We start from the raw sequence: 144,179 nt of genomic DNA, 5'->3' as shown, positions 1-144,179 counted from the left end.
TGAGCGCAAGAATGCATGAATGCATACAAGCTGGGCTACTTGGACTGCTCAAATGAAAATGATGCCTTCTATGCCATTGAAGATGGAGACATCGGGATGCTCTGTTCTGACTTGCTTCCTATGCAGAGTGAGCATGTTAATATTGTGAACATGGAAGGAGCTGAAGAGCAGACGATCGAAGAGGCAGTAACTGAAGAGGATGAAGCAGAGGAAGATGCAGCAGATGAGGTAGTGACAAACATCGCGGATCAGGTAGGTGGAGCTGCTAAGAATGTGGCTGATCAGGCTAACGCCGAAGAGGCCGTAGATTAGGGATCTCCTGCTGGCGTCTCGGAGTAGATGAAGACTTCTTTATTTCTTTTCAGCTTTTGTAGTATGCTTTCTCGTTTAGGATAATTGGTCTTGTTTGACTATCTTCTTTTTGTTGAACTTGGCCCGTTGGTCAGCTTGCTTAGGGAAATTTCAGTTATTTTTTCAACTTCAATTTGCCTATTGTCTTGTGAACTGCTTGAGTAACCAGCAGGTATCTTGACGATGTGTCTCTCTTCAAAAATTTATAGATGCCAAGGTCCCCCTTGAGGGACTCCAGGCGTGCTCTGCATATCCTATAGGATGGTTCCCCTTAGGAAGTTGGCGAGTGCCAGGGTCCCCCTTGAGGGACTCCGAACGTGTTCTGCACATCCCGTAGGATGCCTTGGTCGTCGCCCTGCGTCTCCCTTAGGACGCTTCTTATGGGCAACTGTGTGACTATTCTACCTCCCGTAGGAAATGAATAGGAACTTGGATACCTCACTCAGAAAGCATGGAGACCTTCTTTCGGGAAATTCCTAGCGCACCTTACGTCTCTCTTAGGACACTTTTTAGCAGGTTGCGTCTCCAAAAAGATGCTTCTGGTTGTCGCCCTACTTCTCCCTTAGGACCTTCCTTATGGGCAACTGTATGACTATCCTGCTCCCCTTAGAGAGAAAGGATAGGAACCTGGATACCTCCTTTAGGAAATTCCTGCCGCACCCTGCGTCTCCCTTAGGACACTTCTTAGTGGGCTGCATCTCCCGAAGGACACTTCTGGTCGTCGTCCTGCATCTCCCTTAGGACGCTCCTTATGGGCAACTGTTTTTCGGCGATCTGCTTACCAATGAACTGTGAGTCATTGTTGGGAACCAGCGACTATGGGCAGTTAAACCGGCAGGTGATGTTTCTTCAGATGAATCACTCCACATCAGCTTCTTTAGTAGAGGATAGAGCTTCGGCCTCGATCCATTTAGTAAAGTAGTCGGTGGTGACGATCATCATGTCCTTCTTGGTAGGCGCCGGTGGCAAGGGACCTACTAGGTCAATGGCCCATTGCATGAATGACCATGGACTATTTTGCGAATGGTAAACTTCGGCAGTAGGTTAGGGATCGGCTTGCATCGCTGGCAATGATCACACTTCTTGACACATTCAGTGGAGTTATGACGCATGGTAGGCCAGAAGTAGCCTATGTTTAGAGCCTTCTAGGTGAGTGATCTGCCCCCAGAGTGGTTGCCACACTCACCGTCGTGAATTTTGCAGAGAACCTCAAGTGTTTGAGGGTACTTTATGCAAGTGAGATGAGGGCCATAGTATGATCTGCGGATGAGGTTGTTGCCATGCATGTAGTATCTCACGGCCTTCTGTTGGATCTTTCTAGCTTCAGACTTGTCTGTCGGCAGGTTTCCATTCATTAAGTAGTCGATGATAGGGTCTTACCAGCTGAGGTCCTCGTCAATCTGCATTGTGTCGATCGGCTCTATTTCTTCAATGCTTGGTCAGTCAAGGTGTTAGACCGGGATGGAGCGTCTGAATTGGGTATCCAGCGCTGACTCTAGGCTGGCCAATGCTGACCCTAGGCTGGCCAGTGCGTCTGTATGTGCGTTCTCTGCCCGGGTTACTTGTTGGATGGTGAAGGTGGGAAACGCCTTCAATAGCTCTTGGACTTCGTCAAGGTACAAGATCATCCTTGGGTGCTCCGCCATATATTCACCTGAGGCTTGGTTCATGATCAACTGGGAATCTGAGTAGATGGCTAGCTTTTTTATTGCGAGTTCTTTTGCCAAGCGCAGGCCAGCGAGCAATGCCTCATATTCTGCCTCGTTGTTCGAGGCCGGGAAGCCAAGCGTGATATCTTGTTCCAACAGGGTTCCATCCGGGGTGGTGATGACGACACCTGCTCCAGCTTTCTTTTGGTTCGACGCTCCGTCTACGACCAATTGCCACATGTCTCTAAGTTGGCTAGGTTCAGCGGATGTTCCGTCTGCTTTCGAACTTTCCTTCCTTTTGTTGACCAGCTTCTCTTCTTCGGCTGATGGGGTGAATTCTGCTACGAAGTCTGCTAAAGCTTGGGCTTTTATTGCAATTTTTGGCCGATAAAGGAGGTCATACTGGCTTAGCTCTATAGCCATGAGTCGCTGAGAAGTGTCAGGGCTGTGTATGATTGATCTCTTCGAGAAAGTCGATCATGATGATGACTCGATGAGCCTGGTAGTAGGGTTGCTGCTTTCTCGCAGAAACTACAAGAGCCAAAATGAGCTTCTCCGATTTCGAGTAGCGAGTCTCTACATCGAGGAGAGCTTTTGACGTATAGAATACCAGATGTTGGGCCCCCAGTTCTTCTCGGATGAGAGCTGAGTTGATGGCTGAGTTGGACACTGCTAGGTACACGAATAAATCTTCACCGAAAATCAATTTTGAGAGCAGGGGAGGTGAAGTGAGGTAAGTCTTCATATTCTGGAAAGCTACTTCGCACTCATCATCCCATTTGTCTCTTTGCCCTTTCTTCAAAGCTCTGAAGAATAATCTGCACTTGTTGGTAGATCTCGAGAAGAATCGGTTGAGGACACTCGCTCTGCCCGTCAGACTTTGTATTTCCTTCACTGTGGAAGGCTACTTCATCTCGAGAATGGCTTTGATTTGTCGTGGATGTGCCTCGATACCTCGTTGTGTGACTAGGTATCCCAAGAATTGGCTGGAGGATACACCAAAAGTACATTTTACTTGGTTTCAACTTCATGCGATACTGGCGGAGCAAGTTGAATGTCTAGGTGGGGTTTTTGATGTGATCTGCACGCTTTGGGGCTTTGACCAGCATGTCATCCACATAGACTTCCATAATTTTGCCGATCTGCTCCTTGAAGATTTTATTCACGAGCCTTTGGTAGGTTGCTCTGGCGTTCTTCAGCCCAAAAGGCATGACCTTGTAGCAGTAAGTCCCTCTCTCGATGATGAAAGAAGGTTTTGCCTTGTCGTTCTCATGCATTAGGATTTGGTTATAGCCAGAGTAGGCATCCATGAAGCTGAGCAGCTGATTGCCAGAAGTGGAATCCACGAGTTGGTCGATTCTCGGCAATAGGAAGTTGTCTTTAGGCATGCTTTGTTGAGGTTAATGTAATCGATGCAGACTCTTCATTTGGCATTTTCTTGTTTAGCCACCAGAACAATGTTGGCCAGCCACTTCGAGTAGGAGACCTCTTCGATGAACCTGGAAGTTCGGAGTTCTTCCATCTCGGCTTCGATGATAGCGACCCGTTCGGGAGCGAAGTTGCATCTTTTCTGTGCCACTGGCTTGCTGGCAGGGTTGACGTGGAGTCGATGGCAGATGATGTTCGGGTCGACACCAGGCATGTCTGATGACGACCACGCGAACATGTCTTTGTTGTTCTAGAGGAAGGAGGTCAGCTCCACCTTCTCGTCTGGTCTTAGGCGCGAGCCGATAAGTGCTTTTCTGTCTGGCTGGTCAAGATCCAAAGGTATTAACTCAACGTCCTCTTCGGGTTTCCATCCTTCTTTAAGAGAGGCCTCTGGACAGATTTCCTTAGCTTGGTCCTGACGCTTTGATTGCTATAAGGGAGCAACATTCAGTTGTTCAACCTCCTTCATATCAGCCTAGCTCACAAGGAGGAACTGCACTTGTTTGCTTTTCTTCAACCCTTGGGTGGAGCATTTCCTCGTCATTGCCTGATCGCTGTTGATTTGGATGACATGCCCCCAGGAATTAGGTATCAAATTTTCTCATGTGTGGCAGAGGTGAGGGTATTGATCTTGCCGATCCATAATCTGCCCAGGATGCCGTTGTAGGGTGAGACCTCATTAATGACCATGAATGTTTGCGAGATGATTATAGGTGGGGAGTAGATGCCGAGGTTTATCACGCCCACGATAACCGTTGTTGCACCATTAAAGCCGGTCAGCGATCTGGCTGATTTATTGGTCTTTGCCTCCAAGCCCATCTACTGGATGATCGCCAGTTGCAAGATATTGGTTGTGCTGCCCTCGTCTGCATGGATGCGGTCGATCATGGCCTGGGCGATTTGAATGTTGATGACAAAGGCATCGTTATGTGGCATGTCGAGGCCGATCAGATCTTTCTTGAAGCCGATTACAGGACCGTCTTCTGCTGATGGAAGGTCGGTTCATATTTGGGAGATCACGGTGGCCTGTTTGATCTTTCTCTTCTTTCCTTGCTGGTCAGCCCAGATTCCTCAGAGTCGGCTAGGATTGTGTTAATCCTTATGACTTTATGGGGTGGCTCCTTGGCGGTGTCACGATCCTCAATCCCTTGGATGGCCTGCTTCGCAATGAATTCCGTGCAGTGACCTCCTTTCACGAGTTCTTCAAGGTGCGCTTTCCAGGCGAAGCAATTGTTTGGACCTCCTGGGAGGCACAGTATTTGCTATTATCCCTCTTGTCTGGATCTCCTTTCAAGGGTGGCGGTCTTCTTACCCAAGGTTTGTCTTTCACTTGGGCTAAGATTTGATGTATAGGGATGGTGAACTTGGTGTAGTTCTCTCCTGTTGTAGCGTCTCCTTGTGGGTACGACCTGCGCTTGTCCTTGTTCCTGTTATTTGGCTTGCTCGATTGTTCGGTTTATCTTCCTACTTAGTAAACTTCTTTGCGGCGAGTTGATCGTCATCCAAGAGCGCCTAGCGTTCCGCGGTCGTGTAGACCTCTGCCAGAGTCTGGCTGGGAGTGATGGTCAGCTCGCGGTACAAGTCGTGCTTAGATGGAAGGCCTTTCTTGAAAGCAGAGGGCGCGATTCGGTCGTCACATCTTACAATGTTGGCCTTTTCTACTTTGAATCTCTTGATGTAATCCCGACGGGGATTCATCGGACTTCTTGCTCAGGTTGTACAGGTGGTCAGGGTTCTTCTTGATTGTCTGGTAAAAGGTGCATTCTTTGGTGAAGACATAAGTCAACTCCTTGAAGCTGTTGATCGACCCGGATGATAGAGTATAGAACTAGTCTTGGGTGGCTCCTCGCAAGGTCATCACAAACACCTTGCACATCAGCGCGTCGTCGGCCTTGTGGAGGATGGCTCTCAAGATCGGAACCCCCTTTGAAGTGTGTAAACAAAGGCGTTGAGAATCTCTTCGGGGAAGCAGACTGCTCGATTTCGACAGTGAAAGGCGTAGTGCTTGCCTGGTCTATCTCTTTACGTAGTGCATCTTCGAAATTTCCTCCAGTCTTCAAGTCTCGAGTCGGTCATTCATGAGCTTCTCAACGTCTTCTGCACACATTGCTAGTTGGCTACATTAGCGACCTCCACGATGTTGACTGACTTCCTCATTGTCCTCCGAGGGTCGACCTTCTTGCCTACGCTACCAAGGTGGCGCGTTGGTGGACTGTGCTTGTGAAGAATTCTCTGTAGTTAGGTGAGAGTCAACTCTTCGAGAGTGAGCAGCGGAGCGCCTTTCTTCATGATCCTCATTGTGAAGGTTATCCAATTGACCTCCCTGGGGGCCTTGCCTTTCGTGAATGCTCCTCTGCGAGTGGATAACTGAGCGCTTTTCTTCACGATCCTCGTTGCGATGGTTGTTTGGTTGACCTCCCTGGGACCTAGCTTTTGATGTATATTTCCCTGCGAGCCCAGGCGAGCGTGGATGTCAAGTCGTGGGCCCAGCCTCTCGCGCACGTCATTCCTCAGGCTCAACCTGGATGCATGACTTCGTCTGCTCTGAGTGTGGCTCGCGAATGCTTGCAACATGTTGTCAGGCTGATCACGTTGTTGTCCCTCGCCTTGTCTGCTAACTCCTGCTTGACCTGCTTGGTACTCGTCGTGCTGCCTACCGTCGCGTTCGTCCATCCTTCTCTCTTCGCCCGGTTGTCTAAGGCCAAGGTTTTGAACCAAGCTTATTTGGTTGAGGAGATGCCTCATCAGACTACTTTGGTCGTCCATTCTCTGAGCTAGTTGGCCAACTCTCAGACTAAGGTCTGCTTGACTTCGTGGATTGGGATGAGAGAAGTGTGTAGAGCGTGGAAGCAATGGAGGGAATGCTTGAAGTTGCTCCAAGACCGGGCCTAAGTCGGCGGTGGTAACGAGCCCACCTTGATGGGAGATTCCACCATATTCGGCGGCGGTGGCCGGTGCGGTGGTTTCAGCTGGAAGTACGGTAGGTGGCACGGTGGTGAGAGGTGGTGGAGCCACCATGTCGATCGCGGGATCGTGGGTGGAATGGCTTTGGTTGATTGAAAAATATGAGGAACAGATTCCTTGAGCACGCGTTGAGTATAACCCGTGCTCTCAATGAAAGCACCAATTTGTGGGAGCAAATTTCCCCACGAGAATATTCGATTGGAAAGATTCTCTTCTTCTTCGCTGCCTCTTTCTCCCTGCAAAATAGAACAAATAAGAGAACCACACCCGGGGGGGTGTTGGCCAAAGGCCCTCTGATGGCTAAATTAGTTCAATTGAATCGTATAGAAAACAATAGCTAATAGGGTACGGAGATATGTTTATAATATAAATCGGCGGCCAGAACCTTATGTAAAAGAGAGAGAGAAGAGGTAGCTAGGGTCTGTAAGGGAAGATCTCTACAGAGGTTTTAGTAGTAGTTCTGACGTACCTCATCCTTGTGCGTAGCCAAGTATTTATAGTGGCCTTGAAGAGGTTGGTGTGGTTGGTGTAGTTGGTGAGGTTGGTATAGTTGGTGAGGTTGGTGTATTTAGGGATTAGGGATTTAACCGAATCCCTAATTAAGGCGATGATCAAATACATCCAATTTGAATCATGTAATTTCCCAATTAATTCAAGTAACCCCCAATTTGATTAGGTAATTCCCAATTAGATTAGGTAACTCCCAATTAGGTCAAATAATTCCCAAATTGATTGGCCTAATTATTTGACCTAGGGTTCAGGTTTAATTTGGTTCCCACAATAATGATGAATTTGTGTTATTTTAGGAGCTCTACAATGTGATCTCTATGGAACTACATATGCATCATCCATGTTTGAAACCTCAATATCATGTTTGCCACAAAAGGAAGATACTTGATCAAGCAAGGCTTCAAATTCATTATCTCTCATGTTTTGTGGTTTGTCCTTGCAATATTTAACTAAAGACATTACATTCCCAATATCTTGGTCTTTTCTTTATAATGTTTGTGACAAATCATTTATGACTCTCAAAAAAAAAAAAAGAGGTGAAATACCAAATCAAAAGATTGTATTTATCTCAATGACTATTTGTTTCGCCTATATTATTAGTGGAGTCATCCTCAATAATCAATTAAAGCCCTTTCACCATAAATTTTAACATGAAAATGATACTAAGTAATGTACCATAATATGAGTTTCAACGTGTATTATCGGCACGCTTGAGACAAGTTTCTTGATTTAAGCCTCGCACTGTTGGAAGATTCTCGTTTTCAAGAGTTTCCATAATATATTTTTGTAGTTGATCTCTAAGCATGTCACGTCACCTACACGATATTCCAACAATATTAACCAAGCTATTGCAAGATGTGAAGAAAATGACAACATCAACATTTCCCTTTGCCACGGCCACAAGATGTGCAAAACAATTATATTCATTGATGTACAAAACAATGAATACAATCGGCACAAAGATTTTCTCTCAAAATCTATGTTTTAAGACCATTGAACTCACCATTCATATTATTAACTCCATCATATCATTGTCCTCTTAGCATGGAAACGCTCAATTCTTCTATTGAAAACAATGTCAATAGCTTCCTTTAGTGATTGATTTAGTGTCAATAACATGTTAAATACCCACAAACCTTTCAATTACATCTTTTTGTCCACATAACGAAACACCATCGCCATTTTTTTTTCCTCTAATACACCACACGATTCATCCACTTATAAAGAGAAGAAGGCACCATCCATATCCTTAATGATGTTCCAAATAGTTTCAGTTGCACAAGAATTCACAAGAATTTTTTGAATTGTTGGAGCTATTAGCTTCAGATTCCCTCGAGCATTTTCCAACACAATGGCCTTAACTTTCTCATTATGATCAGCAAGAAATTGTAAGAGTTCTACATAATTCCCCCTATTGTTTGAAGTGTCATCATGGCCACAAAAAGAAAGACCCTTGCTTCAACAAAAATCTCACGCAATCAAGAGAAGCTGTCAAGCAAATACGATAATCAATACGAGCTTGGTCTAATTGCTTTATCAAAACTATTTGGATGTGTTGCTTCTGATTCATAAGATCCATACAATATTGTCTAGATTGATTATGAACGCTACCAATACCTCCAACATGTTGCCTAATTATATCTTTTTTCTTCTAATTTCTAAAACACATTTCTGTGAAAACGTCACTACACCCTTGACCAATTTTGAAATTGAATTGAAGAGATAACAATAAAGGCAAAATGCAGTATCTTTACTAATACTGTACTCCAAACCAATCAAACTCATTAAACCACTTGACATTAAAGCGTTGATCATACCCTGAAAGATCAGTTTGTGAAAATATGTGATTCTTAGGTTAATATGGACCCTTTTGTAGATATGCTCATCTAAGTTCGCCTCGAATGTTAAGATCATAATCCAACATTTGAGGACGAAGTCCAAGGTCTGTAGGAAGATTAGCCGAGACATCTTGCAACTCACTCTCTTTCGAATTACCTACCACATCTCTCGAACTCGAACTACCCGCATTATCCAAACTAGAAGTAGTTGATGAGAACTTTCTCTTAAAGTATCGTTCCATAAACTGCATTTGGTAAAAATAATCAATAAAGCATGAACCAATCTAACAATTGAATGGGCAAAAATTAATCCAATTTGCCAATAAGATACAAGCATACAAACTAACAAACACAATCTATTAAAAAAATTACAAAATGTTTTATTTATGAGTGATTGGAATAACAACACAAAGATTTACAACACAGCAAAATGTGAATTGCAACAGACATCCTCCATATTTGTATTTCTCAATGGAAAAAACCAACAAAATGTAGCAAGAGATTTGTTCTCCTCTCCTACCTAATAGAGAACAAATTGAAACATGTTGAATGCCACCAATCTGATGCGGACATCATTAGTTAGTTTCCTAATTTATTAGTTTCTTAGATTCTCTAGTTTACATGATTTTACTAGGATTTTAGTTTCCAGATTTTAGTAGGATTTGATTTAAGTTTCCTAGTTTATTTGAATTAGTTCCTTGGTGGATTAGGATTTCTGTTCTAGTAAGGGATTTTTATCTTATTGTCTCTAGGTTTTGGTTTGCTATAAATACCCCCTATGTAGTTCTTTAAAATTCAATTGTTGAGATATAAAGAAAAGTTTATTTTCTAGAGATTGGAGACTACTTGGTATGAAGCCAAACACCCCTAGAGTGATTCCAGACCTATCCCTTTTGTTCTATTTTCTGTTTTCCATTGTTTTCACTTCTGCTAACTACCTAAATACTAAATTCACCCATATCCTACATCAAATTTGGCATCAGAACTTGGTTTTCGTTTTCCTTGGGTTCAAAATTTTCAAGTGTTTCTTGTTCTTCATGTCGTGTGTCAAGTGATGGCTCCAACTATGCCTAGAAAGACAGACGAGCCAAAGACAGACTTTAAACGTCTTGTTCAGATTATGGAAAACCTATCAAAGCAAGTGACAGATTCAAACACCAGATCCAGACTCATGGAACGTCGCCTTGCAGACTTAGAAGCAGCTAACTAGCATGATGAAGCAAGTGTGAATGGAGAAGAGAGGAATCATGATCGACAACGTCATGATAGAAGGAATGATCGAGACGCAGAGAGACAATTTTCATCGTGGTTATGAGCAAGACCTTGATGAAAGGGTGATGACATTAGTGAAAATTGACGCTCCTAGTTTTGATGGTGAACTAAATCCTAAAGCACTCCAGACTGGTTAGCTAGAATAGATCGCTATTTTGAGTGGCATGACATGTCTAAAGCTCGAAGGGTGAGATTTGCTAAGATAAAATTGGTGGGTCAAGCTGGATTGTTTTGGACAAATGTTGAAACACAACTAGGGAGAGCTGGTGAAGAACCAATCATCCATTGCGGTGAGATGAAAGAAAGGTTGAAGTAGAAATATCTACCATTATCCTATCAATAGAGTTTATTGGACGATTGGCAAACTCTTCGTCAAGACAACATGCCAGTTGCTAAATATATTGCAAAATTAGAGGAATTCATGCTGCGATGTGACATAAGGGAAGATCGACGGATGACTCTTTCTCGATTTAGATCAGGACTTCGTCCAGAGCTTCGAAGAGAATTAATTCCTCACAACGTGAATACTTTAGAGAGGGTTTTCCAGATGGTACAAGAATTAGAGAAGTATTTAAAGTCAATCAAACTGATTCTCCAACATCTATGACTAATTTAGTAAAAACTGCCAAAGGAAAAGGAGTGCTAGTTGGTACACGTGGTGGTGGAACTCAAAGATGTTACAGATGCCAAGGTTTTGGACACTTTGCTGTCCAATGCCCAACGAAGGAGGCAACAAGAAATCTGTGTGCACGCATTAACGAATAAGCTGACAATCAAGGCGAATTCGAGGAAGATATTTATGAACCCCAACAACCTGATGAAGATTGTGGAATCGACTTTGAAGTCCCTCATCCAACATTGGCAGTGGTAAGGTGCCTCACACAATTAAATGCAATGTATTAGAAAAGAACCTTGTAAAACTGGTGCGGCCAAACGGATCCTTATAACAAAGTGATGAATTGTAATCAAACAATAATAAGAGATGAATCTAATGAGAAATGCTGGGAGACAGATGGCGGTAACTTACTACTATCAATTGTGAGACATTTGATAGAGTGCTGGGAGCGTTTTTCGCATCTCAAGTCTTATGTGCAGACATTTAAGGACTTTTTTTAAAAAACAAAGTTAATAAAAATTTAGCTCCTCTTTTAAGAATAACAGTTTTTATTGAACTTTTCAACAATAGTGAAAAATAAGAGGACGTAAGGTCTAAGTAGGAAATCAAAGTGGTTACCTTCCAAATAAAAAAATTCAGATTTGCTCCTAAAACAAAACAAGGAACGGAAATAAAAAAAAATACAGCAACATAAGGCCAGTAGAATGAGGCACAAGCAGTGGAACAAACAACAGTACATCAAATCCAAAAACAATAAAAAGTAGAATCAGCAAGAGAAGCAACTCACATTGAAATGCAGCAGATGTGACGCCTCTAGCTTCAAAAGCGAGGAATAATCATAGGTCAGCCCCAATCACATCAATCTCTTTTCTTTTTCTGGGTCTAGCTTCGTCACCAACATCATCATCATCATCATTTAGTTCATCTTGATCTGCTCCTTTGGAAAGAGCATAGTTTTTGCAACAGAGAGATTTTTGGTGAGGACTACCACTTTGGATCTGCCCCATCATCGACGTCGCGCTGTTGACCTTGTGTATCTGCTGAATTGGAAGGAGAAGTAGTAGTGCTGGTGATGATGGATTTGTCCATCATGATTTGGTTGAGTTCTTCCACATCTTGCTCCAGCACCAAACGCAAACCACACTTCTTCACACTCGAGCAATATTTTCTGGGTGACCATTCTGAATATTGGCTATAATAAGTTTCTAACAAAACCTTTATCTGACCACATTTCCTCTTCAGTTTTTCACGGGATACATAAATTACCCAAAGGTGATCTGACACAACATTGCCTCTTTTAAAAGTATCACTACGCGCAAGGAATTCTCCTCCTGCGGAACAATCAATTCGAAAACAAGGAAATTCAGAAAGGTCATCAGCTGGATTTGTCTGATTTTCTCTAAACACAGCACAAAAAGCAATCCCTATCCACGTGCTACATGAATCCGGAGGTAGCTCCACAGTTAATGAGTCACCCACACTTTGATTACTGAACCACTCTGGAATTTTCTTTCCAGGAATTACAATTTTTAATTGGCCAACAAACCCCTGTGACCACATATAGGTTAGTAAGTCATTATTGAGAGAGAGAGAGAGAGAGAGAGAGAGAGAGAGAGAGAGAGAGAGAGAACCTGAAGGAATCTCCATAGCATTCGAAGTGTTAAACTATCGCAGCCTTCATTGTTGACCAATCCAAAACAATTGGCAGAACGCAAAGTAAAAGTATACATTTCTATTTCTCCGTTTCTGCTCCACTTTAGCAGACCTGATAGCATTTTTAAGGAAGTGCAATTGTCTGTGTTTATATCTAGTGTGCTATTTGATGGAAGATGGGGCAATTGTTGAAGCCTTTGGCACATGTTCACACGAAATAACCTAAGCTTAGAAAGACATCTAATGCTCGCAGGAAGGCTAACAAAATTGTTTCCACTAAGCTTTAATTCTACTAAAGAGGACAAGCAGCCAATATCACCCGGAATATCCCCTTCACAAAGACCACAATCACTCAGATCCAATCTCGTCAAAGACAATAAACCATCTAGCGAATCCAACACAAAACCATTTCTTTGATATTTGAGCTGTGATCCACATCCACCAAAATCTAGATATTTGAGGTTTTTCAAACGAACAATGGACCATGGCACCTGTCTTATAGCAGTTCCACCTAGAAAAAGCCACTCTATACACTCCATCTCCCCCAAGCTTTCTGGGAGTTTGTCAATGTTTGCGCATCCATTCGCATTGAGCCATTCAAGAGACTTCAAATTACAAATTGCACTTGGAAGACCCAAAAGATTTTTGCAATCCCTTATATTCAGAGCAGTAAGGCCAACCAAACGTCCAATCGATGAAGGTAATTTCCCAATGGACGTCTCATTTAAATTAAGCGATGACAAATTTTTCATTTGTCCAGAAAATTCTGGAATCGTTTTCACTTTTGAGCAACACTCAAGACTGAAATATGCAAGAGAATCCATTTCTACCTCCCTTGGAAGACTCTTAACATTTTTGCATCCATTCAGATTTAAATATTTAAGCCATTTGAGAAATGCAATTGACGGATGAATCTCAACTAAATTCTCACATCTTTCATGACAGGACCCGACCCAATTTCCACTTTGAAATTTGAGCCAAGTCCTGTACGTGTTCGACACCTGGCAAATGTCGGGCAAAAATGACCTTTTTACCCTTCTTACTTCAATTTATCCTTAAAATTCCCTTAGACTTCTGCCGAAAATTCGGCAGAGTCTCCCCTGTATTTTGACCAATCCCAAAATTTTCACATGTTAAATATTCAACAAATCCACACCAACAGCCAGAATAGGATAAACCAATATTTGCCAGTTTCAGTTTTTCCACTAAAGCTCGATATCAGAGCAATTTTCCAAAGTTCACGGGCTTTCAAGGATTTTTCTACAAACTCTACCTGACTTTGAAGCGCGGAGGCTAAGAGTGGCCCGGTGGTGGATCCTGTGCACTTCTACGACCTGGGGGCGAAAAACAAGTTTTAAACTGTGAGTGGACAAAAAGTGAAATTCTTAAAAACAATCCAGAATATAATACCCCCGTTTTGAAATAACTAGGGATATATATTTATATATCGAAAATTTAACTATATCTCAATATAAAAGATTCTATAAGCATGAATCATATGCTGATGAATAAACTTACATAATCGATCAAATATACAAAGATATCACTGCCTGGAGGAATCAAGAACTGGTATAACAGAATAAAGATATAGAGATATAACTGTGCGAATACTAAAAAGCCGATATAAAATCGCTGAAAGTCATCCTTGAATAAAAGAAAACTCAAAATCCTTTGAAAATACCACCTATTTGTACCCCTGTCATATCCGTCAATTCCCTGGCAGGTCTCGGGCGCCACACAGTCCACCCGAGCCGCAAACTGGCGAAATCAGGGGACTATGATCAGCCTGTCCCGCCGGCAGATTCCTCGATGACACCAAGTCAGCTCGAGTCGCTCTGGCAGGATGCAGGGGACCGTAGTCAGCCTGATCCGCAATCCTGGCAGGTCTCGGGGACACAGAGTCAGCCGAGCCGCAATCCTGGCAGGTCTCGGGACACCAAGTCTGCCGAGCCGCAAATCCTGGCACTCACGGTCCGAGCGTCCCCGAAATTCGTGAGGCAAAGTCAAGTGCACTGACTGAACTATAATCAGACTGGATGTCCGTAGACATCGGTCCGACTCTGGGTAATCACCATAAAAAAACGGGTACATGGTGGTCTAATTAAAAATCTGGTAACTTTCTGAAATCTGATAAATTGACTGTAGTCTCGATGCTGTTGCTATTCTGTTATATAAAACTCGAGGTATGCTACTAAACATAACTTTCATCATATATGTAACTCGAAATATTTAACAGTATAAAACATGCTCAAAGATTTGCAAAATACTTATTAAAGATCAAATAATAAGATTCGCTTATAATAACTTATTTATATAAAATCGAGATAAAATCCTTGTATAAAGTCACTTATAAAATCTTTTAAGAAAGAAAAGTCCACTCACAGATGGTCCGAGCTAATTTGACCCTTTGAAGGTTCCTCCTGCTGATCGGCTGGACCTCTGATGCCTTACTCGATCGATTTGGTGGAGAAACGAAGGAGAATTTCGAGCTGGAAGTTCGGGTAACTTCGAACGAACCTCCATCGGAAAACACAATTTTCCGGCCAGCTCAGGGCGGCTCCGGGGTGGAGATTGGTCAGGTTGTGACGGCGACACGGAGGCGGACCCGTAGGTACCCACGGCGGAGATCGGCTCGGCCTGTGGTGGCCAGGCCGCCGCCTGGAAGTCAAACGGGCGCACTGCCCAGTTCGCGCGGAAGGAGAGAGAGGAAGAGAGAGAAAGTGACGAGGGAGAGAGAGAGAGGGGTATAAAAATCTGACTTTTTGACCAAATTATCATTTTGCCCTTCGCGGTTTTTAGACCATAACTTCTTCGTTACGGCTCCGATTTGGGTTTACTCCGTGTCTACGAACTCATTTCGCCGCGCTCTACGCAATGGCGTAAGCAGAATTCCCAAATTCTTTCTCGATTAAAAAGCCAAATTTTCCCCCATTAAAATATACGAGGGCAATTTGGTCATTTTTGCTAAAAGATATTTTCCTTACTTTTTAGATATTTTCTTTCTTTTTAGATATTTTTGTTTTGGGTTCTTACATTTCAAATTTCAACTGCTCAAGTTTCGGAATGCCAGTGAAATCTGGGGTTGCGGTCAAGTTTTCGGAGTAACAAAGGTCCATTTTTTTCAAGTTGGGCAAGTCCTGTTTGATCAATAATAAAAAAAAATTGGCAGAATATACAATCAGCTACCAAAAAACTTAAAACTTATTTTTTTAAAATTTAAAAATTAATTAGTAAAATGGAATATGGTCAATAATCTTACCTTTCTCCCATCCCATAGCCGAACAAGTTTGTTGTCACGCATCTCAAGTGAAATAAGGAAATTCGGTTGAAAACCTGGTGGGAGAAATCTGGAAGGATAACCACTCCATTTGATAATTCTTAAGGAATTAGGAAGTCTTCTCGGGCTTGAAGAAATGATCACATTATAAAATTCAAGATACTTCAGGTTATACATCCTAGAGAAGGCTTCACAATTCCAATCTGCCTTTTCAAGTCTCCCCATGCGTAAGGCAATGCCTTGAATTTTGTTTGTTGCCTGTAATTAGGAATAGTAAAGGAAAAGTTAATTCCACATTTAAGTCTAATATTGTGCTTAAAACAAATCATATTTCTTCTAAAACGTTGTATCATCTACATAATTTCTTACCGTATTGTTTATGAATACATGAGAGATATCATCATGATTGCACAATCGACTGCGTCTACCAGGCTCTTCAGGACACTCTCGATGAACAATTTCAAATGCCATTTCTTGTATCAAATCATGCATCCCAACAATGTTGTCTGAAATATTAGTTAAGAGTGATTTCTGAACAAGAGCATCTATCCCAATACGACCACATAGGCCACATCTGTCTAGTGTTTCAATTACTTGCTTCTTATCTTTCCCCTTATGGAAAAATGCAACATCAAGAAATATATTCTTGTTCATCTCATCTAGTCCATCATAACTTAGTTTGAGCAAATCGAAAACTTTTGGCTCAAGATTTTTCCGTAGCTTCTCCAATTCACTTTTCCATTCATCTTGATCTCTCTTATACACCGAGCATCCCAAAAGTTTAAGAGCTAGTGGAAGGCCTCTGGCATAGTTTACAAAACTCTTAGACAATTCCCAAAAACCTTCGTCTGGAATTTTTTTTTTAAAGGCATTCTGACTGAAGAGCTCAAGAGCATCATCATCACCTAATGCCTCTACCTTATATGATATATGTATATCATGCTTGACTAGCAAACGTTCATCTCTAGTTGTAATGATGATTATACTCCCCTTCCCAAACCAATCCTTTTCTCCAACCAATTTTTCTAGTTGGCATGAATCATTCACATCATCACGAATGAGAAGAACCTTTTTATTGCATAAGCAATTCTTAATGAAATAGGTTCCTGACTGTTCATCCCAAACATGAGTAATTTGTTGCTTCAAGATCGGGAAAAGGAGCTTTCTTTGTAGATCAACAAGATTACCACGTTCAGAAACCTCTCTAATATTAGCAAGAAAGCAGCTAACTTCAAAATGAATACCAACGCAATCATGAACTAGCTTGGCAATGGTTGTCTTGCCAATGCCCCCATCCCCCATATCCCTATAAAGCGAACATCATCTGCATCAGGAGCTAGAAGCAAATCTACTTGTTTACTCACAAACTTAAGTCCCACCAACTCCGTGGAATCTAACAATTTCAATGTGTGATGCACTTTCCTCCACACCCATTCAACAATCTTTTCAATAAGCTTTCTTTCACACCTACAATACAAGGAAGAAAAGTAAAAAAATATACGCCATAAACATAACAAGGTAAATGTTACATCCAAACCTTGTTAAGACATAGGTTGTTCACTCATGCTTACTCATTCTTTGAATCTAACCCAGATAAATTGGCCACTTCTGTTAAAGCAGCTCTCCATCGCTTCACCTTTTCTATGTCTTCCCTAAACCTTTCCTCATACTCAGTGAATGCGCACCCAAAATTACCCCTCTGTGTTCTTACATCGGCCGGATCCACATTATAAAACACTGGCAGAATTGTGCCCTTGGATTTCATGCATTGTAGAATCTTTGTAAGTTCATCCAAGCACCAGGAAGAAGAAGCATAGTTTGGCGAGAGAACAATGATTGCAAGCCTTGATTCTTCAATTGCATTGAAGAGCTCTGAAGAAATGGTTGTCCCTCTTTCAAGCTTTGGATCATCCTTGAATGTTTTAATTCCCCTGTGCTGCAATTCGTGGTATAAATGGGATACAAAGCTATTTCGAGTGTCTACACCCCTGAAACTCAAAAACACATCGTGGTTCTGTTGAGGACCCAACTGAGCAGCTGAAGAAAGAAAGGCAGAGGCTCTTTGGGTGCTCAATGCCATTGGCAATCTGCTGCTGCAGCAAACACTACTCAATGAAACAAGAACTTTGCTAGCTAAATATTCAAAAATGCAGACACTCAACTGAATAGATACAAAGATGATGATAAATGGCTTGAAAAAAGAAAAAAAAATTGAAATTTGAAGAGGTCTTTTTTTGGTGTAAATAAAAATCTAAGAAACCAGATTAAGAATACGACGTTGGGACAACTAGGGAAATCTAGAGAGTCGAACAAGTTAATTTGGATCATCTTAGCAAAACATGTCAATTTGGACTCAGATTATCTTTCTGAGCCCGTTGTTGTATATTTTATATCGGACTTTGTACAATCAATATGCATTAGTTTGATAAGAACAGAACTCTTATCAACACCTATGCAATAATACAAAACTCAATAGATAATAATAACAAATATGAATACAAAGAAGGAAATAGATTATTTTTATCAAACAAAAGATATTAAATATCTAACAAAGAACATTACCCTGTCCTTCCAATTCAGCAGAGAGAAACAGAGGAATTCAACATATGAGCAATTATGTTATTCACATATTAGCACAGCTCAGAAGAAACAAAAATACGAATTACAACACTTAAAACAAAAATATAATGACATTTCAAATAATGGGTTGGTTTCAATAAGCCTACACCAGTGAACTAAAAACTGCATATACTTCATGTTAATGTTACCTGAACAAAGCAATTATGGAAATGGAGACGAATCAAGGCAGCTGCTTTAGCTTAATGTTACCTGAACAAAAAAAAATTTACAAAGCCAGAGAACTGGTAAGACAACAACCACAAGTCCAGCAAGCTAACCAGAAACTCGCCCAAAAATAAATACAACTCACGATCAGCCAAGAAACCAACAAGAAGAAGCAAAGCAAACAGCCTTAGAAAAGGGAGAGAGAAGTTGGAAACGGTGTAGTGTGTGAGCACACGGTTTCTCTCTTCGGTCAATGAGTGATTTGTTTTGCTTTTCAATGAAGAGAGAGGCTAGTTGTGCTTTTTAATGTCATGTGTCATTTTTAAATTTTTTTTTTTTTTTTTTCCTTCGCTGCTGGACTTTTGCCCTCTAAAATTAAATTTAAAAACCAAAAAACACCAAAGACGCTGGAAAGCCAATCTTCTTCCCTACCTTGCCCTCCCGTTGGAATTTTTGTGAGTCTTTTAAAATACAAAATTTATTTTATGTTTCCAGATTTTAAGTGGAACCAATTATAAAAAGCCTTAGGGCTAGTTGGATGATATGTGGAGCAATATTGGAGCAGCATGTTTCGAGCAACCTTTCTTCATTTCTCTCCCCACATTCTTTGAGTGTGTGTATCTTTGTGTTCTAATTTTTTTTAGCTTTTATCAAGGGAAAGATTTGAGTTGTACTTTTGACCCAAATATTGCGAGTGTACGCTTATGAGGGTCATAGGTTGGATGGTAACCTTGCTACACCGAGACATTGTTTTCAAGGGGCGAAATTTACTCTTAAGAACAATGAATGAAACGCCTCAACCTAAAGCTATTATTCTACTTAAGCATGAAGAGAGAATGATCTTCTATTCCCCAAAAGATAAGTATTTAACAGTACTTTTATTAATTTTATTTAATTTACTATGTAAATGAAAATTATAATTTTACTAATAATTATTTTATGTGATGTTTTGCAGAAAAAGTAGCATCCATCATCAAATTTTTCCAACAATCTTAAGAGTAGATTTGGGTGCTACTCAAATTATTCATATAACTAAAACTCCATTTCAGAACCTACTATGTTTTATAAAATTTTAGTGGAAGCTTAAGAGTCTTAGACTCTGACGAATAATGAAAAATGAAAGACGCGAAATTCCAAAAGAACCTTTGAGAGGGGTGTCACGAGAATGATTGACATTGTCAGATAAGTGTTTCCATTTGTTTGATTTGAGAATTGGGTTATCAAGGCAGCATGTCTCATGCATAATATTATAGTAAATCTAGGTTTTAGACACAAAAAAACTTTCATTTTTGGAAAAAACCAAATTTTTTCTGAAAAAGACAGAAAAACTCCTAAACTTTCAAACCAAATACATACAAATGTAAAATATTCCTTTGGAAATCCAAAAATAATAAGGGCATTTTTGTCCATTTTAGCATCTTTTCAAAATATTTCTCTCTCCTTTAATGTCCCTAATATTATTTTGTTGACGTATCTGGTGACAAAATTGCATATACATATTACTAATTTATTGATTTAGTTTTCCAGCAGTACATTACTTTGATTTGCATATAGAACTTAGGGCTTTAATAATATATGTTACTGCTTATTGTCGATTTGGTATCTCACCATATTTGTTTAAAGCATCTTTATTTCATGTCATTTGTAATATGATGTTGAGAGCTCTTCAATTCTTCCTATTATTTACTTTGGTTTTACAAGATTCTATTGTTTTCTAATTTTGTTGATACATTGAAGGAATTAATGGATTTTACTAGGTTTGTCTCTATCAATTCATTCAGGCCCATTAAACACTAACGTTTGGCAGTGGACTTGTTTTGATAGAGAGGGAACTACAGCGAAGTCTTGACAAAATCTACATTGAGTCAATTGTCATGAAGTGTATATAGGAAAGACTCAAATAAAATGATAATAATTATATCATTGTAAATGGCGTTTAATTTTGAATTTTGGTGTAAGGATTTCGACCCTTAAATACTTTTGAAGCATTATTGGCCTATCAAGTACATGAATCATGTAGTATTTTGCAGCTAATGTTGGATACTAATTATCTGTTTAAGCTAATTCAATTAGTTTTGAACTCTTGGCAAAATTTGTGAAATTTGTATGTTTTTTAATACTACAATGTCTTAATATATTTTGAGACTTTCCCTAATTTGTGGGGGTTGGGAATTTCATTAACTTGTAGGGGTTGTTGTTTGAGCAAATTTCTGACAAGAGAATATTCACGAGAGATTCTTCCACCCTTTGAGCGGAGTCAACGGACCACACCCGGGAGTGTTGGCCAAAGGCCCTCCGATGCCTAAGTCAGTTAAATGATCTTGAAAAAGATGCGAAAATAATGGAAATGATGAAGGTCTTCTCTTACTGAGAGATCTGGGTGGCTGGAGTTGTGTGTGAAGGTGGCCGGAGCCATGTGAAGGAGAGAGAGAGAGAGAGAGAGAGAGTGGCGTGAGGAGAAAGAGAGAGTTCTCTATTGTCTCAGAATTACCTCATATGTGTTGTGTACCCATGTATTTATAGATTCCTTGTAGGCTAGGTTTTGAAGAATAATCTTTATTTAATTAGGATTATTCTTAATCAAAAATAGGAGCTTGGAATTAATCAAGGAGATTTAGTGGAAATATCATCCTTGATTGAGGGAGATATTTCCATCTTAAATCAAATCATTATCTCCCTAATTAAATGAGATTTAATTGGGATAATTATTTGACCAAGGGAATTTCTCTTTTCCACGTGTCACCCGTTCATTGGTCACCGAAATATTTGCTCCCGTAAATGCCCCTCAGCTTATGCATGGCGCTTATGAGGCATGGAGGAGATAATAAATATTTATCAAGCTTTCCAACTGCATCTTGGCATCCTTTGAAGGTTGAGCTCCTTTTGTGAGTTGGGCTCCTGACTAAAGGAGGCTTTTGACTCATTATCAGAGTTGGGCCCAACTGCGGGTTGGCCGGGCAATTATGCTATGTTGAGACCAGCTTGACTGGGTAGCTATTGAGCTGGCCGACTAGTACAATGTCTTGCTATAGTATGTCTCGAACTGCTGATATCCTTTACTCACATATTCAAAGTTTTATTATATGTGAGTTCTTGTGACCAACTGACTTTTGTCTTCTGCTTGCAGTTGACGAGATCAATAAAAGGTTTAATCTCGAGCCAGTCATGGCCTAAGTTAGTCAAGCCATAAGAGCAGGAAGGTGGTCTGCTCCTAGCTAGAGATGTTGAAAGATGGATACATCATGGTCTCGACTAGGATGAGTCCTTGACTAGCATTTCTAGAAATAGAAAGCATGTTCCCTTTTAGTGATGGAAAGGTTGAGTTGTTTTTTTCGGGATGAGTATTCTGCTTGAGGTGAGCAAGATACTTTCACGAACACATATACGGCCAAGGACCAGATAGCTGGTGAGATGGTGGCTGGTGAGCCTATAATCGAGGAGGATGAAGCAAAGAAGGGCGCAATTAATAAGGCAAAGGCTAGTGTTGTGGAGCAGATAGTCAAAGCTGATGATCAGGTAGCCAAGGCTGATGAGCAGGTAGCCGAAGCTAATGAATAGGCAGTCGATGAGACAGGAGTCAAAGAGAAATGCAGCTAATGAGACTGGAGCTGAGGAGGACTATAGTTATGTTAACTCGCAATTTTACGGGCCAATTAGTAGTATAGCACGACAAGTACAACGTCGTACCCATGAGGACTGAGAAGTTCATATTAATTATGTACTTAGATTACCCAATTCTAGAAACAAGAAGTTAAGCCCTAAACAAATTTTAAAGTGAGATTGAGTTTGAAAACAAATAAAGCAAAATCAAATTGGAATTTCAAGTGAGAGTGCTTGTGATTGTGAAAACAAATGAACAAAATGAAATTGCAAACCAAAACAAGTAAACAAGTGTAACAAAGAGTGGTCTTAAGGGTTAGGAAACATATTTGAAGACTAGGCAATTCGATTCACCATAACAATCCAATTATTGGTTATAAGGATTCAAGTGACAAGTCTAATTCAAATTCAAAGATTGATTCTCTCCAATGTATAATCTAGCCATGGTGTCTGGTTTAAACCATGTATTCCTAATTCCCTAATTAGATCCTTGTTGTCGAACCTAAATTAAGTATTAGAAATCCATTAAGCATAGGAGAACATTTTAAACAACCAAGCATGTATCTAAACCTTGTTGTCGAATGTCCATACATACTCTTCCTATTCATAGTTCAATTCGAATTAAAACATATGGTGTCTACTCTTAACTCCAGCCAAGATAGCTAACATACAAGTTTAAATGGTGATCAAACATTCAAACAAGCATATCAACTTATAGGCGTAATGAATAAGAACCAGAATCTTGAATCAAACTTAAAACTTGAAACTTATAAACCTAGAATATTCATGTTAGGTTACATTGAAACCCTAGATATGGATTTAGCTACTCATAATATCAAAATAACATGAACAGAATTAAGAAAACATAACGAATACATTAGGAGTAGAAAACCCTTTTATGAAGTTATTGTGGTGTCCAATGCTTCTCCAAGAGCTTCTCCACGTCTAATGCTTCTCCAAGAGATTCCCCACATCTAGAAAGATGTATGAAGGTTAAGGAGGTGATTTGGGATGAGTTTGGGTGAATGGTGATGGCTAAGAAAGAGGAAATTCGTAAGGAAATGGAAGAAAGGCTTGCTGGGACAGTTTTGGCAATTTGGAGCTGTTTAGAGCTTTGAGTTGATTGCTGAGTGTTTGGGGTTGTGGGAGTGTTTGAGAGTGATTTATGAATGTGTTTGAGGAATGATGGGAGTGTGGAGGATGGAATGAAGGATGGATGAGTTGTGGGAGTGTGAATCCCAAGATGTGGTTGATTTATGGTGTGGAAAGGAAGTGGTATTTATAGGGAGAATGAAAGGAGAATTCTAAATTGATTTATGCCTCCACCAACAACACTCACTTTACCAATCTCACCTAGCACACTAATGTAATAGAATTCTGAATTGATTTGGTTGTTGCACTTCACCAACAAATCCCACTAGAAACATTAGCTCATGCATAGCTCATCATGACCAAGCAACAACCAGCTCATCCTTAGGTCAGTATGACTAGCAACTTCATGGGCTCGCGACTTGGGCTTCCCTTAAGCAACTAATTACATTGGGCCATCCATCTTGAAGTTCAGAATGTCACCTTTCCGACCACATGTCATTTGGGCCAATCCAAGGTCATATGAAGATGTTAAGGCCGAAACGAATTACTAACTTAGTCTGCACATTTTTGCACCATTTTGCATCTTGTCCTATCCAAAGCCACCATTGCTATCTAAAGCTCAAATAACTAAATGATAAACACAAAACATATTAAAAGCACAAGTTTAACTAAAAAAACATAACCAAATCATAAGCTAGAATGGTTCAAAATTGATATACAATTATGAACTGATCAAAGACATCAACAAGAGAGAGCCTCTTGCTGAAGTCTCAACGTAGATGAAGACTATTTCTTCTTTGTAGCTTTGTAGCTTTAAGTATTGGTCTAGTTCAACCATTTCATCTGATCTACTGAACTTGGGCATGTCGGCTGCTCACTAATATAATTGAACTTCTCGATCTATTAATCGCTTGTTCTTTGTTGAGTTTTAGGTCTGCTGACCTTTTCTTTGTCGCTTACTGGCACTCTTGGTTGGGCAACTATGTGACTTATCTGGCCTCTTGATTGGGCAACTGCGTGAGTTGTCTCTTGAGTGGACCTATTGGCCTTTTGGTTGGGCAACTGTGTGAGCTGTCTCTTGTATAGACCTGTTGGACTCTTGGTTAGGCATATCCCTTAGGATGCTTGAATGTTTACCCACCACTTACTTAAAACGCTTTGGACGTTGGTCTACGTCTCTTTTAGGATGTTTTGAGGATCTCGAAAATATAACACCTAAATCTCAAGGGTTATATTCCCATAATTCCCAAAATACGTTAAGTCCTTTTATTAGATCATTATACAAAATTTGAAAGAAAAACCAACCCTAGAGGTTATGGAATAATATTAATAACTTCAAAAGTTATTTTACAAACCAGAATTTAAAATAAAAACCAACTCATCCAGAATTCATTATACAAAGGAAGGAGAAACACAATCAACTTTAAAGAATAGAACTCACAACATGTTGAAGTTGATGTGGATCATAATCAAGATGTTGACAAGTTGGGAAGCCGTGACAAGATATCACCCCAAGGATATGATCTACATAAAACCATTTCCATATAAGTATAGGATCCAAAATAGTTGGCATGTTCACACAACTTTCGGAAACATCTTTCGGAGTTCCTGTATATGTTTGTCTAATGACTAATCCTTATAGGCCAACAATCCCTACCAGCAATAAAAATATAACCAACTCACCTGGTATGGTAGTGAGCGTGTTTATTTATTGGCTACACTAGTTCAACTAGACCTCACGTTTAGGGTATTGGAAAAGTCGGTCTATGTAGCCCCCCAGAGGTTTAGGGGATCGAAACCTAGGGAAGTTGTTGTGCCCCTTTCACCCTCAAGTCATCAAGGATAATGCTCGCAGGCGTATACCCTCCAAAACTTTGGAAATATCCAAAGCCAAGAATTCATAAAAACCACACAAACATGGCATCCAAAAACAATGTATCTTTTGCATATGACAATATTTACTATGTCATATTTACATATGAAATACAAGTTCGGGAATAAGTCTCCCTACCTGGAATCCAAAACTTATGTCTAACTTGCCTCTTACGCCTTTGAGCACAACTGTCCTTGCCTGGGCAACTAATTCCTAGTCCAATGTTCAAACATGTTACTAAAAATCCTTATTTGTATTTTAGTCCTGGTATTTATCTTTAATTGCACCTTGGTCCTCATACTTTTCCATAATTTCACTTTGATCTTTGTACTTTCCTTTATTTTTAATTTGGCCCTTAAACCTATTTTTAATTTCACTTTGCTGCTTTAACTTTGTCCAAATTATAATTCAATCCTCAAACTGTTCAATAATTATCAATAAGTCCTTGAAGTCTCCAATAATCGCAATATGGTCCATATATGTTCTTAAATGTTAAAAAATGTCCCAACAGTCCTTGATGTTCCATCCCTGGTCCAAAAACGATCAGTTTAAGGTACAGTAAGGTTAAAGTCCAAATAGTCATTTATTATTCATACATTTGGACTAGAGGAAATAGGTATAATCGGGTTCAGTAATAATAGCCAAAGAAAACGGTGAATATATGTCCATAAGATTATTATGTTTGATTAAAATTCAAATGAGCAGAGTGACGGCATATGGGTCCAATTTTAATGATAACTTGAAAGTTTTCCTCATTTAAGAAAATTGAATTTATCAATTTTAAATTCGGTAGAATAACAGTTTATGAAAAGGAATATGAAATTAAAAATGACTAAAAGACAAGGTAAGGCAAATAAATTACCTCGGTAAAATACTATGATGAATAGTAACCCCCGGGATGAAAGTTGCACGAAACTATGAATAGTGACCACAAGGATCGATTTTGGAGTGAATAGTGATTTTAGACGACTAGTGACAAGTGATCAACGGGTATGAATAGTGGCCTAGAAGGGTGAATAGTATCCAAGATGAATAGTAACTCCCAGAAATGTGGTGGTTATGGTGGAGGAGAAGGAACGGAAGAGAGGGAGGAAGGTTTTGGAGAGTTTTTGTGTGAAGAAAATGGGAGGAGGAAAGGGGTATTTATAGAATTCTTTAACGGTTCGGATTAGTTAGAATATTTAAATCAAAGGTCCAAATTAAAAGATGTGGTTTTGATCAAGTGTGGGAGGTGCATGGTAGCCCAAACATGGGTGATCTAGATGCATTCCCAATTACTTATCTAATAGCCTAGATCAAATCAGAAGTCTTTGATTTGATCCACGGTTGTGATCTAATCCTAGAATAGATAAACAATCTAGATTAAACAAAATCACAAAATAGTATTATAGGTTCTGACACCTAATTTAAGTCTAAAGTCTTCATAGCTGTCCAACCAATCACGCACTGCCAAGTGGCTGTGTGATGTGTTCCAACCAATAGGAAAGCACCACATGTCAATCTTATTTTATTTTTCCTATTTTCCAACTTCGAAAATTCACCAAAAATAATTCCAACTTCCAACAAATTCTCTGAAAAATACCACAAGCTCTTATCAACCTCTACTATTTTTCTATGAAGTCAAAACACCAAAATTCTCACTTCAAATTTATCGGAAATAATTTATTCTCTAATATAATAACAATATTTAATTGCAGAAAATGCCCACATACCTTAAATATGACCGTGCAATTAATATAGTGAGGGTAATAGTATTCTGAAATTTTTCAGGGGCTCACATATGACCTCACCTAAGGGCCATATATAAGATCCTCACTATAGAATGACTCTAGTGACATTCAGCCTTCGGTTGCTATGTTCAGCTTCTACTTGATGCCTCTTGGATGCTTTACTTTTGTAGACTGGAAAACACTAGAACACAACAGACATGAAACCTAAATTTGTTTAATGATATAGAATTGAATTTTAGCTCTCAAATCAAAGAGCAAGTGGCTGCTAGTACATCTATAAGTACATCTTGAATGGTACATTGACTTATAACTTTCTTTTATCTCAAATAACATGCCCATCTACTTTAAGATTATTGATGATTTTGTTTTTCTTTGACTGCAGTACACTTGGACTGAAGATCACTAGGCCTCTTTATTGAAATTGTTGGCTCTTTGAAGCCTAAAATTTTAATTCATGTTGTTTTTGTAACATTATTTGTTAATTTATTATGTATTTTTCATGTTTGTTTGTAACTTTAAAACTAAGTTATTTACTTTGCATGAATTAGACTATTGGATTTTTATCTTTTACATGGATAATTTGGATAAATTGTATTTTTATTACATATTTAGTTTTTTTTTTTAATAACGACCTACCGAACCAACTCAAACCGAATATTAGGTTAACCTGGACGGTTAAATGTCCTATTATTTAGTTAATGAAAGAGAAATTGACATATATACCGAAAACTTTGGTTTGGTTAATGGAAGAGCCCTCTACCGATCCAATCCCTTAGTTGGGGGCCCATTTCATGAAAGCATCTCCAACTGATATGTCAAATTGCGTATAGACATGAAACGGAAAAAAATTGAAGGTTAAAGTTGCTCCAACCGAGTAGTCAAATCCTACATAGATTTGAAGGCTCAAAGAGATATATAAAAAATAACATATCAAAAAGTTTGATGTCAAATATTTTTTAAATATTTTTTTAGTCATGTACCCCACTATCATTTACTCTCTTTAAAAACGTTATGCATCATATGTGTAATAACCCAAACTTAAATTAATATTTAATTATTAATTTATTCAATTAAAAGACAATTTTACCCCGGAATATGTTAATGGTTTAAAGTTGACTTCTAATTCGGAAAGGAATTTGGGGATTTCAGTTGTACCGTTGTGTAGAATACATCAAGTTGTAACGAGAGATATACGATCAAAATTCAAGTAAGGGCAAAGTCGTAATTTTTTGAAGGTTTTTAAAACCAGAATTTCTCTCTCTCTCTCTCTCTCCTCCCACGAGCAGACCCCCCTCCCCCTCATTTTTTTCCTCTAGCCGATGGCTCCAACAGCCACCACAGCCATCACTGGCCGCCACCTGGGGCGATTCTGGTCCCAAAAGGACCGTAGCCTCTTCCTCTTCAAGAAATTTGGCCGGATTTTTCAGAAAAATTCCAGCCGCTCTTTCTCCCACTTTTGGCCACCATTTTCGTCTATCCAGGTATGCTTTCTCAACCTCTCGAGAAGTTCTAGTTGCTGGTTCTGTTGGATAGGAGAAATTTCTGCATTTAGAGGGTTAAATAAGTGATTGAAAATCTGCATGTTTTCAGTCTCCGATTCTGACCACTTCCGTCGACTTTTTGGGGTGGGTCCAGGAACAAAAGTTGCCCAACTCTATGTTGTGATCATGTATATATAAGTCTTGACCGGTGGTTTGGAGATTTTTCGATCGCCGGAATCGCTTTGGACACCCACTCGCTGCCGGCGCATGGGCCACTTTTCGGGCTGTCCTTGAGTCCTAAAATCATCCTCATGTCATCCCAAGCACGACGGTATGCTCGGATATGAATTTGGATATCGTTTGATCGTCGATAGGATATCGTATATTAGGCATTTTCGGGTTTAAAATGTTCGGACAGTTGGATCGATTCTATTTTAATATATGTTGGTTTATGTATTTCTAGGATCGGTTAGGAATTCGCAGATTGTGAATCAGAGCCCCGGATGTTCCGATTCAATTACTTAAAGTTTGCGTTAAACGATAACTGTCCAATAGTGCCATTGCGAGTGATCCAACAGTTCGATTCGAACCAAACTTGCAGTACATGTATCCTAAATCTGGTTGAACCTATAGGAACTTTTGGATCGGGAATCGGAGGTCGTGGGCCCCACAAGCCCAGTTGACCAAGTTTGGGCAGTCTGACCCCTCGGATGATCGTGAGTCTTTCGAGGTAGTTTTACCTTTCGAGAAGTACTAAAATGACCTTGTGAACAAGTCTTGATCGGTAGGCAAGTTATTTTGATTATGTTGAGATTAGGAAATTTTTTTATAGTGTTTTATGAAAATTCCTGGATATCATATTGATAACTGGAGTTATGGAATGGGCGAGCTTGGAATATCAAATTGATGGGTTGTGAATGTGAGCCTTGGGCTCGGTTATGATTATTAGTAAATCAGTGGACATTTGTTATTAAGAATACGTGGTTCTTTTAGTATGAAATTTCTTGCTTAATGACTTTAGGTTGGGAAGTGATTCGATAATGGATTTTCTTTAAAGGTTAATACTTTTCATTGATTAAATTACCATGCAATCTACTATGGATTTATATGCATTATTGGAGGTGACAAAATCTCTAGGGATAATAGTTATTTAATTATTTAGTTATTATTTATTTATTTAAGATTATTATTATAGTATCGAAATGGAATGATTTGTTAATTGGATTTCGGCATGATTAATAAAATTTACTAAATATCTAATTATATGTCTATATATATATATATATATAGATGCTGGTCGATTTGACGCTGAGTAAATAGCTGGAAAGTATCATTTTTATCAATGACAGATATAGTTTTTTCAATAGTTTTTATTGCATAATCAGATCTAAATTTGAAAGATCCTTTATAGTAGATATCAGTGATGGGTACTCTGGATATATCCCAGTTGCATAACTCCTTTTCTACGTCTCGCATGGTTATTTCTTGAGAGTTTTTCACCCTTAGGGTTCTATGGCTAGAACTGCTACTAGCGCCTGCATCTCCAGAAGAACGGGTAGACAAGATTCTAGTAAGGCTTGCCATTTTAATAGTCTGGGTTTTATGCTTTCCTTCTGTTCTCCTCCTAATTCAAGGTTGCAAGTCCCTGCCTAGGTCTCTTCAACACCTTACGCCTTTCTGGCAACATCCAACGAGCCTATCCGACAACTAGACAACTCGATGACTAGTGAGTAAAGGAAACTTGACAGAAAACCTCCAAACTAACAACTCTTCTTGGGACTTTAGGCTCTGATACGGTTAGATCTAGAGGGTGCCAAATCAATCCTAGTTCTTCTAGCACTGGAGAATTGTATATCTACCTCTCCATCAGCGAATTGCGAGATTCGTGTTGGCTCCTGATTTTCAAGGGGCTTATTTGGGGCTACTTCATCTAAAATCCATTTTTCTAGTAGAGTTATATCACTCCACTTTATCATTTTTGGGACTGCCACGTTTGACTTTTCAAGGTTGGTTTGGAACAAGGTAGTTTCACCTTTACTGTCTAAGTCTTTAGCTTTGGGACAGACAGTGTTCATAACCTTATATGAAACCCTGTAAATAATTGCTAGATTTTGGGATCCTGGGTCCATATCATAACCCTGAGTTTGAATATTCAATGTTAAGGCTTTTAAGACATTTATATCAGAAAGTGCAACATAAAAGTTTGGAAAACAGTTAAAATATATCGAGCCTTCCCCCAAGGTTGACTTGACTATTCTTAACAAAGAATCTGTGAACTTTCTATGTCTTCCATCTCTTACACATAGCAAGATTGAACTGGGCAATCCTATTCTGGTAAGTGGTTTCACCGTTACCTGCACCAAGCCTATGTGCAAATAGTTATATTTTCTATCCAGATGATGAAAATATAACCCTAATATATATACTCAGTGGTTCAGAAATGATGAATTATGGACTCTAGTTCTCAACAGTATATGGTGTAAATTCATAGGTGGTTGAGAACTGATTTTTGTAAAGTTGAGAAAAGATTTGAAAAATGGATTTGTGGAATAAAGAAAAGTTTGTGATAGGTTTTGGATATGGTTTTCAAACCCACCACAGGAGTACCCCCCAGTTTAGGGATGGCAACGGGCCGGATAGGGGCCGGGTATGACAATACCATCCCCGTCCCCGCTCTCCATCCCCGCCCCCATCCCCGAACCAATCTCCGTTTAATAGGTTTCGGGGAATCCCCGTCCCCGTTTCCGTCGGGGGACTATCCCCCATACCCGCCCCGAATTCCCGATTTTTTTTGCACAAAAAATATTTATCATATATTTTAACATTAAGTTTCATATTAAATTATCATTCAACACATCCAAATTAACTATAAAGTTCAACTCAACTATTCAAAATCACATCAATATGAAATTCTAGAAAAGATTAGGAAGAATTAGGAGAGAGAGGTTAGCTTAGGGTTAAACATAAATATTATAATTATATATTTATTTATTTAAATATAAATATATATATTTTCGGGTCGGATTCGGGGATGGGGACGCCAATACCATCCCCTCCCCATACCCGACGGGGATTTTTTAAGTTCGGGGATCCCCATACCCGATAACCATTTGGCCCCGAAATCTCCCCCCATTAGGGTCGGGGACCCGACGGGGACCCTCCCCCGCGGGGATTTTTGCCATCCCTACCCCAGTTGCCTTCAAACTATTTTGTTGTTTTTGATAATGTCCCACCGAGTTTCGGGGACGCCTGAACCGTGTGATGCGAGAATTTCGGCTCGGGTTGACTATGTGTCTCCGAGGCCTGCGGGCCTCGGAATGTAGCTCGGTTCAATTTGTGTTTCCGAGGCCTGCGAGGAATGTGGCTCGGTTAACTTTGTGTTTCTGAGGCCTGCGAGGATGGAACTGACAGGATACTTGGAATTGACGGAATATTATCGGAATTGATGGTATATTGTGGGAATTAAATAGAAAATCATGGAATTGACGGAATCTCATCGGAATTGACGGCATATTAAAGGAATTGACGAAATATAAATGGGGGTACGCCTAGGTGGAAGAGTATTTGGGTATAAGATGTTTAACAAGTATTGATGATATTATCTTGGTATTTTTGGAGTAAAAGTTAATACCTATTTTATAATTAAGAGACAAGGATGGAGAATTTCCTAAATTTTAAGGATTTTATACAGTTCACCATTATTTTCTTAAGCGATGAGTTTGTTTTACAAGTGAAAGAGGGAAATATATATATTCCAGTTAAGTTGTTGATATATATATATATTTATATTTATATTTATATTTATTTATTTATTTATTTATTTATATAATGAGCCTTATGTGAGTTTCAAAGGAAAGTGATTGAAAAGCTATTCAGTTAAGTTATATGAGGCTACTCACTGAACTTCCTCTAATTCATACTAGGTGCAGCCGCAAGACCAAGTGATTGAAAAGCTGTTCAGTTAAGTTATTTTGAAATTTGTTAACGTACTTATGTTGTTTTAAAGGTTGGGATCAATTTCAGTTGGCAGAACGATTTATCTGATTTAAAGAGACATGATGTCATGATAAGGTCGCAAAGTTTGTTTCACGCCAATGAGATTCTGAAATTTATATGTTTATTATTTCAAAATATATATTAGTAACTGAGGTCTTTCTTTTATGCTTGAAATCTTGTTGACGTTGTTAGTGATTAATTGAGAAGTTCAAAATTTGAGGAAGTTTATAAATTCTTTATTATGATTCTCACTTGTGAGCCTAATATGATATTATTTGCATTAAGTGGCGGCTGTGGTGTATATATCAGCCCAGCTTATTTGTACACCTCATTTTCTGCTTAACCTGTCATGTATTATCATGTCAGTATCTTTGGACTTTGGTATGTGACATGTTTGGTTGTATGAATTCCATTTTTGTACATGCTGAATAAATGGGGATATTTAAATTTGCTTGTTGTATAGGTGAAAATTTTGGGAAACGAACGAATTACATGGGAGACTGCCCAATTTTCATCAAAAGTCAAACTTGAAGAAAAAGAATTTAGGAAACTTAGAAGGGTATTTTGGTCAAGAGTGCCCAGCACCTGCCAGGTGTCGAACATGCACAAGGTTCAGCTCATATTCCAAAGTGGAATTTGGGTCAGGTCCTGTCAATATGGGCTCCATTTGCTTTTAAAAATACAATAAAATAATATGATATTTGACATTTTTGAGGGAGTTAAATTTTTTCTGAAGTGTCAAATTCAAATTTAACATTTTGCATTTGACATCTCCCTTGGAGAGACTCCTTTCTTCTGTGTGACGCTTTCTTTGAGAGAATGTTTTTTTACTGCTTTTCCATATGTTCCCCTTTTTGAATAGAATTGGCTGGTAAGTTAGTGTACCAGGTAAAGGCTTGTCCAGAGATGGAATTTCCAAAAAGCCTGAGCTTTAGTAGAGATTATTCTCTTTGGCTATGCATTGGACAGAGAATCTGCCTATATGTTCAATTGATGACGCATGGGTGTCTTCAACGTTGAACGAAGTGAAATTTGGTACCTTAAAACCTGGGGATAGAGGCATCTGATCAATATAAGCTGGATATGACTTCCTGTAGGTGGGCCTTTCTCCTCTTCTGGCCTCAGGCTTTATCATTTCTCTGATCATTCTCTGTAGCGCTCCCATGTCATTCAAAACGTTAACAGGATGTAGGTTTTGACCTAGTTCTGGCTAATTGTGCTCACCCCTCTGTTCCATTCGGTATGGTCTGGGCATGATTTCCTCCCTATGTTCCTCCTCCTCTTCAAAATCTGGATGATTTCTCCAGTTCGCCCACAACTTGTTCCTGTCATTGTTGGCAAAAAGGTTGATCCCCATCTGCCTCTCTTGCCTCTTGCCAGCGAAGGAAATGGATTGAGGTCATCATTCTAGGTCTGTAGGGAAACACGGTTGGTTGCTTAGGCAGAAGTGCTACTGGCTGATCACGTGGGACCTCTGGTCTGGAATAAGTTGAGGTTTTGGCTGGTTCTGGGGGGCCTGAACTGGTGCAGGGCCTGCTAGAGTAATTGGAGCTTCCTGTTCTTGGACGCGAAAAGCTCCTCCCTTTTGTCCAGCCTGGATTTCTCCCTGTCCTGGCATTCTAGCTATCTATGCAATGAGAGGATTCTCTTGGCATGGCCGTGCCAATCCTGGTGGAGATCCAAAAGGGAGTTCTAGCTGCTGGACCACAATATCTAGGTTTGGAATTCTTGCAATAGTAACCTTACGATCCTTCCTGAACTGCCTATTGACTTGCCACTGCATCATGGCTGTCATGTTGTTTAGAGTATCTGGCTCCTTTGTGCTGCTGCCTCTTGTCAGAGTACAACATCCTGTATCTGGTTCATCCTTCTGGAACTGGACCTAGAACGACTACTCCTGGTGCTGCCATGGGATGAATGCCTAACATGACTTTCCTCTTATTCATGTCCTTCCTGGAGACCTGCTTGATCTCTTTCCATGGCAAAGCGCTGTGATTGTAGGGTAAAGTTCCCCATTAACTTGAGAACCATTTGTGGTTAAAAAATCAACTTTCTTTTGTGTATGAGTGTGCCACTGCTAGCGATTAAAACCCTAGCAGACTTCTAAAAAATAGATAACTTGCGCCCCAAGTTACTGATTCTAAACAAGCAATCGTGAATTTGGATGAGGAATATCTCCCAAGTAAGTTCTTTTCTTGCCTCAGACTGGTGATGACTTCACAATTTTTCACAGTACAAAACTGGTAGTTCTGGCCAGAATAAATGTTAAAAAGAGAGCAGTTATGCCTATTACAGAACTTAAAAGAGAATTGCCAAGTCCAAAAAAGACAACAGAACATTGGACTTCGATCTCTGCCTGGGTAGCTGCCTCTGAACTAGGCTAGATTGGATGTGTTTATGCTGGATTGAACCGTCAGCACCTTCAACCGTTAGGTTTCATTTGGAAATCGAAACCAATATTTGAATTTGGCAGAGCTTCAATCTGTTTCAAGCCCTAGAATGCTTGTTGGATGGGCGGAATTGAAGCCTCTTCAGTCTGGAAGGGGTAGAAGTGGCTGGATTGACGATTGCTGAGCTGGAGCTGCACTATAGTACATGTTTTGCTTGATCAGGACCTCTTCATAAATTTGTTGAGGTTTTCACATTATACAAACCCGGATTCTTCTTGACTTGGCTTTCTCTTTGTGAATTGTTTCTTTGAATTGTAAGAATGACCTAAGTTCTGGCTGCTTTTGCTTGGGGGTTAAATGATTTTTTCAAGACTGAATGGCTTGATTGCTTCAGAGTCTGAAGATTTTTTAGATTTGAATGATTTTGTCAATATAACTTGAGAGTTTTTGTTTGATTGATATTTTGGCTGTGTTTCACCCTATTCACCCCTTCTTACATTTATAGAGAATCTGAATGAGGTTTTTAATATCTAGGGGCATAAAATAAAAATAAAAAATTCTAGTGCAGAGAAGTTATTCATCTAGCAAACAAAGAACCATCAATAGTCAGTTCCTGTGATGGTCTTTTTGCTTTTTTCTAAAAAAATACCAACTCTCTTGTTCTATGTTTGTTCTTTTACAAAAACACAACCTATCATGATGGTCCGTTTGCTTTTTTTGGTGAAAAACTCTCCTGCTTCTTGCTTATTTCTTGAAAATGTAACCTGCTTATCTCTTGAAATAATAACCAGCTTTGGTGCAGAGCTTCTCTACACTTGGAGACTTGGAGAGGGGATTTGATCTTCTTTTCCTGGTTTTTAAAATGGAGAAGGTTTTTCAAAAAAAAAAAAAAAAACCTGTCTTCATTAACTCCCTATCACTTCCTCTGTCTTAATTGAGAATTTTGACTTTTTCAATGTTAGAAAGTCACGTGGGGTTCCTTTTGAGAAAAAAAACTGCTGATTTGCACTTTTGGGGTTGAGATAAGATGGTGAGAGTTTTTAGAAGCTTGGCCTTTTGATCCAAAGCTGAGTGTGTCAGATTTAATTGCCAATAATCGTAATTAATTTTTAGACTATGGTAATATTTGTAACCTGCCCAAAACATGGTATGGGCCTTTTCAACATTTTGGGTTGATTTCCAATTCCAATAGATACAAAGCCCATTTGATTTTTTTGTTATGAGCCTTTTAACAAAATGGGCTGACATGCAAAATTTTATCCCAAACAGTTAGTTTACTTTTTTGCTGATCCCATCCCTTGGTGCCTTTGTAGAAGTGTTTCTTTAGTATTTAGCTTTGTAGTGCAGGTAGGGGATTAAATACAATGCAAATGATATAAATGAAGAGATGATTGCTGATCTCAATCCTCAGCTGCTAGTGTTAATATAGGAAGTGGTGGTGGCAATCAGGGCGTTGATGTTTAATGAAGTTGGTTGGATTTTTGTGATGAATTATTTAACTTAAAACTAAATTAGCTGTTTATTGCTGTTTTCTCACATAAGGATTAGGATATCATATTATTAGCTTTCTTTTTGTAGACAAGTAGAGTAATTTAGGACAACGTTGTCAATGATGTTGGGCATGGAGCATACAAAAAAGCATGGTCAAAGGACAAATAGAAGACAGAAGCGGCAGAAGCTTAGTAATGGCGATTGGGCAGTGCTTCCTCGGGGTGTCCTTGAGATAATCTTTCAGCTACTGCCTCTCACTGATTGTATATCCGTTAGCAAAGTTTGCAAAGCCGTACGTGGTGCCCCATGTCTCATGATGTTTGGCCAAAAAGATAGAGAGCTAAAGACTTGTGTTAGCCAAAAATGAAACCCTAAATTCTTTTTTCTTTACCGTGGTCAGGTAATATTCTTTTTATAAATTCAGTTATATACCTAATTTTAGACATAATCTTATAAAGAAATTCTATATCATTTAGAAACTATAAACACAAAAAAAAATAATAATAATAATAATAATAATAAAATCCTCTATTTTTTCAATTTAATAGCTTTTTTTAGTTTATTTGTGTGTGTAAAATACCTATATTGCCATTGTACTACGAATTTGAGAGAGAAAAATCAGGTCTAACAACTGTTGATTTTGATATTAATATTGAATTGCCAAAAAACCAAATTAAATTCATTTTCTCCTTTTTCAATGGTGCTTTCTCAGTGTTACAGCAAGAGGAGCTTCATTTGAAGCTCAGTCTTAGATCCAACAATATTCTTCATCTCTGATCTACAATTTTCAATATTTCACTTTCCATTTCTTGTTCTAAAATCGTGCTTCTATTCTTTCTTTTTTTTCGGATAGTTTGGAACCTCAAACAAACCTCGATCAGATGCTCCTAGTTCTACTCCTCATCTTTGAGCTCCGATTTTCAAATTTTTTGCTTCGAATTCTCGTTATGAAATCTTTCTTGTACTTAGATCGTTCAGATTTTTAGTTCGTTGCGAGTAAGTGAGATTTTTACTCTTTGACAACGACACATCGTCTTCAATTGTGAAGGAAGATGGGGATTTCGCCGCATCATCATCGTCGTTGTTGTCGTTGTCGTCGTCGTTTTGTTTGGACTTTAAAATTTTGAGTTTTTGCTTCAATTATGTGTTTTTCTTCTAATTTTAGTTTATTTGATGAATGTATTTTAAGCTTTGATGATCGATTTATCTTTTGTTACTATTTCAGTTATGGATCTCATTTTTGCTAACAGTAATATACTTCAATGACGAAGTATAAAGAAGATAGTTCTTTGACAGAGTATTAACAATGTACTTCTATGACAGAGTATTAACAATGTACTTCTATGACATAGTAGTATTAACAAGATAGTTTTATGACATAATAGTATTAACAATGTACTTCTATGAAGAGCCCCTGTTTGGTTTTCGCGAATTTTTTTAAATAAATTGTTCGGGTTTAAAAAAATAATAATTAAAAAAAATCTGGGCTGGGCTTTTTTTGGGTTTTTTTTTTTTTTTTTGGGCGTTTTTTGTGTTGGCTTGTTTTAAGTTAATAAGTGGCAATCATGTAATTTATAGGAACTTCAACACCCATTTCTTATGTAGTAAATGAGTTTTTGGTGTGTTTTTAAAGTGCATTTCATTTGGGTTTTTTATAATAATTTTAGCCCCTATTTTGGATATAATAGTGAAGCTCCCTTTATTTTTTTCTTATATAAGATCATGTCTAATGCAAGGGCAAGGGACAAGGGGCTAGGTGCTGTTTTGGCGCCTTAAAATGGTACTATTCATGTAATCTAGACTCCCAAATTTTTTGTGGTTCAAGTGATTGTGAGGGGCTAGGGGCCTAAAACTCAAAATTTGTTATATTAGTTTATTATTATTTTATTTGTGATAAAAAAAAATCAGAGCATAAGAAAAGCAACACAAAATTTTATTTTTGGAAACAATTTTGAGCCATAATTGGTAACAACAATTTTTAGCAAAATACAAAAAGACACTTATTTTTTCTTTTTCATTTAATTTTGTAGAAATATAAAAAGAGTAAACAAGTAAAAAGGTTTAGAGTATATTAAATATATATATATATATATGTATATATTAGGTACAAACAAGGCTCAACTAGTTGTTGAAACGTTAAAAAAAACAAAAAGAACAACACAACAAGTTGCCGTTGAAAAAGTAGCTTTTGGAGCACCATGTGGCAAAGTCTCATAGGCCATTGCATTTAGAAAAGTTGTGCCCCTTTTTTTTTCTTTCCCAAAAGCTTACTATGGGGCCCTCTTTTGCCAAGGCCAGCACTTGGACTAAACTAACCCCTTATCTTGCCTTAGGCCAAACACATGCATTAGAAACTGTTTTATTTCATTCGAGGCTAGATCTGGACCTACCCTAAGCTAGATATGTCCCATTAGAGATGCTCTAATGTCTTTGTTTCTAAGAGTGAAACCGTAAATTCTTGTAGGTAATCATGAACTTAAAGTATTTGTTCTTTGCAATCGGGTGCTTCTCATTCTGCTTATTTGTTTCTTTTGTTGTGTCATAATCTTGACAATTGGGGATTAAATGGATACAGGATATATATTGTAATAACCCAAAATAAAATATCCTAAAATTAGTATTAATTTATTCTAGCAAAAAGACGATTTTGCCCTCACATTATTTAATATGAAAAAAGTTGACTTTTTGACCGAGAAGAAATTTGGCAATTCCGCTTACGCCTTTGCGTAGAGCACGACGAAACGAGTCCGTAGACACGGAGTGGACTCGAATCGGAGTTGTAACGAAGAAAATACGGTCAAAATACCGTGAAGGGCAAAACGGTAATTTAGACAAAAAGTCAGATTTTTATCCCTTCTCTCTCTCTCTTCCCCTCAGCTTTCTCTCTCTTCCCTCTCTCTCCTCCCGTCGCGCCAGCCGTGAGCCCTCTCCCCTTCCGATCAAGACAGCGGCCACCACAGGGCATGCCGATCTACGGCGTTAGTACCGTCGGCTTCGTCTCGCCGCCGCCGTCACGCCACGACCAGTCTCCGCCCACGAGACGACCGGAGCTCGCCGGAAACTGGAGGAGAACCGCCTTTTTTCACTCAATTTTCAAGCCTCTTGTTCTCCCTCAATTCTCAACCAAATCGTTCGAGTAAGGCACCAGAGGCCAGACTGAGCCACAGGAGGGACCTTCAAAAGGTCCAGCTAGCTCGGACCAGCAGTGAGTGGACTTTCTTTCATAAATGAGTTTATAAAATGAGTTTTTATAAATGAGTTTATCTGAATAAATTTCATATTTGATCCTGAATAAGTTTTGTTGAACGTTTTCCGAGCATGACTTGTGCAGTAACATTTCTGTATCTCTATGCTGCTTAGTTGCACATGTTAAAAAGTTATAGAAAGCAGAGTTTGAGGCTTGTATCAGATAAGATAGCAGCATAATTTTAGATTACAGTTATTTTTCAGACTTCTCTAAATAGTTTATTTTTAAACCACCACGTACCCAGTTATGGTGATTACCCTTAGTTGGACCGATGTCTACGGACATCCAGTCTATTTTCAGTTCAGTCAGTGCACTTGACATTGCCTCACGAGTTTTGGGGACGCTCGGACTGTGAGTGTCAGGATTTGCGGCTCGGCAGACTTGGTGTCCCGAGACTTTTGCCAGATTTTCTTGTTCTCCCTCGTCCCAAACCGCCAGATTATTATGCGGACGTTGACTACGAGCCCCTCAAAGGTCCAGCTGGACCCGCAGTGAGAGTGGACTTTCTTGTCATCGAGACCTACCAGCGGATCAGGCTGACTATAGTCCCCTGAATCTTGCCAGTTTGCGGCTCGGATAGACTGTGTGTCGCCGAGACCTGCCAGGGGAGTTGACGGATTTACAGGGGTACATCTAGGTGGTAGTTTTACAGGAATTTCAGTGCTTTTATAAAATTATTGCTTTCAGTCATTTTATACAAGTTTTCTCGATATTCGTGCGTGTTTCATATTTGCATAGATACGTATACATATATATGTTTAGATGAATACCTTGTATTTGAATATAGTTAAATTTTAGCTTTACCTACTTATTTATTTCTATAATGGGGGTTATTATGTTTATAAATTGTTTCAAGAACGTTATTTTTGTCCACTCACACTTTTAAATTGTTTTTCGCCCCCAGGCAGTAGAAGTGCACAGGAATCCACCACGGGCCACTCCTAGCTCCCGCGCCACCCACCAAACGTAGGATGTTGTTGTAAATTACTTAAAGTCTTGTAAATATTCAGTATTTGCTCTGATATCTGGTTGGTTTGGAAACCAGAACTGGTGAACGTTTTAATTACATATTCTGGCAGTTGGTGTGAAAATAATTGCTTGTTTAACAGGTGGAAATTTTTGGGTTTGGACCAATTACAGGGGAGACTCTGCCGAATTTTCGGTAGGAGTCTAAGGAAAGTTTTAATCGTAGTTGTAACAGGAAGGGTAAAAAGGTCATTTGTGCCCGACATTCGCCAGGTGTCGGACACGCACAGGGTCCAGCTCGAATTCCAAAGTGGAATTGGGATCGGGTCATGTCATATATCCATAATAATAATGTTATTTAAACACACAAGATTGGTCACATTAGCTGACTACCTTATGTTGCAGTTGATGTAATCATGCCATGTCAATTGATGAATATTGTCATGTGAATTCTATTTTTAATTATTAATTTTTCTTTTCAATAATCATTAAAAACTAAAACTAAAAGTGAAATAGAAAATAAATAAATAAATAAAATTGCGTCCCTCGTTTGTAGCCTCATACTTTATATGCTCTTCATCTCCAACACTCCCTTCCAGTGGTAGATGGATTAAGGGACAAGAGGGGTTGCACGGCTCCATGAAGTGGCTGGAAATATGCCTGTAGAGGTCTGCATGAGCTAGGCACTGCGCTGCAACGCTGGGCTTTTTTTTTTTTTTTTTTTCCAAATTGCTTGGCCAAAACGATGTCATTTTGGTCCAAGCGGTTTCAAATTTTTTCATGACTTGGCATCAAAACGACATCATTTTGAGCTAGACTTAAAATAAATAAAAACTAACCCAAACCGCCCTCTCTCTAATCGACTTCCACAACCCAAAAACCTTAATTGATTCCCAATCCCAAATTAGTTTCACTCTCGTCCCTTAATTAAACCTCAACCCAAACCTCACCACCATCACTTTGCCCGCGCCACCCATGTTGGTAGAATTTGTATTTTTGATGAAATTGATACATGTTCTTCCATCATTTCAATTTTGGTTGCTGGTTTGCTATAGATTTATTTATCAATAACTTGATCTACCAAATGATTACAAGCTCCCAAAAAGTCAGATAATTGATCTTTGCTAAAGAGGATAGAGAGAAATTAGTGCAAGATGTGCATGAGATATATTGAAATAGACATTGCTGCACCTGAGATCTTCAAAAACCATTCTTCTTCTGGGTATTAGACCCTTCTAGGGTAAGTTGGGGTTGATGGTAGAGTATTAGTGTGTTTTTTTTATTCAAAAAATTTTAAAATTTAATATTATTTAAAGGATTATTTGTAGCAATGATCCCTCAACTATACTCGGAGTTACATTTTGGTCACTCAATCCAAATATTAGTTGCAGAGGTCACTCAATTGGGTGTTGTGTTGCACCATTAGTCCCTACCGTTAGACTTAACAGTATGGACTAATGGTGCAACACAACACCTAATTGAGTAACCTCTATAACTATTTTTTGGAGTTGAGTGACAAAAAATGTAACTACGAGTATAGTTGAGGGATCATTACTACAAATAATCCTAACTAAAAAGTCACATTTGTCCATCAATAATCTAAGAGATGCTTGTCATGTCATCATTTTAAACAGAAAAAGTCACAGACTTGACGGCAGGGACTAATGGTGCAACACAACACCAATTGAGTGACCTCTGCAACTAATATTTGAGTTGAGTGACCAAAATGTAACTTCGAGCATAATTGAGGAACCATTGCTACGAATAACCTTTATTTTAAAAAAAATTACAAAAAATTAAATAGGAAATGACTCATTTGTCCTAAAAAAAATGCCTCAACAGTTTAGCCAAAAAAATTTTTTTGACATTTTTACACTGTGACTCTATGACTCAAGAATCCTGAATCCACCACTGCTCCCTTCCTCCATCAAATCCAACCATCCCCATCCCCCATTGCTGTTGCTGAGATTTAGAGTTTTCCAATAAAAATTTTCGACCACTTTTTATTTATTTAAATCTAGTAGCACATACGCGTAAAACGTTTGTAAAAAAGAAAAAAGAAAATCGACAAATTGATTATCGAATTTGCTGTTCCGATTGCTCCATCAATCTGTCCAAACACTCTTTCCAATCCGAAACCTTCTCGCCTTCACTGACTACCTATTATCACACAATGCCATGAAGATTGGTCACTCTTATTTACATCTTCTCCACTGCAATGTCTCTATTTTTGTTGTGTATTGCCAAATAAATATGAACTAGTTGTATATTATGGTAAACAAATCTTAAGATTTAGATTAAATTGATGCATAATTGGTGTTGCATTTGCATCTATGGAATTTAAATCAAATTGCAAATTTTATTCGATTTCTTTTTTTTCGTGTTTTGGAATTTTTAGTGTAGTTTATTCCTTTCACAATGCAATAACAATGGAGGATGCGGATGGGTTTGATGGAGGAAGGGTGTGCTGGAGACGAAGAGCAGAGAAAGCATAAGGATACAGAAGTTTTAGTTTTAGTTTTAGTTTTTAATAATTATTGAAAAGAAAAATTAATAAATAAAAGTAGAATTCACATGGCAAAATTTATTAATGGACATGGCATGACCACATCAACTGCCACATAAGATGGTCAGCTAAAGTGGTCAATCTTATTTGTCTAAATAGCATTACTGTATGCATAATACCAGTGTCAATAAAATGTACCCACATACTTGACACTTTTTGTCCACCAAGAAAACGTTTTCCCAAACAGATAACAACCGTCATGAGATTGCAAAATTCGTCAGCTAATGGTCAACCTTGACACTTTTAAACTGTGAGCTCACCCATTCACTACAACATTCAAGTTGTCTATAAATATTATTACAATTACAATATAAATTAAATTTAAAATTAAACATACTAAAAAAAAAAAAAAAACAAGGTATCTAGTAATTAAGTCTCAATTATAAGGAATTTGTCCCTTGGAAGCTTTATTTTCCTAATAACAGCTCCAAGTAATGCCAATTACTAGCCTAACACTTCCTTTACGGTTGGACCCACCCAAATCATACCAAACTAAGAAAATATGAATTTATAGATCAAAGAGTTATTAAGACTACAACAATTGATAATTAGCTAGTAATCGAATCATCTCGTACAATGAAATTGTTTGGATGACTTTCAATGTGACTAAAAGTGCATGCTTATTCTATATTGCAAACCTAAATGAATTTGATGAACAACCTATTTTCAATTAGTTGTCCTTTGCCTCAGACATGTTGTACACAATTTTTGGTCCCTTTTTTTGACACTCTATCTCTTCCGAGTTGAGCTGCTCTAGAGAGTGGGAAGGCTGTCGGGTCAACACTTATGCCCCAATTGGATTTCTAGCTCGCAAGAGGTTTCTTTCAATTCTAGGACAATATTGAACGTTGGATCAGGTTGACAAGAACGGACAAGCTCGGTCTGGACCTTGATGACTTGCTTTTCCTAACCTGATCGCGAATTGTGTAGGCGTGCCATTATTGGGTATGAGACCAGCCTAATAAACCTGGTATATGGGATGTAGGACATCTGTTTGGTGTATTCGCGCTTGTTCTGGACTTCTAATCAAGCTATTATGATCCAAGGAGAGTACTGGCTTGGATGAGTTCTTTTCTATGCCTCAATCAAGAGGACTTCAATATTCTTTCTTTCGTGCGTTGTTGGTTTAATAGATACAAAAGGTCTTGATCAAACAAGAAGGAAATCAATGTCGTAGTTAATGCTCCCCTATTTGGGTTCAAAAACCTAACTTGGACCCAAGATGACCCTAGACCGGGTCAAGATTCAGCCGATTCGAGCCCATCAATGTAGTTCGGGCCCAAACAAGCCCTTACTTTCGGACTAATAAAGCCTTATTCAGGCCTGAACCCTTATCTTGAGTCCGAATAATGACAGGCTTAAATATGCAAAGGCTGGAAAATAAATTAATCTACAAGAGTATATAAAACAACTAAATGGCAGATGTTCAAGAAGTGGTGAGAGTAAATTAAAGAGATTTCAGATGTTGGAGATCCCTCTATCCAACACTGGTACGATGACAAGTGAAATGAAAGCCAAAAATTTCTCCATTTAGCTACTTTTGAATACAAATTATAATATAAAAAGCTGGAGATTTCTCTATCCAATTTAAACAGAATATATGTTTCTAGAAATTCAAACCAATTGTTTTAACAAGAATCATACCATTAAGATGGCAGAGTGATAAAAGATAAATGCAAGAGTGGGCTATCTGAAAAGATCTTGAAGTTTTTTCAAGTGTTTTCGAGACATTGCGTCAGGTTTTTGGAGAGAGTCCCATTTTTCTGCTATAGAGCCTTTGTATTTATGGGCAAGAATCCCTAATGATGAAGGCTGGAGGAGGATATTTAATTGCTATCCAAAGTCAATTGTTGATCTGTCCTTGTTAGATGTCCGTATGTGGGAGGACAGAATATCTCAAACAAAACTATTGGTCTCAAGGGATCTTTCTCAAACTTGTGTCCTTTTACAGCTGGAAATCCAATTGGGAGAGACGGTGGTCAAGTCGCCATTAATGGTGACAATCCCTCTTCAGACCCTCAAGTGGGTCAATGTGCAACGGTTACCAATTTTTTTAATTTTAGTGTGGACCAAAGTCAGGGTCCTTTAGTACTATGGGCTTTTGAGAAATTCTGGCCCAAAATCAAAAAGGCCCTTTTTTGTTGTTTCTAAAGGAAAGTGGTTGGGCTTGGGTTTAATAAATCTTTTTTGAGAATAAAACCATTTTTTGCCCATTTTTCAAATATGGTACAAACAACAATAAGAAGAAGACACCTTGATGTGTCTTCCTCCTCTTCATATATGCAAAAGGAGAGAGAGAGAGAGAGAGAGAGAGAGAGAGATTTTGAAATTATAACTTACAAGATATGTACGTAAAGAATCATTTTGTTGAAACTCCAGCCCTTTTTGTCTAAATAAACATAGACGATACATCATTTAATCATATGGTATACAAATGCACTTCCCAATGTGAGTATAACTACAAAACTGAAAAGAGCATAATATTTCCTCAAAAAGCCTACTGCTATGAACAACCCTACTCTTATCATTCCAACGAACAGAGAACACTTTGATGCTTCATACATCATGGCACATACTGAAAATCATAAAATTACCAGAAACGTCTCGGTTTGATGCAATCACTTTATTCTGTTCAACGGAATTTTCTCAATCTGCTGGGCAATCCTTTGGTGAGGAGAAATGATTTGCGGCATTGACATACCCCCAGAAACAATTATCTCTGCATTATTGGCAGGGGAAAAAAATGTAACAGCAATCTAATGAAGGTCAAAAAGTTCAACGCTTTGGTGGCAAAAGTTTTGACATTGATGCATTCCCTTCAGTCAACAGAAGACATGCAAATTCCCAAGTACAGCTGTTAGGCTAACTACCAACTTAAGTACTACTGAGCACAACCACTTATGAACTGGTAGACAGAAGTATATCTAAATTTTTTGAATGGGGTCAATGCATGTTTGATATCCTTTAGCACGTAATAACGTAGATTTTCCACATAGATTTTCCACAGAGGGATATATCGGAAATGTAATCAAACTTTTTGAGCCCACCATAAAAATTTCAAAAAATTATAAAGAGTTATGTGAAGGTTATTATTGCAGACAATGAAAACGTATGTTAATTTATTATTATTTTTAATAATGAAGAGCCTCTGTTACCCACCATTTCAACAAGGTGAGGATACCTTGAGTGCAGGCAGACACCTCCATCCATGTCTACCAGATCATCATGGTACATGGTTAGGGTTGCCTAATAGCTACGAGAACAATAATTACGGTGGAGCTGGCCCAAAGTGGTTGAAAAGAGACAAATTCAGACCTATGTGGCCAAAGGCATGTTTGGGTTGCAATTGTTGAAACGACTCAAACCCGATATGAGGGTTGGGGTTTTACTATTACTTGATACAAACATGAATAGGACATGACCCTCTAACATGAATAATTAATGGACCAAGTTAAGGTCAAACACAAGTGAGCTGATTATGAATAAACTCATTTTAGTTTATAACTTTGTTTAGGATAAAAAATTAACTTAATTTCAAGTTTTTAGATTAGAACACGTGGGTCAACTCGAACATGACAGGTTGGAGTTAACTAATATTTGGCACAAACACTAAATGACACAACAAGAACACGACCAACAAACATGGATTGCCACCCATACCTATGTCAGGCCAAAAGGAGAAATCTTACCTATGCCTTCTCGAATAGACAGATTTGGTCTTATGATCTCTTTGGAGTTAACAAGAAATATATCGCCTATGTATAGATGATTTGTTGGGACAAAAACACTACACAACTCCTCATCTTCATTATCTCTCTGCAGAAAAACCAACAAGAAAACCAAAGATCAGCAACTGATTGACGCATCAAACACAAACACAACGCACTTAACATTTCAGCGGGTCATCACGCAAAGCACGCCAAAAAGTGATTTTTATGTTGGAAGTACAAGGTAAAAGGTAAAAGGATACACGGTAAAAGGATCACGCAAAGCATTTGTTTGATTTCAATTGATAAAAATGAGGAGACAGACAGAAAACAGAAGAAAACTAGAACCACCTAATTGGGTAAACTTAATATCTTTATTCTCAATCATTATGTCAATTGTCTGAAATCCTATCACAACAGGGCCTATTATATGTAGGCAACTCATGCTCTCACTGCTCCAATTATTGGTTTCAGATCAAAGAAAGATACCATTTTTCATTTAGTACGAGGCAGGAGTACTCATCTCTTCGACTCTACACTGATTAGAATCTTCCCCACTGTTATGGTGTTCAGCTGTTCATTGAACTTCTTAATAGATCATCTCTCTTCAAATGATAAAAGAGGAATGCTGCCTGGTTATGTTCCAAGTCAAACAAAACTTGAAAGATTCTGTATTGTAAATTCAGGTTTTAACCAGAGCCCATAACCAGTTGTTTTCCTTATATCAGTTGAAGTTTTTCACTACTGCCTAATCAAAGATGTTAAGCTTCAGAGTTTATAAGGGAAGATCATTGGTCGCATCCCCGAGAATTTTGTACAGATGCTGAAATGAAAATACATTGCCAATGACCTTCTCTAATGAAGATGAGGCAACCAAATTATCATATGCAAAACAGCTTCTATATGGATAGCACTTCAGAATCTTTTATAAAAGATTTTAACCAATTTCTTAAGCTTAGATATGTTTATTCTGGCATTCATCATAAACGCATTAAACAGTTCCATATGATTAATGATGAGGACATCATTGTCAAAACACTTAGGGCCAGTTTGGGAGTGCTTCTAGAAGGGCTAAAAGTGCTTTCTGACAACCAAAAGCGCTTATGATTGTGTTTGGCAAAAAATTTTAGAAGTGCTTATGGCTTATAGAAGCGCTTTCTGGAGAAGCACCTACTGTGTACTTCTTCAGGAAGCACTCCCAAGTGCTTTTCCATGAAGCAATAGGATTTCTTATGAAGATTTCAACATCTTTATAAAAAAAGCACTTTTGCTGAAGTGCTTATGAGCAGAAGTGCTTTCTAGAGAAGCAGTCCCACACGAGCCCTTAGAGTCTATGAGAGAGAGATGGAAGAAGATTAATCATAATCCAGTTATGTCTTTATGGCTGGATTCAATGCTCTTCATTTTATAGAAGAGCTACATCAGACTTCATATTTACCTTCAGTTTTAAAGAGTTCTCTTCAATTTAGTTAGTATGTTTTAAAGAGTCTTTATTAAAGTTAACTGTCTTTTAATTCTAGTCATAAAGTCTTAGTACATGTATTTAGTAATATAGTCTTGGTAAATGTATCCAGTAATAAAGTCTTGGTGCATGAATTTAGAGCCTTTGTATTTGGGTATAAATATATGTAGTGCCTTGAGCAATGGCAATGAACTTTGATGAATAAAATTCAGCTATCAGAAATTTTCTGGTTTACTTTCCTGCTATGGGAATTTTGATGTGAAGCCACGTTTTTGGTGCAAAGCCAAGTTTGTCCTTATCTTTATTATTAAGAGGTTTGTTGTTTAATTTCCATTATTCTTTCGAGTAATTGTTTCCTTGTTGATATTCTAGCCCATTCTTCTTTCATTGCCTTGTTTCTAAACTTGTTTTCATTGCAGCCTAGGGAATTTAAGACTTAGCATTAGACTTTGAACACACCCTAAAACTAGAGGAATCTACACAATTCTTGGAATCACTTTAAATTCTAGATTTTGAGGAACATAATGCAGGCAATTGAGGTTGACTAGTTTCATGTCTATTTCTTACTGTGAATTCCTTATTTGTTGATGGGTGTTGATGCTTGGTAAAATTTAATAGCTTGAGTTAAATCTAAAATTGATCTTGGTACTAGTCAACTCATATCCTGCATCAATTAAGCTTAGCGTCTTGTATGCCAACAAAGTAATCCAACACTACAAGTAATTAATGCTGCCTTCTCTACGATAGTTCAGGGGAAAAAGGAAAAACAGACTTAGAAGGACTCAGGAATGACAGCCCAATAAAAAAATTTGGAAGCAAATTATTTTCCTGGAATAAGCCATGCATGTGAAACACACAATACCAACCGCAAGGACAATAAGCATTCTGTTCAAACATTTAGAAGAAAAAAAATACATAAAAAAAGAGAACCTGAAGGGTGACAGTTGATGTAATAAACCCAAATGCATATTCACCAACACGTGGGTGACGGATAATTGCCACCTCTTTAAAAGCTGTGGTATTTTGGTCTGCATGGAAAATGAAGCTCAAAGCCTAAAATGCCAATTTGAAGTATATTTATAAAATTACAGAGTTTATATCACTACATTGAAAGGAAACAAACAACATCAGACTATATGAGTATCTAATATCCACAAGATGGACTAGGCAAAGTATGGAAAATACGAAAAAATGTTGTTCTGTTTACATACACATTTAATGTCTCATTTTCTTTTCCTTTCTTTTTTTTTTCTTAAAACTGTTTTTCAAGCTCTTCGGGTAATTAGCTTGAATCTGTTATAAAAGAAAAATAGGTCAACCTAGCATAAGCCCCAATCCCCAAGCTCGGAACAAGTTGCAAGGGCAATTTAAAATGCTAAAAATGTAGACAAAGGGCAGATACTACGTTATCAACAAACAGTATACATTTTAACCAACACCCCCCCACCCCCCAACATAAGGGTCATTTTGGTAATCAACTATTAAAGACTTTCCACTTGAACAGTGTAAAAAATTCAAGTGAATAAGCTGCAAAAACTTTTATAACACTAATATCAATTAATTTTCATTCGCTTAAAATTCAGTATTACATTGAATAAATTTTTATCTATAACACCACCTCAGCATCAAGTGACTGGTCTTGACATGGAGAAGTCATTCTGGAGAGCATGGTCTCACAATGGTCCAACTCACCAAGCCGACATATCTTGACTCCTGGTCGGTCATGGGAGGAGATGGAGGGATGAGGGAGAAGGGAGGGAAGGAGCGATAGAGGTGGATACCATGAGTTTTTTTTTTTCTTGTTAATAAATTTATTTATTTTTTAATTTTTATTAAAAACTATAAGAGGCCAGCTGGATTCTTTTTTTTTATTATTGGTTGTTTGTCCACACGGCATAACCATCATGAAAGGTGTGGGGTCCATCTATGGCATGCAAGGAAAATTCGTTAAATTAATGTGTAACAGAAGGCTAAAATTCAAACCCAACAAAAACTTTATAGCCTAAATTGCAATGTGGTGTCAATCGTCAAAGGTGTGGGGTTCATCAATGATTTCTGTCTAAGCCTAGATGTATATATTTAAGACTTGCAATCCTCATTTCACTTCACAACTTTCTGCTGGAATACATTATCATCATCTAAAATATAGGCTGGCATTGATTTATGTTTAATGTAACCCTCTTTTTGAGTCTAATTTGTTGATTTTCTGAGAAATCTTAATTCTTTATTAAGAACAATCCCTGTGCACTTGAGTTTCAACAAGTATAATGGCTTATTTGGATCTCCCATGCTAACTAAAACACGTGTTTTCCTCCAGCTCCTCAACTAGGATGTTTGCACAAGTTCTTGTTCATATCTGAATCCCTTGTTGCAACAGTATGTATGCAGGGACCAAGTTTTACAGAAAATAAATAACTGTTACCTGGAGAAATCGCTGCACTAATTTGTTTGGAGGCAGAGTAGATATGCTTAACAAAAGGCATTTTCTTTATGATCCATTCTCCAAGTGAGAAAACAGTGGCACCCATCCACGATGAAACAAAAACGCCAACAAAGAATACAAAAAGTAAGGATGTGACAAATCCAAGTCCTGCATCATAAACTAAGCACCTTGAGAGAGAGACACTGAAGCAGAATATGGGCGGTACAAAATCAAAATTTAGAGAATACACATTTAGTAAAGCTACTAAAACAAAAACTGTGCAAATTTCAATAAAAGATGCAGCATATGCTTGCATTGAAAAAATTAACAGTTTTAAATAATAAAAAGAATCTTTTGTACCAACGGACACATTAGGAGGGCAGTCATTACAAGCTAATGTTTCGCCATGAAGCCATGTTGAGTGACAAGCAAGAGAAACCCCCACCCTTCCCCCTAAGGTGAAAGTCAATGCAGTGCACTAAGCACATCACCATTACATTCTCTAAATCCCACAACTACCAAGGTCTCTTACCAACTTAGCACTACAACTTAACCCTTCAGTTTTATGCAGCTGCAATTGTTCCTACCACACTGAAGCTCCATCAGTAACTGAACACTTGACCATTAAGCCTCGTTAAGCACATGCCGACACCTGAACTATGGGGTTAATCAAAGATTAAAAGTTCCTATCCCAATTGACAAGCAAACGTTCAATCTTCTTCGAACTTTCTAAAACCTGTTGCATTATCTTTGGGCAACATTCCTACCTTAAAAATGAAAATTCATGTTCTCAGTTAAAGAAAAAAGCCGCAATTTTGCACTGCCTACGAGCCTTTTATTTTTTTATTTTTTTTTTGGCTAATCATTTCTTATGAGTCAAAACCTCTAAAGTTATTAACAAATGGCAAAAAATAATTGTAGATATTTAAGAAAGCAGCCATTATTATCATGTTTACCTCACTTAATAAGAGCGGGTTCTCAAAAAAGGCCATTAGTAATGCATTTAGATCATACCGAAGATGTCGATGCCAAGCTGAGCATAGAGTGGACTGAAGAAACCATCAACAAACTGAATAAACCACCATGTAACAAAGAACGTAACAGCAACAGGAAAAAGAACTACACTGCAAGCAATTGAAGAAAACAATAGGCTTAGAAGATCATAAAAAAAATGATTGAGAAATACAGCACTTAAAAGCTATGGCTAAACTTTTTACCATCCAGTCATAAACTTCTTTGAGACCCAACTTTGGAGAACAAAGCAGCAAGCCTGAAAATGGTCAGACACGAATATTAACGTAGAACAAGATGCTACTTAGATTGTTACATTTGACATAACAAAAATTGGGTATTCCCTGCAAATGATAGATGGAACTTCGAATTGCAAAAATTTCCACTATCATCTGAGTGGAGCTCACATGGAACCCATGTGGAGCCCATTGTTGAGAATACCACATTGAAACTACAGTAGGTCCCTTAAGCTGGGTTCATCCGAGATGTTTTTGAACTGAAGTTCCTAACTATAACAAAATTAATGGCCCTTTTGGATGGAATCATTCAAAATGACAGAACTAAATTTGAATTTTTAAAAGATCTTGCCTATTGGACTTCATAAGTACAATTTCTTATGTTGAAAATATCCATTCCATACATATATTTCATTACTTAAGAAAATAAGAGATTTCAAATACTCAAAACCAGAAGTGTTTAAATAAAGAATGGTAGAAAAGGACCCACTAGTGTAGTGGTTTGGAGCAACTGCTCCCCCCAGAAAAGGTCCTGGGTTCGAGTCCTAGCATCTGTGTAGTGTTACTATCGCCCCTCTCAATAGGAAAGGTCCTAAAAATAATAAAAAATAATAAAAAATAATGAAAGGTATATATATATTTCATTAAAATAAAGAAGAATAAAACCCAAATCAAAATCCATCGGATAAATGAAGGATATGAATCTAAGGCGTTAGTCTAAATTCTTTAACAAATTTTTTGTTCTAAAACTAATGTTTATATTTGATAATTCAAGAAACAGAAGGATTCCAAATACTCATGAGAAAATATCATTTCATATCACCCTTTCTCCTAAATAATCCATGTGTGTGCGGAATTAATTAATCCAATAAATTGATATTTTTAAAGTCCAATTAAGTAAATCATCTGATCCAAATAAACACTAATCTTCGTGATTCCTTGATTGAGACAATCAATTATGCGGTGCAAAACCAAATATCTCCCCAAAATCACATTGCCCAACCCTAGATAAAAGTTTGCAGGGATTGACAGTAAAAGAACGTCATGGATTGAAAAAAAGTTGCTTTTTGGCCATTTTTCAAAACATAAAAGTGAAAATAAGTACATAAACTCCTATTGAAGATATATTTTTTTAAATAAAAATAAATCATACTAATAAAGTGCATAAGCACTGAACAGGAAATACAAAGTCGTTATCTGCCCAATTTGGCCAACCATTAATTTACCTAAACTCAGACATATTTAAACCAGACCTCGCAGGCAATATCTAATATTTAGATCCGTACATTTGAAAGGGAAAAGAATGGAGGGCGGAGATTGAGCCAGACCTTACGAGTAGAGGAATTGGGGGAGCTTGGAGGAGACTTGGCTGGATCTTCGGGATCCAGAATACCATTCTCAGCCTGACTCAGAGGAACCGACGATGACTCTTTTTCTTCGGCCATTTTGTCTCAGTTTGCTGAGGGCGCTTGAGAGAGAGAGAGAGAGAGAGAGAGAGAGAAATTTGGCTTAGAATTCGGGAGAAGGAATTGAATGTGATTTAGGTGGGAGTGATGATGATTTCGAGGGAAATTAGTTGGCTATTTGCCTTGCGTGCTTGTTTTTTCCCTTTCTTTTTTTTTTTTTTCCTTGAATCTTTGGATTTGTGAATTTTTTCTTCTTTTTTTTCGTTGGTCAGGTTTGGGTTTGTGTCTGTTTGGATGTAGTTTTTTTTTTTTTGGATGCAAAGTTTGGATGTAGTTCAGCAGACTTGATGTTAAAGCAACTTCTATGGTACCAAATGAAGAAATGCCATGTGGCATGTGGGATTGACTCTTTTCCATTCCTTCCAAAAGTATTGGCTCGCTCTCGCAAAATTATATACATTTTGAAAGAATTCAAGGCACATGTAGACTATAATATTGAGTTCGTCTATTATATACTCAAGCACAAACAAGATTGTGAATCTAATGATTTTCATAAGAACTTAATGAGAAAAATCAATAAAGAATATACGTATCTTCAGGAACGGACCCACAGCGGGATCACTAGGGTCAAACGACCCTATGGAAGTCATGGAAATAGGCTTGGAAGTCCACTTGAGCTGGCTGTGTGACCCCTTGAGCTGCCTTCCAAGTGCTTGATATTTTGCCTGAGAGGAAGAGGGAGGAAGCTGCGCACGGGAGGAAGAAGAAGCAGCGCAACGCGCTTCTGTTTTTTTTTAAACACCCTGGGAAAAACGACATCGTTTTGGCCTAGGAAAATTTTTTAAATAAAAAACCCTTCCTTATCCCTCCTCCATTTTCCCACGTCTGTTTCCTAAGCAGAGAGTCGTAGGTTCAACCCCTACTTGGTGCGTTTTCTTTTTAATCTTTTTAACCTATTTTGTTGTTGGAATCAGTCAGTCAACTTTACTTGTAATTTTATCTAAGGATGACCACAACATGGTTTTATCACCACCATTTAACACTTAAGAATTTCTCCACACACACACACACACACAAAAAAAAAAAAACTTGTTTTTCTTCATTGTAATTAGAACAAAATGCAGTAACCAACAGATTGGAACCAGATGTGCAGGCAAAATATCTGACCCAATAAAATTTTGGCTTGTTTTTCTAACAGTGCTAAAACCAATATTCAAAAAAGTCTAAACAATAAAATTTTACGAATTGAAATTACTCAAAAACATACATAAAAAAATAACAAATCGAAATCATTCACAGTATATTTGTCCAAGAAATGAATGAAATTTGGAAGAGAAAAAATAGATAAGAAAAATAACCCATTCTTAAATTTTCTTTGGAACATTTACACTATGACCCTATGACGTTCGGATCCTGGGTCCGTCACTGCGTATCTTGATAAGTTGTACAGGGACACGTGTTTTTTTTGTTAGTGTATACATAAGATGAGTATATGTACTATTTAAAGCATCTCCAATCGATGTGTTAAAAGTGTCACATAGACATTTAACGACTATAAATAATATCTCACATCACTCCAATTGAAGTATCAAAGCTAATGTAGAATGAAAGTTGAACCTCCAGCCGTTACTTTTGACATCCCAAAAGCAAGACGTCAAATGAATATTTCATTAATTTTGGAAGACAACTAGATGTTACTTTCATTTATTTTTTCCTTCTTTATCTTGAATGATTTGACTGTTACAAATTTTTCCTTCTTTCTCTTTCCAACTTATTTCCTTTACCGTTATGCAATTTTTCTTTTAACATGCAACCCTTTCCTCCTATCATACATTTAGGGGGGTGTATTCAATTATAACTTTTAAAGACTTTTTGTAAGTGAGTGACTTTCATAGAGTTGACAAATTTTTAATGACTTTTACATACTTTATAAAGTTAGTGATATACTTTCATATACTTTTATCATAGAGTTTTACATACTTTTATATACTTTTTTTAATATTTATTTTGTGAATAGTATTTATCCTTTAATATTTATCATAGAGTAGTATAACCACAGGAAATTGCTTCTAATATTTATCTCCAGCATTGATAAATTTTGGATGCAATTAGCAACGTGCAACCAACTAGATTGGAACTGCAGCCTCAGCCTCCCAGTATATAGCAACACTAGTTATATCCTATAAGTCATGTGGGTGATACTATTACAACTCCTCATTTGATCTTTTCCGCTCCAAATATAAATGTATTAGTTCTTAATCCTTTTTTTTTTTTTTTTTGGTTGTTGGAAGAACTGGTAAATTGATTAAACCAACGCACAAATAAAGCACCAGATACAACCAGGCAAAAGTCGAATGTAGTGGGACTACGAGCAAACAGAAAACGGAACAACCAAAACAAAGAACATGAATACAGATTGGAAAGCTAGGAAAGATGCTGCTTCAGAAAGCCACAAGAACGTCACAAACCAACCATAATCTGTATAAACCTAGTGCTACAGGGGGCAAAGGAGACCATCCTAAACAGTGGTGGTTTTATTGATAGTACACCAACCAAAGAGGGAGGGGGTCTAGAGACCCCAAACATGATAGTGCACCCTCACAATGGCCATAGCTATAGAATGATCGAAGTCATGGATAAAATCTTGGGTAAATTAGCAAGACTTTTGGTATTAAGAATTAGCCTTAAAAGTATTGAAAAGTCATTCATTTAACAAAGTTTTCAAAAGTCATTAACTTTTTGGATACCCCAAAACTTTTGAACACTTTTTAAATTCACAATTGGATACCATTGTACTTTTAAAGACTATTTAAAAGTCATAGTTGAATACCTCTAGACTTTTAAACTCATTAAAAGTCTTTAAAAGTTATAATTGAATACACCCCCCTTAATTTTTGTTTATAATACGCCTCTTTCATTTCAGTTTCTTCAAAAAGCAAAAAAAAAGAACTTATATTTCATTCATTATCTTGTAGTTTTCTTTTTCTTTTTCAATTAATTGATTGTCTTTTTGTATTTTCTTTTCTTTTTAATTAAAAATATAAAAATTATATGCTAAGAAATAATAAATAAATCAACACTAAAATATAATAAAATAACAATTTAATTTGACATATCAGGTGGAGTGTAAAATTGTGTAAGATGTCAAATTGCCACATCAGCCATCAAGTCCAAATTTGATGTTTGGTATTTGACATCTCCCTTTGATCTATTTTCTAGTGAAATTCATAATCAATTACCACCTATCACGGTAATAAAATAGAAAACTACTTCACTTTATTTGACCAATAGGATTGTTTCCAAATATTATTTATTAAATCCAACTAATTCATGTCACATGGACCGTACCATATGTGTAATAACCCAAAACAAAATATCTAAAAAGAAATAAAATATCTAAAAAGTAGGATTAATATCTTCTAGCAAAAAGACAATTTTGCCCTCGCATATTTTAATAGGAAAAAAGTTGACTTTTTGATCGAGAAAGAATTTGGGAATTCCGCTTGGGTCGTTGCTTAGAGCACAGCGAAATGAGTCCGTAGACACGGAATAGACCCGAATAGGAGTTGTAACGAAGAAAATACGATCAAAATACCGTGAATGGCAAAATGGTAATTTGGCCAAAAAGTCAGATATTTATCCCTCTCCTTCTTCTCTCTCCTCATTTCTCTCTCCTCCCGTTTCGACCCAGCCCCGACCTCCGCTTGCTTTTCACGAGGCCACGGCCGCCACACTTGGAGCCGATCTCCACCGTTGGTACCAAACGAACCACCACTCGACCGTCGTCATTTCTTTACCAACCGCCGCCCTTGCCGTGGCCGGACCTCGCCGGAAAACGTCATTTTTGCCGGATTTCCAGTTCAAACTTCCAGCTCGTTTTTCTCCTTCAATTCTCCACCAAATCGATCGAGTAAGGTATGGTTTCTCAGCTATTTTTCGTGTTCTAGCTGATGGATGTATGGGTTTCGATCGATTTTAGCTCTAAAACGATCAATTTTCGACTTGAAATTTGGCCGAAACTTTGGCCGCCGTGATCTACTGTTTCTGGTCACTTTTTGGGATATGTCCAAGAACAAAAGTGACTCCAAATGGGGTGTTTTACCTAGGATAGGAGTTTGGAGTCTTGGTTCAGAGATTTTTCGACCACCCGAAATTGCTTAGGACACCCAAATCTGCCCGCGCGTGAGGCAGCGCGTGGGTGAGGGTGGTGAAGTAATTCTGTGCAGTTTTGTGATCATCGTGTCGTCACGAGCGCGTAGGATTTAGCGGATCTCGATTCGGAGTCCGTTTGAGCCCCGAACTGATTTTCCATATCGCGCGATCCTAGGGTGCAGTGTCGTTAAATCGTTGGATCACACTGAATTTTGGATATGTTGTACTACATGATTCCAGGATCGTGTAGGATTCAACGGATTGTGAATCGGAGTCCCGGATACTCCGAAATCGCGAACCCTGGGGCTAGGGTTTGGATTTTAAGCGATAACGCGATTTCGGCTAATCCGACCGTCCGTTTCGGACCGAATTCGCGGAACATGGTTCCTTCTCTATGAGGAACCTTCAGAGAAGCCCAGATTGACCATCGGAGATCATGGACCCCACGGGTCCCGGGTCGGCCGATCTGGCAACTTATCGCTTAACTAAGCGTCAGGTCTTCCAAAAACTGATCTAAGAGTCTGAAAGGCTAATGTGGGCATAGGAGTAACTTGAAACGAGTGCACGTATTTCTAGGAGCCGGGGGCATGATGTTTAATTTAAATTCTTTTTATTCAACAGTTTATTAATTTATTATTCATGGTTAATCAGGCACCAGAGGTCCGATCGACCCGCAGGAGGGACCTTCGAAGGGTCCAGCTAGCTCGGACCAACTGTGAGTGGACTTTCTTTCATTAATGATTTTATATAAATAAGTTATATAAATGATTATATAAATGAGTTTACGTAAATGGTTTATATTGATTTTATATAAATAAGTTTTTTTATAAATAAGTTTATATAAGTAAATTTTAGGGGTGGGCATAAAAACCGATAAACCGATCAAACCGACCGAACCAAACCAAACCGAACCGAAAAATAAGGTTTTTTTGACCAAACCGAAAAAGTCAACGCTGGACCTGAACCGAACCGTTGACTTCGGTTCAGGCTTCGGGTCTAAAATTTTTTGAACCGTTGGACCTGAACCGAACCGATCATTATTTAATTATATATGCATTTGACACATGGCGTTGTCTCATTGGCTTAAATAAGAACTTTGGGTGGGTCTGCTTGCACTATATTAGAACCTCTCTCAATTATTTGTTTATTATTTTGTCAATAACCCTCTCAGACTCTCACTCACTCACTCGGCCGTCTCTCTCTCTCTCTCTCTCACTCACGAAACTCACGAAACCAAACCCTACACTATTTCTCTCCCGATCTGAGACTAACCCTCACCTCATCGGCCGCCGTCGGTGCGCGCTCTCTGTCTCTCTCTCGACTCGTCCCTTGGCTCTCTCTCACTCTTAGTCACATCTTTAAGTCTCTTAGAGTCGCGCGAGACTCATTCTCTTTCTCCAAACCGAACCAAACATCATCCAATTTTATTGGTTTTTGGAGCGAATCCTTGTAAATTCTGGAGGGCTCTGGTTCATTCTAAGGTAATTTGTATGTATTTGGTTTGAATTCTTAGTTGTTTTCATTTTCCCTAATTTAGTAGATTATTAGGGTTCTGAAATTTTGGTATTCTGTTGTAATTAACACAATTTGTTCTTAATTTTGCAGTAGTTGTGCTTAGTCTCTGTGGGTTTGGATTAATAGGCAAAATTGAAGGTATAAATATTTCTGTCTCAATCTCTATTTGTGGCTTAAAATTGAATGTGTGCATTAGAATTACATATTTTTATATCATCAGCTCCACATGGCTTTACTTTCGATGTATGGATTTTTGGTATTTCTTTCTTTATGCTTATGGTTTAGGCTGTTTAGGGGGTCCAATTTGAGCTGGATTGTTCCACAATCTTGTGTGGCTTTATTCTGCGAGAGGCCTAAGTTGTTTGGTGATAGTAAGAGGGGTGTGGTTCTGGGGATAATTCTTTCGTTTCTATATATTCAGTTTGGAGAGTTGTTTCCTAGTGCCTTGTTCTGTTGTTGTGGATGCTTGTTTTTGCTGCTTTTGCTGAGAGCTTTTTTAGCGTAGTGGACTTCTTGTCCTCTGTTTTTGTATTTGTTTGCTTTAATCAATGAATTCTGTTTCATATAAAATAAAATATGATCTAGTCATTTAGTGTAAAGTTACCTAGGAGGTACCTGTTAGAAATCCATGCAATATATAAAGTGTTAACCTTGCTCATAAATATGGTATAATGTTCATTAAAATATTAATATAAAAGAAATGAACGGATTTTTGAAGATGCGAGGGGGCAGAAGTGGAGGAGGTGCGGGAAAAAGCAAAGTACTGGGCAGTGCTGTAGGCTTCTGTTTCTCCTATTTTGGGGAATTCATCTCTTTCAACCATTTTGCTTGATTGGGCTGCAGTGTCTTCATTAGGATTGTTTTTCTCATAGTTGTAAATGTCGGTACTAGTTTTCTTGTTTCCTTCTATTATTGCTGGAATACTTGTCCACTTTTCTGTATGGTTTTTTAATGAAAAAAAAATTTCTCCCTTTCTTTAAAAAAATATTTATATATATAATATAAAAGAAATCTGCATATACTGCCGCTTTTTAATTATTTANTAATCTGTTTTTATAATCTGTTTTTGTAATCTGTTTTTGTATTCTATAATTTGTAATTTGTTTAAATCTGTTTCTTGCATCTTTGGATATGAAAAATTTGTTTGTAATGTGTTTAAATCTGTAATTTGTAATCTGTATGTAATTTAAATCTGTTTAAATCTGTTTTGACTTTGTTTCTTGCATCTTTGAATAGGAAAAATATGTTTCTACTGTGTTTAAATCTGATTTTTGGATAGGATATATGTTTAGGGAGTTGTATGCATAGGAAAATCTGTTTTGATAGTTTAAATGTGTTTTTTTAAATAGGATATATGTTTTAATATGTTTATGGTTTTAAATATGGTTGTGTTTAAATATGGTTTTAAACTGTTTATGAATAGGAACCTGCTTCTAATGAGGCTCAAATGCATGGGAATGATGATTCTATACTTGGTAGTGATGTTGTTGTACCTCCTACAGCAGCATCACAAAATCCAACACCATCACCATCACCATTAGAACCTAGTACCGGGAAAAGGAAACCTTGTAAGAAGGAGAGTGATGTGTGGGAACATTTTGAAAAGTATGACTTGGTATTGGATTTGAAAGGGGTAGATGAGAGTAAAAGAAAAGAAGTTGAAAAAAGGGCTAAGTGCAAGTATTGTAGTGCTACTTATGCTAGTACCAAGAAAAATGGGACTAGCAACATGTGGAAGCATCTAAACAAACAATGCTTGCAATATCCTTATAGGCACAAGGATAAGAACACACGGACGCTCGCATTTGATGCATCCAAGGGTAATGCTCTTGTTTCTAGGAATTTAACAAAGATGATTGTTTGGATGCTTGTATTAGGATGGTGGTTCGAGATGAGCTACCTTTTAGCTTTGTGGAGGGTGAAGGGTTTAGGGAATTTTGTAGTGTTGCATGCCCACAATTTAATCCACCCTCTCGTAGAACTCTTGGAAGAAGATTTCTAGAAATGTACACAAAAATGAAGGAGAAGTTGAAAGTTGACCTTCGTTCACATAGAATATGTCTTACAACCGATACTTGGATATCGGTTCAAAATGTGAATTACATGGTGTTGACTGCCCACTTTGTGGATTCCGACTATAAAATGCACAAAAGGATCCTAAATTTTTGTGTAATTGATAGTCATAAGTGGGAGAGCATTGGGAAATTGCTTGAAAATTGTTTGATTGATTGGGGACATGAGAAGATACTCACAATTACTGCAGATAATGCAGCTGCCAATACTAAGGCAATTGAATATGTGAGGAAGAAAATAAATGGGTGGAAAGATTCGAATAGTGTGTTGGGAGGAGTTCACATGCATATGAGGTGTAGTGCTCATATAATCAACTTGATAGTTAAGGAGGGCTTGAAGAGATTAGAAAGCTCAATTGTGGCAATCCGTAATGCGGTTAAGTTTGTGAGGTCCTCACCTTCTCGGTTGAGTTACTTCAAAATGTGTGTTGAGACGGAAAAAATAGAGTGCAAGGGGTTGGTGGTGATGGATGTGCCCACTAGGTGGAACTCCACTTATTTGATGCTTGATGCGGCATTGAAATTTCGAAAAGCTTTTGATAGAATGGGGGATGATCCCGATTCTTCCTACTTAATGTACTTTAAGGAAGATGAAGGAGATGACAAGAGAATTGAAGGCATTGAAGGAAGTGGGAAAGGGAAGGGAAAGTCTAAGACTAATAAGAGGGTGGGTCCACCTAGTGATGAAGATTGGGAAAAAGCCGTGACATTTGTGATGTTTTTGAAGACCTATGATGTTACTTTGAAAATTTCAGCTTCTTTGCATCCAACATCACACTCAACCTTCCATGACTTGCTTGCCATAGATGGGGAGATTCGGGAGTTGTATAGATATGATGTTACAATTCCTATTGAAGAACGGACAACCATGGATACTATTTTAAATGATATGGCGGCTTCAATGAAGAAGAAATATGATAAATATTGGGGTGAACTTCATAAAGTGAACCCATTCTTGATGATAGGAGTTGTGATTGACCCCCGATTCAAGCTTCACAATTTGAAGCACATCTTTGAAGAAATATTTGAAAATGATCCTACTTGTGATAGATTGGTGGCTCAAAAGACAAATGAGGTGAAACAACTTCTTATGAATATGTATGAAGTGTATAAGCCTAGTAGTAACAATATGGGTGCTACTAGTACTACCAATGAGAGTGGCGGTAGTACTAACAATGAAACCGACTCTTCTTTGGTTTTTGGAGGTCGTAAACAAAAAACCATGATGGAAAAGTGGAAAAAAATTCAACAAGAGAGTGAGAATGTGGTTATAACACATGAAGTGGATAGGTACTTGTTGGATCCACTTGAATCCATTGATGAGGAGTTTGATATACTAGGGTGGTGGAGAATAAATGGGCTCAAGTATCCTACTTTGGCATCAATTGCAAAGGATGTGCTTGCAATCCCTACTTCCACAATAGCTTCGGAGTCTTGTTTTAGCACAAGTGGGAGAGTGATTGACTCGTTTCGAAGCTCATTGTCTCCTAGGATGGTTGAGGCTTTGATTTGCTCTCAAAATTAGATAAGGTCCGAAGATATATCTTCATTGCAATATGTGCCAAGCATTGAGGAGATGGAGTTCTATGAATCAATTGAAATGGGTAATATTTTCATTTCTATAAGTATATTTGAATCCGATTATTTTCTTATTTTTATGTGTTCTAACTCAAATTGGTTTGATTTATTTTATTATATTTTGTAGAAATGGGGAGTAAAACATCCATGACAAATTTGAATAAGACTCTCCCTTCTTAGTGTGATTAAGATATGTTGGAAGGTATTTTTATTGCATCTTATTTTAATTATGATTTGTTGATGGTGAAACATTGTGTTAATTCTTTTAAGTGTTGTGTAGGTTGCTTTGTGAAGGCTTTTGGAAGAATGGATGCAGCATATTTTTTGCAAGGATATTATCTCTATGTGTATTTTTGTGATGGGTTGTAATCTTTAATGTCATAAGTTTAATTTGGTTTGTGTATTATTTTTTGTAATGGTTTGTAAGAGATTATATTTCCTTTCCTTGGTTGGTTGGTTGAATGTGTGTGTGAGATTTATTTAGTCTAGAAACTTAGATTGGAATGATGGATTTTTATAGCTTGAATGTACATAATTTCAGGTTTTGAAAGACAAGTAAAAAGTGTTTTGGGCTTGTTCATAAGAATTTAATAGGTTTTGGCAATTTGACAACAAAAAAAAGGGTTTTGGCTGAAATGAAATCGGATTGGGCTTTGTTTTGCTAAAAAAATATGATTTGGGCTTCTTTTGGCCCCAAATAAATCAGATTTAGGCTTTTGAAAAATTGTAAAAATGGGCTCAAGCCCAAACCGAGACAAAGCTGACCCGACCCGAGAACCGAGCCCATTTTCAGTTCGGCCCATTTTTCGGATTTCACCCTATACCCGACCCGACCCGAGAACCGAGCTCCACTTCGGTTTGGCTTGCGGGTCGGCCAAAATTTGACCCGACCCGAACCGTGCCCAGGCCTAGTAAATTTCATTATTTGATCTTGAATAAGTATTCTTGAAAGTCTTGAGCATGTTTTATACTGTTAAATATTTTGAGTTACATATATTATTGAGGTTATATTAGCAGCAGACCTTGAGCTTTATATAATAAAATAGCAGCAGCGTTGAGACTACAGTTAATTTATCATATTTCAGAGAATTATCATATTTTCTAGTTAGACCACCATGTACCCATTTATTTATGGTGATTACCCACAGTCGGACCGATGTCTACGGACATCTAGTCTGATTTCAGTTTACGTCAGTGCACTTGACTTCGCCTCACGAGTTTCGAGGACGCTCGGACCGTGAGTGCCAGGATTTGCAGCTCGGCAGACTTGGTGTCCCGAGACCTGCCAGGATTGCGGCTCGGCTGACTCTGTGTCCCCGAGACCTGCCAAGATTGCAGATCAGGCTGACTACGGTCCCCTGTATCTTGCCAGAGCGGCTCGAGTCGACTTGGTGTCATCGAGACTTGCCGGCGGATCAGGCTGATCATAGTCCCCTGATTTCGCCAGTTTGCGGCTCGGGTAGACTGCGTGACGCCCAAGACCTGTCAAGGGAATTGACGGATATGACAGGGGTACAAATAGGTGGTAGTTTCAAAGGATTTTGAGCTTTCTTTTATCCAATTATGACTTTCAGTTATTATATACCAGTTTCTTTGATATTCGCTCATTTTATATCTCTATATAATTGTTCAGTTTTACGAATCTATATACATACGATTATATATATATTCAGATGAATACCTTATACTAAACACATGTGAACTTTAGCCTTACTTATCAAGTTATTTTTACTATGGGGGTTATTATGATTTTAAACTGTTTCCAAAATCTTACGTTTGGTCCACTCACATTTTCAACCTGTTTTTCGCCCCCAGGCCGTAGAAGTGCGCAGGATCCACCACCGGCCATTCATAGCTTCCGCACCACCAAATAAGGTAGAGTTTGTGGAAAATCCTTAAAACCCTGTAAACTTTAGAAAATGCTCTGATATCTAGTTGAAACAGAAAAACTGGAGTTGAGATCTGTTATTTGAGATATTCTGGCAGTTGGTGTGGATTTATTTGATTGTTTAACAGGTGGAAAACTTTGGGTTTGGTCAAAATACAGGGGAGACTCTGCCGAATTTTCGGCAGAAGTCTAAGGGAAAGTATAAAAAGAATTCGAAACGTGAAGGGTAAAAAGGTCTTTTGTGCCCGACAATCGCCAGGTGTCGGACACACACAGGACTTGGCTCGAATTCCAAAACGAAAATTGGGTCGGGTCTTGTCAATATGGGCAACATAGAATATTATAAAAATATATATATTCTTACATTCTCCCACTTTGCCCATATGATAAATATGGTTCATGGTTTAATAAAGAGATTTTCAATTTAAACTCCGCACTTCTCTTTATTCACCCAAATACTTAAATCATTAAGCTGTTAAGTTTTATTATTTGTAAAAACACAAGAAAGGTCATCCAACTTAATACTTAACCCTAGTACATCTATACACGCACCCCACACACCTCATCACTCTTCATATTAAGTTTTAGAAAAATACAAATTCCTCTACATCTTATTTCCATATTACTCTTCTCTTTTAAAGACGTAGAACATTGAGGAGCCTACCCCTTTAAAAGCTGCTTGGGAGCTTATGGAAATGTTTGTTGATTGCTTGGCTGTAATGATCTTATTCTCTTCTCTTTGTTTCATATATCCAACTTTTCAGTTGTTGCTTTATGACGGTCACGGCTCATGACTCACTCATGAGTACTATGCTTTTGTTTCTTGGCAGCATTATGATAGTCTACTTTAGAGTACACAGCCAACTATTCATTTAAAGCTTGTGAATTTTCAAACTGAACTTGTGGGGTTGCAGGTTTGATTTGTCTTGTTCCAATTCCAATCTTATTTTTCTATTTTCATTGGGATTTCATTAAGGTTCATGTGTCATTAGTTGGGTTTGAGAAAATCTCTTGGAATTCTAGTGTGGTTTATAGCCGGAATGGGACTTATTGGGGCTGTTTTGATTTTTTATTAAAAAATATATATTTACTTGACTTCTTATATGCTCAAAAGTAAACAGTAGATGATTACTATACCTTTGTGTAAGTGAAATTTGTTCTTGCATAGGTAATTAAGTTGCACCTTCTTGTCTACAATGCAAATAAATATCTCCTCATTTAATTTCTAATCTAGAAATCTTTATTTGGTCTAGGGTCTCTTTCGATTGACAGTAAACAATATACTGTATTAGTTAGCGAGTCTGTCTGTCTTGCGACTAGCACAGGGACCTTCATCTTCTTCTCAAAAAATAAGGGTCTTCTTCATCTTTTTCCCCACTATTCAATTTAGATATATGGTTTTTTCTATTGTTTGTAGTGTTTGCTTAACAGTTCATGAATGCTGTGTCATGACATATAGAATGTCTGTTGGAGAATGCAGAGCTGCTTGTGCCAGAGTATATTCTCTCATGCAAAATTATTCCTGTGCCAAAGTGTCCTTAATTGGAGCTTCTTTTTTTCTTTTTTTTTGGTGGCAGCCACAACAAAATCCTTTTACTCCAAGCCATGGTACCAGGACAAAAAGTGTTCTGAACACAACTAAACAATTCACAACTGATGAGGTAAATAAACTATTATTATAATGTTGTAACTTATGAGTGGTTGATAATCTTTTACAACTACCATATATGCTTTTATATAGATATTTAATAGTCGACAAGCATTGCTTAATTGGAGTCATGCGCAAGGATGAAAGTGTGGCATAGTAGTTGTCAATAAAAGTCTGATGGAGCTGGGAAAAATATAACGAGGAGAGCTAGAGTTACTTTAAGTTGTGAGAAAGGTGGGCATTATATTAAGAAACCTAAAGTAGATTCAGATGACGAACAACCAATAAATTCTAATGCAGAGATGTAAGTATTGATCATCGAAAAGAAAAAAAGCATCCTAAAAGCACTAGTACAAAGAAGTGTGGTTGCCCGTTTTAGCTGAAGGGGTTAAATATTGGTCCTGGAGATGAGTGAAAAGTTGAGGTTGTAAGTGGAGTTCATAACCATCATTCTGCTGAATATCTTGAAGGGCAATTATTATGGGAGTCAAAGATGTAAACTCTGATGCAATTGTGGCTTTAGAGACATTGCTGGGTTGCTAGGTTATAGCGAGATTTCTTGGCGTAAGGTAAGGAGGGAGTTACTGAATGAGTTGAAAATTGATAAATTTTTTTATGAATTTATCTTTCAAAATGTTGAAAGTAAGCTTGAGGTTGAGTACCGCTTGGATTATTTTGATGATTACCCTTTAGAAGATATGTGGATGCTCATACTAAAAATGGGTTACCTTATTGCAAATTGTTACAATGTGGTCTTGATGCATTTTTCAAACACCATATCTCTTATGTTTCTACCAATGGAAAGTCATCCTTTGCCTGAATATCAATGTCGGGAAATTTTCATCGAATTGATTGTTAAACACTTTCTGCAGGTATTATTGTAAATTTTTTCTATTTATAGCTGGCAGTTTTGCCTCATGAAATTTGTTTGTTGTTTTAACTATATATTTGACAACTTTATTTCATTTTGACAGCTACACTTGCAACCACACCATCCTATGCCACCTGTTATCAATCGTTGGCTTGATATTTCCAACCTCAAAGCATTTGATTGGTATAGTCCATATCGAGATCGCATTGACAATTGGAAAGAGCGTATTGGTTCATTTGATGGACATCTTGATGTATATTGATCCCTTACTATTAGATGTTTTGTCACAGTAGTTTTGTTTTCATCCGACCTATTGGGTTTGTAAACTTTTATAAAGTTTTAAACATGAAGTATCCTTTGCTAATGGAGTCTAGTCTCGTAAACTTGCATGTCAGTGGTCTGAGGTTCGAACCCTACCACACACCTCTTTGTCTAATTAATTAACCATGTTAATAAGCAACTAAAATAAGCCACGTTATGCAAAGAAGATAATTTGAGATTGTATGTTGAGTATTTGATACTAGGGTTGGTTTAACAATGTCTGATAATTGACATTTTTCTTTTGGGTAAAAAATAAAATAAGATGTTGTGGTCATTGGTTCACTATCATCAGAAAACGAAACCAAACAAACTATAATTTCTCATATGATCTAATCATATGATAAAAACAGCCTTGTGAAAATGACAAAATCTCATGTATATTATCAATATTGTTTAATAATTTAAGTATTGGAGTGAACAAAGAAAAGTGTGGGGTTTTAAACAAAAAAACTCTTTTATTTTTTATTTTTTCAGCAAGGTGTATTTAAGGGTAGTTTGGGAAGATATTAGGGTTTTCTTAGAAATTGTCACTACTACAAAAAGTGAAAAAGATGACTAGAAAACAACGACGGTAGATAAAAAAACAGTCGTTGTGTTTGAAAAAACGACGGTGATATAAAACTGCCTGTATGAGTAACTTAAACAACTAAAAAAATGAGATTCCAATGGGTGTTTTTAAAAAACAACGCATCAAATTAAAAAAGCGTCGTCTTATTGAAAAGGTTTTCTTTAGAGTTAAACTCTGAGCCCAAAAACAACGGCAAAAGCTATGAAACTACCGACGTATAAAGTAAAGACGACAGTGTGCAACAACAGCCGCCATTTTTACTCCTTAATAGACAAGACCATATTTTCGTAGTCGGCGTCGTATAATTTCAAAAGATCCACGTCGATATATAACAAAATACCGCCGTATTAAATCAATGTACAACAACAGTAAAGATAAATTTATCGACTTATTATTTGGTAGTGTACTACGACGGTATCTATAACACTACTCTCCACATAAGTTTGTAGTAACCACGTCGGTTTGTTCAATTAACGACGTATAATAACACTTTACCATGTCCTGAAGTTAAAAGTATCGTCGTATTTATTCACTGTATACGTCTGGCCTTATCTGTAAACCTTCGTCTTAATTTTTATTGCTTTTTAAGATTTATTCCTTGGATTTTTGTAGCCTACGACGGTAGATCAACATAATGATAAGAATTGGGAAAAACCACGACGGTTTATATAGAAAACCGTCGTCACAAGCAAATTAAAATGAGATCCCAAGATATCTGAAATCTTACTAGAGGGATCTATGTTCCTCATCATAATCGAACCACCAATGTGAGAAAGACAATATTTTAGACGTTGATGACGTTTGTGTTTTTGTGTCTTTCAGATACACAAAAGCACAAACACATCAAAATCTAAAAAAATTGCCTCTAAAATTTGACGACGGCACAAACACATCAACATCCAAAACATTTGCTTTCAGAAAGACAATTTTTTAGAAGTTGATGATGTGTGCGTTTTTGTGTCTTTCAGACACACAAAAGCGCACACACATCAACATCCAAACTATTGCCTCCAAAGAGGTGAGACAAAGCCAAGGGCAAGAAAAAGTTGGAACCCTAATTGAAAACCGAAAATGAAAGAACGCGTGAAAAAACCCTATTTATAAAAATAATCTTCAACATCCACGTCAGTTATATTACACTTACCGACGTCCAACAAAAGTAATCTATGTCGGTTCGTAACAACACTGCAGTCATATACAATTACTAACCACGTCGTCAATAAACTAAAAGCATCGATGTTAATACAAACAACGTCAATTATTCATAAAATGACGATGTGGTAACTTGTAATATCACTTCTTCAAAAGTAAACTTTTGACGTGTGGTGCCGAACTAACCACGTCGTTTTCGGAATACAAAAAGTGAAATGGCTTTATTAGTAACCATGTCGGTTTATGTTATTTTAATGACGTGGTAAAGACATACTAAGGCCTTTTTTTCAGAACGGTCGTTGTATTGATCTTTGGGATAATATATAAACTTTTTCGTCACTTGACCTAAACTTTTACGTTCTCTCTAAAATTTTCAGTTTTCTCTCAGTTTCCCTCTCATTTCCCCATAGTTGCTTGTCTGATTCTATTCATCTTCCTCATCTTCGTCTCCAAAACTCGAAAGTTTAATTCCGAAGAAAACTTTCTTTGCAAGCCAAAGGTATTTTCTCACTAACCTTTTTTTTTTTCAATATCATTGGAAGTGTTTTTTTAAAAGAACGAGTCCTACTAATGTTTGAAACAAGACTCAGGTTTGAAAAGGACGAAATCTTTCACTAGTCACGCTCTTAGGTCATGTGAGGACGACAGTTTTTTCTTCTATTTGACGTTTTTATTAACACACCATAACGGTAATTAAATTCGTGCTATTTCAATAGCATGGCTTGACAGGACCCGCCCGAATTTCCCGAAACCAGAGATGAATTCTGTGGAAATTTCCGACATCACCCCGATATCGGACCCACTTCTAAAATTATATCATTTTTCCCAAAAAGGAATAAGGGCGCGAAACTTTCTGCCAAAATTTCGGCAGAATCTCCCCTATAAATTAGATATTTCTCAAAATTATACCTGCACAAAATTCACAATTTATATCCCAACAGGCAGCACACACAATATAACTTCATGCAATCACATAATTGTCCTCTGGCCTCCAAATAATTCGAAATGAAACCACCAACAAATTCTAAACACAATTATGAATGCCAAATGCGATTTCCATCATCTAAATTCCCAAATATTAAACGTACAAAATTTAAACCTCATAACAAGATGGCATCTCATTTTCACCTAAATTTCAGGACCAACAACAAGGTCTGAACCAATCTCCAACCCACAACATGTGTAAAGTTTAGCCCGCGGCTGCACCTAGGCACTACCCTAGGCTGCCTACGTACTATTTTTGAGGGATCAAGTCACACGTAGTTCTTTCCTACTAAAACCCGATTCCAACACATACAATACCTTTATTCATCTCTCTGCTGTTCACATAATCTTCCCATACACCGGTACTACCAACGCCACGTATGGGGTCTGTCAACACGCCGAAAAATCCTACACCACGCGAGACCTCAACATCATATCATAATATCTCCCTATACGCCGGTACAACCAACGCCACATATGGGGTCTGTCAACACGCTGGATAACCTACGCCACGTGCGACCTCAACATATTGTCACAATATCTCCCCATACACCGGTACAACCAACGCCATGTATGGGGTCTGTCCGCATGCCCGATAACCTACGCCACGTGGGACCTCACATAATATCACAATATCTCCCCATACACCTGTACAACCAATGCCACGTGCGACCTTAACATATTGTCACAATATCTCCCTATACGCCGGTACAACCAACGTCACGTATGGGGTCTGTCCGCACGCTGGATAACCTATGCCACGTGGGATCTCACATAATATCACAATATCTTCCCATACGGCGGTACAACCAACGTCACGTATGGGGTCCGTCTCAACGCCGAAAAATCCTACGTCACGCGAATCCTCAACATCATATCACAGCATCTCCCCATATGCCGGTACAACCAACGCCACGTATGGGGTCTGTCCGCACGTCGGATAACCTACGTCACGTGGGACCTAAAGATCACAGGGTGGTACTTATAATGTAACCAAAATCTAGGGAGGTACCTAGGGTAGTGCGTATAACACTTCAAACTGACATTCTAAACTCTTTTCATACAATTATACCTATATTTAAATATATAAGTTACTCTAATATTGTATAAACCTCAACATCATCCCAAGTACCCCACACATCACCAATACTTTCCAAAAATGCTAAATTAACTATTAATTATAAAAATGGTTTTCAATAAACCATTAAATTCATATGCCTAACAATTTCATCACAAAGTCATGCTATTCATTTAAAAATAAGGACCAAAAGTTTCCTACGATAATAATAAACACTCTAAAAATCTCAACTTAGTCAACATACCTCAACAACGCTCAAGACCTGTCACTAGGATCATTATAATCCTCCTAGGAAGGTAAAACTACCTCGGAAGACTCACAATCAACAAAGGGTCAAACTACCAAACTGGGTTAAACGGGTCCACGGGGCCCACGACCTCCAAATTCCGATCTGAAAGTTCCTATAGGTTCCACAAGGTATAGGACACTCCTCTTGCAAGTTTGGTCCAGATCGGACGGTCGGATTGTTCACGATCGCACGATCTGACGGTTATTATAAACATAAACTTTAAATTATTAAATTGGAACATTCGGGGCTCCGATTCAGGATCCGTGAATTCCTACACGATCCTAGAAATGCCTAGATTAACATATAATAAATTCAAGACCATCAAACGGTCCCAAACTATCTAATCCGGATAACATGCAATAGGCGATATCCGTTCGATAGTCAAACGACATCCGAATTGAAATCCGTGCAAACCTACGCGCTCGTGAGGACCAAGGGATCATTCTAGGACTGAATGTTGTCCCCACCCTGCTGCCCACGCGCCGCCAAACGCCCCGGCAGGGCGTGGGTGACTTGATCAATTTTCGGCGGCCGAAAAAACTCCAAACCGCCGGCCAAGACTCCCAGGTTAGGTAAATCTCATATAGTGGAGCAACTTTTGTTCCTGGACCTACCTCAAAAGGTCGACGGAAGTGGCCGAAATAGGAGGCCAAAAATCGGCCAAACTTCCATCACTTAATCGACCTTCAAAACGCAGCAATCTCTCAAATCTAACACAACAGGCAGCAAGAACAGCTTGAAAGGTTCAGAATCCATACCTGAATCGTCGGAAATGGTGGCCGGATGATGACGAACGAAGCCGACGAAGTTTCTGCCAAAACCGGCGCTATTCCGATGGAATCCGGCGGTTCCAGGGGCGGCGCTGGTCGGAGAAGAAAGATGGAGCGACGGCGGTTCGATCGGGTCCGACCTCGTGGCCAGTGGTGGCGACGGTGGCTCTTGGAAGCCACCGCTGTGCAGAGAAAAACGGAGAAGGAGGGCGCTGCGCGCGCAGGGAGAGAGAGAGAGAGAGAGAGAGAGAGAGAGAGAGAATTCTGATTTTTATCCAAAACCCTTTTCTCCAAAATTACGGTTATGCCACTGAGGGTATTTTGATCGTATCTCTCTCGTTACAACTCCGATTCGAGCCCACGACGAGTCTACGGACTCATCTCGCCGTGCTCTACTCAATGGTCCAATCGGAATTTTCAAATTCCTTCCCGATCAAAAAGTCAACTTAAAACCAAATAAAATATTCTATGGGCAAAAATGGCCTTTCATTTGAATAAATTAACATTTACCTAATTATTTAGGACCGGGTCGTTAAACGGCTGTTCTTAATAACCGACGTGGTGTGTTAATAAATATGACGTTTTAAAGATAAAATTGTCGTCGGATTTGAAACGAATGTGGGAGAGAGAAATCTGAGCGATTTTTTTAATGTATGAACCTATAATAAGACGACGTTTTTATATAATTCGCGTCGTTTTGAATATCTTACCACGACGTATTTGCACATCCACTTTTCTATTGATTAGCACGACGATTTTGTGTTTTTTTTCGACGTCTGAACTTTCATGTTACGTCATTTTTTTACCTAACCGTCATTTTTTTTTCTTGCAGTTTGTATTTCTCTCTAAACATGGTTTCGAAATCTCAAAGTAAGGAGGCCCAATTGTCAAAAGGTCAAAGCAAGGATGTTGCAGTTTCAAAGGCACATATGAGTGAAGCCAAATATGTTCAAAGCAATCCCGCAAAGAAGATGAGATTCACTTCAACCTCCGAGAAAGACTCAAGCTCTGTGACATTTGATGAAGAGACAAAATTGACTAGCGGTATCAACACAATGAGCCGTGTTGTGAAGAGAAAAATCCCGAAGATTAAGCCTGTGGTTGAGTACAATAAAAGTGGCAGACCACATGGCAAGGCCGCTATTGAGATGCAGAGTTACATTGGTGTTTTGGCATGCACCAGAGTCCCTCTTGTGGACAAAAAATGGGCTCAATTGCCCAAGGACCTGAAGGAACAGATTTGGGAAGCTGTTCAAATGGCTTATGTTGTTGGGGAAAGGGGGCAAGAAGATGGTGCTGTCGTCTGCCACCAAAAAATGGAAGGATTTCAAGTCTACCTTAACTAGGCAGTTTACCCTTCCATTCGCAAATGAGAAGGATAAGTTAAAAGAGCCCCCTCAGCTTTATAACTTCATAGAGAAATCGCAACGTGAAACCTTTGTAGCTTCAAGGTTATCCCCAGATTTTGAGGCTGTACATTTTGAGCAGTCACAGAGAAGGGAGAAATGCAAGTACACTCATAGGTTGTCTCGAAAATGGTATGTTGGTTTGGAGGATAAATTGGAAGAAACCATGCCCGGTGAAGAAATCAATCGATCTCTGCTACGGAAGAAGGCAAGATAAGATAAACAGGGAAACATCTCTGATTCAAAGGTTGCAAAGAAGGCAAAATTAATCGTAAGTCTCACTGACTCTATTCTAAACTTGTAAAACAGAGGTTTTATTTTTCATTTAGACGTCGATCTTTTTAGTAACGGTCGTTAGACATGAAACCCCACGACGGTTTTTATTTGCCGCAGTTTAAAAATGATATAACGTCAGTATTTTTATGAAACCGACGTATGTATTAACTTACCACGGCGGTTTATATTTCTGAGTTAGACGTTTTAAATTAAAGTTTTAAACTTTTTTCATATTCATTTAGACGTCGTACGTTTTAGTAACCGTCGTTAGACATGGAATACCACTTTTTGTATTTACCGCTGTTTACAATTGATATGACATCGGTGTTTTTGTAAATCGACGTTTGTATTGAATCGTTTTGTATTTGTGTTAGACATTTTAAATTAAATTTTAAACTTTCTTCATATTCACATGCGCACACACACAGACACTCTCTGTGTCTCTCTCTGTGTCTCTCTCTCTCTCTCTCTCTCTCTCTCTCTCTCTCTCTCTCTCTCTCTCTCTCTCTCTATTTCTATTTCTCTGCAATTGGTTTGTACACTATTTCTGGATCTATGAATATTTTGGTTAAGTGTTTTTGTCTCTGGATGTCAAATATACGACGATTTTTTCATGGACCAACATATTAAAGGATTTACAACGTCTATTTTTTAAATAACCCGTCGTCTTAACCTCTTTACCACATCGGTAAATATTTTTATTTAGTTCTTTATTTAATCTGTTTTACTATCTGTTCACTCACTAACATTTTCTCTCTCACTTTGAGGATGATTTGAAAAAACAAGTCTTTGAGGGCACTCTGACTGTCTCTGTGAGCAACGATATTTTGACCTTGGCTTTGGGAACCCCTGAGCATGGTGGGAGAGTCAGAGGTGTTGGAGCTGGGGTTTCCCCAACTCAATTCTTCAATTTTCAGAGACATTAGAGAGTAAAATTTGCTGACAAATTGAAGGAAAGTGTTATAGAGGCAGTGAGAGAGGAACCAAAAAGATAGAGACTAGGGCAAAGGAAAGTGTTTTGGAGGCAGTCAGAGCAGAGAGGGAAACTTTTTTGAAACAATTCAATCAACTAATTCCCAACTTTGGTCCCAACTTGCTCGGTAAAACTCCAATTACTCCAATTCCTCCAATTCCTCCAATTCCTCAAGAGCAAAGCCCAAAAAATTCAATGTGTGACAAAGCAAGCTGCTCTAATGTGAGACCCATTCTTTTGGAGGAAGACAATCCCACGAATGATGCTGATGCTACTGAAAAACGGCAAGATGAAACGGTAAAATCTTTGACATTTGATTTTTAAAATTTTTTTTTTAAATAGACGTTGCTTTCAACTGTCGTCTCAGTATTTTACAACGTCGATTTTTCTTTTACAAACCCTGGTCTATTTTTAACTAGACGACCTTTATATTGTGTAGCGACGTTAGAACATTTACACCACGACGGTTATGTATTTACCGTCCTTTATAACCTTTACCCCGTCAGTATGTTCTAGAAACCGTCGTGGATATTATATACCACGTCGGTTTTGTTGGTTTGTTAGAGTCGATTATTTTACTTGATGTACAAACTAACTTGTATTTATTTATTTATTTCTTGTAACAGGATCTCTCAAAGCTTGACATGCCACCTCCTCTGTTAGCCCCATGCCAATTTGTCGAGACCAAGTTGAAGCCTGCTAACGAGACCATTAGAATTCACATTCCAGAGGAAGTGTTTGGCACTGAGCATGGCACCTTCCTCTTGTGTGAAGATATTTTATAGTTTGCTTCCATGGTTGAGATTGGATCCACAGTGATTGCACTATACATGAGGTAATTCCAGAAATCCTTTTTTTTATTATTTTTTTTTATTTTTACATTTCCTTTCTTTTAAATTAAAATCTCATTTAATTGAACTTCATATATTTAGGTACCTATTTGACTATTTAAAAATGGCAAATATGGTAAACCTTGTTGGCCTCGTGGACCCTAGACAAGTCAGCTCTCAATCTGGAATGTTATCTTACTGTTCAAAATATCTCTCCGACTGCCTGAAAAACACAGATGAGGATCAATTTTACTTGGTGCCTTATAATCCAGGGTTAGTCCCCTTAATTTTACTTGTGGATCAATTTTTTGGGGTAATATATTATCATTATGTGTAGGGGTCATTGGGTGTTAATAATTGTGATGTTGACTTTGATTCAAATGGGGAAACACCTATGAGTACTCTAGATTCATCTCCATGGTTCAGTTTAGCTAGCTGGCTATCTCATATAATACAAATCATAGCATAGGGTGCAAAGAACAACCTAACAAGCATTATTTTGAAGTCTCAAATTGTTAAAGTTGGAAGCAAAATGTGAAAAACATCCATGCTTTGGACACGAACACGATGAAAATCTTGATAAGCATGTCAGTAAAGATGAGGATAATAAATAATGAGATCCAAAGATTCAAAAGTCGAAAGGTTGAGTAAAATAGAATTAAGAGTCTTTGGAATCTAAGCCATCTAAACAGAAAGGTTCATCTAAAAAACAAAGGTTAGTAGTTAATCAACTTATTTTTGTTCAATATTTGCTTTATACTTTGCATTATGTCAATCTAATTATTATTTATAGTGTTCAAGGGATTCCAAATCACCCACTTCGATACCAAGCTATGCATCCAATATTGTTCAATTACTCATTTATATATCCACAGGTTTGTTATCTAAATTTATTGAATTCACTACACATAGTTGTCTATATGTTTGTTGGTTTTAAGTTTCATTAGCATTATTTTTAATTGTTTGATTAACGTATAGTAAAAGAGTCAATCAAGACCTCAAGGACTACCTCATCAACTAAGATTTTCAAATCCATCAGTATCTTAGACCAATTTTTTGCATTATTGGTAGGAAAGGGTAGTAGGAAGGAACGAAATGAAATTGTTCTTTTTTGTGTGTCCAATGCCAGGACATAATGCATGACATAACTAAGCTTTCTATAATTTTCTCTAGAGTATTTTATTTATAAGTAATAAAAAAAGCATTTTGGACCTAATGTAATATTATCATAATTTATCGTTGTAACTATGTTATATGGTGTTATTCAAATATGTTATAGCCAAATTATAATATTGTAAGTGATTTGATTTTGATAACTTATAACTTGTGTAGAAGCTGTTGCCATGGTTGATGTAGTGAAAGGAAAAAAACAAAAACAAAAAAACAAATGCTGGAAAAATACTATATTTTATGAGTTTAAATATTATTTATACTTCGAGAGAGAACAATTTTTTACCACTGCCCATGCGTAGCTTACCAAGAGTTTTTCATTTTTTTGTTTTGGTTTAGTTAGATTCAATTCGATTGAAAGCCTCCTATTTAATTTTGATCACATGACTGTTCAGATTCAAGAGTGTCATGTATGAACCCAATTCTTTTTTGAGTAATGATCCCGTTGTTGTCAATTATTGCGTTGTTATTTGCTTCCTTGATAATTAATCAAGAAAATGAGAAAGTTTGCTGAGTTAGGAGAAGGGTAAATCAAGAAATATTTTATTAAAGTATTGTTTTTCTTTCATAATAATATTATTAAAAATAAAATTAATTATGGTTAAACTAATAGACATGTGTCAGCTATTATGAAAAATGATAAAAATACGCTTTGTGTTAAAATAGTAAGTAAAAATACTCTCACACGTCTCATATTTGAATTCAGGAAGCAAAGTTTTACCCCAAATCTTATCCAGAACTCAAATGTGATTGAATAAAAATGCTCAAACCTATATGTTCACACAGTTTGGGACGTCCATCGCTAATTCAAATTCAACATGTTATCAAGTGATCCAACGGTTGAGATGACCCCAACGCAGCCAAGACGAAACCGCGGAATAGCGCCAAAAGGACACACCCGCTCTATCTTGTCTCTCATTCAAATCAATTTATGATGGACGTGGGCCCACCTTCCACCTAAAGAGCAACAAAACCCGAAACCCAACACCAATCCGAGTTTACCACTTCACACAGCCACAAAGTCACAACGCTCCAGTAAACTCAACAGTCAACATTCTTCCCCAACCCGACCATTATCAAATCTTCATTTTAGCGGGAAAATTGAAAAGCCCATCCACTAAAAATTTCCATTTGGAGGGAAACCCCAAAAAACAAAGAAAACCCTAACTCCCAACCCGCCCTCTTTATAAGCCTCTCATCCCAGAGTCTCCTCCTTGTTCACTTCCTCTTGCACAAGACCTGTTCGACGAAATCGTTCAGAGACAGAGATAGAGAGAGAGGATGTATGTGGTGAAGAGAGATGGGCGGCAGGAGGCGGTGCATTTTGACAAGATAACGGCGCGCTTGAAGAAGCTGAGCTATGGGCTTAGCAGCGACCACTGCGACCCTGTGCTGGTGGCCCAGAAGGTTTGCGCTGGGGTCTACAAGGGCGTCACCACCAGCCAGCTCGATGAATTGGCCGCGGAGACTGCTGCCGCCATGACCGCCAATCACCCTGACTATGCCTGCGTGAGTCTCTTTCCTTCACCTTTTTCTCTCTTGCCTTTAGACTACTGATCTGGTATTTTGCTTCATTTTTGTGTTTGTCTCTGCGTGTGTCTGGATTTGTTTGCTTTTAAAAAAATAATTTAAGATCGGTATTTTGTAGTTCAATTTTATATTATTTCTCTAATTGCTACAGTTTATTTTTCTATTGTTTTGGTTTTTCTTTTGTGAATCATTAAATGATTGATGCGATCTCTGTTTGGTGCCTGACCATCTGTATTTTGTTCATAGTTGACATCAAGAATTGTGAGATCTGTCGAGTTAATATACATTTGTTTGAAATTTCATGCAGTTGGCTGCAAGAATTGTTGTCTCAAATCTACACAAGAACACTATGAAATCCTTTTCAGAGACGTGAGTTTAATCAAGATTCATTACTATTTTTCATCGTTTATTTCCTTTTGGTTTTCATGTTGATGGAAGTAGGTGTTCTGTGCAGGATCAAAAAGATGTACAACCATGTCAGTGAGAGATCTGGGCTGAAAGCCCCTCTGATAGCTGATGATGTTTATGAAATCATTATGAAGGTAAATCTCTTTAGAAAATTGTGTTTGTTAGTCAACAAATGGTCTAGAAATCTGAAACAGTTTTTGTTTGTTTTTGGTTTCAGAATGCGGCTTGTCTGGATAGTGAGATCATTTATGATCGGGACTTTGACTATGATTACTTTGGCTTCAAGACGCTTGAGAGGTCTTACCTCTTAAAGGTTCAAGGCAAAGTTGTAGAAAGGCCTCAGCACATGCTAATGAGGGTTTCTGTTGGAATTCACAAGGATGATATTGATTCGGTTATCAGAACATATCATCTGATGTCTCAGCGGTGGTTCACTCATGCTTCTCCCACCCTTTTCAATTCTGGAACACCAAAGCCTCAAGTATGTTTAGTGTTTTTTCTTATTGAATTTTTTAACCAATTTATTTATTATTTTTATTATTTTGAGACAAAGTGGTTGTTTTGTTGTTCAAGTTTACTTATTTGATTCTTTCTGATTTGATTTGGCAGTTGAGTAGCTGCTTCCTCGTTTGCATGAAAGATGATAGCATTGAAGGCATTTATGATACTTTGAAGGAATGTGCTGTTATCAGCAAATCGGCTGGAGGAATTGGTGTCTCTGTTCACAACATTCGTGCCACAGGCAGCTATATTCGTGGAACAAATGGGACATCCAATGGCATTGTTCCAATGTTGCGAGTTTTTAATGATACAGCTCGTTATGTTGATCAAGGGGGAGGCAAAAGGAAAGGTATGGTCATCATTATATGGGGGTTTTATATTATATGTTTGAAGTGAGCCTTAAAATTGAACACTCTATCTGATACTTCTAGGTGCTTTTGCTGTGTACTTGGAGCCCTGGCATGCTGATGTATTTGAATTTTTGGATCTAAGAAAAAATCATGGGAAGGTATGTATATCCAGAATTGCTCTTCTATTGTGCGTAGTAGTTATGTTTGTTTTATTATGTTAGTTAATATTGATCATGTCTAATTTATTATCTCACAGGAAGAGCATCGAGCTCGTGATCTTTTTTATGCACTTTGGGTGCCTGATCTCTTCATGGAAAGAGTTCAAAATGATGGCAATTGGTCATTGTTTTGTCCTAATGAGTCTCCAGGTTTGGCAGATTGCTGGGGTGAAAATTTTGAAGAGCTTTACACCCGATATGAAAGAGAGGTATACCAAAATTTCCTTTGGCAAGACATTGGTTAACTTTATATGTGCTCTTTTCATCCTAGCAAGGGTGGCCAGGTGAAAACCCCCCACCAACTCCGGAACCACCACCTGGAGCAAAACATATTGACCACTGCATGTGGTGGATGGCTGGGCAAGTATGCCCACCATCTGTTTGGTTTATTGCCCCAAATAAGGCTGGGTAGCAGCTTGCGCAGCAGCAGCACCTTGCATGTGTCTTATTTTTCAAGTTTTCTGGGCAAAACGACATAACCTTATTAGAGGGCCAGCTGTGGCCCGAGAACCCCCAAATTTGAAAGAAAAGAAAAGGGATTAGAGGGCCAGCTGTGGCCTGATAACCCCGAAAATCTAATTCAAAGCATACTTTCCCCAAAGCAACCCAATTCCCCAACGGTAATTCTACCCACCCAAATCACTTTGCTGGTGTTATGATGTATTTAAGTTTATTATAGATGTAGGTTGATATTTTAGTAGGGTTTTTTAGTTCTTTTCTTTGCTCCAGTGTCCATTTATTTTTGGGTACTATTTCTTTCTCAATGATGTTTCCTGTAAAAGAAAAAGAAAAAACAATTTGAAAAGCTTTTATTTTTCAGCAGTGCTGAAGTGTTGGTTTCTGTTGAATGGGATCATGACGAAGATGCTTTATTTCATTGGTTCTTGTCTTGAACTTTAATCTTGTGTTCGACATGAGTGGTTGTGCCGTGATTTTGATATTCTTGTTAATTTCTTGAAATGTATGTCTAACACTGGATGATAAACCTTTGATTATGTTTTAGAAGCAAGGCATAATAATCTTAACTAGATGCACAAACAATTATTAAATAAATTAATTATGTGCCTATTTTAAAGCATGTTCTTTTTTTATATGCTCTAGTAGGGAAAGATAAGTCCGATTTGCAAATAGTAAATTAGTGTTGATTTTACACGTCTTTTTATGCATCTTTTTTGTATAAAAAAAATTGTGATTCCTGGATCTGCCTCTTACCACTGGGATTTATTTACTCATGATACTTCTGCACAGGGCAAGGCCAAAAAGGTTGTCCAGGCACAGCAACTGTGGTTTGAAATTTTGAAATCCCAGATAGAAACCGGAACTCCCTATATGCTCTTTAAGGTGATTTATTTATTAAAATCTGATTCTCAGCCTTAAATTCATGTGCTTTTGTTTCTGTAATGTTTTGATCTTCTTTGTGTAATTGTTTTCTTTTCAGGATACTTGCAATAGGAAGAGTAATCAGCAAAATCTGGGAACCATAAAATCCTCAAATTTGTGTACTGAGATAATTGAGTATACAAGTCCAACAGAGACTGCTGTATGCAACCTAGCATCAATTGCTCTACCGCGATATGTTAGGGAGAAGGTGAGGCCCTATTGTTGTGCTTAAACTCACAATTGTTGATTGTTAATTTTAGCCCTTTGATCTCATGATGTGGTATCATATACATTTTGATGTTGCAGGGTGTCCCTGTGGAGTCACATCCATCTAAACTTGTTGGTAGCAGAGGTTCCAGGAATCGATATTTTGACTTTGACAAACTAGCGGAGGTTTGATTTGAGTTCTTATTGACAATTCCAATCAAAGTGGTTTTCTTATTTGTTTTCCTTGAAATTTTTTTTTCCTCAAAACTCAATCTCTAGGGGAATTTTTCTTTAATTCTTGAAACTGTCAGTCTAATAAAATGTTGTCCTTATTATGTTTCTCTTGTTTTGTTTATTAGGTCACTGCAATTGTCACGGCAAACCTGAACAAGATAATTGATGTTAATTACTATCCTGTTGAGAGTGCAAAGACATCAAATTTACGACATAGACCAATTGGGATTGGAGTTCAAGGTCTTGCTGATACCTTCATCTTGCTTGGCATGCCCTTTGATTCACCTGAGGTAAGTCCTGTTTTCTATTTTGTTGCTTAATTTAAATCTTCACTAATTTAGGTTTCATAGTTGAATTTACTTTGAACTGTAGGCTCAGCAACTGAATAAAGACATATTTGAGACCATATATTACCATGCTTTGAAAGCGTCTTCTGAGTTAGCTGCAAAAGAAGGCCCTTATGAAACATATAATGGAAGTCCTGTGAGCAAGGTACTAATCTAAAAGGAGCTTTTGTCTCTTGCAGGTTTTCTATTCGCACATTCCTATTTTATTGCTCTCTTGTTGTGCATGCTTAAACATTCTCTGGTTGAGTGTAGATGGTTAAGGTTTTAAGGCAGTTTGTGGAGAACTTGCCTTTTCATTAATTTCAATTAACTTTTGTGTTCTTTGCATATCTGTTTGTTATACATTATACTAGATATTAGATTGTAATTGCCCATTTATTGTTCAGGGAATTATTCAGCCAGACATGTGGGATGTAACCCCTTCAGATCGATGGGCTTGGGCTGCTCTTCGGGAAATGATATCAAAGAATGGAGTAAGAAATTCACTTCTTGTTGCCCCAATGCCTACTGCTTCAACTAGCCAAATTTTGGGGAACAATGAGTGTTTTGAGCCTTATACTTCCAATATTTACAGTCGAAGGGTTTTGAGGTTTGCTTTGCCATCTCATTCTGTTTTTTTTTTTTTTTTAAATCTTTTTTTAAATTACTTCATTTTTATTGTATATGGCTTCTGTTTCGTCCCTTTCTCTCAGTGGTGAGTTTGTTGTGGTGAATAAACATCTTCTTCATGACTTGACTGAGATGGGTCTTTGGTCTCCTGCAATTAAGAATAATATAATCTATGAGGATGGCTCTGTTCAGAAAATCCCAGAAATCCCAGATGACCTGAAGGTCATTTACAGGTATGGACTTGTCATTTCCTAAATTCCTTCGTGAATTAGCTTGTTTGTTTTTCTACAATATGCTTAGACATTTTTGCTGGAATCAGGACTGTTTGGGAGATCAAGCAAAGGACTTTGGTTGATATGGCTGTTGATAGGGGATCTTACATAGACCAGAGTCAAAGTCTTAATATACATATGGACCAACCCAACTTCGGGAAGCTGACTTCATTGCACTTCTATGCTTGGTCAAAGGTAAGCACTACTTTTCCCTTTAATGGTACCATAGGACTTTGGGATTTAGATGCACAAATTGATTCTAGCTTTATAGTAAATTTCCGAAGTTCTGATGTATTTGTTCTGCCTTTTATATAGTGATGTGGCAGTGCATCATTAGGCATATGTGTTTCTTTTATGGTTGGACTTTCAAAATGTTTTTTTGTATTTGATGGTGCGTTCAAGAATGTGTCTCATTTTGGCCGATGATCTGCTATGTCATGTGTTGAAGGGTGTCTAGTTATCTTTTTGACTGAAATTTTGGCTGGAGCTGTTTTGTTCATTGTACATATTAGAGGTGGCCTTTCTTGGTGACATTGAATTGGTTGCAACGATTACTTTGCATATAAATAAATGCTGATTTCTGGCTATGTTGAAAATGGATCTGGTGCAGGCTTTTTCATTGTGTATTATGTGAAATTATAAATTATTTTCTTAGCGCATTCTAATTTCTTTCTTTTCTATGAACTATATCAGGGTCTCAAAACAGGGATGTATTATCTACGATCTCGTGCAGCAGCCGATGCGATAAAGTTTACTGTTGATACCCCCATTCTCCAAGTAATTTTCAATGTCGTTTACTATCAACTATATGTCTTAGAACTGAAAAATAATAATATGTATTAATAACTCTTGCTTGGGAATACAGGAAAAGCCAGAGGTGGTAGATGATGTTAGTACACAAAAGGCACAGATGGTATGCTCTCTGACAAACCGGGAAGATTGCATGGCCTGTGGAAGTTAAGAGTGCTAAATAGTTTTTAAGTGCAAATTAAATTTGGAAGTTGGTATTTATGGAGGTTGAAGAGACGATGGATTTTGGAAACCTGCTGATGATATATCTCCTAGTTTCAAGTTTAAATGAAGTAAAAATGTATGTATAGTTGTAAGTTGTAATACTCATTAAACTATCTATTTGTAAAACTGGATTTCCGATTCTCGTTAGTAAATCATATGGAAATCGGCCGGCGTAACTACAATGATTTGCTCAAATAGTGATTTCACAGATTTTAACTGCCAAGTCTTTGTTTGGAAGGCCAATTGGGGAGAAAAAACTTAAGTGCAACGGGATAACATTATTTTACTATTTTCAGTTAATAATGTTATGCCATATTAAAGTATTATCAAGCGTGTTATAACATTATTAGCTTGTATAGCAAAATGGTGTTATTCTTGGAAGTCTTTATCCAATTGGACATCTTGGCCTTTTATTTGGAGACATTTCTTTCCAATAATTTACACAAAACTACATTTACTTTTATAAAGGTGAACGTTCTCACTCTGCTTATTTATATACAACTCTTACCTAGCAAAAACATAAAATCAATTGAAAACAAAATCACTATTTTATATATATAATTTTAAATTTTAATATATATTATTAGAGAAAAAATAAATTTAAATTTAAAATATAAATGTAATAATATTATAAATTATTTTTCTTTAAAATAAATTTAATTTAATAAATGAACTTTAAACGGGTCGGTCCGTAATGGACTACAGACCGCCCGACCTACTGAACTTAATTAAAATTACGACCGTGTCGTGCCGAGTTTTATTTAAGCGGGCTATCGTGCCGTGCTGGAGCCGGCCCTGTCTGATTGACACTTCTACTTGGAACTGCATCATCCACATCCATGGGTTCTGATATTTTTTAAAGACGAGGGTGGTGTACGGCGGACAGCACCCCGGTGGCAAGACAAGGAAGTGGGGTTTGAGGGTTGGGGAGGTTGGGGTTAGAGTTTGAGGAGAGAATAAGAGAAATTGGGTGGGAAACTGAAATCCTGGGTCAACACGGCTCAACATTTTATATTATCTGGGGATGAGAGACCGGATAAGGATAGGAGAAATTCAATTCCTAATCAGAGGAGGCAAAAGATTGCACGAATACGCTCTGTTCGGAAAGTGTCTATTTTCTCGCCTGTTTTCGAATGTTTTGTCTTTATGTTATTTTCTTACGCCTGTTTGGAAAGCGCTTCGGTTTCATCCTAACCCTAACACTTTGAGCCCCCCAAGTTGGTTTATGTAAATCTGCCTGTTTCGACCACCAAGTTGCCCCAGAGAACCCACTTCCAATTGCTTATGAAGATTGCTGGGATGCTTTTCAATGGGTTGCTGATGCACTGAACAACTTTTCATAAAATTAGGTATGTTTGGCTCATCGTATTGTATTGATGTTTTGGAGTTGGACTCCTTTTTCATATTAGATTGTCTCAAATCCTCTTCTTTCACGGAATGTAAAAAGTAAGGAAAGCCGGTCCTATATATTTCTCTCTCTCCTCTCCTCTCCTCCTGCCCAATCTCTCAAACTTTCCTTTCTCTCTTTCCCGTGTCGTCCCCCTGTATTGAACGCACGGCGAACTGTCAACTCCGGCCGTTTACAGTGGTCTCGGAAGTAGCCGCACTGTCCACAGGAAGCTCGAAGCTCACACAGAGCCTTTCTTTCGGAAGACCAATCATTTTCTTTCTCTCTCAGCCAAACAAAAGAAAAAATGGGGAGCGAGAGCAATCTGAATACATGGGTATCCGATAAGTTGATGACGTTGCTCGGATATTCTCAGCCCACTGTTGTTCAGTACATTATTGGATTGACCAAACAGGCAAAATCACCGGCTGATGTTGTGGGCAAGCTTGTAGAATTAGAATTTGGGTTGTCATCTTCGGCCGAAACGAGTGCATTTGCTGAAGACATCTTCGCAAGAGTGCCCCGTAAAAAATCTGGTTTGAATCTATATCAGAAACAAGAGAGGGAAGCTGCCATGTTGGTGAAGAAGCAGAAGACATATTCTCTCTTGGATGCAGATGACGAAGATGACAATGATGGCGATACATCTTCTGCCCACGTTATTTCCAAGTCCAGGAAAGCTGATTCCCATAAGAAACGATTCAGGAAGAAGGTCTTGAGTCAAGAAGATGAAGATGATGAGGTGATTGCACAAGAGGGACAAGTGAGACGAGTTAAAAGACGAACTTGTTCCCCAGATGATGATGATGGTTCAGAGTCAGAAGAGGAAAGATTGCGTGATCAAAGAGAGAGGGAGCAATTGGAGCAGAATATAAGGGAACGGGATACAGCAGCTACACGAAAGTTAACGGACAGAAAATTAACACGAAAGGAAGAAGAGGAGGCTATTCGGAGAAGCAATGCATTGGAGCGGAATGACCTCGAAGATTTAAGAAAAGTTTCAAGACAAGAATATCTCAAAAAGAGGGAGCAAAAGAAATTGGAGGAAATCAGAGACGATATAGAGGATGAGCAATACTTATTTGATGGCGTGAAGCTCACTGAAGCAGAATATAGTGAACTAAGCTACAAGAAACAAATATATGAACTGGTGAAGAAGAGGTCAGATGAGGTTGAGGATACCACTGAGTACAGGATGCCAGATGCGTACGATGAGGAGGGTGGTGTTAATCAGGAAAAGAGATTTTCTGTGGCTGTGCAACGATACAGGGACCTCAGTGCTGGGGATAAAATGAACCCATTTGCAGAACAGGAAGCTTGGGAGGATCACCAAATTGGAAAAGCAACGCTGAAATTTGGTTCAAAAAACAAAAAACAAATATCTGATGAGTATCAATTTGTATTTGAGGATCAGATTGATTTTATCAAGGCATCAGTGATGGATGGTGATGAGTTTGATAATGACGGGCAACCCTCTGAGTTACTTGGGTCGAAGGCGAAATCGGGCTTAGAGAAGCTCCAGGATGACAGAAAAACACTACCCATCTACACCTACCGTGATCAATTGCTTGAAGCTGTTGAAAATCATCAGGTTCTGGTTATTGTTGGTGAAACTGGTTCTGGAAAAACTACGCAGATACCCCAATATCTTCATGAGGCTGGATACACAAAGCGTGGAAAGATTGGGTGCACACAGCCACGGCGAGTTGCTGCTATGAGTGTTGCTGCAAGGGTTTCTCAAGAAATGGGGGTCAAACTTGGGCACGAGGTTGGTTATTCTATTCGTTTTGAGGATTGCACATCCGAAAAGACTGTTTTGAAATATATGACAGATGGAATGTTGTTGCGAGAATTCCTTGGTGAACCAGATCTGGCGAGTTACAGTGTGGTGATGGTGGACGAGGCCCATGAACGAACACTCTCAACTGATATTCTATTTGGACTAGTGAAGGATATTGCTCGATTTAGACCGGATCTCAAACTGCTTATCTCAAGTGCAACGCTTGATGCTGAGATGTTCAGTGATTATTTTGATTCTGCTCCAATTTTCAAAATTCCTGGGAGGCGGTATCCTGTTGATATCCATTACACGAAAGCACCAGAAGCCGATTACTTAGATGCAGCAATTGTCACTGCACTTCAAATCCATGTGACGCAACCACCTGGAGATATATTGGTATTCCTCACTGGTCAGGAAGAGATTGAAACAGCGGAAGAAATATTGAAGCACAGAACAAGGGGCCTAGGGACAAAAATTGCTGAGCTGATTATTTGCCCCATATATGCAAACCTACCTACTGAGCTGCAAGCAAAAATTTTTGAAGCCACACCTGATGGGGCAAGGAAGGTTGTCCTTGCCACAAATATAGCTGAAACTTCGTTGACCATTGATGGGATCAAATATGTTATTGATCCAGGGTTTTGCAAGATGAAGTCGTATAACCCAAGGACTGGAATGGAGTCATTGCTAGTTACTCCCATCTCAAAGGCATCAGCAATGCAGAGGGCAGGTCGATCTGGTCGAACGGGTCCTGGAAAGTGCTTCCGGTTATATACTGCCTACAATTATTACAATGATTTAGATGATAACACAGTACCAGAAGTACAAAGAACTAATCTTGCAAATGTTGTGCTTACGCTGAAGAGCCTTGGTATTCATGACTTATTGCATTTTGATTTTATGGACCCTCCGCCATCTGAAGCATTACTGAAAGCCCTGGAACTGTTATTTGCACTAAGTGCATTAAATAAAGTGGGTGAGTTGACTAAAGTCGGTAGAAGGATGGCGGAGTTTCCTCTTGATCCCATGCTATCTAAGATGATAGTTGCTTCTGATAAGTACAAGTGTTCAGATGAAGTCATTTCCATTGCCGCCATGCTTTCCATTGGTAATTCCATCTTTTACCGTCCCAAGGACAAACAAGTCCATGCTGACAATGCACGTTTGAATTTTCACACCGGGAATGTGGGAGATCACATTGCATTGCTCAAGGTCTATAACTCATGGAAAGAGACCAACTTCTCAACCCAGTGGTGTTATGAAAACTATATACAGGTGAGGAGCATGAAGCGTGCTAGAGATATTAGAGACCAGCTTGAGGGACTCCTGGAGAGGGTTGAGATTGAGCTGGTCTCAAATCTCAGTGATTACGAGACCATAAAGAAGGCCATTACATCTGGCTTCTTCCCTCATTCCGCAAAGCTTCAAAAGAATGGATCTTATAGAACAGTCAAACATCCACAGACTGTTCATATACATCCCAGCTCAGGGCTGTCACAGGTGCTTCCGAGATGGGTTATATACCATGAATTGGTACTTACAACCAAGGAATATATGAGACAGGTAACAGAATTAAAGCCGGAGTGGTTAGTGGAAATAGCTCCTCATTATTACCAGCTGAAGGATGTTGAAGATTCGATGTCAAAGAAAATGCCCCGGGGAGAAGGGCGCCCACAACAGGATTGAGAACTTGAAGATAGTTGTATATATCACTATTACTGGTGGTTTGTTGGGGATGGTAGAGCAAAAGAAGCCTGTAAATACAATTTTGTGTACTAGAACAGAACTGCATTTTCAACTAGTTGACACACTAACAACTTGGGGCTTATAGACTGAATCTTTTTGCAGTAATTACAAGAGAATCTGAGGGTATTCTTTTCTTACCGTTACTTTACGGGTTTAGTCGACACACAAACAACTTGGAGTTAGGCAACTAAGGTGTATTCTGTATCTGACAAATCTGTACAAGAATAGACGTTCTTATGTTGTTTTGAATTTTATTTGAGTTCGCAATAAATAAATAAAAATTATTCTTCTTTCACATGATATAACCCAATTTCTGGAAGTGTCATTGCTAGTTTACTTCTCAAACCTGGTTCTCTGAAAAGGTTTATACTTAAGTAAACCTTTTTTTTGGGTGTGACTATATTATATTTAAACTGGTGTAACTATATTATATTGCAGTCGCTTATTGTAGATTTTCAAATTTAAATTTGAACGGTTTGAAGCTAGATTGCAGTTGATAGCCTTTGCCACATTGCTAAAACCTTGTCCTTATTAGTATTGATGCTTGGGGAAACTGGTATTGGAGTTGAGTGAACTATCATTTTTAGAACTTACTTTTGGAATTTGAAAGCCACTCGGCGTATTTCTACAGCTGCTATTATTTAATTTTGTTCATCTATTTATTCTTTTGCAGGATGGGGCATTAATATTAACTGAGTCACTGTTCAATGGGACTGAAGATCTTGTAAAACTTATCTTATTGCGGAGTGACATCTATTTATGTTCTCAAACTAAGCACTGATTCATCTATGATTTGTGGCATTCTTGAGCTGAACCTTTCAGGAAATCCTATTATGCAAGAGGTTTGTTCTTTTGTCTTGGTATTTTGCTAATTCTTTTACCTGTTGTGTTTGTGACTTGCTTGCAACTCTGTATATTGCTGGAGAAAGCAAATAATTGTGCTTTTTCTTAACAAAAGATAACGGTGGTTTCATAATTTGTGGTCATACCACCTTCTACCAGACATTGTTTTACATAATATGTTCAGGTTGCCAATGACGATATGTGTCTGAAAATGGGAATCATATGATAAGTATGGGAGTTGAACATAAAAATAGTCGATGTGTTTGTTTTATAGCTCCAATGCCTGTGAATTTAGTCTGCATACAGATGCATTTAAGTTGTCTCAATCAATAGCTGATCTAGTTAATGGAATTCAAAATTACATTTAGACATGTTGCCCTGATATTCTTGAGGTTGTTTAATTGAAGCTACATCAGATTCTTAGTCCATTCCCCTCTCTCGTAGCCTTCCATTATGCATTATGTTTGTTGCACTTTCTCAGACCCACATATCAAATACGCTGAAAGCACCAAAAAAAATTACAAAAGAAGAGAGAAATCTTTGGTAAGCAAGCATAACCAATAAGAGAGGCATATCTTTCTTTTGAAGTACTCATGGCGTACTGATTCCTATTGGAATGAGGACAAGGATTGGAAAGCCTTCAAGAGCCAGAAATACAACAGACGGGTCAATAAGACAAAGCAAGAGAGCAAATGTGACTTCAATTGCAAGCCAGGCCACTATTTAGAACAGACATGTTCACATATGCATACTTGCCTCTTGTGAAAATCTGCCCTTGCTTGTTCTTGAAGATACCACAAGTAAATTCTGCATGAAAGAGTGAACCCAAATGTAAAGGCTATGCATCGAATATATAAATATTCAACGATAAACTTGAACTGGCTGTTTAAAAGCCTGATTACTATGCAATGTTCCCTGCTCTCAATAGAATGTTGTCGTTGCCATTTTGTCTTTTTGTTATTTTGACTTGAGAAAGAGCCTTCTGTTATGAGAGAGTTTCTTGCTGAAATCCTACCCAACCAAGAGTCTGTGCTTTGCACTTGGTTTTTCTTGAGGATTTTGCTATACTAGCCTGACTGAAGTCCCTCAACTATGAACACAGGGTAGCAATGTGTTATCGTCAATGCTTTCAAATTCACAGTGTTGTCTGAAAGTTTTGGTCCTTCAGAGGTGTGAGCTTGGAGTTGCTGGAGTTCTTCGAATCAGGTTCACACACTAGGCCAATTTAGTACTCAATATACTAGTCCTTAGAAATGAACTTGTGAATTGTTGGTTTGATATTTTAAGCTGGTAATAGTTTTCTTGAGGAGCTCAATCTTGCTGATAATGCCAATCTCTGGCGGTATCGGTATCCAAGGAAGTTAATCCTGCTCAACAGGGTTCAGCAACTCGGCTTGAACTTGGTGATAGTGAAGATGATGAAGTTAGAGTTGAAGCTGCTGCATCTGGTGTCGATGACAGCTGCGTAAGCATATGCCAAAGAAAATCCTTGTCTGCTGAGTTCCAGTTTATTTGCTTTCAACTGCCATTGGTATGGCAAATAATTTGCGATTTCTTGACCTTAGCAGTAATGTTTTTTCACAGAAAGTGCAGAGGTATTGTATTCTGCATAGTCAAGATCAAGATATGGTTCAGCTCGGAAGCATATCAAGGACCAGACAATCCATTTGTTCTTAAGAGGGAATGAAATGTTGTGTGAAACCCTGCTGCAGAAAGGATTAATTTTCTTGCTTTGCTGCTACAATATCGTCATCCAAGGGAAATCACAAACAGTTTTGCCAAAGCAGCAGGGCTTGGTTTTTTTCTTGCTTTCTTTGTTTTTCTTGGTTATTTTTTGTTTAACACGTAACTTATCAGACAATATTTTGATGATGCAAGCAAAAGTCTAAATGGGTTTCTTCTTTTTATGCCTCAGAACAAAGGTTTTTCTTTCGAAAAAAAAAAAAAAAAAAAAATTATTTTTAGTACAAGCAATAGGTGCCTAGGGGTTTCGAACCTTTGCGAGCTCAACCAAGTGAGTATGGCGCCTCACAACAAAGTTAAATTAGCGGAATAGGTGTCAAAATATTATCCAGGGGACCGAGGATGCATAAAAAAAAAATTGGGCTTATAGGATTTCAGCTCCTTTATCATTAAAAAAAATTAGGCTTATACAGCACAATCATCAATATGAACAACTGATGAAATTCATACCACGTGAACTCCATTAGCCTCCGTTTTAAGGAAATCACCAAATTTTAGATTTCACACAACAGCACAGATAGAGGAATCGTGTTAGAAACAATATTAGGTGTCGCCATTGATTGTAAAGTTGAGAAAGGAAAATTCTATTAGGATTCATCAATTTACTTTTGGGACCCAACAGTTATTTTTGAATTTTAATTGTTCATTTACCTCAATGTGAATTGATAATTACTCACAAAAAGCATTTCGAAAAAAATATATCAATTATTCTCACTAGATGCAATAGCTATACCCTGAACCTACAAACAATCCATATTACCCTTTTTCATCCAATCTTTACTCACTTCACTCTTATTTTTGTTGTTCGAAATAAAGCACTTCATTAAACCCATAAAGGGAACAACATGGTACATCCTAAGCAAGATACAACCCTAGAAAACAAGAAGACATGCAGAGGAGTCATTCTATAGTGGGGTCTTATATATGGCTCTTAGTCTTAGGTGAGGTTCTATCTCTTAACTGTTGGATTAGACTTATTAATTTGATTCAATAACTAATCAATTTGATCTAATGATTAAGATATAGAATCTCACCTAAAAGCCATATATAATGCCCTCACTATAGAATTCTTGCATGTAGGAGGATGACACTACTAAACTCAAACCAAAGTCTAGCAAGAGAAGAAACATCCTCACTCAAAAAAAAAAAAAAAAGAGTAAAACAGAAGAAACATCCCAATCCAGAGCACATAGCCCAAAGGCCCACTCCAAATACAATTAAAGCCCAAAACCAAACATAAAGCCCCATTCAGAGCACTTACATCGAATAATATAGGATTTTTCATTAATAGACCCATTTTAATGTGACATATTATACAATTACTCCTATTTAGAGAGAAAATTTTAAAACTAACCACTTGTCATTTTCTAATTAATTGTTAGTGCGTTAAAATTGTACTAAAACCAAAAAAGAATCCACTGCAATTGTAGCCGTCTATAATTAGCTGTGGGACCTTCAACACACTCTACTCTACTTTGTTGTCATCAATGGCCACTAAAAACTCACTTGATCATATCAAGGGAATAACACTATTTATTGTGTCAAATCATGGGCCTCCCCTTGAATTGTGCGAAGCATAGTGTTATCTATTGGCATTACATCACCTCCTAAAGTTGCTCAAAATAGATCAAGCTAATTTTAAACATTAAATTTGCAATCAAATGGGTTCATTATTCACCTTCTTTAAACGACAAACGTGGTAAAAGCAAAGGGTCTTAAGTTTAGAGGCTCATGATTAGAGATTAGTGACATTTTTATATGATGCATAATTTCTTGATTGTTCTAATCTGATATCCATTTTTGACAGTAAATTTTGGCCCCCACATTTTTAGTGTTTGCCTAATTATTGTTATGCCCTGTAAAGTCACTGAGTAACTTTTTCAGTCACAAGGGGGAAAAAAAAAGTTATTTTTTGAAGCTTTCGGCTTTTTAGTTTACTTTTTGGCATGAAACAGGGAACAAACTGCAGCTACTATTTTAATGTGAGGCAGGATGATAGATAGAGCCAGAGATTTTAGTCCGGGGTCCGTGCTAATCTTTGTTTAGGACACCTTTTTTTTAAGGATAGTGTTGAGTGTGATTTGGCTTTATACCCACCTTCTAATTCGATTTATGATTTTTAATATAATTTTCCTCATACAATTTAGGGATTTCGAACCTCTGCTGATATGAGCGTAAATTGACGAGTTCAATCAACTGAACTAATACTTGGCACTTCATAAATTAAGAAATACATTATATACATCCATGGTAATTATCTTCCATTGCTGAAGAAGCAATGAGCCAATAACATAACTTGAAATGAGGAGGACAATGATGAATTAATACACCACAAATCACAGTATACAGACATACATCATCAAAATCATAATAATACATATCAATGTATACACATGCATGGCCAAACAAAAAAAATCATCAAATCCCTCATGAATTCCAGATTTCAATAGAATCCAATGAAGCCACAAATTATAACACAACTCTAAATCCATCAACACACCCACATATGTATTATGGTGTTAACATTGAGTAGCCTTCTTTTCCTTTTTTTCGAGTATCTCTTTTGCTCTTGCACTTGTTATAATTTGCTATCCATTGCGAAAATTCATTTTCTTATCCTTAAAATGATTGCACACCATAAGTAGAAAGATGATACCTATTCCTCGTATTTCCTCATTATATGTGAATTAAATTGGTTATAATTCGAAATTGTTCATCAATACATGAGCATGCATCTGGTTACAAAGTAGACGATTATGGATTATTCCAAAACATTATTGAACAATCTGTCAATACACCCATGAAGAAAAATAACATTATAAGCTTATCTTTTGTTGCATATTATTCAACACTTAATTTTGTCCCTTATAGGGCAGTGGTATTTCTCTCATTATTAAAAGAAAAAGAATATTGATTTCCACTGAAAAATGTGTATAATGTTTTTATCTCGTTTTGTATTAAATAAGAAATACTAGAAATTTGAAGATGTCATGCATTTGAGGCAGCTATTGATGGGAGAAAAGAGAAAAACATGATAAGTTTACTATTTAAATGATAAGTTTATTTTGTTTTAAATTTTTTATTTAAATTATAATTAAGTTTATTATCCTTTTACCTCATGATACTAAATTGTTGTTTCTCAACATGTTTACTCATCCGTAATCGGGTTAGAATGAGGAGTTGAATTGGGGTAGGAATTGTATTGATTCCTTATAAGTTGTTTACTAAATTCTCATGAATCAGAATTAAAACTAGTTTGATTACTAAAATGCATTGGTTATAGATAAATTATTAGGTTCAAATAGATGACAAATTTAGAATTTTAAAATTCGTGTGAAGATATAATGAGTAAAAAAAAATGAATTTCTGATTTTGAATACCACCTACCACCCAAAAAAGAGTCAAATTCCTCTAAAATCAGGAGTTAAATTCCAAATTTTATATAGGCTCCTTCTTACTTTTTCATTCCGCTATTTAAGGTAATAAAAGAGTAATTCATAATCGAAACTCCTTATTTTGATTCCCATTATGAATTGATAAACATGCCTAAGGTACTTTTAAACTTTTTCAATGTTTCATAGTTTGATGCCTCTAGCTTTACTTAGTACCCTGTGCATTACCCTATATGGAAGATAAAGAAAAATTAAATAGAGGTATGACATGATGTCCTGTCGTCTTTAGTTTTAGGGGTCATTTCACCTTTATTTGTCGCCAACGCCATGCTGAGTGAGTGAGACTAGTCCTTCAAATTCTCTCTTTTCTCAAAAATGCTTAAATGACGTCTGTGATAGGGTAGTTGTTTCTTCTTTAATCATACAACATACCTTTCATTATAGTTAAAATCTCATCGTAATTAGTATTACGTGATTCTGTTGGATATACAACTACTCTATCAAATTTGCAATTATAGTACAAATGGGTGGTGACAATTCCACTCCATTACTCCACCATTGAAATCTGCATAATTACCTACCAATTACTTTCATTATTTCACCAAAGGGATTGTAAATAGGGTGGGAAAAAAAGAAAAAAAATGCAAATTATATTTGAAAAGACATATGAAGCTTCTCCATGTAGAAACTATGTATCTTTTGATTATAATGTACAGAATATAACATTAAAATTATATCATATCAGTAATTAGAGCTCCTGTGAAGCTGTTGATTGTCTACTGCTCAAGCACACCCCAAAGAAAAAAAAAAAAAAAGAGAAGATAAAATCGAACAGTCTTTCTCCTAGTATATATTTATAGGAGATCTCAGAAACCAAACCTGAACAAACTAATTAAAAACATTGTCATATCAAAACAGCCCAAAAATATTAATTACCCTTTGACAATTCCATGTACATTGTCGACCAAATCTTCATGTTTGTTGTGAATAAAATGAAACAAAGAAAAAATTAATTAAGATGAAACAAAGAAAAACCCAGGTGATCACCTTTTGTCAAAAATTAAACTGGTGTGCAATATTGATCAGGGTGATCTCCAACTTCTTAAGCCGATATCATTGTGCTTCCTTGAGGGTCCAGAAGCCGGAATAGGTATCCTTCTTGGCAAGAACCCCGAAAAGTGGCCTGTTTGCTGGTACTTTGGCTTGAGCTTGAAGACTTGGGCGGTTCTTGAGGCATGGCAGTTGCCGACATTAGTGAAGATGAACGTCAAGAAGAGGCATACAAGTAGAATTACAGGTCGTCTACTTGAAGCCATGCTAGCTTGCTGGAAATGAGACTAGCTAGAATGGAGAGAGATCAGATATTAGTGATATTAAAGAGGGTTTGGTGAAGATGGGGCACTACTTTGGTTTTGAGGGTATTGATGAGCAAAAGGTGGTGAGAGCAGGGAACATGGGCAATTCAATGCACAATTGTGTGTGTGTGTGTGTTTGTTCTGAGAAATGTGGTGGAGAGAGAGAGAGAGAGAGAGAGAGAGAGGACTTTAAAAAACAATCAGATGCTTCTACAAGTAAAAGCAATGTTGGAAGCCAATAGAAGAAAGTTGAAAAGTTTTGAGCAGAGACAAAGCTTTTCAATTTCAAATGGTCTTCTGGCTTTAGGTTTGGAGGTGATTATTAAAAGGGCTAGAAAAAGAAGTGGACCATGAAAAAAAGAAAAGAAATACAGTTATATAGCGCTTGCTTGCTGCTATCTCAAATTGTCAAATCAAATGCCAAGAAAACCTTATAAATTCCCTTAAAAAAAAGGGATATTAAGCAGAAGTTGAGTTGAGTCGAGGCAAGAAAGAAAGAGAAAGAAAGAAAGAAAGAGAAAAAAAAAAGTAAAGGAAAAAAAAAGGGGGGAAGGAGAGGGTTAGGGATTATGTTATGTCATCCTTTTGAAATGGTTAGGTGAGTGTTTGGTCCTACCGACTAAGCAACTGGTACTGTTGTTTTAGTCTTTAGACCCCCATAACAGGAAATCTTGTCCCTTTACCTCACCCACTTTTGTAGGCTTTATTTTGATGCTCTCTCTCTCTCTCTCTCTCTCTCTCTCTCTCGTGTACATGTTGTGTGTCAAGTACTTGGTACCCATTCCCCTAATTAAGGAGGAGAGTCTTGGCCTGGTAGCGTATTGTATACGTCATTGTTTGCATTGTGCAGAAACAGTAGGTAAACAAATCTTGATATAAGTTGGAAAGCAGGTATGCACGGACTACTGACCTCAATGTATCTCCATCACTCCCTCCCTCCCTCCCACTGTTTCAGACTGCGCGTTTTACGTTTATTCACTTTTCAGTGTACTATATGACATGGCATACATCACCATGTATTGATATCTATATAGGGCTCATAGCTATAGCTACTTTGGGGGGATGAGTATTGAGGGGCATGGGATTCGAGGGAAAGGGCTCCATCTCCATCTGCATCGTCTCATCATTTCCACAATCCAACATTAATGCTTTTCTAATTTGCTTCCCCGACAATTCTCTTGTCGGACTATTTGACTCTACACGAAATTGTAAATTTGAGATTTGAAGTCATATGAACTACACGTAACGTTCATGTAATTAGATTTCGAATCCGATTATTTGTGTTTCCAGAATATAAACATGAACCACAAAGTCATACAAAAATAATGAACATAACTAATGACTTAAGTTCATACTTTAGGTATATAGGAAGAGAACAATTCTTAGCTATAAAAATTAAAGCGTCCGTGCGCAATGACTAGGGACATGGGCAAAAGCAAGCAAAAGCAAATGGTGCAGAACTAGAAAGAGAACAATCAGAATAATATACTGATATATTTGATGTATCAAAAGTAGAGGGAGTATTTCTTTTCTTTTTTTCTTTTGACCAGACATTGAGAATTCGCTTAAGGTTCTGATATCAGTTACCTATACGTGTTACTTTATGATTACTAGTGTCTCTCAATTTGATGGAAAGATATTAGATGATCCTTCCTTCATTGGTTCTACAGAAATAAACGAGTGTTCTCTTTCTTTAACTAAAATTTTTTATAGGTACTGAATCTGATATTGGAATTATTATGATCCAAGTTTCTTAAATCTTGACATATACGGACGTCAACATATAGAAAAAAAAATTCTTGCAACAGAGTTTCTCTCCAGCATATGTCTGTGCATATACTGTATCAACGTCCAAGTTGCATTGCAGAGTGAACTAAATGCAAGTGTCAGAGTCTAGTGTGGGACCCCTACTGCTCTGTCCTACTACGTATCTGAAGCCTTTTGAGGTTCAATATTGAATCCCTAGGTCTCTTCGAAAACTCTGTCGCTGTTGAATACTGGCGGACCAGAAAAGTATAGCGCACACTGTACCATCTTTGAAAATAATGTATGTGTGGAAAAATGGAGAATAATGTTAGAAGGTGTTGGAGTTACCTCCTCAGGCCTAATAGTCTATGTATATTGTTAATGAATATTGACTTTAGAAGAAATGGATAGGTCTTGTTGAGAGCATTCCCAGAGCGGGCTCTAAGGTGGCCATGAGGAGATAAGCTAAAATACATGGGGCTTTCTATTTCATACCGAATCTCATTACTTATTTTATTTACTGATTCAGTTAAAGTGTGTGTTCAAGACATTAAATGAGGGCACAGATATGTATGAGTAGGCGCGGCAATAGGTTGGGTCGTGTTGGGTTCGTGTTGTGTCGGGATAATAAACGTGTTAAGAATACTAACTCAAACCCGACCTATTTAATAAACGTGTCGTGTAGAGTTCGGGTCGTCTTAAACAAGTTATTAAATTGGTTACCTAATTAATAACTTATTCACTCATTCCTAGTTTCCAATTAAAAAAAGGGAAAATATTAAAAAGAGGAAACATGAGACTACATCAGGTTAATAAACAGGTTGTTTCACATTTTTTTATTTTTATTTTTAAAAAAAAGAAGAGAGAAAACATGATACTACAGTAGGAGTACTTCTTGAATATTAAAAAAAATAACATCATGGCGGCTTTCTAATTCCACAATAGGAGTCTGTAGTTTGACCCTCTGGATCTCTTCTCTTGGGTTTTTACGCACAGCTTCTTGGGGCTCATCACTTAAGCTCCCAAAGATCACACCCTTAGCTTGAGCATAACTTGTGTCGTGATCTCGTTGCTTGCGTTTACCTGGTCGATCCAAGGCCTCCATATGCTTTTGCATGTCTTGAGAATAAAAATCTATCATCTTTGATAGCTTTTGATTCTCTTCCTGCAATATTTCAAGCTGATGTCAATTCGTCTCCACCGTCTTTGCCTGCTGCCTCTTCAAACTCCTTATCATACATTGACAATCTTCAACCAAATTTCGTTATGCAACCAACTGAGCTCTTAGCACCTCTATCTCATGAGATTTCACAATGAGGCGATGCCCTACACTTGCGACAGATATCTCACTTTGCACGCTCAGTGTCATGGCTTCACTCACCACTCGATTATCATCCCTTGTTCCTAGCACACTCACATCCCTAGGAGTCACCAAACTCCTTGCAACTCCAACAGCAGCATCATTGTCAAGGAGTAAAGAGTCTTTTATAGTAACTGGTCCTCGTGAGGAAGCGAAGTAAGGCATCCACACTGATGTAGCCCCTTACCCCTATGCTTGTGTTAGCGGAGCTAGGTTTAGATATTGAGAGAAAATGGGAATGAATATGCCATTTTTTTATCTGAGTTTGAGGAGATGGATTTAGATTTTTCTGAGTTTGAGGAGTCAGGTTCAGATGGCAGTTTGAGGAGAAAATTTTAGATTTTCCTCAAGATTTTTCTAAGTGTGATTTTTTTCTCCCATTGTTTCCTTTTATAGAAGTAATTTGCTCGGCCGCTCCATAATAATAATATATTTTTGAATTTTTATCACAAATTGTCCATGAGGTTTGCCAAATTATCACATTTGGTCCTTTATGTTTTTTTTAATATTATTGATCCCTTATGTTACACCTCACACATCAATTTGGTCCCGCCGTCAGGTTCCGACAAAATTTTCCTTTAGATTGCTAACGTGGATTAAACAATGTTTTAAACATTTTGGGTTTTATCACAAATGGTCCCTGAGGTTTGTGAAATTATCACGGCTTATTATCACAAAACATCCCTGACGTTTGCGAAACTATCATATTGCATCCTTAAAGTTTTTTTGTATCACTCAGAGTCCCTAAGTTAATATGGGTGCTCTCAAATGGTCCTTCTGTTAAAAAAAACTGTTAAGTCCAGGGATATAATCGTCAAATCAATCCAAAATTATAAAATATATATAAATTTCTCTCTCCCCTGTTTCTTTTATGTTTCCTTTCCTTCTCTCTTCTTTCTTTCTCTTTCTTTTTTTCTTCTTTCTTCCTCTCCTCGAGTTCAGTCTTCTCTCTCCTCTTTCTTTTTTATTTCCTTCCCTTCTCTTAACCAATAAAACGAACCTGCATATTAACTTTCAAGACATCAAGAGGCGTGATTGCAAGATGGGTAGTGCCAGCACTGAGCATTCCACCACCAGTGCAGAGCCCATAATATGCAGGTAAAAATTCCTCACACAGCCTCCCTTCAACCCTTCTCATGATCTTTCCTTGTTTCCAAACTCTTTGACTTCCAATCTCAAATAATCACATTCCTACGAGCTCCAGGCTCAAGTGGACCAAAACCCATTTCATAGATTCTTCAGTCGGAGCCGGGTCAAATAGCGAGAAAGAAAGAGAGAGAGAAAGAAGAAAAAAAGAAAGAGAGAGAGAGAGAGAGAGAGGAGTGCACTCAGGGAGAGTAAGAAGAAGAAGAAAAGAAAGAAAGAAGGGAAGGAAATAAAAAAGAAAGAGGAGAGAGAAGACTAAACTCAGGGAGAGAAAGAAAGAAGAAAGAGAGAGAGAGAGAGAGAGAGAGGAAAGGAAAGGAAACATAAAAGAAAGAGGGGAGAGAGAAATTTATATATATTTTTATAATTTTGGATTGATTTGACGATTATATCCCTGGACTCAACAGTTTGTTTTAACAGAAGGACCATTTGAGAGCACTCATATTAACGTTAAAGACCATGAGTGATACAAAAAAACTTTAAGGATGCAATGTGATAGTTTCTCAAACGTTAGGGACATTTTGTGATAATAAGCCAAATTATCACCTTTGGTCCTTTATGATTTTTATTTTTATTTTACATTATTGGTCCTATATATATTATTATAATAGTTTAACATTTAAAATCTTTTAGCAAAAAACTAATTTAAAAAATGAGAAAATTTTCTAAACATAATTTGTTTTTTATTCAAATTCATTTGGCATGTTATTATTGGACATGTAGGCTTCATATACATGTCACATCAAATCCGTCAGGTTTTGTTGAAATTTCTATTAAATTGATGGAAATTTCAACATAACCTAACGAATTTGACGTGACATGTATATGGAGTCTACATGTCCAATAATAACACGCCAAGTGGATTTGAATAAATAAATAAAAAAGATTTATGTTTTGAAAATTTTCTCTCTTTTTAAAATTTAAAAAATATATGTTTTAAATGTTAAATTATTTTTTAAAGGGTTTAGGGTTTTTCAACCAAACTTAACGGATTTGACGTGACATGTATGTGGAGCCTACATATCCATTAATAATATGCCAGGTGGATTTGAATAAAAAAAATGTATGTATTTGAAAATTTTCTCCCTTAAAAAAAATAATTTTAAATGTTAAACTATTTTTTTTTAAAAAAAAACATTTCTTCATTTAGATCCACTTGACATTTTCTCATTGGCTATGTGAGCACCACATATGTGTCATGTCAATAATTTAACAAAAAAATTTAACCAAATCTCACGGTGGGATCAAATATATGTGTGAGGTGTAATATAAGGACCAATAATGTAAAATATATATATATATATATAAAGGACCAAAGCAGATAATTTCAAAAATCTCAGGGACCATTTGTGATAAAATCTAAAATATTTAAAACATTGTTTAATCCACGTCAGCAATCTAACGAAAAATTTTGACGGAACGTGACGACGGGACCAAATTAATGATAGGACCCGACCCAATTTCCACTTTGGAATTCGAGCCAAGTCCTGTGCGTGTCCAACACCTGGCGAATGTCGGGCACAAATGACCTTTTTACCCTTCTTACTTCAATTTCTCTTTAAATTGCCTTAGACTTCTGCCGAAAATTCGGCAGAGTCTCCTCTATATTTTGGCCAATCCCAAAATTTTCACCTGTCAAACATCTCAAATATTTCACCCAACAGCCAGAATGTTTTCAGTAATCGATTCAATTCAAATCTCCAAATTTTCAACTGGATATCAGAGCATATTCTCAAGTTCTCAAGGTTTAAAGGATTTTCTACAGCTCTACCTTACTTGGCGGTGCGGAAGCTCTGACTGGCCCGGTGGTGGATCCCGCGTACCTCTATGGCCTGGGTCGGAAAACAGTTTGCAAATGTGAGTGGACAACAATAATGTTCTTCAAAACAATTTTCATAAACATAATATTCCCCATTATAAAAAGAAATTTAGCTAAATAAACTGAATACGTACTTTCTGCGCCAAGCATATTCAACTCAAGGCATTCTATATCAGTCATATTCAAGTTCGAAAATTTCATACAAAACCACTGAAATCAAAGCTTTCATAAAACTGCTGAAATCAAACGTGTATAAGAACTCTGTACTCAAACATTGCATAACTGAACAAATACAAAGGTATATATGCTTGAAAAATCAGAAAAGCTGATTTAAAATAACTGAAAATCATACTTGAATAAAAGTAACTCAAAATCCTTTGAAAATACCACCAAGTTGTACCCCTGTCATTTCCGTCAATTCCCTGGCAGGTCTCGGGCGTCACACAGGCTACCCGAGCCGCAAACTGGCGAAATCAGGGGACTATGATCAGCCTGTCCCGCCGGCAGATTCCTCGGTGACACCAAGTCAGCTCGAGTCGCTCTGGCAGGATGCAGGGGACCGTAGTCAGCCTGATCCGCAATCCTGGCAGGTCTCGGGGACACAGAGTCAGCCGAGCCGCAATCCTGGCAGGTCTCGGGACACCAAGTCTGCCGAGCCGCAAATCCTGGCACTCACGGTTCGAGCGTCCCCGAAACTCGTGAGGCAAGTCAAGTGCACTGACTGAACTATAATCAGACTGGATGTCCGTAGACATCGGTCCAACTCTGGGTAATCACCAAAGAAAACGGGTACGAGGTGGTTTTAAAATAAATTCCTTTTTTAAAAAAAAACTATCTGAAGAGTAACTGTAAAACTTAAGTCGTGCTGCGGTCTCAACTGATTCGAAATGCAAACTCTGTTTCTATAACTGGTAAAGAAGCAGCACCGACTTATAGAACTATTACTGTAATAATCGTGTTCGTAACCATAATAAAGCTTACTCAAAATCAAATAAGGAAATTTATTCGAATAAACTCATTTATCAAAACTCATTTATATATAATCAAATTAAAATCACTTATAAACTTATTTATATAAAATCACATTAAATCATCCATGAAATCTGATTTATGAAAGAATGTCCACTCACAGATGGTCCGAGCTACTTCGACCTCTCGAAGGTCTCCTTTACACTTCTGCCGAGCTCCTGGTGCCTGATTATCCCGAAAGATTAAATTAATAAACTGCTGAATAAAACGAAATTCAACTAAACACCCTGCCCTCGGCTCCTAAAAATACGTGCTTTTCAACTCAATTTACTCCTATACCCACATTACCTTTTCCAGACAGTTGGACCAATTCTTGGGAGGTACGATACTCAGCTAAGCGATAACTGTCAGATCGGCCGACCCGGGACCCGTGGGGTCCACGATCTCCGATGGCCAATCTAGACTTCCCGGAAAGTTTCTCATAGGACGGGAACCATGTTCTGCGAATTTGGCCCGAAACGGACGGTCGAGATTTGCCAAAATCGCATTATCGCTTAAAACTCTAACCCTAGCCCCAGGGTTCGCGATTCCGGAGTATCCGGGACTCCGATTCGCAATCCGTCGAATCCTACGCGATCCTGAAGTCACGTAGACCAACATATCCGAAATTCAGCGCGATCCGACTATTTAACGACACTGCACCCACGGATCGCGCGATATGGAAAATCCGTTCGGGGCTCAAACGGACTCCGAATTGAGATCCGCGAAATCCCACGCGCTCGTGACGACACGAGGACCTCAAAACTGGCCAGAGCCATGCCACCACCCTGGCCCACGCGCTGCCACACGCGCGGGGCAGATCGGGTGTCCAAAGCGATTCGGGTGTGCCGAAAAATCGTGGAACCGAGACTCCAAACTCCTACCCTAGGTAAAACACCCCATTTGGAGTCACTTTTGTTCTTGGACTACCCCCAAAAAGTGGCCGGAAACAGTAGTTTCGAAGGGCCAAAGTTTTGGCCAAACTTCAAGTCGAAAATCGAGTGATCTAGAGATAAAATCGATCAAAGCCCAGCCTACCATCAGTTAGAGCATGAAAAATAGGTGAAGATCCATACCTCACTCGAAAGATTTGGTGAAGAAATGAGGGAGATATTCGAACTGAAAGTTCGAACACGACCGACGGCAACAATGGCCGATTCCGGCCAGGCTCCGGCGCCCTCGCGGTTGGTGCTGGTCGGGGAAGGACGGCGGGCGAGCTGGCTTTCGATTGGCACCGGTGCCGGAGATCGGTTCGTACGGTGGTGGCGGCGGGAGCGACTGGAAGGAGGGAAGGTCGAGGCGGCTGTGTAATCGGGAGGAGAGAGAGAGAGCTGACGGGGGAGAGAGAGAGAGGGTATAAAAATCTGACTTTTTGGCCAAATTACCATTTTGCCCCTCGTGGTTTTTAGACCATAACTTCTTCGTTACGGCTCCGATTCGGGTCTACTTCGTGTCTACGAACTCCTTTCGCCGCGCTCTACGCAATGGCGTAGGCGGAATTCCCAAATTCTTTCTCGATCAAAAAGTCAAATTTTCCCCTTTTAAAATAATGCGAGGGCAATTTGGTCATTTCGCTAAAAGATATTTTCTTTACTTTTTAGATATTTTCTTTCTTTTTAGATATTTTGTTTTGGGTTCTTACAATCTACCCCCCTTATAAAAATTTGGTCCTCGAAATTTACTGCTCCGTGATTCCAAGCGGGGAAGGATTACTCCTGCATCTGCACTCAAACTATTACACTGCAAAAACCACTGAAAGCTAATTACTTTCCTTTCCAAAATCTGAACTGCTTGTTTATCTCCTTGGGTCCGATACAGTTAGGATTAACTCCCTTACTTCCTTAAATCTCATTATACTTTTCTCCGGCCACAACTATCGAGAATACTTATCTGAAGATCCTTCTTCTAATATCTGCATAACTTCTTGTCAATCCTGGATTACTTAGAATCTTTATTCCCTACAATATTTCCAGATTTCAATGAACCTTGCTTAACCTTCTTTCTTCGTACTTGGGTAATTCATACTATGTCTCGAGTGAGGCATCTATTGGAGACATCTGATCCAAGGAAATCCAACAACTGACACTTAAGGCATGTTTTCAAACCAGCATCCTTTTTCCTCAAATCATTCTGAAATAGTCGTAGATTATGTCTCCATAACCTTCCAACAACTGTCACTGAAGGGATTATATTGAAATCAAAGCTCAAAAGCTTCTTTTACCTAAGTCCAGCTAAAACTTAACTTGGATTTCTACGTTTAAACTGTAAAGACTGGTGTCCCGCTAGCAGGGTCCAGAAGGGTACCTACCACATCGGGCACACTAGGGCAACTTCTCCTGTTAGAGCTTATCAACACCTGTCTCTCCATACTTTTGGCTATACCAGCCTTAAAACAATTGGCAATATTACCATCCTAGCTGGTTCCTCTACTGACACTAGCTCCAATTCAATGGCCTCCAAGCCTGCGGCCGTTCGATGATGGAAAACTGTAATCACCGCTGTAATATCTCTAATCTCTTCCTGGTTAAGATTATCTCTCTCCGCACTCCATAGTCTGCCCCTTATCTGACTAGGACAGACATCACCATAAACAAATCACAATACCTAGAATGGAGGCTTTTTAACCTTAAAGCAACCAGGTATTACTTCTTACTTTCCGATCTCTAGTAGTAGAACGCCGTACGTGAAACCTTTTTTCTCATATTATGTTCCCGAACTGCTTACTTCGTATGAGTCAGAAGATTTTAACATCACTTCTTAACCAAATCCTGCCCAAACTTTATCTTCCTGTGGAACAATCAGGATTTCTATGACCTGCTATATTCCTTCAACTCAATCCTCTTTTATTATTGAATTCTGTTTACTTGATCCACCCATCCCACGGATGGATCTCTGGCTGTCTATAGCCTGGGCTAACATCTCTAGGGTTTACTGAGTGTTAGGATTTCCCTGCCTACTAGGTACAGTGGATACGGCTCCTTACAAACCTCTTACAAGAACTTACTCTGCCGGTTCAGATACCGACGCAGCTCCTGTCTGACTTGGGAATTTTATTCCCTTACGTCGGGATAACTATCTAATTTTCTTACGGATACCACCACCATTTGGGCCCAACTTGAGAAGAGAACAAGGATGCACAAGGTGCGAAGTCTACAGGAAGTAAAACCTATGCTCTGATACCAAATTGACAGGACCCGACCCAATTTCCACTTTGGAATTCGAGCCAAGTCCTGTGCGTGTCCAACACCTGGCGAATGTCGGGCACAAATGACCTTTTTACCCTTCTTACTTCAATTTCTCTTTAAATTGCCTTAGACTTCTGCCGAAAATTCGGCAGAGTCTCCTCTATATTTTGGCCAATCCCAAAATTTTCACCTGTCAAACAATCTCAAATATTTCACCCAACAGCCAGAATGTTTTCAGTAATCGATTCAATTCAAATCTCCAAATTTTCAACTGGATATCAGAGCATATTCTCAAGTTCTCAAGGTTTAAAGGATTTTCTACAGCTCTACCTTACTTGGCGGTGCGGAAGCTCTGACTGGCCCGGTGGTGGATCCCGCGTACCTCTATGGCCTGGGTCGGAAAACAGTTTGCAAATGTGAGTGGACAACAATAATGTTCTTCAAAACAATTTTCATAAACATAATATTCCCCATTATAAAAAGAAATTTAGCTAAATAAACTGAATACGTACTTTCTGCGCCAAGCATATTCAACTCAAGGCATTCTATATCAGTCATATTCAAGTTCGAAAATTTCATACAAAACCACTGAAATCAAAGCTTTCATAAAACTGCTGAAATCAAACGTGTATAAGAACTCTGTACTCAAACATTGCATAACTGAACAAATACAAAGGTATATATGCTTGAAAAATCAGAAAAGCTGATTTAAAATAACTGAAAATCATACTTGAATAAAAGTAACTCAAAATCCTTTGAAAATACCACCAAGTTGTACCCCTGTCATTTCCGTCAATTCCCTGGCAGGTCTCGGGCGTCACACAGGCTACCCGAGCCGCAAACTGGCGAAATCAGGGGACTATGATCAGCCTGTCCCGCCGGCAGATTTCTCGGTGACACCAAGTCAGCTCGAGTCGCTCTGGCAGGATGCAGGGGACCGTAGTCAGCCTGATCCGCAATCCTGGCAGGTCTCGGGGACACAGAGTCAGCCGAGCCGCAATCCTGGCAGGTCTCGGGACACCAAGTCTGCCGAGCCGCAAATCCTGGCACTCACGGTTCGAGCGTCCCCGAAACTCGTGAGGCAAGTCAAGTGCACTGACTGAACTATAATCAGACTGGATGTCCGTAGACATCGGTCCAACTCTGGGTAATCACCAAAGAAAACGGGTACGAGGTGGTTTTAAAATAAATTCCTTTTTTAAAAAAAACTATCTGAAGAGTAACTGTAAAACTTAAGTCGTGCTGCGGTCTCAACTGATTCGAAATGCAAACTCTGTTTCTATAACTGGTAAAGAAGCAGCACCGACTTATAGAACTATTACTGTAATAATCGTGTTCGTAACCATAATAAAGCTTACTCAAAATCAAATAAGGAAATTTATTCGAATAAACTCATTTATCAAAACTCATTTATATATAATCAAATTAAAATCACTTATAAACTTATTTATATAAAATCACATTAAATCATCCATGAAATCTGATTTATGAAAGAATGTCCACTCACAGATGGTCCGAGCTACTTCGACCTCTCGAAGGTCTCCTTTACACTTCTGCCGAGCTCCTGGTGCCTGATTATCCCGAAAGATTAAATTAATAAACTGCTGAATAAAAACGAAATTCAACTAAACACCCTGCCCTCGGCTCCTAAAAATACGTGCTTTTCAACTCAATTTACTCCTATACCCACATTAGCTTTTCCAGACAGTTGGACCAATTCTTGGGAGGTACGATACTCAGCTAAGCGATAACTGTCAGATCGGCCGACCCGGGACCCGTGGGGTCCACGATCTCCGATGGCCAATCTAGACTTTCCGGAAAGTTTCTCATAGGACGGGAACCATGTTCTGCGAATTTGGCCCGAAACGGACGGTCGGATTTGCCAAAATCGCATTATCGCTTAAAACTCTAACCCTAGCCCCAGGGTTCGCGATTCCGGAGTATCCGGGACTCCGATTCGCAATCCGTCGAATCCTACGCGATCCTGAAGTCACGTAGACCAACATATCCGAAATTCAGTGCGATCCGACTATTTAACGACACTGCACCCACGGATCGCGCGATATGGAAAATCCGTTCGGGGCTCAAACGGACTCCGAATTGAGATCCGCGAAATCCCATGCTCTCGTGACGACACGAGGACCTCAAAACTGGCCAGAGCCATGCCACCACCCTGGCCCACGCGCTGCCACACGCGCGGGGCAGGTCGGGTGTCCAAAGCGATTCGGGTGTGCCGAAAAATCGTGGAACCGAGACTCCAAACTCCTACCCTAGGTAAAACACCCCATTTGGAGTCACTTTTGTTCTTGGACTACCCCCAAAAAGTGGCCGGAAACAGTAGTTTCGAAGGGCCAAAGTTTTGGCCAAACTTCAAGTCGAAAATCGAGTGATCTAGAGATAAAATCGATCAAAGCCCAGCCTACCATCAGTTAGAGCATGAAAAATAGGTGAAGATCCATACCTCACTCGAAAGATTTGGTGAAGAAATGAGGGAGATATTCGAACTGAAAGTTCGAACACGATCGACGGCAACAATGGCCGATTCCGGCCAGGCTCCGGCGCCCCCGCGGCTGGTGCTGGTCGGGGAAGGACGGCGGGTGACTTGGCTTTCGATTGGCACCGGTGCCGGAGATCGGTTCGTACGGTGGTGGCGGCGGGGGCGACTGGAAGGAGGGAAGGTCGAGGCGGCTGTGTAATCGGGAGGAGAGAGAGAGAGCTGACGGGGGAGAGAGAGAGAGGGTATAAAAATCTGACTTTTTGGCCAAATTACCATTTTGCCCCTCGTGGTTTTTAGACCATAACTTCTTCGTTACGGCTCCGATTCGGGTCTACTTCGTGTCTACGAACTCCTTTCGCCGCGCTCTACGCAATGGCGTAGGCGGAATTCCCAAATTCTTTCTCGATCAAAAAGTCAAATTTTCCCCTTTTAAAATAATGCGAGGGCAATTTGGTCATTTCGCTAAAAGATATTTTCTTTACTTTTTAGATATTTTCTTTCTTTTTAGATATTTTGTTTTGGGTTCTTACAATTAATGTGCGAGGTGTAACATAAGGGACCAATAATGTCAGAAAAAAAATATATAGAGGACCAAAGATGATAATTTGTCAAACCTTAGGGACCATTTGTGATTAAATTTTTTTTTTTTTTTTTTGGAAGTAATTTGAGGAGCCGCTCCATAATTTCATTTCCTTGTTTCCCGCTCTGTGTTTTCCACCGTGAGCTACCCATGCCTTGAGAGAGAAACTCGTTGAGTTGAGAATGAGTGTCTAGAGAGGCACCATTCCTTAGGTGTGGGCAGCATTGAGGCACTAAATGTGTTGTGGTGACCCATTCACAATATACCTATTAATGTGATGGCTTTAATATACCTACAATATGTATATATCCAATACAATATAATAGGCAAATTATTATCCATACAATATCATGTACCTACAAATTTACCTATATATCTTGTATATATCCAATACGACTAGATAAATTATTTTCATAATATATGTATAAATGTGTTGGCTTTAATATACCTATAATAGGTAAATTACCAGTTATATTATTGCATAATAAAAGTTGGGTTTATTATTTGAATAATAAGTAAATTAATATAGGTACATTATTTTTCGTAAAAGAAGTAATAGGTACGTTATCTTTTCAACATAAAATTGTATGTATGCTATTATATTTATAAAACAATAATGTAATAGATAATTAATAACGTATAATTCATAAGTAAATAAAAAAACATTTTTTTATTAAATAAACTTATTAGGTATGTTAAATTTGAATTTATTGGTAAATTTTAAAAAAGTTTCCAAATTAATTCCTACATCTGTTTGGAGATCATTCCAAATTTAATGTGTGTCATTAGTTACATTCCAATTAAAATTTGTTTCTATGTTTGTTCCTACATTAATATACAAAATACAATAATGCTTAATTGGGGGTTTTTCGGAATCAATAAAGTACAATAAATTCGATTTTGCTCTTGATTAGGTAACTTTCCTAGTTGCATCCTAGTCATCGGATTTTATTTAGAAAAATACAGGATTTTATTCAAACAAAGATAAAAAGATGGGTTGTAGTTGAGGAAAAATGACCATGTAGGAGTTAAGCTAAATTTACTAATAAGTATTAGATATGTTATTAAGTTTTCCAACAACAACAAAAAAAGATATGTTCTTAAGTGGGCATAAGAAACTGTAACCTATTCAATTAAGGAAAATGATAAGGATACCACATTTTATATACCACTTTTTGTACCACCTCTCTAATATAAAATATGATCTCCCTAGTTTGATGCATTCAATTAATATGGGAATTTCATAATCTTTTGTCTAGACCAAACAAAAACTTAGGCATGTGTTTAAGTTATTGTGGGCTCATATTTTTGGGCTCTACTACCAAAACGCACCTCTTGCTTTTGGAGAACTGAAACTTAAATGAAATGATGGGTTTCATTAAAAGACATCATAGAAAGAGAATGGTGTCGCTCTAGCAAAAGAAATTAGGTAAGGTCTTCTTCGTGAAAACCTTGCACCTCATACTCTATAGTCACTGTGTCTTGGTAGTGTGTGTGTGTGTGAAACTTTCACCCTTTTGTAGTTTAGACTATGACTTGTATTTGTTAAAAAAAAAGTCAAAGCGTAATTCTAAGTCTCTAAAAAGTTTCAACACGAAGGATAGAGACTTAGAAAAGTAAAATGTTTATATGGAATCAATTCAAAGGGAATCATATGCATTCCATCAAAGCGGATGTAATTTTTCTCCATAATCGGACAAATTTTTAGAGTACGGATTAAATATATTAAATAGCATAGTTAATATCATCTTTTTTTTTTTTTTTTCTTCTTTTTTGTCAAAAAGTTATTATCATCTCTTTGAATTGTAGGATAACTTGAACTTTCCACCCTTATTTCGCACATGGTAATGAAGTTTTTCTTTTATGCTATGTTAATCGAAGTTATTACAAAAGAAGATAAAAGGAAAAAAGAAAGAAAAAAATATATAAGGTGTAAAAGAGATTGTGGTTAGATTAGAGACCAAACTACAAAAAGGAGCGTTTTTGCTTGGCACTTTAACTCAAGGTGTATGCTCACCACCCTTCTCAACATTTGATACGTGTCCATAAGCATAACTATGGTTACATAAATCAAAGTAAAAAGTTAAACATAGTTAGGTCTATAGACACGTATCATGTATTAAGAAGAGTGGTGAGCATATACTTTAGGTTAAAGTGATGAGCAAAAATATTTCCAACTGCAAAACCCCATTTCGAAAAGAAAAAAAGAAGTGAAAAGAGAATGAATTAATGAATTAATTGAAACACATGAAAAAGAAGGAGAGCATTTTTTCTCACCACTTTAATTCAAAGTGCACCCTCACCACCATTCTCCACACTTGACACGTGTCCATTGACATAATCATGGTTCTATAAATACAAAACATAGAGTTAACTATGGCTATATCCACTGGCGGACCCAGAATTTTTTTAGCAGAGGTGCAATATTGACTAAGTATGAAAAATGGTTTTTCGGAATAATCATTTTCTCGAGATAATTTTTGGCGGCTTTTATTCCTTACACATCAAATAAGAAAACTTGAATTTTATAGGATTTTAGTATGAAGTATATATTGACTTAATGAGCCATCATTTTTAGCCTAAATCGTATTTTGCACTAAAATCGAATTTTCATATTTTGATTTGGTGGGAATTTGATTTTTTAGTATTTCTATTTGAATCCAAATGGAGGTTACTTCCTTATTTACATTGTAAACTTAAGTAAATTGAGTAATATAAAAATAAATAAAAGTAAAAGGACAAAGACATTTACTTAAATGTTGAAAATGAAAATAAGGTAACTTGTAAACCAGTTGAGCAAATGGGCAATTTGAAGCACCTACAATGGTTTTTCCGGCGAAGGAAGGTGCAGCTACACCTCCTTATGCCTTACTAGGTCCGCCAGTGGCTATATCAATGGATACGTGTCAAGTATTGAGAAATGTAATGAGGATACACCTTGAGTTAAAGTGGTGAGCAAGAATATTTCCAAACAGAAGCTGCCTAATGGAATTATTAGGGTATACTTTCCTTCTAAAGGAAGCAAATTTTGAAACCATAACCACCATATTCCATATATATGCTCGAGTCCAAGTCTTGGAATTGGAGGTTGAGAAGTCGTCGACTGTTTCCTAAATTTGACTTTGAAATGGTAAGCAATGCCGTGCGGTGCAGATGCAGATACACCAAATTGGACTTCCAACAGCCACAAAGTGTTTGTTTGTTAGGTATATATATGTGTGTGTTAGTCAATTGCTTACGCCTTTGCAGCATTTGGTTGCAATCCCCGAGCACATCTTTCTCATGCAAATCTACGTACTTTGACTATTGACTACAAAAACCCTATAGTCATATCCTTTTATCCACTTTCTTCTTTTTCTTTTTTCAACTTAATTTTCGATTACACCACTTTATTTTTATCACAAATGATTTTGTTTTTTTTTTTTCCGAAGAGATAACAAAAAGTTTTATTCTTTTTTATTACAAGAAAATTAGTTCAATTGGGAATATTTATGTAGGAAGCACTTGGGTTCATAATTGTTTTTTTTAGGGCTTGTCTTTTATATAGAAGTGTTTTTTCAGAGAGTACCTGGAATGGTTTTTGAAGAAGTGCTTTTAAAAAGCAGCGTCAAACACTATTAAAAGCAATTTTTATTATCAGGAATCGCTTTTAACCTTTTCAAAAGTACTCTCAAATAAATATCAGCAGTTAGTGGCGGAGGTGTGCTTAGGCCTACAGGGGCCTTGGCCCTCCCAAGAATCTGAAATACTTTTATATATTGGGGTTTGTATAGGACAAATTAGGATAATCTATACTAGCCTCTCCACACGCGCTTTCGAGCCTGAGAGAGACATTTTTTTAAAAAAAAAAATTTTAATTTATTTTAAAATTGAAAAATATAATGGGTAATTGTGTTCCATAAAAATAGGATTTATTATCTAATTTTTCTTTACATTTAAAATTTTTTAAATATGAAAAAATGTGAATTTACCATATCTTCATTTAATTAATAATTTTAATTCTTAATACTTGGATTAACTAAGGGCATTTTCTGGTATTTTGAATGTTTCACCGTTCTCTGTCTTTTGCTTTATACTACTTTTATAGAACATAACTATCCATATTATCTTTTCTTAATTCTAAAAATATAATAAAAAAATAAAAAATAAAACTAATTGGCACATGCGTGAGCGTGTACCAAGTAGCTAGTATATATATTAAAATAATTCTTGTGGCCCTTCACAATAAAGAGGATGAGGGATTTACGTTTCCCCCTCCAACTGAAAGGCTATTTCCTTAGCAAAATAGCTAAGTTACTCCTAGACCCACCAACATAATTAATAAAAAAATTAAAAAAAGCAGCCAATCAAATCTTTCTTTCATAAATATATTTAAGAAAATAAGAAATCAAAGATAGTTAGTTAGTTATTTATTTACAAGCTTTGATTTGTTCATATGCTTACTATGTTTATTGTTTAGTACATTTATTACATTTGGCTTTAGTTGCATCATCGGGAGTATGTTTATTGTTTAGTACATTTATTACATTTGGCTTTAGTTGCATCATCGGGAGAAGTTATTCATGCCCGCCACTTTTTCACTAACATTGTTGATGCTTCATGCAAGCCTACAGATGAATTAAAAAAATGGTCAAGCTGCTGAAATTGCATGCATGATTGCTATTGATAAGCCTGACACTGAGAAAGAAATCAACCTTAAACCCTCATATATTGGTCCCTTCACAAATAAATTCTTAGCTCCGTCACTTTCAACAATCTAACAACTTGTTATGCTAGCCGTGTATGGTTTTACTGTAGTCCCTCAAAAGAAGAGAAATGGAGATGGGAGAGTCCATTTTACATATTTTTTTTTTTTTACTGTAAATGAAACCAGTTAGTGGATAGAGATGATGAAAAGTTTTGCCATTATCCAAGCAAATGCCGAGTAAAAGTGTTTAACGAGAAACTGTGTTACTGAGTAGTGATGCTTTCGGTGCCATCATGCTTATTATTATGATTATTAGTGCTTTCTTCAACATATAATCATTCGTCGGACCTAGGAAGCAGCTGCACTGCATACATACCTTCTGCCCAGCTCCCTCAATATTCTCTAATAATACTTACTCGGTTATAGAAAATAAAAAATAAAAAATTGCAACGCAAACTCATGAAAAATGGCCGTGTAAATACAAAGAAAGTATAAATCGGAATAATTATACACATTTCTCATAAGTAAACATATCATAAGAGAAACAAATCACTCGGAATGCCTTTGTAGTCAACAAAATTTGATGATGCGCTTTGGAATTCTAATGCAAATTCAGTGTAGTTGGTAGTTACTTTAGAATGAATTTATACCCAAATTTCCTTGTCCGATTCAAGTCCGATCTCGAGACCCTAGAAGCAATATGCATAATAAAATAATTTATTATCAATGTAAGTTAAAGTAATAAAGGTCAAGTAAAAAAATTATCAATGTACAATTTCATCATTAACCCAGCAAAGTAATTTATAGAAACTAAATTGACTGTTAATTAAATTAGTGAGACCTGCTACTACATCATTCACACAGTATAATGTGTACATGTCTACAATTATGAACCTTGCTCAACATGATTCCGTTTGATTATGATCTTAAATGCTATGATTTGATGGTTATATTCATGATAAGCCATGAATCTATAGCTATGAATGAAAGGTAACAAATGCTTTATGTCACAAAAATCCATCAAATATTTCAAAAATTATCATCACTCTTTTGGTTAACATTCCTTTAGTTCAGGATTATCCCGGCCCAATCCCAACCTTTTTCAAACTTTTCTGGTGCTTTTTATTCTTTCGCTATTTCCCTTCATCCTTATTCTCATGTGTCTTGCTTCTTTTTCTCTCGTTTTTTTTAAAAAAAATTGTTTGATAATCTGTTATTCATCTTTTGTCTGTTTCTTTTAAGTTGTAACTTAGGATTTAATTTAGGGCTAACTTGGGCTTTAAATAGGATTTTAAATTAAGGTTTAATTTAGGGTATATATTAGTTCAACCCAAAGCTATCCCTACTAACAAGAGCTACACTGCAATAGAATTCTCATCATATAACACATGAATTAGTAAATATAACATGACCCAATTATAGGTGATGTGGAAGAGCTCTCTGAGAAAACCCTAAGGAAAAAAGTCCCAGCTATCGCCCTCTTTGGGGATTGGTGGCCTCCCTCCATACCCCCTCTCCCCTCTCTTCTCCTTTCCTCCTTTTTCCCTAAATATCGTTATTTGTTAGTTTTTTTTTTTTTTTTGGGGTAATGTGAAGCAACATTTATGTAATGATGTCGTTGTTATGATATATTCGTCCTTTTTTGACCCACGTATACAAGGATTTGGCTCTAGTTGTCAGCATTTAAAATAGTTTGTGAGTTGCAAAGATGAGAAGATCTAGGGTTGCTTCGGGTTCGGGTGTAGCTAGTGTAGCATTTTGGGTTTAGCCGAGATGGAACTTATGGCTCTCTTCGGGTTTCCTGGGAGAATGTGGAGCAGTGATCATGCTTCCTAGTTTGTTTTAGTCTAACAATTTTCAGTAACTCTTTTGGAGTTTGCTGTGTTTTGTTTTCTATTTTGGGTGTTTTATTTTTTTTTAGTTTTCACCTTTCGATACAGATTTGTTATTTTTGCCGTTGCCCGGCGAATCTGTATTGCATGTTTGAGTACTGTGCTTCTGGTTGTTGAATCAGGGATTTTACTAATTTTTGAGTTATGCGTTGTTCTCTCCAAATCAATTCAACCATTTGGTCACTGAAGAAGATTTACTCATATTTGGTATATAGTTGCTTTATATTTTTGTTTGTTCATTAATAATAGACGTTGCTTATTTATAATAATAATAATAATAATAAGAAATAAAAAAAAGTGGACTTCTCATCACCATGTTTATGCACATGTTATTCACGTGCCAATTGGGTTTTTTTTCTTCTGAGTTTTATAATTATTTTTCTTGGGCTAACTTCAAAACGGACCTCTAAAGATTTGGGATCATTTTAATATGGGCCTCCGAATTTCAATTTCATCAATTTATATTCCATTATTTTTAAATTTGACCAATTTAAGCATTCTGTTAAGTTGACTATTTGGTCATACATTAATTGATGATGTGTGCATTGTGGGGCCAACCCACTAACCAATTCAAAAAAATATTTGTATTAAATGATAAAATAATTATAAAATAAAATAAAAATCTTACAAAAAATCAACCCGATTGGTGACCCCAGCCCCTTCTCTCCCCTTGTGCAACTCTCAGCTTCGTTGGATTTCATCCTCTTCGTCCTCTCACACATTCCTTGTTGGGCAAATTCCAAAACTCTATTTACAACATAACCTTCGAGAAGAAACATGGTGACGAATCCTTGTAAGCTGTATACCGTGGATTGGCAGTTGTTTCTTTGGACAGAATTTTATTTGGTATTTCTTTTGGAGAAATAAAAATGATTAAAAGGAGAAGTAGAAGACGAATATTGGAGTGGAAGGATCATAAAGCAAGCAAAAGAAGGAATAACGGGTCACCCTACTTGCTCCGTGTTTCCTTGTTAACTAATGCTGCTACCCTACGCCGTAAATCTCAACAAATAAAAGCCCATCATAAATAAATAAATAAATATAAATTCCCCACCTCCCTCCCTCCCGCAAATCCAAACTCATTTCTCAACGTACAAATGATGTAATATCCATTAAAACCGACCAAGGGAACCCCTCGCTGGGCCACCACCACACCACACCACACCACCTCCTCAATGCTCATTGCTCATTGGTCCCCACATCCCCACCCCACGTTCTCCTCCCCATTATACGCTTTTTTCGTTCAAAAGTTAAAATCCACTCCATCCCACGTGTACACCATTTAATCCCAGCCCTTCATTCACTCCCACGATCCTAACCCCCATCATCTAAGGGTTCAGATTCCATTACTCAAACACAGCGCAATACAGACAAACACCCCCGCGAACTGAACTCTGAATAAAATAATAGCCCCTCATTTGACCAGAGACCAAAGAGGAGGAGAGAGAATATTTTTTTTATAATTAAATAAAAATAAAATCAGAAAAAAATTAAAATTAAAATGGTGACGTCAGCGTACCTTTGACTCTTTTTACTCTCTTTTCTCCGTTTTGTCTTCTTTAAACGCACAGCTCCTCTTTGTCTTCTCCATTCTTTCTCCCATTAATCTCTCTCTCTCTCTCTCTCTCTCTCTCTCTCTCTCTTTCCTTTTTCCAATCTCTCCCTCCCCCCGAATTCACAGACACAGAGAAGATGGTGAGGGACGACCTGTACATCGCGGTGCCTAGTTTCTTCCGGTGCCCAATTTCGCTCGACGTCATGAAATCCCCTGTGAGCCTCTGCACCGGCGTCACCTACGATCGCACCAGCATCCAGCGCTGGCTCGACGACGGCAACAACACGTGCCCCGCCACCATGCAAGTCCTCCACACAAAAGACTTTGTCCCCAATCGCACCTTGCACCGCCTCATCCAGATCTGGTCCGACTCGCTCCGCCCCCACCGGGTCGACTCAGTCGACAGCGACTCGCCTTCTTCACCTTCCGAGTTACCGGCCAGGGACCAGGTCAGCGACCTAATCCAGTGCATGGACTCCGAGCCCTCCTCCGCCTCCTCGCTTGACTCGCTGTCGAAGATCGCTCGCTTCGCGGCAGAGTCCGACGAGAACCGGAAATTTCTCGCGAGCAGCGACGGGTTCATGTCGCTGCTCGTCGACTTTATCGGCGGCGGTGACAATGCCGTGGATGGCGCTCAAATTGGCGTCCTGGAGCAAGCAGTGAGGATCATACAGTTGTTGCTGGACGACGAAATCCAAGGGCGCGAGGAGCTGATGAGATGGATGTTAAAGAAGACCGGCCGCGACTGCCTGGCGTCGCTGCTCGTCGTCCTCCAACAAGGAAGTGCGGACGCTCGAATCGCATCGGCTAGGATTTTGGAGTCAATCGCGGTCAACGCGGAGGCCAAGTTCCTAATCTCCGAGAAAGACGGCTTGCTATCCGAATTGCTGAAATTGACGGGTCCGGAAAAGGACCCGACCCTGATCGAGGCGGGTCTTTCGTGCCTAATCGCGGTGTCGACGCCGAGGAAGGTGAAGGTGAGGCTGGTCCATTTGGGAGCCGTGAAGTGGCTGTCGAAGCTGCTGGGGGACCCGAACTCGGCGACGTCGACGATCGAGAAGGTTCTCAAGGTGCTCGAAATGGCGTCGTCAGTGAAGGAAGGGAGGGCGAAGATATGTGAGGACGGGAAGTGCGTGGCGGGAATCGTGCAGAGGCTACTGAAAGTATCGGATGCGGCGACGGAGCACGCGGTGACGATACTGTGGAGCGTGTGCTATTTGTTCAAGGAGCGGGCCGCGCAGGAGGCGGTGGCCAAGGCGAACGGGTTGACCAAGATCTTGCTGTTGATGCAGAGCAACTGCTCGCCGGCTGTTCGTCAAATGTCGGCCGATTTGCTCAAGATTTTTCGGGTCAATTCCAAATCGGTTATTTCTTGTTATGATACTAAGACCACTCATATCATGCCCTTTTGAGAAGGACAAAAAAAAAAAAACAGAAGAAACAAACGATTGTAAATGACACAAATTTTGTTAGTGAATACAAAAGGAGAAATTCATTTAATTTTTAGTTGGGTATTTTTGTTTTTATTTTAAATTTATTTATGGTTTCGTTCGAAATTTGCAGTTCAGTAGGAACAGTAGCCTCAACCATAAAAAAGTGGTGTTTTTATTGATAAGAGACTTGTAGTTTAAGGGGTTACTCGATGTCTTAAGTTCAATTCTTCGACGTGGGGATAATGATATTTGATAAATGACTAATAGTTGAAACGGGTTCCATTCGGCAGAGTGGAGATAATGGTGATCCATGTTCAGTGGGTAATTGTTGGGATTGTTTTGGGATGGTGATGTGCGTTTAGGTTGAGGGTTTATTTATTATTATAACCCAGGCATTATCTGGCTAAGCAACTTGCTATTAAGTAATTAATTATACAGCAGCAGCAATCATTCTAATTTTTATTAGATGGTAACAGTGATTCCACTTTGGATGGCGAGGCTGCATTTTCTATAATCCTGATTTTTGGTTGTGATTGTTTGGTAATTTGTAAAAAAATTCATAGAAAAACAAGAGCTGCAAATGCCCAGCCACCGAATGTTTACATCATTGTATTGAATTACGTCTAGCACCAAAAATATGTTAAAATGACAGATCATTTGTCTTTGTTTCGTGTAAGAGAAAAATGGTTTTTGTTTTGTTTGACCGTCATTCAATTAAAGATGTTCAATCAACACCCTTGAAGTGCTTAACAAGAAACAAGAGAAATGCTGGTATTTGTTTCACAGGCATTTTATCTTCTTTTTTTAAAATTATAATGACTTGAACTTAAAGAAAGACCCATTCTAACACATTAGAGAGAACTAACCAACCAATTGGTGCCCTCAACTAATATTAATGAAAATAGTTACATTGCATCTGAATTTTGCTGCCAATTAGTACTGGTTTTTGTAATACTTCTCTATTCAATATTAAAATTCGTACTTCTCTTTTTAATATTAAAAGCCGTACTAAATTAACGGGTTACAGCGTTCGAATCAAATCCCTCACCCTCAATATCTCTTTCTATAAGAAAAATAAAATGGTATGGTGGGTGTGGGGTGAAACCTATGATCTAGGTTTCTGATGCATTGAATAAAATACTAGTGGTGCAGGGTTGCAGATGGTGTATTCCGAAAGCATGAAAAAGTAAGCGAGATGCCGGGGATTGGGCAGTCGGATGCTCAGAGACCATAAACAATTGAAGGCAACCCACCGACTTGGCTGCAATTAATTAGAGATAAATAAAGCAAGTAAATTAATAAATAAATTTTCAGAGTTTAGAGAGTAAGACAGAGATGAGAGACAAAGTGCCGCAATTGCTGAAATGGTCGCTGACTGTAACCTAACAAGCTTTCCCTTTCAATTAAAAATTGGTTGAAAGAGATTGGAATCCAAATCCATAAAGAAATGTGCTAAAGGAGAGAAAGATATACAAACTTTGACCACTCCCCAATCCCTATGACATTTATATATATATATATAAATATATTTATATTTCTAATGGGGAACTAGAAAGATAGGCCCTTGAGAATGCACTACCCCCAAACAAAAGAAAAGTGGGGTGTTGAAAAGACGGGTGTTCACTCTCAAACCATGCATTACAACTAAATAAACACATTAAAGGTGTTTGTTTTGTATTGGACTTGTGGTTTGCAAGTGGATTGGGATTTGGTCAAAACATGCAAAATCAAAAGTTGGGTTGGATGGTTTCCCCAAGCACTTGGGAGGAGGAGGCCCTCTACTTTTCTTATGTTTTTGTTCTTCTCCGTCTTTTCTTGCATTATTAATTAATATGAATTTTTATCACAAATTATTTTTGAGGTTTGTGAAATTACCAGTTTTTTATGTTTTTTTTCACACATTAATTTGATCCATGATATTAAGTTCCGTCAAAATTTCTATTAAATTGATGATGTGGCATGTATATAGTATTAGCATATCCAATAAGATAATGCCACATGGATTTAAATACAAAAAATTATTTTTTTAAAATAGTTTCACACTTAAAATTGGTTTTTTAAAGTTGCAGCTCTGCTTCGTCTCCCCCCACCCTTCTCTCTCTCTCTCTCTCTCTCTCTCCCTCTACTCTCCCTGTCTCCTCCCTGTGCTCTCCCTGTCACTCTGTTTTTTTCTTGTCCGCAACCCGATCGCCCCCATCTCCACCCGCAACCTACGCCCAACCCCATCCTCTCTCTCTCTCTCTCTCTCTCTCTCTTTTTTGCTCTGTGGACTACTTCTAGCAGCGTCAAAATTTTAAAGAAAATATTAAGTTTTTCGATGGGTTTTAATTTTTGTATTTAAATCTCATTTGGGATGTGGGGTTTTTATTTGGTGGAGAGAGAGAGAGAGAGAGAGAGAGAGAGAGAGAGAGGGGATGGGAAGTTGCAGCAGGACTTGCAACTATAAAAAATAAAAAGAAAAAAAGATTTTGTAACTATTTTTTTTACGTGGCATTATTTCATTGGATATATAAGCACCACATACATGTCATATCATTAAGTTAATAGAAATCTTGACTAAATGGCGGGACTAAATTGATGTATGATAATTTCACAAATCTCAAAGATCATTTGTGATTAAAAAAATCAATTAATATTTAATCTATATTTATTACATGAGGCATCCCCAACCATATTTGATGTCAGGGTTGTATATTTTTTTATTATACTTTAATCTAATTTAAACTACGAGAAGGATAAGTTAACCGATATCTGCTGACACAGTTGTATGTTGGTGAAGTGGGTTTTCGGCCTAGACAAGGGAATGGCTGATGCTAGATGGCCAATTTTTTCGTAATGGTGAGGCCCCTTCTTGGTTGCTGTTGTTTTTGGATTCTGATTTGGTGGGGGATTATTAGTTGTTGTTTTTATTGACTTTCGTTTTATGGATGTTTACTACTCTTTTTTCTTGATCAAATTTTTCTTAATGTTTTACGGTAAGGTTTTATTGGGCCACTTTTCAGCATCCTGACTCATACTATTTGTACTTTTTTGTTGTTGTTCTCATGGCACTATTTGTACTTTGGATTTGTTGGAATGAAATTCATTCTCTTTGTTAAAAAAGAAAAAGAAAAAGAAAAAAAGAGAAAGGGTCGAGTAAATAAATTATTACTTCTTTTTTTTTGGTGCCATTAGTCTTTCTCTAGTTGCAGTGATGGGTCAGACGAGTGTAGAGTCCACTAGTTTTGGTAAGGTTTGATAGCGTAGGGCCTGGGTATAAAAAACCACTACTATCTTCAGAATGGGCCGATGGGTTAGTTAAATCTCCTTGATTTAAACAGACTATCCTTAGGCAAAAAGATGAACCGGAGCTTCAATTGGTTTGGGTGAACTTCGACGTGTCAAGTTATTATTGATCCAAAATTCATACCAGACACACGCATTAACATTTTTTTTTAAACAATTGATAGCCGGAATTTCTCACACACACACTATCATGATGCCATGAGAATTCGAACTTAAGACCACTAATCTGTAAATTAAGGCTCTTTTTCACTGGGCAAGTTGGCACATTCACATTATAAGGCATAGATGACTGAATATGTGGAAATTGTTGGGCTTTGAGTTGAAATGTGCATTGTTCCATTGTCCCCAATTGGAAATTTAATGGGTTTACATAGCCTTTATAAGAGTGTCCTCGACTCCTCCTCTCACTTAACTGAACAAAAATGTTAACTTTCATGAGAACAAAACAAAATTACCAAACGAGCATTTTGAACTATTCATCTTCTCCCCTTCACACTCAATCGTTCTCTTTATGGCATATAAATTCCACAAGCTCTATAAAATGCATGGGATAAAAGCAGATTGAACTGAGCCAACTAAAACATGGAGAACACCCTTGAGCTGGAAATCACTCACGGTGACCGGTCGGAAATCGTGAGAAGCTACATAGCTACAAATCTTTATGTTGAGCACATGAAAGCACGGGAGTCATTCCGAATGTATTGCGTGTCTAATGTTCATTTATTGAACTATAAAGCAAATTTATCATATGGGTCAAGTGAGAGAATGTAAGAATATTTTTATAATATTCTATGTGGCCCACATGATATGGTCTATATGTTACTGGAATTATTTGCTATTAAAATGGTTTAGTAAATATTATTTCGGAAAATTCTATTGGTTAGATTAAGGGAAGTAGTTTCCTATTATATTACCGTGATGAGTGTTAATTAATTAATTAGGGTTACACTAGGAAATTTAATATTTAAAATAAAAAGACTATGAAATTTAATATTTAATCTCAAAGTTCCTATTCCTTTGAATAGTTTAATTAGCTAATAGGCTCCAAACTAAGCATGTCATTGATTTAAATTGAATAAGCAAGGGACTTGTAGCTCGAAAGATTAAGTATAGTTACCCATGCTCTTGATAGGGATGGCACAAATCTCTGTTTCCCCAGCCTAACGAGGAGAGATTTCACTAGAAAACTAGGAGTTATAGTACGAGGATCCCCGAATTTTGAAAATCCCCAGTAGGGCAAATAGGAATGGTATTCTTATTCTTGTTCTCGAACCTTGCCTAATAAGTGATGTATTTATTTTTAAAGTAATATAAAATATAATATAACTATGTATTGTTATAATATAATCAATAAATATATAATATAATATAATGTTTATTTACTTTTGTCAAATTGAATTGAGATGATTATGAGTAGTTGAGTTGAATTTTATAGTTCAATTAAATGCAATTGAGTTGATTGATAGTTTAAAGTGAAATTAGTGTTATAATGTAGGATAAGCATTTTTATAATATAAAAAAAATCGTGAATTCAAGGTAGGTTTGAGAGATAGCCCTTCAACGGGTACGGGTACAAGAATTCCCTGAAAATTCTTACCGAGGATAGAGGTGGAGACAGGATCATGGATTGGAAGTAAGGGCGGAGATAGTATGGCCATACTCAGCCTTGAATTGGCCTATTTCCATCCCCATTCTTGGACCAACCTGTTGCCATCCCGGTCTTGGACTAGTCTGTTTCCATCCCTAGCTCCCAAGGTCTATGTTGCATGGACACTCCAAACTGCTGGAGTGTCGGACACGCCGACACGACTCTGACATGTCTCTGACACACATTGGACACTGTCAACGGTTGGGACACGGTCAAGACACTGCTCCGACACATTTCAGACACGGCTCCAACACGGTCAAGACACGGCAGCAGGCTTCATCATTTGGCCCGTGGGCTCATGTGTCGATGGGGGCCAACCAGGCCCATCGAAAAAAAAGCCCAGCTCGGCTCGTTATGGCCTTTGAAATGGCCCGACCTGCCTTGGGCTGGGCTAGGCTTAGGCTTGGGTGTCTGAAGCCAGGCCCAACCCATAGGCCATGCCTGATTAAGCTCAAAAAAGCCCGACCCGGCCCGCCCATAAAAGCCTAGCCCGTTAGGCCCACATACATATATAATTATGTATAAATAAGAGTTTAGGTTTAAGATCTTATGACTTAAATCACAAATATAATTTGTTTCATTTCATTTACTTTTTTTTACTCATTCCTAGTTTATAATTGGAGGATTAGCACATTAATTTGTGTCAATTATTAATTATATATATAAGATGAACAACATATTACATCACCAAATATAATCATATCACGAAACATAATCGTACTACCAAATATAATCATGCTTTTCTCGAACACATCACCAAATATTTGCATATTTATTTATACCATCCTTTAAAAAAAATATATTTTTTTTTTATACTTATTATTTTTTAAAACGTATTACGGTCTATTTATGTAATAACCTAAAAAATAATCATTGGTTTTATTATTTTTGTGGAAAATCTTATTAAGTTGTGTGACTTTATTGGGTGTTTTATGAATTTGTTTGATGTGAAAATATTGGAATTAAGTGAGTTTAATCTCAAATTTGGACTAAAATGCTCTTATGATTAAGTTTTTGATTTTTTTTTTTTTTTAATGAAGTAGGTCCGTTTAAGCCCTGCTTGTTGGGCTTAGTCTGGCCCGGCCCGATAGGCATTCTCAAGGCCAGCCCATGAATCGGGCTTGGACTTTGAATTTTGTAAAAAAATCCGGCCCGGCCCTGCATAGCAGGGACCAATTTGAAATTTTGAAAATAAAAGCTGGGGTCTAAATGTGATTTTTGAAACTTTGGTGGATTAATTTGAAATATTGTTTTAAAAGGGCTAAAAGTGGAAAAAGACCTGCTGCCAAACTTCATTTCCTCCGTCATAGCTCTTCTCCTCCCCTTCTCCTGGTTTTGCACAAGGTAAGTCTCTTTGCAATTTTTTTCTCAAATGCATTTATTTATGTTTTTTTTTTTGGCTCATAATTATTTATGCTATTTATTTTCTTTTCTTATCTCCCTCCACAGCAGTAGAAGAGTTGGACTTGGTGGTGAGGTGACAATTCTTTCTTCTATATATATTTTTTTTATAAAGAGAAACACAACAAATAATAAAAAGAAATCGTGGCTAAGAAGGTGAAAGTAGGATGTGGGATGTTGGTGGGGATGGATTTGATACTATGAACTTGGAAAATGCAGGTATGTTTGAAATTGCAAACCTTTCACTTGATGAACCGGAATTAGGGGGCGTATTGTTTTCTAATAACAACAACAATGAAGACATAGATGATTAAAGAAGATTGAGAGTTAGATAATTTATGTTTTATTTTGTGGTGTATTAATTATTATGTATGGATGATGAACATGAGTTATTTGTTTTGTTTTATGGAATTATGTGACATTGAAGTATTGAGAATAAATTATTATTTTAATTGCCGTGTCCTAGATGTACCCGTGTCCTAATTTTTTGAGATTTTTCGTGTTGCCGTGTCGCGTTCCCGTATCCCCATACCCGTGTCCGTTGCAACAACCCCACTTCCCCAACATCGCTTGTATTAAAAATAAAAAAATATATCTCACACACAGGGAAGGCAATAGAATTGCGATCAAGTCGCATAGCCCTTATTATGATTTTGGAATTAAGACATAGTATGCCAAAACTTCATCAAAAAAGAAAAAAGAAAAAAAGAAGGATAATCATCCATTAGGTAAGCAAAATATATGATCACATGCTCTCAATCATAGTCACTGTAATCTCTTAACGATAATTAATTAAAGGCTATTTTTAATAGTTCATGTTCCAATCTTTCCTGGAAAAAAAGAAAAAGAAAAAAAGTTCATTGGGTAAATAAAGTATGGGTACAAATTGAGGGGGGATTTCACGATTTAGTGTTAATTAAATTAAGGGGGTCGATCTTTATGATCTCAAGGATCATATCTCTCTAATGATAAACTAATTAGAATTGAATCATAGATAAGTTATAAATGGAGCAGGAAAATCTCCACCACCAAGAGCCTGAATGCCAGTGGAGCAATGCAATTTTAAAGATATGAAAAGGAATTTGAAAAATAATGCATGGGCTATAATCGCTGAAGAGGATGAGTCCTTATGAAAAATAAGGGCGCATGTGCATGTGGTTGAGGTCTACATCTGTGTTTTTCTGCATAAAAATCATACAAAGTCCAAGATTTGTAAAGCAAGGTGCATGCTTAATTTTTACATAAGAATAAACATTAGCATATAGCTTTGCCTTCGTGTCCCTCTCCACGACCAGGTGTTTTTGGGCTTTTCCATTTTTTTTTTTTTATAATAAACGAAACGATACATTATTGATTATTTAATAAAATTATAAGTCTCGAGCAATACATCTGAGATAGTATCATGTCATTCTCTAAATCAAGTATCAATATGAAGCAAACGACACACTTGTAGTGTAGTGGTTTGGAACAAATGCCTTTTTTTAGAAAAGGTCCTAAAATTGAGCTATAATTTCTGCGTAGTGTGTATGAATTTAGTAAGCTATTACATCTCTTAATAAGAACAATTGCACAATACGATGAGTATCTACCCGTGATGGGAATAGAGTGGCGCATGTAGTGACTCTTTTTGTGACTACGCATGGGGTCATATTGATTGAAATCAGGGGCGAAACCATGATTCAATATATTTGGGAGGCCAAAAACACAAAGTTTAATTATGTAATGATTTTGGTCTATTGAGTAACTATTAATATTCATATTGAAATACTGTACAAACAAGCAATAAGATAAGTACGATAATGAATTTTCATGCATGTGGAAGGAAGAAATCCATTCAATGAAAAATCAAGATAAATTTTTAGGGGAGCATGCCATAATCTATTAGAAATGGCCGAAAATTAAGGATTGAATTGAAAATGCCTAATAATTTCAGTTAAGTGATGAACATTGTTACTGTAGAGAGAAATTATCATATAATAGGGATATCATTTTTTGTTATTCCCGATCAATAATACAATGACATATAAAGTAACTTTTTCACATGTTATTGTGTTATTAATCAAAAATAACAAACAGTGCTATCCCCGTTACATTTAAATTTTTTAAATAAAAAAGAGTAAAGCATGCAAATGTGGGTATTAAAATGGGAGTGCACCTTTTGGCTTTAAATGAGAGGAAATCGAGGGAAGATAGAGCGGAGATATGCCGCGCTAGCAACTAGGGACCAAATCATAGGTGCCTCAAAAAGTTTATATTATAAACATATTCAATTCTTTTCAAAAAAAACAAAAATCATATTCAATTAATTAAAGCAACAACTTGATTGCCAAACACCAACCATGCACACGGCTTTGCTTCAATACTAGCTAGTCTTCTCTCTCTCTCTCTCTCTCTCTCTCTCTCTCTCTCTCTCTCTCTCTCTCTCTCTCTCATGCGTATATAAATATATATTTATGAAGCATAATAATGGTGTTGATTTTGTTGGTTCTATATATTCATATCTCTTGTGATATATAGCTCAGTTTACAGAGATATATATATATATATTTCAGCCATAGTTTGTCGACTGAAGAAGGATCAGGTACAGAAGTGATATCGATGGCTTGATCAGGTCAGTTTAATTTCAACATTAATTCTTCATTTGAATTTCCTCAGTGAGGCTGAAATTCCTTACCCTCAAAGCCACACACACATGTATATATATATATATACATATATATATATATATATATGCATCTACAAGTTTACGATATCGATAATTAATTTTCATGTTTGTTTGTAAATTGTATTGTCATGGGATATTGTCTGCAGGCTGATTTTCTGAGAATTCTTGGCATCATATAAGTACATTAAAACAACAATGTTGAGAAGAATTAAATTGTATTAATCTCTCAGTTTATCTTATATATGCTGAGAAGAACAAAGCGAAAGAAGAAGAAAATATACAAGTGTTGAGAAAAATTAACCTATACATTAATAAAGATATCAAACACCATATATGTAAATTGATCGCAGTTGGTACAAGAAATTGCAAAGTCTACTATAGATGCACTTGCAATTATTGAGTGAAGTTGGAGATATTACATTTATTTACTACATACATGTAATCGAGACGGAACCCACCCATACAATCGGTGCCATTCTTATTATGAAGTGGCATACCATGTGTTACATAATATGTTTTCTCTAACATTTTTAACGGTCTCATTCAAACAAAAAGAGCAAAAAAATGTGTTGGTATATCAAGATCAACTCCTCTTGCAAGTTGTATTTTCTTCGTTTTCAATAAGTGTATTTGCTTCTTTGATTCCTAGAACTTAAGAGTAGCAACTAGAATAGTAGAATATACATAAAAGAGCATAGGAATTAGGAATTCAAATTGCTCTCCAAGTTTCCTGGCACTAAGCTTAAGATGGTACAGTTAATATTTAATGTACTGTTAGAGTAAGACAAATGGACATTGTGGACGTGTATAGTGTAAATTTGTCCACCTGTCATAGTTGTTTTTTTCTTGATAAATAATATGTGTTAACCAAAGAGAAAGAGGTCAAAAGCCATTTACAAACAAACTTAGAAAAACCAAAACAAGAAGAAGAAAAAAAGCCTACAAAGAAACATTTGTCATAGTTTTGTCAAAATATTGGTATTTGGGAAATATTTATGCATTAATTTCTTTAAGAAGGTAAATATATGTTTACTCAACAATAAATGTTAACTCTGTATGAGTTTGATGTTGTTGTTAAATTTCTCTGTATTAATTTGTAATTCTTTGTGAGTAGTTGTTTTGACTCTTGTGACTATTGTATTTGTATTGTCCTTGCGACGTGCCACGTAATTAATAAATACAATCTCTATTTTGTTTGTATAAAAAAAAAAAAACCAATAAAGGTCAACTGAGGGTGTATTCTTATGGGAATTTGACGCACCAATATGGCTTGTTAACTCAGTTTCTTTTTGAAAAAGAAAATAGTAAAGGTCAATTAAATTAATCCTAATTACACAAGAACCTATACAAACAAATCTCCTAATTAAACCTAATTCACTCACGCCAACACCATTAGTTCCACTTTCGTGCAACATTCCTTCGGTAGGTCTACATAAATATGGCAACTATAAATAGAGAGAAATTGGTCCCAGAGAAACAGATAGAGTTGTTTGTTTGTTTGTTGTTGTTGTTGTAATGTGGACCTAAGGTGAGGGTAGGTAGTAGACACCTGTCAGTAATAGGCTCTCAGTGTTGTTGTTGTTGTGAGTAATCGCTTTCTTTCTCTAGGGACTTCTTATGGAGGGCACTAGCTGATCTGAGGAGCTATTGAGCCATCTTTTTACTTTTAGCCACCAGCAGTCGTCTTGTCTTATTGAGTGTGGCTACTAGCACTAGTTGTGGTTGCATGTGGAAAACTTCCCTATCTCGATTTCATTGCTACATTATTTCTATCTTATGTTTCGTGTCACTTATTAAAGAATGTAAGATAAGAAAAAAATGTAATAAAATGATGTTATATTGCTCTATTTTTTCTATCTTTCTTCTCGTGTCACTTATAAAAGAAGAAGAGAGACAAAAAGAACTCGACAATCAAACAATTCTAGCCTCTAGGGAAAAGTATTTCTCCTACTCATCACACAACATGTATGCTTTGTTTTGTATTCTTCTTTTTGTCTTATTATTTTACTAAGGTTTTTTTAATGCTGTTTGTAAAGTCTCAAAATATAAAGCAGAATTTACAAACATTAGAGAACCCAATCCCAATTGTACTGTTATATTTTATATTGTTTGAGTTCTTACACTTATAACTTTATAGGGTCACTAATTGTATTACATGCACACAAGTTTGACATCTTTTTTCTTCTTTCTCAACTGGGTTTTGAATTTACCGTTAATTGGGCAGTTTAGATTGACTAATTTCAGCATGTGGGTATCCTTCATACTGAATGCTCTGCATTAATTCTCCATTAATCTATAATTTACAGTTAAGTTTTCAGATTGGCCTGCGCTTCCTAAACTACAAAAATTTACAAACAAAAAATAAAAAAATTCTTAATTGCCTTGCCTCCCTCTCTTAATCTCCATGAGAGTTTACAGTTTACATTGTCGGTACTTTTGCAGAGATTGTTGGGTAGTTTCTAGCCTAAAAAGAACTAACCAAAAAGTAGAGTGGCTGCAGCACAAGCACAAGCAGAGGTTCTTGTTTCACGGGCCACGCCGCTCGTGTTTATTGCTTTGCTCCTCCTGCGCCTTGAAACCCTTCACTTGACTTGAGAGTTGAGATCTCGAGGCCAGCCTTTGGACTTGGCCTCCAAAACTGACAAGTGTTTGCAGCCTTTCCGTCCTCCGCCATTTTCTCTGGTAAACCAAACCCTCATAGCATTTGGTTATTGGGTTCAATACAAAGCACTTGAGAGAGAGGAGCTTTTGGGTTTGTTTTGTTGCGCCCAAAGGTGTGAAAGCTGGCCTTTTCAAATATATTGCATTGCCCCCCACCACAATCACAGGAGGGTCGGCTATATTCAACAATATCACTCTTGCTTTGCATTCAAACCGAGGTATAGTCTTCGAACCTTGAATTCAGCTTTGGTCTCTTTTCTGCATTTGAATATTTGTGCCATTTCCGGATTTTTTGTATGACATTTTCATTTTTTTTAAATATTCTATTGCTTTTAGTATTTGGTTAATTGTATATATGTATTTATATATTATTGGTGTTTTAGAACATGCCAAAAATCGGTTGGCTATGGTGGTTCCTATTTTGGAGTTGGCAGTTGGTTCCTCGTACTTATCCATGCTTTTTTATTTAATATTCAGTTGAATTACTTGCTGTGGATGCCTCATTGTGTTTGCATAGTTAAGGAGAAAAACTCGGTCCGTGAATTGAGGGCTTTGGTGGGTTTTAAAGGGGTTCTAAGTTGTTTGTTTGATTTGCCTGCAGCTGGAGGGAGTGTTAGAATATAGTGTGTTTTTTGTATATGTGGAATATTGGTCTTAAGTGAGAGACATGCTGAGCTCTGATGATGGAGAAAATGATGTGTTCTTCGACTCGGTGGACTTATCATCTCAAGAGTCAATTGTAGCAAAAGAGGAACCGGGGTGTAGTAAGTTGGAGTATGAAATTTGGATGAATGAGCCACCAAGTGTTAAGGAAAGACGGGAGAGTTTTCTACGAAAGATGGGTTTAGCTGAATTTGATTCTGCAAAGTGTGGTTCTGTGGAGATGGAAATGGAATCTGGTGCCTTATCAAAGATGATGGGATTGCAAAGACTTTTGGAATGCAGTAGAGCTGCCTCAAGCTCTTGCATCTCTTCTTCTAGTTATATTGAAGAAAATTTGCGTTGTTGTAGAAGGGAAGGGGACAATCAAGCAAATCTTATGCTGAATGAATTAGATAGAAACCTACAAGATAAGTTGAATTTAGTCTCCATCCAGGAGGCTGTTCGTATTATTTCACCTTCTGCTACAGATTCTTCCCAGAGAGAAGTTGAGGCTCCAGTAGAAGAATGTGGGAATTCACATGAGGGTAGAAAGAAGAAGGAGAGTTGGTGGAAACAGTTTATAAACAAGACGAAGAGAAGAGGAGGGAAAGTTGTATTTGAGGGATCAAAACCAGATACCGAAATACTCAAACAAAATAGGATGAAGGTCCAGCAGAACAGTAAGAGGTGTATGGAGTTCGCTGCATTATGCAATGGGCAAGAAATTCGTGCGCACAAGGGGTTTATAGGGGCTATGAAGTTTAGTCCTGATGGCCAATATCTTGCAACTGGTGGTGAAGATGGGGTCGTACGCATTTGGTGTGTTACATTAACAGATGCCTCTTGTAATTACTTACCAGCTGAAGGCAACTTTGATAGCAAACTTAAAAAGATCAAGTCTGGTTATCGAGTGATCTTTCCTGATAAGGGTTTTCGAATTGAAGAGTCACCACTGCAAGAGTTCCATGGCCATTCGAGTGATGTGTTAGATCTTGCTTGGTCAAATTCAAATGTGAGTGCTGAAACATTACTGATTTAGTTGACTCGTATTTAATCATATTTACAACTCTTTAGTTCAGTTTGTGATTGACAATATATATGCTCCATTGCAGTGTCTTCTTTCTTCTTCAATGGATAAAACTGTTCGTCTGTGGGAAGTTGGTTGCAGTCAGTGCCTAAATGTTTTCCATCACAATGATTACGGTAAAGATTCAAATCAGAACATAAATACATATATATTAGTACTCCCTCAAATTTTAATGTGATGTAATATTCTGAAATTTAAATCAGCAACTTTTTAAATGGTACCAGTGACATGCATTCAGTTCAACCCTCTCAATGACAATTACTTCCTAAGTGGATCAATTGATGGAAAAGTTCGAGTTTGGGGCCTTTTTGAGAAGCGAGTTGTTGATTGGGCTGATGTGCGAGATGTTATAACTGCTATATGTTATCAACCAGATGGGAAAGTATGACTCTTAGTACTTGATTAGCCATGATTTTATTACACTGCTACGAAAATCTCCTTCATGATGTTAACCATATCAATTTCTTCTGTACAAGCAGGGGTTTGTAGTTGGTTCTGTTACAGGCACTTGCCACTTCTATGAAGTATCAGGTACATAAACGTTGGATGTTATCTTATTGTTGAATTTGAAGTGTTACATTTTTCTCACCTGGGGAGTTCCCAAACTGATTTTGTGGATGGACAGGGGAATATCTTCAGCTGGTTGTGCAAATGCATATTCATGGCAGAACTAAAACCTCTGGCAACCAAATCACTGGCATCCAGGTATTGCACTTAGAAAACTTTTCTACTTCATTTCTTCCTCCCTCTCTCTCCCTCTCTCTCTTTTTTTTTTTTTTTCCTGCTAAGCTTCCATAAGATGCTATGTTTCTAAATCATTCATTAACATTAAGATTCATTTTCTCCCAGTTTTCCCAGGAAAAGTTGCAAAGAGTTATGATAACATCAGAAGACTCGAAAATCCGTATATTTGAGGGAGTAGAACTTATAAAGAAATACAAAGGTAAAGAACCTTATGACCATCAGAGACTATTACTGTTGATTGTTGTATTCCTCCAATCAAATTGATTAACATGCAATTGATAACCCTCAATTTAAATGGCATGATGTTGACTAGGTGATAGGGTCGGTAGTCAGATGTTTGTGTTGTATTGATGATAGCCTCTGTGATTAAATGTTCAAATCAAATGCTAATTATGCTTTTCAAACAAAATCATAACGTCCTCCATTTTTTTTGTCCTCTAACTCCTGGAATCAGTAAAGTCACATCCATGCTACAACTAGATAAGTTTGTAGTTGCTTGAGTAATTACTTAGATTGACCCTCAAACATTCATGGTTCACACTGCTACTAATTTTGTGGACTTCATAAGCATGTAGGTACTAACCACCTTGTTTGCCCGTTTTGGCGTAGTTTGAGTATTATGATATCTTGATTTTGTGTGGATGATTGCCCATTCTCTGCAACAAATGCTCAGATGCATCTTACTCATTCATTGTATCTGAAATACTTAATCATAAATTTTTGGTGTTATGATGTTGCTTTGTATCAGTCTTTACAGTTGTAATATTATCTTGGACATTGTTAGCATCTATCCGTACGCACAGGTTTTCATTCATTGTTAGCATTTATTCTGGCATTATGACAATAATAATGATATGCATTTTAGACATACAATGAATCTCAAATCATTTGAATAAGTTAATATTTGTCTTAGCTTATACCCTGGATGGATTTGTTTGCAATTAATAAAAGCGTTCATTCAATAACTAGATCCTTCTGAATATAACAGGGCTTCCAAAGTCAGGATGTCAGATGTCAACTTCTTTCACATCGAATGGGAAACATATAATCTCAGTTGGAGAGGACTCGCATGTTTATTTATGGGACTATGATGGCTTTTGTGTCTCATCCTCCAAACAAATAAGATCTGTTAAATCCTGTGAGCATTTCTTCTGTGAAGGTGTGTCTGTTGCAGTACCTTGGTCAGGCATGAGACCTGAACAAAGGAGCCTAGAAACTGCTAATGGGCGATATTGCTCACAAAGACAAGGCCATCTAGAGCCTGCTTATGGAAGCAGAGATGCAGAACGTTTTTCCCTTGGAAGTTGGTTATTCTCAAATGGTCCGTGCAGGGGCTCTGCAACTTGGCCTGAGGAGGAACTCCCTCCACGGGCTCCGCAACATCAAGATCATCAGCACCACCACCACCACCACCACAATCACCCTGCTAGACCAGATACATGGGGGCTTGTCATTGTAACTGCTGGATGTGATGGAACAATCAGGACATTCCATAACTATGGATTGCCCGTCAGGCTCTAACTAAGTTCATTTCGATCACCCTGCACTGGCTCATCACATTTGAAGTCTATGTTGTAAGATGATGCCTTTCATTTCTGGGACATCTTGCAATGAATCCTTAGCTCATTAAATAGGCAAGAAGAATCAGCAGTGGAGAGCCTGCGTCCTGCTATTTTTAGTAGGATAAAGATTTTAGTAGAATAAGAAATCTTTTGAAGGATTTATTAGTCTGTACATTGTTATGTGAATAATAATTGATTTAGTGATTACGTAGGTAAGAAATACAATTGGATAATTGGGTCAATTCCAGTTCATACATAGTTCTCCTGCAGACTATAGTCCTCCAAGTGAGGAGTAGTTTTCATTTTACCACAATGAAGTTTAACAAGTTTCAACCTGTGATACATCAAGTTTTTTGTCTCAGTTGCATATATAACTATTTGGACCAGAAATTGAAAAAGCCCCATTAAGGGCTGTTGGGGTCTTTAATAAAGTTTTGGACCAAATGTCTAGATCAAGGGAAGAATGGGACTTGGTTTTGGACCAAGTTTTAGGTCCAAGTCATTTTTCAACTCAAATTGATTTATTCTTTTACCAAGAGCTAATAACCCACAATTTTTTTTTGGGTTTAAAAATTCACAAATGACCCAATTTCATACAAAGAGAGATTATTGGACCTAGAAAAGATAGGTGCTTTGAAGTTGCTCTTGGGAAAATATTAGTTATGGGATTAGAAATTTAGCATTAGACTTAAATAAATTTTTTTATAAAAAAAAATACATAATCGGTCTAGTCCAATCTGATTTGGTAAGAGTGTGAAACCGGCACTAAATGTAACACCCCGACTCCAAATTAAATGTCTATTTTAATCGATTTAAAATAAATTACGAATTTATCCTTGGGGTAGGGGTAAATTGGTCACTTTCTTATCTGGAAGGATTTTGGGACCATGAATGGTATTTCTGGGTAGGTGGTACTAAGACGAATTCGTAGACACGCAGAAGGCTTGAATCGGAGTTGTAACGAAAAAGTTACGGGCAAAACACTATCAGTGGCAAAACTATAAATATTTAAAAAAGTTTGGTAAAAATCAGATTTTTCACCTCAGCTCTCTCTCTCCTCGCGCGCGCTTGACACTCTCTCTCTCTCCTCAGTCTCTCTCTCTCTCTCTCCCCGACGCCGACTCTCTCTCTCTCCTCGGTTCTCTCAGCTCCGACCACGGCAGGATACGAGATCGGTCCCGATCGATCAGCCTTGACGTCCCGATCAAGTCTAACTCGTTTTTCCCGTCGGAAACCACGAACTTCGGCCGCGAGCTCTACTGGTTAGAACCAGAACTTTCCCGTCGCCGCGCCGCCACCTCCGCCGCCCAAACCCAGTGAAACAAGTGAGGGTTCTTCCTCTTTTTACTTGCTCTAGCTGTTTTTGGGGTAGGTTTGGATCGATTTTGAGTGTAGAAAACCAATTAGAAAACCTAGGTTTTGGCCGGATTTCAAAGTGAAATTCCGGCCAGTTGCCGCCCGAATTGGACCTTCCCATAGTTGAATGAAGTGATCCTGACCTTGAGTAGAAGCTAAGGTAGGAAGGGTGAGCTCGGGTGTGGAGTTTTTCCGTCACCGGAATTACTCTACACAACCACGCGCTGCCGGCGTGTGTGGCGGCTCGTGGGCGAGGCTGGTGAAGCTGCAATTTAACCCGATGATATCCTTAGGTTGTCACGAGCGCATAGGAATTCGCGGATCTCAATTCGGATGTCGTTTGACTATCGAACGAATTTTCGCATATTGTGCGTTATTCGGGCTCGATAGGGTCTGACCGTTAGATCCTTTCCGAATTAAAATATGTTGTTCTAGATTTTCCTAGGACCGTATGGGACTTCACGGATTATGAATTAGAGCCCCGGATGTTCCGATTCAAAAATGCAAAGTTTGCGAGTTAGCGATAACTGTACAATCGTGAAAGATTCCTAAACCTGTAATCGGACCTTAGGATACCTTTTTCAACGTGCACGTATTGGGAATTTGGGGATTTAAGCCTTTAAATTGTGATTTCCGCTTCGACGTAATTTTATATTAATTAACGGTTCGTATCTCGAAATAGGTGTTTCGACTGCACATACTCAGCAGGCAGGACCCTCACGTGGTCAGGCAGCGTGGGAATATTTGTGAGTGGACTTTGTTTTCAATCATATGCATGGTTTTATTGATGAAAGATTTTTGCATAATGTTTTAATGGTTTATTGAATATATTATATTCATGAGTTGAATATGATGTTTGTATAGCGCTTGGCAATATATTGTGAGTGTGGCATTTTGGGTATTGAGAGTGCATTTTATAAGGGTTGTGGTGAAGTATATTTATATATTCTCTATAGACGAGATACTTGGGTTGTTGAAGGGTGTTGTGGAAGAACTTGATTTTGAGAGAAGTTGTATGATTACACTATGTAAGTACCTTCCCCAGTTATCAGTCTCACTCGTAGCGTTGGATGTTCCGGCATGTGAGACACTTTCCATATGCGGCGTTGGATGTTCCGGCGTATGGAAAGACTCTGTATAGTGTTTAGGGTCATCACCATGGCTTTAGATGTTCCGGTGTGTGATGATCCAGTCTGTGCGCGTAGGACATAGCTTGGGAGCTACACATGGCGTTGGATGTTCCGGTGTGGGAGCTTTGGAGTTTCGTCCCCCGATTGGACCGCTCATCCCTAGATGCATGATAGCACCTAGAAATCCTATGGACTAGTCAAACGATCCCCCAGTTGGATTGTTTCCCCGGTACCTAGGTGGTGTGATGAGTATATCGTATAGCTATTTATAGTTATATTTATTTATATATATATATGTATATTTATATGTATACGTATAGTTGAGTGAGTGAAGAATTAGAGTTTTTCAGTGGTTTGACAAGAGTTGTAAGATTGAGAGAATGAGGTTCTTTTTGAAGGAGATAACTGGTGTTTTCGAAGAGTTTTAGTGAATCATGTTTTGAGTAATTAAATATTGAATTGTGAACCTGCATGACTTGAGCATTATTTTTACATGGTGGGGTTACTATATTGTTTTTAACTGCAAATCTAGTTTTTGTCCACTCACATGTTTTCTGTTTTGCACCCCCCCAGCCAGTAGTTGCTCCAGGAAGTGTGCAAGTGGTGTACGAGGCTGGAACTGTGAATCTTTCTAGTTAGGAACTGAGTAATTTCTTCTGCTCAACTGTTCTTGTAATCTAAATTCAGTAGATGCTCTGTATCGCCCATGGTAGATTTTACTTGTGAGGCCGGAGGCTATTCTAGTATGACTTGTAGAATTATGAAAGCATGCTGCTAGTTGAGATTTTTATTTTATGTATGTTGCAGGTTGATTAATTTTTGTTGGGATTGCTTAAATTACAAGGGAGACTCTATCAAATTTTGGTGGAAAGTCTCGGTTTCTTAGTAAGTGGGCCTGACATCGGGAAGATGTCGGAACAAAGACGGGGTCCGCTTCGGTTTCCGGGAAATTCCGGAGCGGGTCTTGTCACTAAAATCAGTTTGAATCGATTCGGTGGCGGTTTGTTGACTTTTTAGTCAACACAGTTTTTTCCTTCTAATGCGGCTTGGTGTTCCGATTTGGTCTCGATGCCTACCCCTAAGTACAAGCAAAGTAAGACAACTAAGCAAAACCAAAATACTGCAAGGGGAACCAAGGTAGCATTTGGTAGTGCTTAATTTTTTCAAATAGCAGCTTTAATAAAAAACTGTCATGAGTTGGGTGTTTGGTAAATGAATTTTTGACTTTCCCATAATACCCTCACTTATTTTTCATATTGACAGTCTTTTGTCCCTCCAATTTTCAAACCCTTTTTTTCTTCTCCATTATGCAAACTCAATTTTCTTCTCTACTCTCTGCTCTGCTTCTGCTGGAACTCTCATTGTGCACATGAGAAAATTAATGCTAAGAAGGTTGCTCACTCATCAGTAACTTAATTATATTTATGATTTTTCAGTTTTTTACTTCTCAAACTTTCTGCATCTAGGGTTTTCTCTGTTAAATTGGGGGTTTTTCTTGGGGCTTTCTATTTGTTGCAGGTTTTAGGAAGAAGAGAGAAAACTAGAGTGAGTGAGAGGGAGAGAGTGATGAGTGGGAAACATGAGATATTTTTGTTTAGATGAAGGAATGAAGAAAGAAACTTGTAAATGGTAGAAAGAGAAAAAATAGACATTATCAATCCAAACTTAACAATTAAAACAGCAGGTATGCAGTGTAACTTGTTAGACAAACAATAATTTGAACAACAAAAAGAAAAACTTTTAAACTTAAAAGTAATTAGACCTTCAAAATCTAGGCATAGATCAACAACCTTTGTAGTCAAAAAACACTCAAAGCTAAAGAGAGGTAAAGCTAGAATAATGTATAATTAGAGGAGATTAAATGATAATACTTATGAAGATAGTTATAAATTACCAAATAAAATTCAAGAAAGTAAATATTTTAGTAAATTTGATTGTAAATAAGGATTTTAGCAAATTAGATTAGCAGAAGAATCCATTCAATGGACATTTACTTGTCCATAAGGACATTTTGAATGGCTTGTCATGCCATTTGGATTAAAGAATGCACCATCAATCTTTCAAAGAAAGATGGATCAAATTTTTAAGGAGTATGATAATTTTTGTGTGTGTATATGTGGATGATATACTTGTTCATAGTAAAAATAAAAATGAATATAGAAAACACTTAGATATTATTTTGAGACAATTTATTGATAATGGTATAGTTATAAGTAGGAATAAAGTAGAGCTTGAAAAACAAGCCATAGAATTTTTAGGTATGTATATTAAGTCAAGGACTATATAATTACAAGAACATATAACTAAAAAAGTGTTAGAATTTCCAGATAAAATAGAAGATAAAAAACAATTACAAGCATTTTTAGGATTATTTAATTATGTTAGAAGTTTTTTCTCTAATTTAGGAAGAAAGATTCCAGCATTGCATAGTAAAACCAGTAAAACCGGTCAAAAATATTTTAACAGTGAATATACTAAATTAGTTTAAAATATCAAATAATATATAACTCAACTTAAACCTTTAGCATTACCATTAGATAATAATTACAAAATAGTTGAGACAGACGCATCATTAATAGGACCACTTGATAAAATGTGGAGGAAAGTAGGACAAATGGCCGATACTACTGGAAGGATTCCTCTTTGGATAATAGGTACTGTAGCGTGGGCGTGAATTTTATATCAAAAGAGACATAAAGAAGAACCTAAATATGAAGAAAAGGTTTGTAGATATGTGTTGAGGCCCAAAAAATCCAGGGGTGGGCCCAAATAAATTCCCAGCCTAGTGCGACACCTTATTAAGAAAAGACCCGGTTCAGAGCACCCGAAATTCGTCATGCACCCTTGCACGAGCCACGACCACGTGCCATGCCAAATAAATATGCAATCCGTCACGCTAAAAATTAAAATGAGCCTATGAAAGGTGGCTCTACAAGCTCATGCTAATTATCCTGTCAAGCATCATATCCTTTTTTAAAGACGATAAAATTCAAGCATGCTAATCGACATGCAATGCCAAGTGGAAAATCATTATTTTTACATCTAGCCACGCTACAAGCTTAAGTGGGCCCAAGACACGCAAATGCTCGGGGCTTGCTGAGTGGGTTGTGTTATGAATGGTAACGAGCTTTCATGAGGTCCATTGATGAGCCGAGAAATGGAAGTTTTGGGCTGCTTGGGATCCCCAAAACTCAAGCCCATTTCTTGAACCCAAATATGCTAGTAAGCATAATGGAGAGAAAAAAGCCTGATACTCTAGGAAAAATAGCCCAATACTTTAGAAAATTGGCCTATCACCTTAATAAAAATGATCCATCACTTTAGGAGCTTGGCCCATTCCCTTAGTACACTGACCCATCACCTTAGGAAGGCCCAAATGACCAAGAAAATATCTAAAAGTCTCCAGCACATGGCTGGAGACAAAACCATGATAGAAGCCAAAAGCCACTCACGAAGGCAGATTGATGGGAAGCTCCAGCATATGGCCAAAAGCAAACTTCAAAGTAGATCATCCAAAGAACCAAAGGGTATTAGCGCTCGCAGGTTGCTAGGAGAAAAAGCACCCTTCAAACCAATGCCCTTACCTATTTCTTTCTCCCACCAGCTCTTGCCATGAAAGAGGGGAGGAAAGAAAGTGAGGTAGTAGCCAAAAATAGGAGTTTAACATTGAAGCAGCTGTGGAAAGGCCTTAGAGGTCCCAAAAATCTTGTCTTTGTGTGTTTGGACAAAGGAAGATTTCACAAAAGAGGTTGAATCAAAGGAAGAGAAGAGAAATGGAGGAGAAGACTTAGCAAAATTAGAGAGAACCAACTAGGGTTTCTTGGGAAGGAGGAGCTTCCAACGGCTATAAAAGGAGGTACCTCCTACCTATTAAACACAACCACACCCACTACTTCACCACTAGCTACAACATAGATCCAGAGAGCAAGCTTCATCTCTCATCCCTAAAACCTCTGCAATTTCAAGCCTCATTCCTCCATCTCCTCCCATTTTATTTTTTGGTAAATCGTTCCAGAGCTTGACAGAGCTTTCTTTAAGCTGTTGGAAACTACTCAACACACCCATTGTTATTCCCCCATCTCTCTCTCTCTCTCTCTCTCTCTCTCTCTCTCTTCAACGAACCCTCTTAGAATCCCTTCCCTCTTACCTTAAAGCCCCTGTTTCTCATAAGAACTCACAGCCCTCTCTCTCTTTAATGCTAAACCCATGACTGCTTTGCTTCCATGCCATAAGCTTCTCATGCCAAGTTAAGAATCTATCTATAAGTGGCTTTTGTTTTTGTTGGTGAAGATAACTAGGGTACTTCCTAAGGTTTCACTGACCTTTCAAAGCATTCTTGGGGTTTGATTCTTGAACTCAGACACAAGAGGCAATTTCACACATTTGGCTCTTTATAGCAGCCTAGGCCCATCTGTAACTGTCGGAATGAAAAAGCCCCCACAATATGTATCGGGTAAATTTAGTGATATACAGACTAGACTTCTAGACACTGACTTAGAAATTTTAGGAGTCATCAACTCCCTTGAAGCATTTTCATTGTTTTTACATAATGAGATATTTACTATTAGAACAGATTGTCAGAATATTGTGTCTCATTATAATAAAATTACTACGAATAAACAACCAGCCTGGATGGGTCAATTTTTTTTTAATTCTATTACAGGAAATGGATTTAGACCAATATTTGAGCATGTTAAAGGCATGGATAATACATTAGCAGACATCTTATCCCGTATTATTCATTATCAGGTATGCAATATTTTGGAGCATCATCCTCTAGCAGCAAAAATAATGGTACACAATCACAGGGTGGTAATCCATTAAGCATGAGTAGTCAAGCAAGACAGTAGTAAATACTTATTATTATAATGGAATTCCAATACAAGAAGTCAGAAATCTTGCTTTAAAATATCGTACTCAAACATCATTAGCATATAAACAAAAAGTTCTTTTAGACAACTTTTGGAACATTAGAATTAATAATGAAAGCATGAGAAGAGGGCATGATGAAAAACTTATTGAAGCCATTGAGCAAGAGTTTTTAGCATATAATTATGATTATAAAAGAGCAAAACAACAATTTTCTTTTTTGCAAGAAAAACATAGCAAAAGAAAGAGTATGATACAATAGTAAGAAATTTTATAATTATTAATTTAAGATGTCAAAATTTAAGCATGATTTTACAAGAAAAAGAGGCTAATGAGCCCAACTTACTTGAGCATAATAGAGAATTTTCCCTTGAGCAAAAAACTAAAAATCCATATTTTCTTTAAACCATAGCTAGAGAAAGGTATAGATTTTTACCAGAAGATATTAAGAGTCATATGATTAGATTAGAATATGAGCAAAATACATCTCTTCAGTTATACATTCAATCATTTCTTTTTAAATTAAAAAATAATCCACATCCTGGTATAAAAATTATTACTAAAAGCTATTCTCATTATACTATTTATTTAGCTAGTATTAACATGGTTGAATATAGAGAACTGAATTTAGAGCATAACCAAAAAACTATCACAATTACTCCAGCATTTTTACAGAGTATGGTTATTTAAGTCAACTTTATATTGAAAATAGTCATCATTTAGATTTATTTTCCTCAAAATTAAAAGAAGTTTATATCCATCTCTAGAAGAACGTAAAATTATATTTCACCAGCATACCCCCAGAGTGGTTTACAGATAGTATTTACTCAGATATAGCACAACATAGTATTATTATTTCTCATAATGAACTGCTTAGTCCATCAAAATCAGTAAATATGAAGATCTCTACCAAGCAAGATATTCAAAAATTATAGAGGAGCAATAATAGTTGAGCAACAATTGTTTAATGATGATCGTCTGAACCTCCTTCACCAATCCAACTTTATTAAGATTTATTCAGAACTTACATCTAGGAGACCAGATGACACAGGATGCAATAATAGGATAAGCAACAATTGTTTAATGATGATCGTCTGAACCTCCTTCACCAATCCAACTTTATTAAGATTTATTCAGAACTTACATCTAGGAGACCAGATGACACATATGAATTCAGGATAAGAAAAACATGAGAAAAAGTTTTTGATGAAATCTATAATCAAATAGCAGAACAAATTGAAATAGAAGCCAACGACAACTCACATTGGAATAGCTTAGGAGAAGAAGAGTTACACAATATAGAAAACATGATGGAAGCATAACTCCATGTGAAGACCTCATCCTTTCACGTGAAGGATCATCCCAATAGATGGAGTATAATTTCCAACCTTTTTGGCTTCATACGACATCATATGAAAATAAGAAATACTCCTTAGGCAATATAAAAAATGTATAAGAGCATTATTGTCCAAACACTATAATTTTGTCATTTTTTCATAAATACTTCATTCATTTTGGGCTGAATCAAAAGTTCCGACCCAAAAAAAAAAAAAAAAAAAAAAAAAAAAAAGGCTAGTTAGCAAATATATATATGATAAAACTAGTTAGCAAATTTTTGGGTACACGTAGAATTTCCCGAAACAATTCCCGCCAAATCGTAGTGCGCCGAACAACATATACCTCTCAATTCCTTTTAAGTAAGTAACCCTAAATTCCTGTGTCTTCCCAACTTTGATTAACAAAGATAAAATTTAAAAACCCCAAAAAAAAAAACACAAGGAAGAAAATGAAAGGAGGCACAGTTCAGATCAACTGGCACGACACTAAGCCGGTACTAACCCTAGATTTCCACCCAACTTCTGGTACTCTCGCTACTGGTGGCGCCGATTTCGACATCAAGGTACTCACTTCTACTCTCTCTCTCTGCATTTTCACGAATCTAATGGGTGGGCCAATTAATATTAAAGCTTCTTCTTTTTTATTTCCGTGCAATTTCGCCTACTCTCAGCTCAAATTGTTGATTCAATGGAGCATCAGAGCCTTCCTTTTTGTTTTTCGGCTAAAGGGTTTTTCGAAATTTTCTTTTTGTTATTAGGTTTTATTTAGCTTATTCCTAAGTGTTCAGTTGATATACTTCTTGATGTCATTTTGTTAGTTGTTAGACTAACTGTGTTCATTTTATTTAATTTTTACAAGCTTTGGTTAATAAATTCGAGCGAAACACAGAAGAAACTCCCAGCAGCTTCATATCAAAATAGCCTTTCTTACCATAGTTCTGCTGTAAATGTCCTTCGCTTCTCTCCTTCTGGTAAGTGAAAACCTATGCCCTCCTCATTGTTGTCTGCT

At 37.6% G+C, this 144,179-nt stretch overlaps 8 protein-coding genes, 2 long non-coding RNA genes and 1 pseudogene across 14 annotated transcripts in view; 9 read left to right on the top strand and 2 right to left on the bottom strand.

The window, feature by feature from the left end:
- Positions 1-11,331: 11,331 nt before the first annotated feature.
- LOC117630329 lies at positions 11,332-18,417 on the bottom strand (annotated as a pseudogene).
- A 26,703-nt stretch (positions 18,418-45,120) lies between these two features.
- LOC117631647 (protein LIKE COV 2-like) lies at positions 45,121-53,296 on the bottom strand. The gene is made up of 7 exons (XM_034364914.1): positions 52,941-53,296; positions 51,583-51,635; positions 51,380-51,489; positions 50,366-50,533; positions 48,874-48,971; positions 46,464-46,590; positions 45,121-45,493 (listed from the first exon to the last, which is right to left on the bottom strand). The coding sequence occupies exons 1-7, from the start codon at positions 53,055-53,057 to the stop codon at positions 45,393-45,395; spliced, it is 774 nt and encodes a 257-aa protein (XP_034220805.1). The 5' UTR covers positions 53,058-53,296; the 3' UTR covers positions 45,121-45,392.
- Positions 53,297-58,325: 5,029 nt separating this feature from the next.
- Positions 58,326-59,670, top strand: LOC117629543. The gene is made up of 3 exons (XR_004586117.1): positions 58,326-58,651; positions 58,776-58,823; positions 59,404-59,670. It is a non-coding gene; the product is annotated as an uncharacterized LOC117629543 (long non-coding RNA).
- Positions 59,671-60,701: 1,031 nt separating this feature from the next.
- LOC117630328 (zinc finger BED domain-containing protein RICESLEEPER 2-like) lies at positions 60,702-61,969 on the top strand. The gene is made up of 2 exons (XM_034363068.1): positions 60,702-61,855; positions 61,963-61,969. The coding sequence occupies exons 1-2, from the start codon at positions 60,702-60,704 to the stop codon at positions 61,967-61,969; spliced, it is 1,161 nt and encodes a 386-aa protein (XP_034218959.1).
- Positions 61,970-61,978: 9 nt separating this feature from the next.
- LOC117629544 lies at positions 61,979-62,921 on the top strand. Its single transcript, XR_004586118.1, has 3 exons — positions 61,979-62,361; positions 62,463-62,537; positions 62,616-62,921. It is a non-coding gene; the product is annotated as an uncharacterized LOC117629544 (long non-coding RNA).
- Positions 62,922-77,548: 14,627 nt separating this feature from the next.
- LOC117631781 (ribonucleoside-diphosphate reductase large subunit) lies at positions 77,549-83,852 on the top strand. 2 transcript variants are annotated; one of them, XM_034365082.1, is made up of 17 exons: positions 77,549-78,068; positions 78,397-78,458; positions 78,544-78,631; positions 78,715-78,978; positions 79,107-79,347; positions 79,430-79,506; positions 79,605-79,775; positions 80,815-80,907; positions 81,005-81,154; positions 81,253-81,339; positions 81,513-81,677; positions 81,760-81,879; positions 82,121-82,323; positions 82,427-82,576; positions 82,663-82,810; positions 83,309-83,392; positions 83,481-83,852. In XM_034365082.1, exons 1-17 carry the CDS (start codon positions 77,841-77,843, stop codon positions 83,574-83,576), a joined length of 2,427 nt encoding a protein of 808 aa, XP_034220973.1. In that variant the 5' UTR covers positions 77,549-77,840; the 3' UTR covers positions 83,577-83,852. The 2 variants fall into 2 exon arrangements, with proteins under 2 accessions (XP_034220973.1, XP_034220974.1); XM_034365083.1 differs by lacking the exon at positions 79,605-79,775 and having other exon boundaries at positions 77,570-78,068.
- Positions 83,853-84,375: 523 nt separating this feature from the next.
- On the top strand, positions 84,376-91,273 carry LOC117630974 (protein TONSOKU-like). Of its 2 annotated transcripts, none has more exons than XM_034363860.1 (4): positions 84,376-84,978; positions 89,216-89,384; positions 90,488-90,591; positions 90,683-91,273. In XM_034363860.1, the coding sequence occupies exons 2-4, from the start codon at positions 89,331-89,333 to the stop codon at positions 90,852-90,854; spliced, it is 330 nt and encodes a 109-aa protein (XP_034219751.1). In that variant the 5' UTR covers positions 84,376-84,978; positions 89,216-89,330; the 3' UTR covers positions 90,855-91,273. The 2 variants fall into 2 exon arrangements, with proteins under 2 accessions (XP_034219751.1, XP_034219750.1); XM_034363859.1 differs by having other exon boundaries at positions 89,036-89,384.
- On the top strand, positions 84,972-88,837 carry LOC117630973 (pre-mRNA-splicing factor ATP-dependent RNA helicase DEAH1-like). The gene has a single exon (XM_034363858.1). It carries the CDS (start codon positions 85,324-85,326, stop codon positions 88,480-88,482), a length of 3,159 nt encoding a protein of 1,052 aa, XP_034219749.1. The 5' UTR covers positions 84,972-85,323; the 3' UTR covers positions 88,483-88,837.
- Positions 91,274-117,387: 26,114 nt separating the features above from the next.
- LOC117633119 (U-box domain-containing protein 27) lies at positions 117,388-118,856 on the top strand. The gene has a single exon (XM_034366806.1). It carries the CDS (start codon positions 117,488-117,490, stop codon positions 118,760-118,762), a length of 1,275 nt encoding a protein of 424 aa, XP_034222697.1. The 5' UTR covers positions 117,388-117,487; the 3' UTR covers positions 118,763-118,856.
- An 11,413-nt stretch (positions 118,857-130,269) lies between these two features.
- LOC117631615 (WD repeat-containing protein 44-like) lies at positions 130,270-134,732 on the top strand. 2 transcript variants are annotated; one of them, XM_034364864.1, is made up of 8 exons: positions 130,270-130,661; positions 131,045-132,097; positions 132,198-132,288; positions 132,397-132,554; positions 132,652-132,703; positions 132,798-132,877; positions 133,022-133,115; positions 133,905-134,732. In XM_034364864.1, the coding sequence occupies exons 2-8, from the start codon at positions 131,111-131,113 to the stop codon at positions 134,435-134,437; spliced, it is 1,995 nt and encodes a 664-aa protein (XP_034220755.1). In that variant the 5' UTR covers positions 130,270-130,661; positions 131,045-131,110; the 3' UTR covers positions 134,438-134,732. The 2 variants fall into 2 exon arrangements, with proteins under 2 accessions (XP_034220755.1, XP_034220756.1); XM_034364865.1 differs by having other exon boundaries at positions 130,290-130,661; positions 131,133-132,097.
- An 8,734-nt stretch (positions 134,733-143,466) lies between these two features.
- LOC117632710 (chromatin assembly factor 1 subunit FAS2) overlaps positions 143,467-144,179 on the top strand; it is a 7,588-nt gene continuing 6,875 nt past the window's right edge. For both annotated transcript variants that reach the window (XM_034366264.1, XM_034366263.1), the window contains exons 1-2: positions 143,467-143,733; positions 144,030-144,141. In XM_034366264.1, the coding sequence (XP_034222155.1) occupies positions 143,620-143,733; positions 144,030-144,141 (226 nt within the window). In that variant the 5' untranslated portion in view covers positions 143,467-143,619. The remainder of the gene's footprint in view (positions 143,734-144,029; positions 144,142-144,179) is intronic.

This window comes from Prunus dulcis, chromosome 6, assembly GCF_902201215.1.
Source record: "Prunus dulcis chromosome 6, ALMONDv2, whole genome shotgun sequence".
Taxonomy (NCBI): Eukaryota; Viridiplantae; Streptophyta; class Magnoliopsida; order Rosales; family Rosaceae; genus Prunus; species Prunus dulcis.
Note: the sequence above shows the minus strand (reverse complement) of the source record. Positions and strands in the feature narration are given on the sequence as shown.

Excerpts from the sequence above, each read along its gene's own strand:
- LOC117631615 (XM_034364864.1), top strand. The coding sequence starts at position 131,111 with ATGCTGAGCTCTGATGATGGAGAAAATGATGTGTTCTTCGACTCGGTG. Across the intron at positions 132,878-133,021 it reads ACCAAATCACTGGCATCCAG|TTTTCCCAGGAAAAGTTGCA; the intron begins GTATTGCACTTA and ends ATTTTCTCCCAG. Across the intron at positions 133,116-133,904 it reads ACTTATAAAGAAATACAAAG|GGCTTCCAAAGTCAGGATGT; the intron begins GTAAAGAACCTT and ends TGAATATAACAG.
- LOC117630974 (XM_034363860.1), top strand. The coding sequence starts at position 89,331 with ATGATTTGTGGCATTCTTGAGCTGAACCTTTCAGGAAATCCTATTATG. Across the intron at positions 89,385-90,487 it reads GAAATCCTATTATGCAAGAG|GGTAGCAATGTGTTATCGTC; the intron begins GTTTGTTCTTTT and ends CTATGAACACAG. Across the intron at positions 90,592-90,682 it reads GCTGGAGTTCTTCGAATCAG|TTTTCTTGAGGAGCTCAATC; the intron begins GTTCACACACTA and ends AGCTGGTAATAG.
- LOC117631781 (XM_034365082.1), top strand. The coding sequence starts at position 77,841 with ATGTATGTGGTGAAGAGAGATGGGCGGCAGGAGGCGGTGCATTTTGAC. Across the intron at positions 79,348-79,429 it reads AGGGGGAGGCAAAAGGAAAG|GTGCTTTTGCTGTGTACTTG; the intron begins GTATGGTCATCA and ends TGATACTTCTAG. Across the intron at positions 81,678-81,759 it reads TGCCCTTTGATTCACCTGAG|GCTCAGCAACTGAATAAAGA; the intron begins GTAAGTCCTGTT and ends TTTGAACTGTAG.
- LOC117633119 (XM_034366806.1), top strand. The coding sequence starts at position 117,488 with ATGGTGAGGGACGACCTGTACATCGCGGTGCCTAGTTTCTTCCGGTGC.
- LOC117631647 (XM_034364914.1), bottom strand. The coding sequence starts at position 53,057 with ATGGCCGAAGAAAAAGAGTCATCGTCGGTTCCTCTGAGTCAGGCTGAG. Across the intron at positions 50,534-51,379 it reads GCTTGGCATCGACATCTTCG|GACTTGGATTTGTCACATCC; the intron begins GTATGATCTAAA and ends TTTATGATGCAG. Across the intron at positions 45,494-46,463 it reads GTCTATTCGAGAAGGCATAG|AGATAATTGTTTCTGGGGGT; the intron begins GTAAGATTTCTC and ends CCAATAATGCAG.
- LOC117630328 (XM_034363068.1), top strand. The coding sequence starts at position 60,702 with ATGAAGGAGAAGTTGAAAGTTGACCTTCGTTCACATAGAATATGTCTT.
- LOC117630973 (XM_034363858.1), top strand. The coding sequence starts at position 85,324 with ATGGGGAGCGAGAGCAATCTGAATACATGGGTATCCGATAAGTTGATG.